Source organism: Sebastes umbrosus, chromosome 17, assembly GCF_015220745.1.
Source record: "Sebastes umbrosus isolate fSebUmb1 chromosome 17, fSebUmb1.pri, whole genome shotgun sequence".
Lineage (NCBI taxonomy): Eukaryota > Metazoa > Chordata > Actinopteri > Perciformes > Sebastidae > Sebastes > Sebastes umbrosus.
In genome coordinates, this window is record NC_051285.1 from 16,298,804 (window position 1) to 16,442,982 (window position 144,179).

Below are 144,179 nucleotides of genomic sequence, written 5' to 3' on the forward strand. Positions count from 1 at the left end.
CTCTCTCTCTCTCTCTCTTTCAAACACTGAATCACTCCCAGAGATTCATACACCCCAAAACACACCATGGTGTTTAACAAAAAAAAAAAAACATGCTTACAAGAAAAGTTACTCATCGTTATTTATGTCCACTACAAGGAAGCTCCACTTGTGCAGGTCTGTACTTTGAGGGCCACACGAGAGCAGTAGAACAAGAGGAATGAGTCAGTAACACAGAGATAATCAAAGTACATTAATCAATGAACCTAAACACTTCATGAAGCCCTGGCAGCTTCGCCTGGTTATGGTAGCTTTGGAGATAGGAGGAGAGAGAAAAAAAAAATAGAGTTTAAGCTTATGCTGCGCTCTAAGCTGCTCTCAGCCCGAGGCGCAGGAGAAGAAAAGAACATCTCTTCATGATTAAAAGGGCTGAGGACCAGGAAGGGAAACATAGGAGAGGACAAGCTTCCAGCCCTCGAGGGGTAAAGGCTCTCCGGAGAAACAGAAGGCAAAGAGGAAAGGCAAAGCTGGGAAATGTAGGGGGAGACTCAATTCTCGCTCTCGCAGTCTCCTGTTTCTCTCTCATTATTAAAAAACGGGGCGACGGGATAGATGAGAGGCATGTTTGCAACAAGAGCCACAAAGGAGACATGAAAACATACCCCATTAGACATTTTACTTGCACATTTTCTGCTGTGATCGCAGACAGTTCAGACGAGGCATTATCTAACCAAAGATAGAAACAAGAGAACCATGAACAGTTTATTTGCGTGCTAGCACTGAAATACAACTCAATAAGAGAATAAAAGGATCAAACAAATCCAGAAACAGCAGTGTGTTTTGGCAAAAAGGTGGAGCAGATATGCTCTGAATTTGGGACAGAAGTCACTGGGGGTCACTGGGACAGATCTGCCAGACTGTCATCAAATAAATTATACGATTTTCACTTTCAGGTCACAAAAGAAACTTCCTTTGACGTCCACATATATTTGTGCAGCTGTCATGCTCCACTTGAAGTGATAATGACTTTGATGATTATCTACAGAGTCCACCAGACATGTTAATAAGCAGAAAAATGAGTCCTTGATGGTAAACACTGGTGTTTATCTTTATTATGAATACTGAATACAGATTAGCCTACACACAGGACAGTAATCAAAACATACTTTATCTATTCATTATTTCAAAGCTGATTTTATTGAGATCTTCAATATGAAGACCACAATTCCCATAATCCTTAAGAGAACCTCTCAGACGCTTGCGTGACAATACCAGTGTTTTTGATTAAGGCCTGTAACTGTATGTTTGATAAGAGAGTGGATGATTTGATGGTATCACTGACGTTTCAACCACATTTTTTCCAAGTGATAATAAACATTCAGTGTGGCCATTACCACCACCTTATTTTCGGTGTGAATTAACTTGAATTATGTTAATCATCACATTGAATGGATTTTGAATGTGTGTAAATGGCACTTTAAACCTCTTGAAACCCTAGATAATTATCACATATAATAGAAATGCTATGTTAAAGTCCAAGGAAGAGGAAAACCCAAATTGCCAATTGAAAGATCATAAAAGTGCTCTATGGCACCAAGGTAAAACCCTTTAGAAAAAGCAATCGTTGCATTTTGTATTCAACATAGCTGTTTGAATATGTTGTAGTAGCTGTTTAAACTTCATTTTCTTGATTCACTGCAGGGAAATTACGCATGACCTCAATGTCAAAAAGACTGGTATTATCCTTCCGAGAGATGCAAAGTCTTTGAGTAATACTTTAACATTTTGAACTCCAGTCTGCCATTCTTCTTCAACAAGCACTTTGTAATAATGTGTGGAGGGCTACTCGGCTAATCAAACAACAGCTCAACAATACTATTAGCATTCCACCATGAAACCAATGGATACTGGCTACAAGCCAGCATGTTAGCTGGTGGCTATGTATTGTGTTCTTTGCTTAAATGTTGAGAAACATTTTGTAGCTTCTTTGGGGCAAAAACAGCAATACTTTGCTGACCACACAACCAGCATCTGATGAACAGAAATAATACATTTAAAACATGAGGGATAGCTGCTGTGCTAATCAAACAGCAGCTCAACAGCGTTAGCATTCCACCCTGAAACCAATGGATACTGCTGGCTACAAGCTAGCATGTTAGCTTCACTTGTAGCTGTACATCGTTTTCAATGCTATATATTAAGAATTTAATACACTCATTTTGTGTAGCTTCGAGGCAAAGGCAGAAACAATTTGCCAAGTACACAACCAGCATGAAGAAAAATAATACACTCAGCTTCAAAATGTCAAAGTAACCCTTTGAGGTACATTTTAATGAGACAAAAATCACTCATGAGAGATTTCTGCTTTATAAAATTGGCATTTAAGTCCACAAAGACGACTGAATGGCACTGGAAGATGTAGAATACAGAATAAGAGAATTAAAAATGCATCAGATATATCAAGAAAAACAAGTTTGAGGCCAGATAGCGTCATTGGTAAATTTCTACAAAGAAAACCAATTCGACAGTGTTCTCTAGTCTCTTAGTCCACTTGGTCCTTGTTCAGTCTTTCTATAATAAAACGGAGCTGCCAGCAGAAACACAGGCAGTAGAAATAACCCACCATACTCCAAGAGAAACACATGGAGTCACTGAAGATTACAATTCACTCTGAAATGACAAAAGTGCTGATATGTCTCTGTGTCGCGCTGTGGAGCCCATGAGGGGAGAGACTGAGGAAGATGAAAGAAGTCTGATTAGGACGAGTACAGCGCTCTCCAAAGTTTGCATTACACATCACACCTGAGTAAAGAGGAGGTAATGTTGAAATCAAACAGAAACAAAGAAGTAAAATGTCCAGTCTTGATGTGAAAAAATGTCCATGTAGTGATGTAATCCAGAAGGATTTAATGCAAGCAGTTCTCATTCATAATTACACAACAATATGAAAACTGAACTTGGATTGGCACTGTTTCTTTTCGTCTCCTTTGGTGAAGTGACTTTTTACTGGGACAACAAACCAGTCCACTGCCAGTTTTTCCAAAATGACATGATACTACAGAAACTTAGTAAATTCTGATCAGTCTCTCCTCTTGGTTTAGCACAATTATTGGGTCATATTTTCAGGTAGATATAAAAACACCGACCACAAACTGTAAAAATTAATCAACTTCGTCCCCTTGTCACTGCGGGCGACAGGGACTCGCCCATCTCTGGACGACTCTCTCTCATCCTGATGGGAAAGTCGTCTATTTTTTGAATTTTTTTTCTGGTCATTTGTCAATTCTGCCAATCTCCCTTGGAGACCGAGTTCAAAGTGGGTCACAGGAGAGGATCCAGAGTGCTCTCAGTACATTGCTGCACCGGCGTGCTGGTGTACACGTCCAGGTTAGGAGATGGGTGAGCTAGAAGGTCACAGTTGTGGTGCTCTTGTTCCGAAAGGTCATTGTCTGGATGCTGGAGAGGATTTTCCTCTGGTGCCCGGCCAAAGTGACTCCCATGTGCAGCAGATCCCTAAACACAGATGAAAAAAATCACTAATTAGTAAGAAAAAAAATGAAAGATTTGATGGACTTTAAAATAATATTTCAGTCATCACATTTTTGCTCTCTGGGCTTCCAGTCTTTAGCCTGTTTGCACCGTCACTACTAAAAGCTCCGAGGCTAGCTCCCTGACTTTGTACCGTGACAGTGTGCATTGGAAAGTGAAAATGTTCCCTCAGAGATAAGCATCAGTTTAAGATAAGGAAACTGGAGTAGGGAACTGACTGTGTGGTGATCTCAGCCAGCTGGTCCACTGTATTGAAGCCGGCCTGCAGGAAGCTGTCCTCGTAGCGCTCCATCTTGATGGCCCTCAGCCATTCCCCCACTGAAGCACACGACGAGAGGGCTAAAGGTGCACGCTGGTCCAGCAGGGGGTAGGACGGCCTGCGGGACAGAGTAGAGAAACAATGGAGGAACTTACTCACACTGTCACCAAAACAACAGTGAGGAGCTTTATATAAATATCCTGCAGCAACATTCCAGTCCACAAGCAAAGGTATAATCTGAGGCTGAGTGAGTGACGGTGACAAACAATGGGCTTTGTCAGGGGTGGAGTGTCCTCTGCTGTATGCGACCAGCTGACAGGCAGAATGTGGAGGAAGGGAAATGGACACAGCAAGAGGCTGACAGGCCACAGCAGGACATTAAGGTGGTACACAAGATTGGGCAGTAGGAGGCTAATGTCTGTCCTGTGACGGTTACAACTCTAAATGGACACTAAAGAGATGAAATGACTGACATGCCTCCTTTTCTCTGATCTTTTGTCAAGCTGCATATTTGCTGCCATTGTGACCTCATCGGGCAGGTTTTCTGTCACTCACCCTGCTCCTTCTTGAGCCACTATTTTGAGGGATGCGGGGTTGCGGATCAGCTTGTCGAGAGCGCTGACGAGGTCCGCGAAGCGAGGGCGTGCCGAGCGGTCCTTCTGCCAGCAGTCCAGCATCAGCTGGTGCAAGTGGGTGGGGCAGTCGGGGGGCGGTGGCAGCCGGTAGTCTTGCTCTATGGCATTGATTACCTGATTGGAAGAAAAATGATCACGATTCAAATGATATTTATTTTGTTTTGCAAAAGCTCGGCTTTGCTCTGTGCCTAATAAAAAAATCATTGTCAAGAAAAGCCCTTAAAACTTACATCCTGGTTGCTCATGTCCCAGTATGGTCTCTCTCCAAAAGACATGACCTCCCACATGACAATGCCATAGCTCCACACATCTGAGGCTGAGGTAAACTTTCTGAAGGCTATCGCCTCCGGTGCTGTCCAGCGGATTGGGATCTTACCTCCCTGCACAGAACAGAAAACAGTCAGCACTGCAACACTTCAAATAAACGTGGTCAGACAAGGCTCAGACAAGGAAAGTGAAGGGTGTAAAATAACAACTTCAAATTAATGGGGCATAATAATGACAGCAATAACTTTTACTACTGTAATATAATATTTCAACACACAAATAACACAAATGTTAAACAATATGTGCATCAGGCTTGTGGATTAAGGTTAAAACAATATTGAAAAAGACAAAAATAATAAACGTTTTTGGATGATTGCAGAAACAAAATGATATCTAGCTTATCTGTATTAATATGGTGAATATGATTTGATACAGAAATGCATAAATGCCATCTGACAGACAGATTTAATGACAGTGTTTCTGAAGCATCATCTGAAGAGGACTGTCATCTCACCAGAGAGCTGGTATACGTCGGGTCAGACGAGTTCTCCTGCAGGAAGCGTGACAAGCCGAAGTCGGATACCTTGCACACAAGGTTGCTGTTGATGAGGATGTTGCGGGCAGCCAGGTCTCGGTGGACGTAGCTCATCTCTGCCAGGTACTTCATACCGGAGGCTATGCCGCGCAGCATGCCCACCAGCTGGATGGGAGTGAACTGGCTGTCGTTCAGCTACGGAGGAGAGAAAACAGTTTTGTTGGAGAATGATTGAAGTGGCGACGGTGTGTTTCGGCGTGTGTTTTCTGCGTCACACTCACCCGTAGAAAAGAGTCCAGAGCTCCGTTCTCCATGAACTCTGTGAGGATCATGACTGGACAGCTGGCCGTGATGATCCCCTCCAGGTGGATGATGTTGGGGTGCTGGAACTGACCCATGATGGACGCTTCAGAGAGGAAGTCCCGCCTCTGCTTGTCAGTATAGCCTCCCTTCAGTGTCTTAATTGCTACGTAGTTCTCTTTTTTTCCCTGGGATCTTCAGCCGTCCTCGACACACCTCCCCAAACTCTCCTGCACACGTAAACACACACATTAGGGCTGGTTTCATTAACAGATGTCTACCACATTAAGAGGAGGACGGTTGTCCTCGGCAAACTTAAAGCTCGCCCGCAGCTAGTGGTGCCCTTATGTTTGGAAAACGGCTGGTAACATGGCGAACATTTTTATCAATTAATTGCTTTATTTACACGGCAATATTGAATTTTGTCTGATAAAGAAGAATCCAGACAACGGTTTTAAATGTCACAGAAGCAATTTAATTTAGAAAATCCTTCCTAATAATGTTGTGTGAAAGAGGACAATCTGTAAGGCTAAAAAAAAAGTCCACAGAAAGAGCTGGCGAGTACAAAGTTTACACATTTGTGATTAATGGGAAAAGCATAAAGCTGGGGCTTACCAGCACCGATAACCTCTTCGATCTTCACAAAGGAAACATCAATTTCCTTAGCAAACTCTCGCACGGCCTCATTAGGGTCCTCATAGGTGAAGGGGTCGATATAAACCTTGACCCCTGTGAGAGAAAAACAAACAGAGTCGTGGGAAAGGAAAAGAAAGGATATGTTAGAGCACTATGAGCAGCAATGAGCCCGGTCGCATTAAAAATGTTTTTTTTAAATACAGCTGATCCGTTACCTTGGCCGACGAGGTACTGGTTGTTTTTGTCGCTCAGCTCCGGATCCTTTACTCGGCTGTGTCTGCTGCAGGTAGAAAGAGATTGAGATAAATAAAATAAGATTAGGATTGGCAGCGCAGTTATCTGAAGAATGGATGTTTTTTGGCAAGCATTCCTATTGCTTTATCAGCCCAATGTTATGCAAATCACTGATCTTACAATGTGCAATAACAGTAGTAAAATGCCTTTGTGACTAAAATACAAACTCTAAAAAAAAGCAAAAATGAGCCAAATAATTCACACATTGTATGATTATTTTTTAGGGCTGCCCCCTCTTAGGCGACTAATCATTCTAACGCCTCTTCCTATCATACAGCGAGCGAGAAAACTCTGGCGAATGGAGTGCGAAAAATTGTCCAGGTATACTACGATCTCTATTACATAGAGAGTGATTTTGATTTATGTCAGTTACTGTCAGCGTCAATTTTGACTAGTGAAATACGTTGCGTCGCCTGTTCGCTGACGCACGGAGCATGTTAGGACATCTTCATTAGGAAAAACTGAAACAATCTGATCGTGTCCAGTTAGAAAGAGGTCTTAGTCGACTAAGATTTCTTAAGTCGTTTTATGACTTATTTCCAAGAACCTCATGAGCACATCTATTGTAAACACAAGATTTAAAGTGGTAAAGTGGTGCTTTTGTTTGATTCTTTGAGGAGAAACTCAGTTTCACAGATCTGTCGATTAATTCAACTAATCAAGTGGTCAATAAAATCAAGTGTTAGTCGACTAAGTATTTCTTTGGTTGAGGAAAGCCCTCTTATTTTTATTTGATGTTAAAAATATTCTAGGTTGCAAGCAAGCATAGTAAAATATGATAATGTATTGATCCCCTTGGGTAATATTCTGCTATCTTGGCCCCATGCAGTGAGAGGTCAGAGATCAGTTCAGCTATAGACCAATACCCTCTAGCCAGCAGAGATACAGTGTCTCTCTGTTCCAAAAAACACCTCTATCATTTTTTTTATTTTCCTGACACAAAAAGGATTGTTGAGAAAACAATCCTTAAACAATCATCAGCCATCTCAAACATGCGATGGCTGGCGGTAACGGCGAATACCTGAGCCAACCCCGACGGTTCTGCTCTTTGACACAAGCGGCTCCATTATAATTCTGCTGGCGCAAACTCATCCTTGCAAGACTGTAACAACCCTGTAGCTACTGGATCCCTGCCTTCCTCCATTTCTCTCCTGCTCCCACCTCATAAGCCTAAAATAGCAATAATGCACCACCCTCGGTTAGTGGCAGATCTGGGCCTCAGCCACTGGTTTGTGTGTGTGTGTGTAAGTGTGTGTGTGTGTGTCACAAGGTCACAGCTATTGTTCTCCTGTCCTGTGGAAACAGGGTTGGGACGCCTGCATCCTGTCTCTCCCTGCCCTCTACCTTCGTCATCTTTCTCTCTCTTTCACACACACACACCATTTCTCCCTCTGATGGCATCCAACACTATTTACTCAAACAATGAAGCCTAAGGAAAATGTTCTAATGAGCAGGATAACTTTTAGCTGTGTAAGCAAAAGACATCATAAGCATTGCTTTGTGTCTGAGCTGCCTCACACAGAAACAAACGGTGTGGGTATCAGAGTGCAAATCCACCGTTGATAAGATGTGATTTATACAAACAAAAGAACAAAGCGGTGCTAAACTGTAAAATCGGGGTCACAGTTTGTTATTGATTTTTGATTCCCCCCCTTTTCCCGTTTCCTGCTTTCTGTCGGGTTCTTTCCCTACCAAATCTATCCTTTTCTCTGCGACTTCCCCCGTTCTCACCGTATGCAGTAGGCGGCCACTAAGACGAACGTGACGAGCAGCAGCATCCCGACGGCGATAAGGATGCCAGGCACTAAGAACTGGGAGTCCTGACCTGAGAGAGGGGACAGAAAGACGGAGTAATGTAAATCATGACAGGAGGTTTACTTTGGTAGTATGAGAAGGAAAGAAAGAACATGACAGGAATTTATAATATTAAAGGAGCTCAATACAAGGACACTAACTCAATGCAAGGACACAGGCAATACATTCAGCGACTGGAAAGAATCTGAAAAACCTTCCAATGGAAATGAAAAAAAAAATGTGTGAAAGAGTAATGCGTGTGTGAAAGTCCCTCTTCAAGAGCAAACGTACCGTCAGGCAGCGTGCCGAACACGGCTGCAGGACTGAAGCTGCCATAACCGGCCATGGTGCGCGCCCGAACCTGCACCTCGTACTGAGTGGCCCTGCGGAGGTCCGTCAGCACAGCCTGGTTTCTGTTACTCTCTGTGTAGTGGCACTGATCTTCACTACGTCGCTCCTACCGCGCGCGGGGGGGGGGAAATACAGAGTTAGATGGACTGGAGGTGAGTGTGAAACAGGAATATGTGAGGAAACGACAGAGATCACTGTGAAAAAAACTAAAGAGCCCCTAAAGAGTCAATTATAGGAATTCAAACATCCTATACTTATAATTGCATATTGTTGATTAGAAATTGACTCAATCTGATTACAGTACATTAAAACATAATTACTAGGGCTGTCAATCAATTGAAATATTTAGTTAATTGCTATTAATCGCAAATTAATCACAATTTTTTTTTTATCTGTTCAAAATATACCTTAAAAGGAGATTAGTCAAGTGTTTCATACGCTTATCAACATGGGTGTGGGCAAATATGCTTGCTTTATGCAAATGTATGTATATATTTATTACTCGAAATCAATTAACAACACAAAACAATGACAAATATTGTCCAGAAACCCTCACAGGTAGTGCTTTTAGCATAAAAAATATGCTCAATTCATAACATGGCAAACTCAAGACTCATGTCTGTAAAGGGGAGACTTGTGGGTACCCATAGAACCCATTTTCATTCACATATCCTGAGGTCAGAGGTCAAGGAATCCCTTTGAAAATGGCCATGCCAGTTTTTCCTCACCAAAATTTAGCGCAAGTTTGGAGCGTTATTTAGCCTCCTTCACAAGAAGCTAGTATGACATGGTTGGTACCAATGGATTCCTTTAATTTTTCTAGTTTCATATGATGCTCACTCTAGCCTTAATACTGAGCCCACTACAACCTCGGAAGGATCGGTTGTGTCAATGTTTTAAAGAAATTAGTGGCATCACAACGAATTTGCGTTAACGCGTTATTATCGCATAAACTTTGACAGCCCTAAAAATTACACAATCTTAATCAGAAGCATGTATGTTTGATGGGTACATATGTTTAGAGATTTATAAAAGCGTCTTGTGTCTCAGCTGTGTGATGTTGCTTCTGAGTCCTGTGTGTTTTGGTCAAAGCGAAAACACAAACCTAACCGTAGAAATGTCAAGAACACTCCAATGTGTGCTGTATACTGCCTCAACAGTTGTCACATGCAACACAAGTCTTACTCTCAGAAATTAGATGGCCATGTCTTAAGCTGATTGCACTGAAACATATCATTTACACTAATATCTGAGGCTAGACAGTAAACAGGCTATCTGGGTTACAATTCACACAACCTGCATGTCTTTGGACTGTGTGAGGAAATCCACATTAGCCACACACTGTGCCAGCCTTTGCAAAACACTGTGAGTTTTTTAATCCTGAGCTGTAGTACACCTGGAAATAAATTCATGAACAGTGTGTGACCTTTAAAGCCAGCCAGTTAAGAGATGCTGTCAGGGGGCTCTCACCTTCTCACAGTAGCGTAGCTGATACTGCAGGATGGTGTAGTGCGGCTGAGCCGACACTGACCAGTGTAGAGTCAGGCTGCTCTCTGTGGAGTCGCTCTTCCGAATCACAGACACCAGCGACGGCACTGCACAGACGGCAGGAGAATTATAAATACCACATGAAATCTATAACTTTCTACCTCTTCCCCTCCACCTCCACATCCACCTTGACTCTTACCGTCATGGCTGGTGGTGATGTTGACGCTTTCACTGGCAGGGTCTTTGCCGCTGACCTGAGACACCCCATTGAGAGTCTGGATGGTGAAGGAGTACGTGGTGTGAGGCAGCAGGCCCCACACCTCCACCCTGCGACCCAGCAGGCCGGGCTGCGCAGGCCGATAGCTGACGCTGTCTCCGCAGGAGAGGCACGGCCCCTTGGTCGACCGGCACACGGAGCACCTTACGGCGTAGCTCAGGTCCGTTCTGCCGCCGTTGTCCAGAGGTTCGTTCCACTCCAGGCTGAGCGTGGTGTCGTTGATCTGGGTGACGACGCTTCGCGGAGCCGAGGGAGTTCCTACAGGGACAGAAATTGCAAAGTTATACTGATTTGGCATTCCCTATATTGTAAATATGGTAAATACTGGAAATCACAAATTACACACGTTACAAAAATGGACATTTTTACACTTAGTTTCTGTACAGATTAAACATACAAGATATAACATGTTTGTGGATTTGTTTTGTTGTTTTGGATGTTTCCCCATTTCCAGTCTTTATGCTAAGCTAAGCTAACTGTCTGCTGGCTGTATCTTCATATTTACCATACAGACATTGGATTGTATTCATCTCTAAAGAATTCAAATATGTGAATCTCCCAAAATGTCAAACCTTTTCCTTAAATGTTCTTTTCCTAGTCTTTTCTTGTGACTAAATACCCTCAGAAAGCACCAGTAGTCATCCACCAAATACTGACACATTATTCAGTCAAAAATGGCATCACATTTTAATATATAGTATATAAAAGTGTATAAAATGTAATTTTACTGCTGCTTTATCTTTCCATGACCAACACAGACCATTTGTTTACCTTTTTTCCCTTGAGAAGACATTTCATTCAGTCTGCACATGCAGTCACGAAGCAGAACGACGCTCCTGCAGTGGCCCCGCATCACACAGCGGGAGCATATGTGTTGCTGAATTTTAACTGGTGCAATTACGTTTGTCTAAAACTGGATGATAATGATCACCGTCTGAAAATTGTACGAAGATAGCTATTGCCTCAAGCCAAGCATAACTAAACAGCAATAGCACTCAGCCACTGTGAATAGGTTTCTGTTCTGTTCTGCCAAGGAGGAGACGGAGCTTTGTCACTGAGCCTTGCAGCTAACTTAAGTGCTAATAGTGTTCTCGTCAGAAACCCAAGTGGGGCGGCATCACAGACAATCTGGGTGCGGAATGAATTCTGAATTCAACATTTTGGAAACGGGGATTTTTAGAGGTGATACATTTTATGACTTAACAATCAGAATGCACATTATGGAAATCACCCAGGCTGTCACAGCGATGTAAAACACTTATGTTGAGGGGGAAAAGGTCTGCGTGATTTACAGGTGCTGCTTTGCAATTTCGCATACAAATTGAAACTATAAGTGATATGCAGATTTGCACAGGCAATCCGGTACAATAACAGAATATATAATGGGAACGGCCTAATTAAGCGATTAATAATTAAGATAAAACCTTTGTAATTAAAGTTATCAGCAATAATAAAATTGGATGTAAGTTCTAGTTGGCGTTGATATCACACCTGCAGAGAACAGGAACTGTCAACATGGTTCACTTTGTTTTCACGTCCTCTTTTAGAGTGCGTCTAATTATAAAGTCCCTCCCATTCACACATCGAAGACGTGGCTCAATTGAAATTCCTGAATCCACATGGAGGTGTCACTTGAGACCATCAATGCCTACTCAACTTTGGAGTGGACGCCAGCCCTACCCCCAAACACCTGTCACAAAAGACATGTATCTCAATGCCCGGCAGTGGGACAAAGGACACAAAGCAGATTAGAGGAGTTTGGCTAAATGACACTGGGGGCAAAAGAGAAGCAGAGCAGGGGAAGGTAGGGAGGAGAAAACAAACGAGTGGATGCTTGTTTTGCCTACAATAAGTGCGGTTTTCTGTATACTTACTGGTGCACGGGGTGTCGGAAGTGTCAGACTCTGCACGCAGGTATCCAGAGCGACACGCGCACACCGACGCCCCTCCGATGGCGGCGTGGCTGAATCCTGGACAGCCTGTGCACTGTCCCTCTGAGGCCGACTTGAACTGACCCACAGGACAGGCTGGGGAGGACAAATGAAGGCAAATGATCATGATTCTGAACCTGTGAATACTGCACAACCCTTTTTACTGTCTCCCAGACAGACCCAGGTCAAACTGAATTTGCGAATACACTGCTGTTTTTTTTTGTCAGGGTACTTAGGTGCCAGATGGTAGCAGATTGACAGACAGAACCATGTAACGAGGGCCATAAACTGAGGACAATCGCAGTAATGAAGCTGATAGTAATAGTCAATTTGGTGTATGAACCCATCTGTCATTGACCTGCTTATCATTGACTTTACCTGACCACGTCAGAATAACAACACCAAAACATGTGGGCGTCCTCACAAAGAACTGCCTTCACTTATTGATCCAAATTCTCCTCTCTCTGTACTCTCCTCACTAAACCTAAAACAGCACTGTGCGGCATTCAAGATGTAAAGGAACAGTGAGTCTGAACTAGTGCTGAAAGGATTAGCTGATCAATCAGCGAGTTGACTGGCAGAAAATCAATCGACAACAATTTTGCCAATTGATTGAAAAATGTCAAACGTTCTCTGGTTTCTCAAATGTGAGGATTTAGTGCTTTTCTCTGTTTTACATCACTGTAAATGTATCACTATCTAGCATTTTATAGACTAAATTATCAATCAAATAAAACAGAATAAAAGAAATAACCTGTGTATATCAATTGATAATGATAATAGGGCTGGGCGATATGGAGAAAATCAAATATCACAATATATTCGACTAAATACCTGGATATCGATGAAACGATATTGTAGAGTTGACTGTTGGTGCTTTCACAAAATATTTACACATTGAGATTTTTGATAATCATCAGTAATGATATAATGACTAAGTGGGTAAAGGCAAATAATAGAACAGCTAGAACAGTCTGGTAAATTACATCACTTTACTGTAATGCAGCCTTGAAAACCATGAAAAGACAACACTTATGCTGTATTACGATATCCGACATCTAAGACGATATCACGATATCACGATATCAATGTAATATCGATATATTGCCAGCCCTAAATGATAATAGTCATCAGCCCTAGTCTGAACCCCTTTAGCTTCACATGAACACGATACACATCAGCTTCAACCCGCCGAAGCACTTGTAGCGCCGCATACAGTCACCAATACCACCAATGTTTACAATAAATGTTCAGTGTGGCAGTTTGAAATATAGCTCCAGCTGCTGAGTGAGAGGAATTAAAACAATAAACTTTCACATCCAGCGGAGCATTGTTACAGGGTCAAACACACTCTCGCCGTTCCTTTCCGACTGACATTTCGGGAATTTCCCACATGTGAAAAATGTATTGGTGTGTGCTGATACATGTCTCACCTGTTAAAGGTTGTTAAGATATACAGTATACTTTATAAGTAAAATGCAAATGACTGTCACGAGACAGGATTATTGCCCACAAGATGACACAAATGACTGATTTACAGCAACAGCCTGGTGCTATTGTTCACTAAACAGTGTTTTTCAATGACTTCAGCTGTAAGAAGTCCATGCTAATTTGTGTAAATCTTTTGTTCTGACAAAAAACAAAACTATCTGGAATAAATAATATCATATTCTTTTCACTTTTCAAATATGAAGATGGGCATGAATCATTTCTGGAGTTTGTTGACAGCTGCAAACAATTTGTCGTAATTTTATTTAGGAACATTCAGGGCGTCATCTTGTACCAGTTTGTATTATATAACATTGGTAAAGCTACTGGCACATGGGGAAACACACCCCTCCCATGTAGCAGTATTTATAGCCTGCTGGAGCTTTACTTCAAAGACGTGTTTAAATATTCTACTCAAGCTCCTCTATACCACTAAATCAACTTGACAGAATTCATAAGTTTTACGTTAAAGGGCTATGTTTGACCCAGAAAATAGATGTATTGTCTATGGGAGATAATGGCGTTACAGCTAAAGTAATTTAATTTTAAACGTAGACGTCTATTTCACTCCTGAAGTGACTGGCCTGAGAAGCAAATTAACTGTTCAATCTCGCTATAAAGGCAATTTCCCTTTATGGTCTGGTGAGTGTTTCTTCCTCTCGGCTCTCTTCAGTGACAGAACGCTGGAAATGCCAACCCCGCTCCACCAGAAGCAAAAATGTCGGAAATTATTTTTTTGTTATGAAAAATCATTATACCTCCCACAGAGATCAAACTGAATCGTACCTTCAGACACGCGCGGATCATGCAACCGCACATTTTTTTTGAGAGAATGCAGCATTTCTTTCTTGTGTTTTTAAAATTCATCCGTGTCGGTGTGATGCAGTGTGTGGGAGAGTGTGTGCGCGAGTGTGGGGGGTGTTTGTGCACGAGGCTTGTTAATTGGACTCATTAGACGGAGCTGCTGCACCACTCCTGAGAGAATCATCCTGCTTCTTCCTTCTTTTTTTGTGTCTGCTTTGCTTTGATGTTCTCAAAGTGATATGATCTTTACCCCGAGCGTTCCCCCCCCCGCGCTCTCGCTCCCCTCACCTCTCCGGTCCCACTGTGCTCCTTCAAACTTGGCTGAGCCAAGAGTTGTCGCAGCAGTGAGTCTTTGACCCTGCTCTTCCTCTCTGAGATAAGTGATGCTCCACCTGACCTCTCTCTTTGTCCACTCCGTGTTACAGACGCTCCCCTGCCTCATTAACTTCCTCCGTCTCTCATTTCTCTGCTCCTCGGTGAACCCCACCCTCGTCTTCCCATTGTTTCCTTGTTTAGTCTGCCTGCTCTGCTGTCTATGGTGGCTATGTAGTCTATAAACATACTTGTGTATTAGGGCTGGGACGATACACCTACTGTATCTCCCGATTCGATACTCTCATGATACTTGGGTACCCATTCAATATGTATTGCGATTCGATATTGTGATTTATTGCGATTTTTGTTTACTTTTTTAACACTAGACCATGGGAAAAAATGGACTCATACACTTCTAGGGACTTTTACTTTGGAAAATATCTAAAGTAATACAGTAAGAATGTTAGATTTTTTTAGCATGTATGTAGTCAGATATGTCCTGAAGTCAAATATATCAGTTATTGTCAGGTATTATTCATTATTTTTTTCCAGCAACCCAAAAATCAAAGAATTAAGACATTTCATTCACAAATTAGTGGTATTTTCTTTTTAATTTATAAGGGACATGTAACGATTTATACTTCTGGTTAATATAATCCAATCAATCTTATTTCCATATATGTATTTTGTATTTACAGTTCCCTTTGTTAACACCTTATTTTGAAACTTCCGCTAACTTCGCCAAGTCCGTCGCTAGCTCTGCCGTCAGCTCCGTTCTCTTTATACATCCATGGTCAGCTCCATCGGGGTCGTTTGAATGCATTTAATATAAATGTCAGTATATGGGTGCTCTACAGTTGTAGCGTCGGCCGATTTGACCACGGAGATGAGACTGATGGCTGGCTTGACCGCACGTTACCGCAGTACGATAACGATAATTTTCCTGCCAATGTGTGAAACCCAAAGCGTTTCCATACTTTACTGTATGTGTAGTGTTTACCACTTTGGATTTAACGTGAGAGTGCAGGTCTTATCCATGCAGACCCTCCGCCGTTTTCTACTTTTTCGTCTCGACTCACAGCGGCCGGCTGCTGTTTGTTTTGGTTTGACGGAACGGGAGCGGTGACATATGATGTCACGTTACTCAAACTACAACAATAAAGCGTTAACTTCCTTCGACCTCTGCATAGACTCAAATGAAGCAAATATATTGATTCTGGCATTAAAAAATCAATTTCAAAATCGTTGAAAAAAAATTGCGATACATTAGTCAATCTATTTTTTTCCCACCTCTATTGTATACTGTATGTGCCTCCTTCTTACCTGTGCATCTAGTGTGTCCTTCAGCGGCCTCGAATCCTGGCATGCAGGCGCAGGAGGTTGTCGGCTGGCCCACCCACTGGCCGTCTTCCCCGCAGAAGAGCTTAGGCGGCCGAGGTCGAGGCCCTTGCTGGGAGGCTGTGCTCCACACACACACCCTGCGCCTCTTGCACCAGATAGCGGGGAACCGTCTCGGGGAAAGAGGAAGAGCGCTGACCAGGGGGGGACACTTTTTGAAGAAGACCCTGACGGACAGCAGGGCCATGCAGGCGCCCTGAGCCTGGAAGGCCAAGTAGAAGCCTCTCTTAGAGAGAGGGCCGAGTCTTAATGTCTTCACGTTGAATTTCCGCTCCGCGTCCTTCCTCAGTAGAAAGTCTGCAGCCACTGTGTCCACCTAGGACAGGAAGAAAGAGAAAAGACCTTATGTAACGGCCCCATTCCAACACAGTCTTAAAAAGGACCAGGCTGGCTGCATGTTTTAGCCATTGTAGCCCATTAACTAGACATCACATATGCTTTACATTATTGAACATTTTCCAAAGCATACCACTGTGATTTAAGATTGATTTCCTACCTTCCTGGCAGCCATTGTTTCCCATTTGTTACAGTACGCTTTGAACCTCAACTCGCAGGGACTTGAAACTCGCTTTAGGAGAAACGTAATTAATCACAGCGAACGTTTCATCACTTTTATTTTTCTGTCAAAGTTACATTATTGAGTTGTAATGAAGTCAAGGAGCAATGCGCTATTTTTGAAACCTGTCTTTTGGCGGCGTGTTCAAGGACGCCACAACATCTGAGGTTTGATAATGAGACGCCGAAAAGCGTTTTCCTCATAAGCTATGCGTTTGGCAAAAAAATGAAAGCCAGAAGATAAACAAAAGGCAAACACGCAGGTTGAGAAACAGATTGAATGCAGCGATAAGGAGAGTATTCAAAACAGTACAAGCTCCCATGAGACGATGAAATAACTCGAGACAAAAAAATAAAGGTGATTAAATGTCGACTGTAGAAAACGAACAACTAAAGTAACGTTTTTGTCTCTGCAAGCTGATGACTGTTACGAAATGAATGGGAGCCAACTGCACATTATAGGTCAATCTAAAAAACTATAACTAAGTATGCTTTTGGAGCAGTCATTTACAGTATAATACATCATACATACATGGAATAACAATGCAAAACAACCAGTAAAGTCCTAATAATGTCAAATGGAAATAAAAGAACTTTCACTTTTAAATGATTTGGAAACTGTAACTGTTCTTGTTTCTGAATTTGTTGGCGGCTGTAGCTCCGGAGGTAGAGTGGGTCGTCCTTTAAGCACAAGGTTGTCGGTTCCATCCCCGGCCTTGCATGGCAGCTCTGCTGCCATCAATGTATTAATATGTAAAGCACTTAGTCCGGTAAGATAGAAATGCACTATATAAATGCAGTCCATTTACCATTTTTCCTGAATGCATTAAAAGGGTACTTTAGCGATTTAATATTGTACTTCCATAAAACTGACCATCAGGTCTTACCATAATTGGTCAAATTGACCATAAATGATCAAATTTGATGCAGCACAGGCCAAAATCCATACTTTTAGTCCCAGTATGGACACAACTGGATTCTACAGTACACTTCCCATAATGCAATTCAATAACCTATTTTCATTGATTGCTCTTGCATGGTAAACGCCCATGTCTTTTAAACTCCACACGCCCAGTTGGTAACGTATACTTTCTGTTAAAATTGTTAGATTTCAAGCTCGATCCAAAATAACACTGATGATGTCATCCAGGTTATAATAATTAATAATTAATCATAAATATTAGGGCTTGTCAATAGAAAAATATTTAATCTGTGATTAATCACACATTTTTTATCTGTTCAAAATGTACCTTAAAAGGAGATTTGTCTAGTATTTAATACTCTTATCGACATGGGAGTGGGCTAATCTGCTTGCTTTATGCAAAACGTATGTTTTATATTTATTATTGGAAATCAATTAACAACACAAAACAATGACAAATATTGTCCAGAAACCCTCACAAGTACTGCATTTAGCATATAAAATATGCTCAAATCATAACATGGCAAACTCAAGCCCAACAGGCAACAACAGCTGTCAGTGTGTCAGTGTGCTGACTTGACTATGCTTTACCCAAAACTGCAAGTGGACATGTCTGTAAAGGGGAGACTCGTGGGTGCCCCTAAAACCCATTTCAGTCAGGGTCAGAGGTTAAGGGACCCCTTTGAAAATGGCCATGCCAGATTTTTCCTTGCCGTAATTTAGTGTGAGTTTGGGGCATTATTTAGCTTCCTTCACAACAAGCTAGTATGACATGGTTGGTATCAATAGATTCCTTAGGTTTTTTAGTTTCATATGATGCCAGTATCTTCACTCTAGCTTTTAAACTGAGCCCACTACAACCTAAAAATGTCAAGTTGCGTTAATGCGTTAAAGAAATAAGTGGCAGCCTAATGACAGCCCTAATAAGTAATTAACTACAGTGATTAGTTAATTAATCAGTTAGTCTCAGAATCAGCAACTATTTTGATTGATTTGATTTTGATTAATCTTTTCATTCATTTTTTAACATTTCATGGTTCCACCTTCTCAAATGTGAGGTTTTTCTGTTTGCCCGTTGTCATATATAAAAGTCAATTTAATATATTTTGGTTCTGGACTGTAAAACAAGCCAATTAAAGGTATCACTGTAGGCTCAAAAAAAAAAACGCATTCTCATTTCAGCCCTATAATTTACTATGTTCTCAGATGTGAAAAAGCTAAAAGTTCCTCCAGAGCAAAATAAGATACTATACAATGTTTCTCAGAGGCTCAATGATCCTGACCACGGCAATGAACTGATCCTCATGAGTAAAATAAGTGGAGTAATCCATTAATGCAGATGTTCCATATGTTAAAATCCTTTAATATTAATGATAGAATATCCCATAACAATGACCTTTGTGACTAACTGCAGCATCAGAGGGAGGGGACATACCTTGGTGTAGGGGTTCTCCATCCAGGGCGGGTAGGAGGACGTGGCCTCGTTGGAGTCTGCCTGGTAGTAGTACAGGTTAAAGGTCTCCTTACAGCTGCGGTGGTGGGTGCTGCTGGACGAACACTCCATCATGGTGAACCGCAGCTCCACGTAAACCTGAGATGCTCCCCGTCGCTGGATGAAGCCGCTGCGCAGCCAGTGGCTGGATGCGCCGTCGGTCTGACAGATCTGATAGATCCTCACGCCGTTGTTCTCCTCATCTAAACCGCTTACTTCCTCCCACTGCGAGCAAAGAGGAGAACAAAGGGCTGTCAGAGGTTGCGAGATAAAATGACATCTGACCCAGAAAAACTTTTTAATTCTCCTATAAAGACTTTCACTAGGGTCCTTATAAAATTTGTCACGTTAAAGTCCTATTCATCATAATAATGTTGCGATTCTTTGCTGGCCCTCTGCTGTACTGCACCTGTCAGAGACCCGTGGGACACATCTGGCCTGCTGTGGATTTAGATCCAGACCAAACCTGAATCTGGGTTGTTAAATCACTCCTCCTGTTGAGCTGCAGCCCAGCTAGCGGGAATAACAAGTCTCACTTGTCAAACAGAGCACACTGCTGCACACAGCATCCGAGACAGACACAGATTTCACCCTTCAAACACACTTTTAGACTAAAATACAACAATACAGAGGGGGATATCACAAATATATGTATGAAGCCAACACCCTCCACAGAAATCTACATTTGTTGGGGAGGCAAACGTAACAGAAAAAAAGGCTTTAATGTTTGACTTCTGAGTCAACAGCAAACATGTTCGCCATCACTGTTTCCCAGGAGCGAAACGAGCAAGAAATTAACATACTTGGGGCAGAATTGAGCAGATTTGCTGAACTTGAGGCTCAGAAATTCAGTTATGTAAATATGTAAATCTTTAAAAATCCATTTGCAGATGATGTGTCGAGTGAGGCAGAATACTGGTCTGAATGAATTGCAGTGCAGCAGAGCACTGAGAGCCAGGTTTGAATCACTCAGAGGGGAGAATTTCCCTTTTAATCCCCAAAAAATAAATACTATGGACTTTGGCAGCACATATTGCTGTGAACAAAATGTTTTTCTGTGATGAAGATGCAGAAAATATCCCGCAGGGCTCATTTGGATTTGACAGAAATCGTTTAAAGGAATTGTTTAAAGTGGGGCTTTGAAAGCGAATCAGGGAGATGTACAAATATACATAATGTATACATAGTGCCAGACTGATATAGTCATATGGGCCATATGTTTGGCATTCCTTTCAGTACAGAGCATACTGTAGGTCTGAGCGAGGTAAATGTAATTTATGCAGACACATACATTCAACCCGTGCTGAAGGGATAGATTGGGTGTTTTGAAGTGGGGGTATGTATGAGGTACTTATCCATAGTAGGTGTATTACTTACAGTAGATGACAGTCAACACGCCCCCCTGTATCAATAAGTTTCACTTTCAGTTCAGTTCCCTGTCGGAAAAGGGCTGTCTGACGGCAAGATAAAGTGGTGAAAATATTCGAAATATAGCGTACAGTTAAACGGATAGCAATGTTTTTAGGTGAGCCTTTCTTTAGGTGGCTAAAATATGTTTTTCCGCCGTCCACAGCACTTCATTGCTTTGCTCCGGTGTCTGTACTCCTGTCTGTTTCTCCAAACTGGGATTGTGCCGACCGTCATCTACTGTAGGTAATACACTGACTAAAGGCCCAGACACACCAACCTGACATCAAAGAACTAGCAACACCAAAGGCCACCACTTGCGTCGCCTCACGTCGCCTGTGTCTTGGCCAAAAAGTCACACTCGAACACACCCCAAAGACTACATCCGACGGCCGACTACCTCGACCGTTCTGCACCTGAGTGAGAGGAAATAACTCTCCATACTCCATTTCCAGGTCGCAGTAGTCTGGAATCATCATTGAAAAAGGGAAACCGGAAGAGACAGCAGATACCACTTCAAAACACTCAAACTATCCCTTTAATACATGTAACAGGGTTGATCCTGTGTTATCGAGTCTGCAACTGAAGTTTGATACACGTCTCTGTTGAACCACAAAATGATATTGATGATTTCATTTAAACACTGGAAGTTTAACATGAATATTAGCTTTATGTGGTGTCCTATTAAAAAAAAAGTTACTGCAGCATTTAAGATTTAACAATGATGTTCAAGTACTTTTGAAATTGAGGACACAGAATTTATACCCCTCAAATATCTACTATGACAGTATCATAACCCTTTAATGCTAAAAATAAATAACCATATATTAACAGCTTTATATCTGTGATTTTGATGCAGACAGCTCATGGCATCTCGCCACTGCTGTCTGTCATTGCTGACTGAATCACTGTTTTATACTCTTTAGTGGTATAAAACACAAAAACACAATTCATATTTTCTGACAACATGAAGCTTTTTGATGAACGGCTTCAAATGATAACGGCTGTGCAAACTATTTAGAGACCGCCGGCCTGCTTCGCTTTGCATCTTAATCAAAAGCGCAGACACATTTGTTGAGTATTTCCATCTGGTTCCAGAAATCTTGCCAGCATCACTGTAGCCGTTTTCCTTCTGAGACAAGTTGAGCAGTTTTGGTCACTGACTGCCGTTGGCAAAAAATAAATACCCTAACAACCACTCCTCAGTTGATCAAATTACAAATATGTCTTTTTTCTGGCAGCCGTATTCAAAATTGTGGGCAGCCAGCAACTTCAACTCCAAGGTTGACGGGACATATCAAAGCATCTGCTTCCAATGTACTTTGAATCCCACATTCACTCTGGCGTTCCCTTTATTCTGTCAGTTACCTGCCATATAAGGAGCTCTTTTATAGCCAAAGTAACAAAGGAACAGCTGGAAGCCAAAAAAATCCCCAGTCACCACACGGTCTGCGTTAGTAATACAGATAATGTGGTGGAGCCGGGGTTACGTACCTCGGGTTTGGCGTGTGAGAAGATAGTCCATCTGAGATCAGAAGTCTCCGTCTTAGTGTTCATCAAGACCTCTGTGAAAAAAAAAGATAAAAAGAAAAAAAAGATATAGCATCACTCACAGCAGGGAAGATCAAAATGACACGTATAAGACTCATTTACATTCAGAGAAACACACACAAGTGAATTTAAAATCAAAGAGTGAACATATTTCAGAGTCCCTGCCAAGTATCATCTCTGGCTTACAGCGGGATTACGGTAGAAGATGGAGTTTCACCAGTCAATTACATCTACAGAAACATTCCCACTGCCCCTAAAATTGTCTTTCTTCTCATGTTTGTTTTTATTCCCCCCACGTCCCTTGTGTTCCCGGCGACACACCATGCCTGTGGTCACACTAAAGAGTCTGCCTTCGTCCAGAGAGAGTAGCTGGAACAAGGAGAGAACAGGCGAGACTTACATAGATACACACTAATATAAAGATTTAAGCCCCTTCCAGTCACGACCTGTGATTACAATACAATTGATTTTTTTGTAATCTTTTGAAGGGAACGCTGCCAGCTCACAAACAATCTGAGCAGTTCTGCTATGATTCAGGATCACAATAAAATGTGGGAACCCTGCAGAGTTAGGTTTAGGTTGGGTGAAGGGACTTCTTCTTTTCATGTGAGGACATCTTTCTCCCACAGCTGTCTCGGCAGATTGTCTCTACTGAGTTGTGACTAGTATTCATACCGACGGGATGAGGTTTCTGTCACAGACCGGTTTTTAGAGCCCTACGCGTTCCCCGCAGAAGCTCCTCTCAAGGGTGAGGCCGTTTGGTTTTTACCAATAAACAGGATTTAATGCGGCTCTCCTGTGTGCCGTGATCAGGGCTGGCACTTGCATGAGAATGGATGCTGGAGGAAATGGGGGGTTTCAGTGTGAGTTTTTATCATCGGGGTTATTAAGATGTTGAATTAGGCTCCCAATATAAGGCTCAACAGTAAAGCCTGGCATCCAATGCACACACACGCACACACATAAACAACACATCTGACTCACCATGTAAAAAAAAGTTTTCTTTTATGGTTTTATTCTTCCCCAATTTTGGTTTTGACATGTTTATTTAACTATTAGTATATTTTTTCCATCACGTTATTGATTTAAATAATACTGCTTCATATATATAATAAAACAAGCCTGCAATGTACTGAAACCAAAATGAAATTGAAATTTTAATAAGATCATTCTTATTACATTCATAAGATACATGTTTCCCTCTGAATCCTGCACGAGGCCAAAGTGTTGCTTTTCTCAGCTGTTAAAGATGTGTTGTTTCCACCTCCTACTTCCTTCAACAAGTTGCTTTTGTTGTCCAAAACATCTGCTCTGAATATGCCCGCCAAGATCAAGCATCTTATGTTATACACAGATCCAGTAATTCCATCTGTATTCATCCAAATGTGGAGGTTAGACGGCCCTGCTGTTCTTTAATAATACTTCTTCTATTGGTTTACATTTTCAGAGACAAAATTGTTAATTATTATCTACAGTTGTCTTCTCTGAAATGTGCGTTACACAGAATGTGGTTTAAAACACCTCAACTAGAAATGTATGTTTCCCATTGTCTGGCACTTTAGTTTAATTAAGTTAAAAAGTGGTGAACTGATTAGTCCATTCGTTATTAGTTCAGGGGTTCACAAACTTTTTGGGGTCAGAGACCCCTTACAGGGGAGAAAATCTTCCAGGATCCCCTCATACATGTAATCGTAACACAGATTAAGCAAATGCTTACAACCATTTGTACTTTTAATGCCATTGGGAAGTATTTGTATTCTAAAACTTTCAACCGAGACACCTCAGACCTGTTTCATAGTGATAAACAGAAACACACGCTCGTTGAGTGAAGTGACTGATTAATGACAGACTGACGTGATGTGTCACAAATATATCAGAGTTTCTATTGGCCCAAAGATAACATGGGTGGGATTAACGGACACAATATGTTTATGCTATTGGCGCAAATGGTCCCCATCTGTAGATATACACTTTTTAATGATACAGCACAATTTTATAATGTATAGCAAATTATTTCGCGGCCCCCCTGGCAGAGTGCCACGGACCCCACTTTGAGAATCACTGTATTAGTTGACTGACACAAAATGATCTTCTCAAATGTGAGAAGGTCCTGATTTCCTCTGTTTTATATCGTTGTGAATTGAACATCTTTGGGTTTTGAACAACTTGAAGACAAAATAAATCAATAAATGAATCAATAATAATCATGTTGCAGACCTAAAGTAAAGAAAAATACCTCCATCTAATATATTTTTTCACCGCATCTCCCATATCCAGGTAACTCTCATTGTCCGTTCAATAACTGCGAATGATTACAGTCAGTTTCCTGTGGAACGCTGTATACAGGAGGAAAAGGATGTTTGGAGAAAAACCTTTTACGTAGAACATTATGAAGATACGGAGGCTGTCAGGGACTCCTTGCGCTCTATGACTACATCTAAACGCCAACACTTGTAGTATTTTACAAAAATAACTGCAACGCCTACAGTTACTAATCTCTGTGATCCTGTGTAAAGTGAGAGGCAATCGCATTCACAATTTAGCAACCCACATCCCAAAGAAATACACATGGAGACACAACAAAAACTCTGAGACAAATGTTACGGCGGACGTCGTTGTTTAACACTAATGAACATTAAATTGTCGGTTAAAGATCAGATGGACACTTTAGTCCTTACACACTTCAAACTGAACAGAAAGGGATATTTGAATGTTCTAGTTTATGGTAAATCAGCTTGATTGAGGTGTTAATCTTTTAATGAATTATCCTACATCCCACAGTGCACTAGGAAGTCCCAATTTCTATAAAAAATATACTGCTATTCCTCCTTTAGATTAAAGAACATGTTAAACTGCTACACATAAGGAACAGTAAAAGAACAAGTGGAAAACATCTATAAATATCTCTCTGACTCTTTATAGCCTCGTTTTTTCATAATGATTTCAATGATCACTCGATCACGCCCACCGCTGCTCACATCGTAGCTCCTGCTAATTTAATACATTTCCTCAGTGAACAACCCCCCCCCACCCCACACACACACACACACACACTTACAGTAACACACAGGTTGAATTCATCCCCTTATCGTCCCCACTCTCACTGCCATACAGCCAAATTATCTAAATCTTTCTTATAGCATTGAAAGTGTCATTTTCTCGCTCCCGTCACCTGGGTGACCTGTCTCATGCGCAGCACTTGACATCACTAATCATCGGGGGTTGCAGCAGTTTCTTCATCGCATCACGCTGAGAGGCAAATGTGCCTAATCAACTACCCGTTTCTCTTTTACAATCTACTCATTTTACGCTCTTGCTGTTTAAAGTCCTCATAAAGAAACACATACTGTACAGACTTGCCTCTCACCCTGTTCCACTCCAACACCACAGGAGCCCAGCAGCTTTATAACAACAATCTGAGGCGATAAAGAGGAGGAGAGGAAAGTCTGCAGCAGAGAGAGAGAGAGGAGAGAGGAGAGAGGTGGGTGAGGAGGATAATTGGATGACAAAGTTCAGGCCGGTGCTTTCCCCGCATTTAGTCTACCTCCAGTTCACTCCAGCATAATTAAAAAAAAACATTCATACTCTCCATCTCCACCTATCAAATGCATACCTGCCTCTGTTTCATACGCTGATTTTTTTTTGAAGGAGTGGAAAAGCCTCCCCAAGCATGATAATCACTGTTTATCACTGCTCTATCATTAAGGTTTATGAGGCAGGATGTGCAAGCGTGAGTGTTTTCGATGAGATGGTGAGTGTTTCTATTATGTGCATGCACAGCCTTGCCTTTCACTGAAGTAGGTTCAGACTTGAGCCCAGTTAGAGGAAGCTGGCGTTTCCCCCTACATTCTTACAGCAGCGGCGGCGGCCACCCACCCACCCACCGCCGGAAAATTGCCCCGAGTGCTAGAAAAATGTAGGAACAATGAAAACTCGTCATCCGGCCGTATTTAACACCCAAAACAAACAATTGTACAGTAATTACAGTACAATCGTCCACATTAGGAGACAGCAGAGAAGTCTAAAACTGATACCGGCGGTGGAGAGAAGACTTGAACTGAGCCATGGTATTACAATTTGAAAAAATATATTATTATAGACATTATTTTTTTCCCAGGTAAAGACACTGACAGGCATGTTGAGATGTCAGAATTAGCATGGTATAGTTTTTATTTTAATCATCAAACCATGTCGTAAAAAAAAAAACACAGGCAAAGGGAAGGTATTGCGTTTTCTGTGTGAAAGGCAGACAACAATAGAGGGTGTTGTACATGACTCTCTTTTGAAATGTAAAACCTGACCCTGTATTTTTCACAAAGGGAGACTAACAGTATATGGCAAATATTACACCCTCGCTTTCTATAGGGACGTCTTCTGGCTTTAGACAGCCGACTTCAATGTTCACTTTTGTGTTAATTTCTCCCCCTGCGTGCCCTTTCCCTCCCTGTTTTACACTTTCTCCGTGGCTCTGGAGTGTGATGGGGAAATTATAGGCCTATGAACATTTGCCCTGCTTCAGCTACAATTAGACCTCATTTTAATTAAAGAAACAGAGTGCCAATTACCCTCGTACACCTAGAGAAATGGAGACAAAGGGGAAGAACGGGGATAATGGAAAAAAGGGGAATGTGAGAAGGAGAAGAGGATTCACAGATGACGAAAACTAGATGTGTTTGCCAATATTACACCTACGTTCATCAAGCTACTTGCTCTCAATGTCATCTTTCATCTCAACCTCGTCAGCCATCATGAAGCCACGACAGGCTGACAGCAACTTGGTGTCGTTATAATGCATTTCTGTACGCTCAATAATTTCCTTCTACATAACATCTTCCCAACATACAATGAAACTATTGAACCACATGTGTTAATATGTTATTTCAACATAAAAACAAACACTGACATTATTTTTGTGTCGGTGAAATAGATTATGACTTTTTTCATAAAGTAATTAAATGAAATAGTAGCATGAATTGCTCTGCAAAGAATCCCATCTGTTTTCATGACATTTGTTCGGTGGTTTGGGACTTAAAGCTGCTCCATATGTCACGTCTTGATAACAGAGTTACTGTCCTCCAGGTACAACTCAGAACCTCGTGTGTTTCGGGGGAAAACTGCTAGCACATGTTTTAAAAATTTCCAAAGCCACTACCCTGAATTCAGACATGCTTGTGGGATGTCCTGGTGCCTCGGGCAATTTAATACCTCACATGTTTCACATTTAAATTAAAGGAATAGTTCAACATGTTGGAAAAATTTGCCTCCTTGCCAAGAGTTGGATGAGAATATCAATACCACTCTCAGGTCTGTACCGTTAGCTTAGCTTCGCGCAAAGTGAAAACCACAGGCTGTATACAAAGATGGAGGACTCGTCCCCACTTTCTTCCTGTACAAAAGTGAAGCCAAAATATCCCCGATACGGGAGCTGCCATCTTGAGATTTTGACGTCATTTGGAACCAGAGATTACAGAGTAGTGATCGGGGACTAAAGCCGCGGTAGCGAGCTCCCGCCCACACAGCTGCCCGAGCCAATCACGAGCCAAGCACGGCCGCAGCTTGCTAGCGTGAGCCACCTAGTTGCTATGGTACCACGGTACAACTACCACAACTACATCTATGATCAAATTGACACATGTTCTATTACACAGAATCGTGACGGTTAAGGAAAGTTAAAGTTACATCTCCTCTCGCGAACAATTCCCGAGCCTCCGGTGGTGAGACTTCACTCAGAGCAGCTGTCAATCACAGCTGTCAATCATGATGTTTCACCCCTTTTTTATAGCATCAAATAACTAATAAAAAACAAACTTAATCAGAAAAATTAACACTTGAACACACATCAGCGTGATAAAAACTACCTAAAATGACAGAAACCATATTTCAGAAAAATGTATGTGACGTGTATTTTGACTTTTTAGTTTGGCCCATGTCCCATCCACTAACATGGAGGTGGCGGGATTTATGACCTATGCTGCAGCCAGCCACCAGGGGGCGATCCAGATATTTTGGCTTCACTTTTGTGGCGCGGTCATGTCGTCCATCTTTATATACAGTCTATGCTGGGAACAGCTAGCCTGGTTTTGTTCCAGTCTTTGTGCTAAGCTAAGCCGACTGCTGCTGGCAGAAGCTTCATAATCATAGCACAGACATGATAGTGGTATTCTCTAACTTGTCAAAAACCTTATCAGTTCCCAAAATGTTGAACTACTCCTTTAAAAAACATCCTTGATTTATGTAATTTTCTTTCCATATCAATAATAGCAGATGTTAAGGCTAATATTCATACGTAGCTAACTATAGGTCAAATTAAAGAGGTTGTCTGTATTAACATTTAGTTTAATGGATTACAGCTTCTACAAGAAAAGTCAGTGAAGTTTGCTTTAGTTTGTTGGAGTATTGAAATAATTCCTTTTCAGAAGATTATCACATTCATTATATGATTGGAGTGATTGTCCTCCAGCTATTATTGAGCATGGTACAAAGAATATGACTGGTTAATCTTTTAAAAATGAACATTTTTGACGTCCTTGGCAGTCAGGTTGTGTACCATAGCGCGCATGAAGAATGCAAAAGATTTCTCTTCACAAGCTTTCCAGTGTTGTTTTTGTGAGCGTAGGTTAGTGTGTGCACGTGAACATAACAACCTACGCCCTCAATGTGTGTGTGAGCTGTGTTTGTGTGTCTTTGACAGAGTTGTGTCTACTGAGATTAGACCTTGGCTTCCTGTAGTTCCCGTCCCCTTCCTGTCTCCTGGTCTGGTTGGGGAAGGGGGAGGTGGGGGCGCCAACAAGCACATCAGTCACTGTTTAACCCCTCGTCTACTGCATAACAAAAGCCTCCTGCGGCACGTGCGGATGAGCTCAGCGACTTTAAAAGGAGTGTCATGGAGCAGCGAGATGAAAGCGGGGGGTGAGATGAAGAACGGGTGTTAATGTTTGACACTTTTTTCTTTCTTGTCTGTATGGACGCATTTCAATACGTGTTGTGGTTCTGTCCCGGGACAGGATGTGACCTAGTTAGGGAGAAACCAAAGTTGCGACACTGCTGTGAATGAAACTGACTGTCCCAAAGCACTGAGGATTAAGTACAGGTCATCAGGGATCCACTGGACAGAATCATTACATTAATCATTTCCAGTTAAACGTGTGTTTTCCCCAATCAACCTCAGAGTTCTTCAGCTAATAATAAATTCACTCTTTTGACTTCTAGTCGTTTTTCAGCCGAACATATGCTCCGATCCCCGGGCAAATCACCTTTTCTAATTGAGGCTCACTGTTAAACATGAATACATCTGTGTATCGTAACAGAGGGAAGGATTTCACAGAAAGCTTGGTGTTGGAACACAAAACAAATGTTGATTAATACGGGCACCCAAAGGTACATCTGTGATTCATTGCCAGTCCTTTTTAATTTAATGTGGCAAAGTGGAGGGGAAAAACTGTTGCATTATTCAAGTCGCACAAGTTGAAAGCGAATATTTACCTTAATCACAGTGCAGTGGTATAAAACGTTTTGACCCCCACATAAAATGAGGTTAAGGTTAAGAGGATATGAGACATCCACTTGGTTCTGTGCCTTTTTATATCACTGCCTATACGAGTAATGAGTTTTGACCTGTGGTGTCGACTGCTGAACAGCACTTGTGCATCTTAGACTCAAACAGCTTTTCTCCCCTCAGACAAACAAAATCCACATAGCTGTAAGGCCAAAGATGCTCCCATAGAGACGCATGAAAAATGATCTACAGAGAGTTGACTGTTTGACTATAGATTATTATAGAAAGTGTTTGCTGTTGGACATCTGCACAACAGGAACTGGCTAATATTGGCAAGAAGTAGTGAAAGCAATAGATTTTCATATTTAATTCAACAACAGGAAGGAAGGAAAAAAAACGTCTTCTCTGGTTAAATTGTTAATCATTCACTTGACACATTTAAGAACTCCCGAGCTTTAAACACATAATTCTCTCTCATACAGTGTGATTGATTAAATTGCCTCGCTTTAAAGCGTATTTCAGCTACTCGGGAATATTGATCTGCCACTGAGTGAATTCACCTCCCGCTACTTCCAATTATGGGCGCTACTTTCTGAATCCCTTCTTCAAAAATAACCCGACTCTGTGAAAAAAAACTGAAAGGCTTCTTGAGAACATTGTTGCAGGCTACACCAACTCCCTGGTGGCTTCCTGATACCGACTCCTATAAGAGGAGGAGTGAATTACAAAGGAAAAGTTAAAAAGACTTTTTATCAACTCAACAGTATATTTTGGGAGGGTGTGCTGCACTTTTTAAGACCTCTGCATTTCCACAAGCCGTGCCGTCTTTAAATAAAGAATACTATAAAGATAAAAAGAGTCCAAAACCCAAATATATTGCATGTATGACAAAGAAAAGCATCAAATCTTCACATTTGAGAGGCTGGAACCACGAGATGTTTGGCATTTGTGCTTAAAAATTTACTAAAATGATTATTCCATTATCAAAATAGTTTCCGATTCATTTTCAGTTGATCAAATAATTGATTAATCGACTAATCTTTGCAGATCTATCCATGACATTTTGTCCCTTCTAAACCAAACGCTCCTCTCCTACATTTTTCATTCTTCTCCTACTGTTTACACTAATTTCCTCTCTTCCCTCGTCATCCATTATTTCTTCACCTTAAAATCCCTTTCTCATATGACAATGAGAAGAATCCACATACTTCTGAACATAAACTGTATATAAGAAGTGGACGTAGTCACCGTGACGTCACCCATTGGTTTGTGGACTACCGTTTTGAAGCAGCAAGTTCGGCGTTTTGGTCATCGCGATCTTGGTTTTTGGTTGTTGCCATCTTGTTTTTTTGGAACAAGAGGGTGGAGCTAAGAACAACCGAACACTGAATAAGACGTTTCTAGGCGACCAAAATGTTACAATTAACTTTCATGAACAGAAAAACACACTGTGAAAGCGTTAAAGTTTAAGATGAAAACACGGACAACTCCCAGACTGGACAACGCCGTTGTAGCGACCTGTCAATCACAAGGTAGCTACGCCCTAAAGCAAACTCTGCTTTATGGTCTACTTGACTCTAAATGGGACCATAATTTACTAAATGAACATCATGCTGTATTGAAGAATACTTGAAATTAGCGATTGAGACCATAAACTCATGTTTACAATGTTTATTATTCTATACAATCAGACTTCTTTTTGCAACCAGAGGAGTCGCCCCCTGCTGGCTATTAGAAAAAATGCAAGTTTAAGGCACTTCTGCATTGGCTTCACTTTTCAGAACCAGAGGTTGCCTACTGATCAACTAAATGCCTAAATGTAAAACTAAACAAATATACAAAGATATCAAAGTTTCCCCAGCAATATCTAATATTTTATTGTATTTCTGTATCTAGTTTAAATCCTACCTGCTGCTGTAGACAGGAGGAGGAAAGTTCTCTGAAATGTGGGTCACATGTATTGATTGGTGTAGCCGCCAGACACATTTATATTCATCATCATGTACATAGTAATTCTGCTGCTAGAGTCTGACTGAATTATTGGAATACACCTTAATTCTACAGTATTACTTCATTTTATTTCATAAAAAAACACATGCAGCATGTGCAAACATGGGAACACGAGGAATGCTTTGTTTTTGTGAGCACGTCCCACCTTTTAATCTTTAAAACTGCAACTTCCTCTGAGCATAAAAAGCATGTTTCTTTTCAGAGACCTTGATTCTGCAAGATCGAAAGGCAAGCGCCTTAGTAAACAGATGTGGGCTGCAGCACTTTAGTCTTTTAAAAGACAATTTCTGTGATCACAGTCTTTATAGGCATGCTTGTTTTGGCGAAAGGTTTCACTTTGTTAGATGTCGTCAAAGGCCACAGTGTGTGGAACTGCAGAGTAGAAGAGAAAATGAGCTAAACAGAAACTCAAAGACACACGAATCTACTAAGAAAAGATGGTTAGATTGGGAAATCATTCAGTAATAAAATGTAAAGATCATCTATCATCCTGGAAGGAAAAGAACAAACTAAGATGTGTTTTATTTACCAGCACCAAGACCCACCAAAATCCAAGTCTGACACCTTGATACAGACACTTCCCTGCTCTATACCTGGGAGCTACCATACATCATCACGCTGTGCTCTACAAACCAACTGGCCTCGAGTTGCAATCTCCTTTCTAGAAGGCTTGAAGGCAGCTGATCGTTGAGCCGAGCTGTGTCATCACACCCATGAGAAAGTGCAGGTTGTTTTCTAACACTTTCTCGATCCTTCAGGAGGATATTCATCGTCTTGTCCGCAGGGAGGCCTTTAGGTCAGGGTCAGTCATAGACTGGCACCCCTGCAGGGCAGACACTTTGGAGACATGCAGCGCTGAAATCTGGGATGATCTTCCTCACCAGCTGGAGACTCCAGCCACCCCCGCGTTTGCAATGTTCTTCCAATAATTGGATCAGATAGTTTTCCAGTTAGATAACTACTGGTATAGATTAATTATTAGCATGTTTGTGTCATTTAATCGTGAACAGAAAAGACTGGGATCCATTCCAAAATGTTGTAATGTATGTGTGTTCACATACAGGGCTGGGATGATATATTATCCTATAGAGTTGCAGCAGCAACATTAACTCCCATTTGTCAAAGCAAAAAAAAACAGTGCACTTCTATAAACTAATGTATGACAGATGACCTATCTTATTTCAAATGTGGCTTGATGAAAAAACCCACATAGCTCCGTCTACCGCTGTGATGCATCTAACGAACTCTCAATGAGCCCCAAAAATGTCTACTGCCGTACTTATAACAGAGTTGTGTTATCAAAGCCTTTACTAAAGCAGAATCTACAATTCATATTTTGGGGGTGAACGGGGGAGGGGGGGTAATAAGGAAATCTTGCAGAAGACAACGCACACACACACAGCTTCCAGTGACTAATCTGCAGTGGGAGGTGGACAGCTTGAAGCTAACATTGCAGACTCCAGCTAAATAAACCATCTAAAGGATTGACACATCTAAGTAGAGATACAAGAAAACAGACTCTCCACGAGAATTTTTTGCTCTTGTATTTTTTGACATGTCGCGCTTTTTTCATATTCAAACATTCAACACACTGAGAGCTAATTCTCTTCATCAGTGTATGCGTCGCTCCTCCAAGCCTGCGACTGCGGTGTTTGTGTGCTGGCGGTGACCGATATATCTAAAATAAAGATGGATTCATCTCTTTGGCTGTGAAGCTATTTGTTAGAGTACAAAGAGCATCATTTTCCTTCATCGGCCAGCCGCGTCGTGTTTTCAGCGAGGGGGCGAATTCAAAACTGAATTTCAAAACAACACTTTTGTCCAATCTCTGAAAAATGAACCAAGTTTAACAATGACTCTTCTACAAATGATTGGATGGAGTTGAGCGGAGAAAGCAATCAGTTATCATTGAAGCAATGGTGATATGTAGTAAAAGAATATTTTGTGTGCAGCGCTGCCTAAAAATAAGACACCAAGCTGCCAAAAAAATGTGTTTAATGCTTCTTTAAATGAACTGACCCGCTCCTATTTGGAGCATGACTCCCTCTTAAAGCTCTTAGCCGTGTGTGCAGGCTGTAGGAGGGCAGCTAGCGCACAGGAATGTCTCTGTTATGCCGTTGGTTGGTTCAATGCGGTGTATGAAAGCAGGCCCTGGGAGACACGCTGGAGCCGTGTGCATGCATGAAGGTGGGAGCAAAAATATGCAGGTGGGTCTTCGCCGGGTTGATGTCGAACCAAACGAATTGCAACTTAAAACGAGCATATCAAACACGAGATGTAGGTCAACCTATGACGCAGGGGGGAAAAATATCCCAGACTTAAATCGAATGATGAAGCAGGAATTTTTTGACATCAAGGTTGCTTTTTTTAATCAATTCTTGCAGCCTAAGACGTCTCGCCGGCCTCGTGTTGCTCCCCCCCCCCCCCACAAGATTTCATTCTATTTTTTAATGTAGCGACAAAAACACCACAAAGCACAAGACGACAATGGCACGTAGAAACGCTTCACGAAATATTTTTGCTACACAATGCTGCCTCTAACAGCGAGATAAATGAGAAAGATGGACCGGAGATAAATAGCTCCTTCTCAGTTGTTGCCTCCTAATTAAAGTAATCCCTTTGTTATAATCACATCCATATATATCTCACATATCTGGCCCCAGGTGCGTATGATTACAGAATGCAAATAGGCAATATACCTACTTTGCTCATTATGCAGTGTGCAGACGATGTGCACGTATACTTGCACCCTCCCTGCCCTCTCTGCACTTGCTCTTTCTATTCCGTCGACTCACGCCGGTCTCCCCATCTCTCTCCTTGGCTCACTTCAAAGAGAACCCCCCCATCCCTCTAAAAGTGCCATTCTCCTTGGTGCTTATGGCTGATAGGCTGTGGCCTCATTCCCTCTCTGCTGCAGCCTGTCCCCATTGTGTCCCACTCTCACAGAGAGAGTAGCATGTGGGTGGAGGACAGACTGGCTCTCCAAAGTGAATGCCTGACATGGATGTATGGGCTGGTGGGGGTGTATCCTCTCTTGCTGAGCTAAAATATCATCCACCTGCAATTCCCGGCTGCCATATGCATCCTTCACAGCCAGAGAGAGGGGAAAGGGGGAAAGGATGAGAGAGGGAAAAGACGTGGACTGAGAGTACTTGTGGCACTCGGATGCCTGTTTAACTCTTGAGGAAGCTAATCATCGGATTGAGGTGCTGAGGATGACGGGCTACAGGCTTTCACAGAGAGGGGGGAGGTTGCTTTAAATGCAAATCCCTTTCTTATAAAAATCGGTTCCGTTTAAAAGGATTTCTGGGAAACGATCCACATTTCCACGGCAGGGGAGGACAGTCGGCAAGAGAAAACAGCATAGCACCAGTCAAACATCAAGGAGACAGAGGACGTGGAAAGAGTAGCAAAAGAAAAGGCTACATGTCTGTGAAAGAAGGGATTGAGGCTCAAGTTAAGGCCTCTTAGATAAAAAAACATCCTTTTCTGCGCTTGAGACACTTAGTTTAGATTGAGAGGCATTATGCTATTCATCATGCTAGTTATGTCACGGAGGAGTTAGGAGGTGAGAGAATAAACAGAAGACGACAGTTTGTGTAGAAAATGCGAGTTAGTTTAGCTTTTAGAGGGTTGGTGACGTAAATCTTTCCTTCCACCTATCAGCAGATTACATAAATATGAGCCTTTAATTCCATGTAAAGAAGAAATATGTTGTTTGGCTGACTGGGTGTAAGCAACTGGTGACTGGTGCAGTATTTGTTTAAAGCTGCAGTGGGTAGAAATGGAGCAAATATGATTAAAGAAAGTTATTTTTATGAATGGTCACTATATCCTGACAGTAGTACATGAGACAGGTAATCTGAAAAATTAGAAAAGAAGGTAATCTGCTCCTAATGGCATCTGCACGATTTCACAGACCAGAGGAAAACAACCAATCAGAGTTGATCTGGAGCCTGCCGTCTCTGAGCAGCTGTCAATCACTCGCGAACTCCGATCAAACGGTCAAAACTAGGCAGCGGTGATCAAATAGGAATCAATATTCTGTTACTGTAATGCCTATTTCTCTACTCAAATGTTTTCAGAAACATCTTGTAGTGTACTGTTAAGCGGTTGAAATCTGTTCAGGAAATACCAAGCACCGTCCACGAGTCGGCGCACAGCCAATAGGAACGATCTCTCTCTGAAATGACCTTTGATTGGCCAAAGTCTCCCGTCAGATTTTTTAAAGCCTGAAAACAGAGCCATGAGGAGGTGCAAAAGTGTAGTTTTCTCTCAAAGCACTTGAATTACAATATGCTGAAAGGTTATTATGGAATTTTGCCAAATGATGCCAAAAATATTCTGCCTACTGAAGCCAAGATACAGCTGCTTCCACCAAACCAACACCAATCAACAGCACTGCACAACATTATCACTGTGCTTGTGGGGTATATTTGATCATCTTTGTCAACCCACTCCCATTAGAGCACGGCAACTTATTTATATATCCGCTTTCCGATTTTTTCTCCCACATCAAATATGTATGGAGATATTGTTTTTAATTTACAATATGTTTTAAATCATGTACCTCTAATGGAAATGCGAATATATTACCCAGTTGTCTCATTACTCCCACTTGGCCCCTGGCGCATCTACTTGTAGCTTGTGCGAGCTCATTGTTCAGGAAGGAGACAGCACGTGTCATTTCAAGTGCAGAACAAAAGACGTTGATGTCAACTCTTTTGTATAGGGTTGCTTGATTTGGGGAGATATGAAGAAACAAACCACTGCTGTATGTAAAGTTTGCAGGATGACACTTTCCACCTCTTTTTCCATCAGCAGAGGCTAAAAACGTGCTGTTGATGTTTTTCACCCCAGCTCCTGCTAAACAAATCACACTGGCAGCTGCACTCTCTTGTTGCATACTATGTGTGAAAAGATGATTTGTAAATGGAAGGAGGTAACAGCTGCAGTAGCATGCCATACTGCAGAAGCAGGAGATTGCCAGTATGGGAAGATGGATTTACAAGGCTGTTAAAACTATAAGCACTGAGTACAAGCCTCCCAGCCAAAAATAATCAATTTTGCTAAAGAGTCGCCGCCTTTACTTGACAGCAATGTTCAGCAGTCAATCACGCGTCAACTTCAGAACCTCAGCTAGTTCTCCACCACAACTTATCTACAGTCAAGATGCAAAAACACGTGTAACAACAAGAGCCTTATGGTGCATTCAATCCACCTGTTTTTATGCATATTTTAAATTTGCATATTAAAAACTAAGTGGAAATTGCGAGAAATTACAAAAAAAAGAAGTTGAAATATTGTAAAAAAGATTTTTATGCTTGGCTGGGGTGGTAAAATTTGTGTATCAATAAAAACAAAATGCAACAAAAGGCAATGGAAACAGACCTAGCGTATCAATCATGAAGTATAGGAAGAATGTGACTTATTTGTTACTGAAGCTTCCACTCCACTGAAGAGGCGAAAACATCAGATTGACGTGGAGCGATGAGGAGACTGTAACCTTCCTCAAATTAATCACCTCATAAAACGGTTCATATAATATTTTACAAATAGTTTTTCCTGATTTTTCATGTGTTTTCCTACGAATGTTCAGCGTCAATTTCCACTCCAGTCTTTTCAAAATAAAGTTCTGTCTTCACAGGAAACTACTTGGTTAGGATCAGGCAACAAAACTACTAGTTATGTTTGAGGAAAAGATCTTGGTTAAGTTATGCCACACCTTAAGTGGTTAACTTCAGTATGGAAGTTCCATGACAAAAACTACTTAGTTAGGTTCGGAAAAAATCGTGGTTTGGGTTCAAATATCTTCGGAAGTGGTGTAACTTAAGTATGAATGTTACGGGACAAAGAAATCCATGCTGACTTCTGGTTTCATACCGGACACAAACAGCGGTCTCCTGGGCGCAAGTCCGGTCCGGTGTTTTTTAACCCACCCATCCACCCCGCTCATATTACATATACATTGATTTTGTAGAATATATACAGTGTACAAATTACAGTGCATTTACTTTTCGTAGGTAATTCCGTCATCTTCTGAAAATATTTATGGATCTCGACTTGAGAATTTACGCCAACAACTGTATATCTTGATGCAGACATTTCCTATTATTTGCATAATAGTACAAACTATTAGTACTAATAGTAGAATCCAACAGTAGTGGATAGAAGTGAGCATTAATTAGCTTTTTTTGCAGATTTTCTAGAAATTCAGTTGAAATTTGCTCTATATTTAGATGATGGAAGAGTGTCCACAAAGCTGTTACACTTCAGATGATCACAGGTAATTCAGGAGCACTACTAACTCTCTAAAATGCCTTCAAGCCGTGGAAATTAGACAGGACAGAATAGAATACGTCGTCCACCGGGGTGGAAAATTGTCCTCTGAGTTTAGACGAGTGCCGACAAGTTGCATCGCTTCTGAAAATGCTGTTAATATAATTTAAGCTGTGGACCTGAGCAGGTGGAAAAAGACTGCAGTGCTTTTGTCACTGGCTGCGTCTTGCCATTGGTAAGAGAGAGGAAACTGTATGTGCGAGGAATAACGAGGAGCTTGTGTGCGAAGAACATTTATAGCTTACACTTATACCGTCAAATATATTTTAAAATTGCAGTAGGGCTACATTAGTGGGAATAATTAATCCTGGATAAAAAGCTTATGTCTTTCAGTTTAAGGCTTTGGTTATACATTTTTTATTTCTGAGGCAGAGAAAAAGTGTTTGTTTTTCTGTGTGTATGCATCCTCATTACTAATTTCCACCCAAAGCTTGTTATTAATTTCCAGCCAAAGTAATTATCTGATCAAGAGGTCTGTGTTCTAATCTTGACGGAGACAGGAGGAAAGAGAGATCCATGCGCTGCTGAACGAGCAAGTGGTGTGTGTAAGTGAGCCATTTATCCTTTAGTTGGAAAAGGAGGAGAGATTTGGCAGCTGTGAGCTTCATCTACCCTCCCATCAGTTCATTACAGAATTCCCTACTAGGTGGAGAACAAGGGGGAGGACGATCCAGAGCGTGCTGGCAGAGGAGCGGGCCATTACCCGAGACACGGAAACCAGACATCTTGTTCACACTTGGCAAGACGCAGATGTTCTGGAGTCAGTCGGCATGGCGCTGCATGCGAACCCTCAGCCCCCGTATACATGTCCGTCTTCCACGTCGAGCCTGTGCTGCACCTGCTTGGAACCGACGTCTTGTAAACATCAGCGAGGGGGGAAAATGGAGCCAAGTCAACTGAGATTTTCTAAAGGGACATGTTTGATGATTCTGCCACCAAAAAGCTGCTGGTGGGCATCGCATCCCACATATAGATCTGAGGTTAAGCATCTCTTATGACTGAAGAACAAAATCTCAGCGTTGAGTCAGAGGTAGGATCCCAGCTGTGGAGCATACAGCTGAAGAAGAAGCTCCTCTAATGGCCTGATCTCCGGCTCCCAGAGCACCCTGAGTATATGTTAAATGTCTGGGAAAATCCCAAACTTCTCGCTTGACATACAAAGTCAACAACGTTTTTTCCCCCGCAAGAATTCTCAGTAGCTGCAGTAATTTAACAGCTTCTTTGGATGGGTGGTGTGTGCAAGCTGCAAATCTAATGGTACATGTCCACAACTTCCATCCTTCCCATACTTCCCATTCATTGTCTATGTAAGCATCCGTGCAATGCATTCTGGTTGTGTGGCGGCACGATTCAAGAGGACTGACCGTCACGTCGCCCGCTCCTCATTTGCATGAAGTTGATGTCTAGGCTACTTTGTGCAAATGACGGGCGTCCGACGCAACTCGCCGCCTCTGGAAACTCCCGAGAATTTTTTAAACTAAGCGGTGTCGATCCAAAATAAAGACAGATTCAGCAACTGCATGGCTTATTTCTCCGTAAAATGTTTACTGAACTATTTTCCGTGATATAAGAGAAGAAAGTTAAGAGAAAACAAGCTGTCGTGTTGGTTCCGGTTTGAAAGCTAGGAGCAGCAGCCCACGAGGGAAAGCGTTCGTCCAATCAGGTGCCTAGTGTCTAGTGGCAGCCCATCAAGCGTCCAATGCTGGGAAGCGAGGCAATCCCTCGCGATAAAAAAAGCCCCTGTGGACTTACTAATAAGTTTCAAGGGTTGCTCATACTGTACGTTGCAAAAATGTGCTTCTATAGTCTATAGTAGACGCCATACTGTAAGTCCGGCCCTCCAAGAAAGGGCATTCAGCACCAGCGGATACATGACGTCCAGACTCACACCAGAAGCAGTTGACAGATTCATGTTCCTGCCTCAGAGTATGTGAAGTCAGGCATGTTCACAGTGTTCCTGTTTAGAGCAGCTATTGATTGGAATGAACATACTTGGGGAACAGTTTCATTGTTAAAGAGACCATTGTTTTCATGGCAAATTATTTTTTTTAAGTCACAAAACACGTTGGGAACCAGCCAGAGAAATAGCGGCTGTGTCAATGTTTTGCATTAAGTTAATGTCAGTATAATGTGTCCATTCTAGTGAGGGGAAATGAGATGTAGAAAACATGCTTGTTATACCACAATGTCACCCCAAGCAGCTGTGTGTGAGCCTAAAAACAGTACCAACCAGAAATAGCATGATGGAGAATAAAGTCTTCACAGGAACACAACAGCATGCAGCCTCCACGGCAGCACGGTACTTTTTAAAACCGTGCAGTTCAACGGCTCTTAAAGAAACCCAGTTGTGAACCTTTGATCCTCAGTCAAACACAGGCCTCTTAATGCCAACGATCTATCAATAGTTGTCTCTACAGCATTCTTTACCAACTCAGATCAGTTTTCAGTTCCCCCAAACTTCCCCATTAATGTCACAACACAAAGACAGAGACATGGCAGGAGATTAAAAATAAATAAACACCCATGCAGGCCTTCTAGTTGACTCTGATTTGTCAGTGTGGCTCAGTCCACCCCTGCATTAAGCCAATTATCCAGCCTGTTGTTATGCTGATGATGCCGAGCTATACTCGCTTGTAAAACCACACAATTTGAAAGCATCATTTTCTTTAACATTATGACAGCTAATTTCTTATTTGTCCCTTCAGGGTTCACAAACCTGATCCAGGACAAATTGCCTGTTAATATATCAAGTCTGCTTCCAGAAAACTAATATAAATCATGACCCAGATTATATATTTGACACAAAGTGTTTCGATGTTTTTCCTCAAAGCTAATGTAACTCGTGTCACAGAGATACATCTGCATCAACCCACAGGAAATCACATCAGCCCTGCATTAGCCTCAATGCACTGAATGTTTTATTATTGATTTGATGGTGAGCTGGGTAAGAGGCCCTAGGGTGCTGCCTGGGGACCCTTTGATGACTCTAAAGTGAAAACTAGGGAGGAAATGGACTTTCTGAAGACATCAGGAGGGGAACCAATAGTTTTTGTTATTTGTTTTGCAACACTGTGGAAGAAACACATTCAAAATAAGATGAATAACCCACTGCCAGATAAAGAAATCATAATTAATACTGATTTATATTAATAATATGACTATTATGTAGTCATATAATTTCTGTATATTAATCTTGTGTTTTCTGTAACATTGTTATAACACTATTTGGGGGGGGGGGGGGGGGGGGGGGGGGTAAATAAGCCAAGTGATTTTTTACCTCTTCCTGCACTGTATATTATCATTGTTGTTATTTTTGGGTTGTCTTAATTTGTGCAAAATAAATATACATAATTGTATGAACACTTCAATGGATGCATTACTATATTACTAATGCTATGCTGTAACATACAGTACTTTTAATCAGTGAGGTTGCACCCACATCCTGTTCTGATATTTCTATGATTATTCCCCTGAGATTTGGTTAAAAAGCTCTTGCTGTATCTTTGCATATAGCATGCTCTTAAAGTGTGGTTTTACTGCACTCCCTTTTGGGTAAGGAAGAGGATGTAATACTAATTGGACATCTCACTGAGCCATGTATAACCACAGAAGAAAACAAGTCCAGCAGGCAGCATTTTTTGAAGGAAAACTCACCTTCCTCTGCAAGAAGCCAGGAAGAAGAAGATGCACCCCAGCAGGACAACACTGCTCCTGCATGTCAGCTCCATATTGTTGGTAAAAAAATGGTCCAAAAAAATGCTTGAATTAAAAATGAAGTGGCACTGGCAGCTCGGCTGTGCACTCACTGACCGCAAACCAGTCCGCATTTAAAGTGGTCTTCAGATCAGAGAGCTTCACACTGTGGTCAAAAAAACTGCAGTAAAAAAAACATACACTCTGGCTAAGTGTGAATATAAAGCTGGTTTAACTGGGAGGACAGACTGGAAACTTCTCTGGATTGTCCAACTTTGTGTTGTGGTTAAAGTCTGGGTAGAAAACAACACTCCTCTCCCACCTCAGTCCTCTGTCAGCACGGTGGGATCATGGTCCTAACTTGTTGGATCCTCGCCTTTAAACAGCTCTTTGTGCTCCAACCACTTCTCCCAAATTCTCCCCCTTGGCTCGATAACCGAGCAGGCACAATCCGCAACCAGGGCACCTCACTGCATCTGGGTTAGTTACAGAGATAATCCTCATCATCATCAGTCCGATAAGACCTGCTTCCACATCTTCTCCTCATCATCTCCGGTAAACAATCCAGCAAAGTGTGTGTTTTCTCCCTTTAAAGCATCAGACTGTTCTGACTGCGAGGGGAGAAAAAAATAGTCCACGAAAAGGTGGTGGGGATAGTGCGCTGACACGTCTAGCCTGGCCTGGATTAACGGGCAATAATTAGACTGAAACTGTGGGTAAATGTCTGTTTTTTTTATCCCGGGATAAGTGCGCAGACTGGCCGAACAGCAGGTACTAAGTTTGTGCGCTGAAGTAGCTCGTAGAGGCTGACTATACTGTCCGCTGGTCACCGAGGACTTCATCACCGCATCAAACCCGGAATCGAATGGCAGCAGCAGGCTCCGCCCACTATGGTTTCCATAGCAGCAGAGTCAAAAGCACGCGATAAGACACAGGATTTCCGCAGGGAGCCTTCAAAATAAAACCCATATTAAAAAAACAATTAGAAAGTAATAACTAGTGATTTATTTTTATTTTTCTCAGAGTGACCCTTTTCATTTTTCTAGGCTGTGCACACAATTTACAAGATAAACTTAAAGCAGCAGTGGGTAGAAATGGAGCAAATATGATTTAAAAAAAGTTATTTTTATAAAACGGTCGTTATATACTGACAGTAGTGCATGAGACAGGTAATCTGAAAAAAACATGTGTCCTCCGGTGTCCTCTGGTGCTCAAAATCGAATTTCTGTAAGATTTCACAAACCGGAAGAAAACAAACAATCAGAGCCGAGCTGGAGCCTGTCATCTCTGAACAGCTGTCAATCACTCGTGAACTCCGATCAAACAGCTGATCAAATATGAATCAATATTCTGTTACTGTAATGCCTAATTCTTGCATAAAATGTTTTCAGAAACATCTTAGTAGTGTACTGTTTAGCTGTAAAATTATAAAGTTTGTGACCCGGCAGCCATGTTGAGATCGGTTGAGGAAATCCCAAGCACCGCCCACCAGCCGTAGCACAGCCAATAGGAACGCTCTCTCTGAAATTACCTGTAATTGGCCAAAGTCTCCCGTCACGGGCTACATTTTTTAAAGCCTGAAAACAGAACCATAAGGAGGTGCAGAAGTCTAATTTTCTCTCACAGCATCCAAATTACAATATGCTGAAAGGTTATTATGGAATTTTTGCCCAATGATGCCAAAAATATACTGCCTACCCCCACTTTTATTGGGGAAATTAATGCGTCAGAGCAGAAAACAGAAGTGCAAAAATAGATATATAGTTAAGGGAAGTAGCCTAATACAACTAGAATACTTTATACATTATTATACAACAAAGGGCAAGAAAAGTCAAAGGAAAATCAAAATGGAGGTATATACACCATCCATACTGTAAATTCTATAACCATCATACAAGAATACACCTTACATAGATACCATACAAACAATTCCTATGCTACAACACTGCTTGGAACGGTACAAGCTGTCTGGACAATACCATGTCCATGTTCCGGTCATCCAGACCAAATGAACCCACTGGTCATATAAATTTGAGGTGGCTTCCCACGTGACGTAAGCTCCACTGGGGCTCATCTGCTTCTGATAATTCTTCATGTATGCACTTATTTATAGCACTGTAGGAATATCACTCATCCTGTCTACTGTTTTTTTAATACCATCAGCAAGGTGTCCCACTTTGGCACCAACAGTAAACTTTTGGTACAACCCCCATCTTACTTAGCCAGCCCTCTTTGTTCCTCTCACTGTCTCAAATTCAGGTAGTGTCTGGAGCTCTTTCCACATGAAGCACAGTTCAGGCTAAAACGCATAAGGCAAAGGAAATATCTATGCTTTTATTTTGACAACAGATTTGCACAACTTCCGGTGTTATTTAGACTTTTTTCTGAGTGTCATGCCTCCAAAACAATAATTAGGTCCATCCTATCTACAAGTACTGGCATGCTGTAAACTGTCAGTGGGTCCCAAAGTGGGGTCCGGGGACCCCCAGGGGTCCTTGATGGGGTTCCCAGCAAAAAAAAGGGTAATAATTTATTTTCACTATAATTCCATCCATAAGTAACACAATGACAGAATGTTTGACTATTTTGGTCATGGGTTTCATACACTTTATGTAATAACACATCTGTTCACAATCTAAAACCTGTCAATTGTGTGAGACCAGGTAGTAGTGGGTGCAGATTCACCTGTTAATGCTGCCACTCCAGTAAGTTTGTTCACAATTACTCTGACAATTTGTTTAGACGACGTATGGTTTATATCCCTTGAGTTATTTTTACATGTTATCAATCCTAATTTAATGTTTGTATCCAACTCCTTAACAGATCCATGTTATTGTTCTGTGTGATATAGGCCACTTACCTATGAGATAAAGTCAAACCCACTAAGTAAATCTGTTGGTATTGACTTATGTGTGCTATAATACCTCTTGTTTATCATTTCTAATTGTGGTAGCATGCCAATATATAATAATAATAATAATAATAATAATAATAAATTATATTTATACTATATAGCGCTTTTTCAAGAAACTTAAAGACAAGATATATTGATTTCATTTGTTTATTGTACAGAAAAATCATCATACATCCTCATCATCATTCATCATCCCTCATCCATCCTCCACCCATTATCCTCACTCAATAAATGGTTAAATGACTCCTGGTGTTTTAATGTGCATACCAGATAAAAGTTCTATGGTCGAGTCTAACTAATACTCCCAAACAAGGCAATAATCTAACTTGAGCGGAGATTATAAAGTCTTTTTTTCACATCTATAAGCAAAAATCCTATCAGATGGGGAACCCTGGGACAAAATCTTATTAAACGGGGGTATAATTTGTGTCAGTTTAGGGGTCCTTGATGTGAAAAAGTCTGGGAACCACTACTCTAATGAAACATGCAGGTGGGTGGTGGTACAGTCAGCCCAGCCACGAAGAGTTTGGTCCAATATCTCGATGTTAGCCCAGTTCTAGCCCGAATTTGACCCGATTCAAGCCCATAGGGAGACCAATCAGATTGTGTAGGTATTCATTTCTTTATGTTGACTTTATAAATTTTTACTGAAATATGTTTAGGTATACCATGTAATGACTCCCCATTTAGGGGAACTCATAGCCACAGAGCAGCACCACTGAAGGAGGCCTTCAAGGACACCTCTGAAGGGCTGATAACTTCTGGCACTGGGTATTTGAACACATTGGCCTCAAGTATGTGGTCAGTTGAGGTCAATTAAACTGAAGTCTGTGAAATGCAGATAGACCAACTTAGTACATCACCTGACTCATAATACAACCCTGCTGCCATATTGCCTTTGGCAGATAAGACTATGTTTCTTACATTCTAATGAAAAGTATAGACTTTGCATAATAAGCTTTGTTAGCATTTAAAATTAGCCGTCATGCATTTGTGCCATCTCAAACACTGACCATTTATGTTTCATGACATCTCTTTCTTAAATGTGCGTGTTTTTCTGCAACTAACCATCTGAACACGTCATATTTTAATGACAGCCATAACATTACTACATCAGTGTTGCAGCAAAGCCTATTTTCTTATTTAATTAATGAGTGTTTTCCTCAAGGGGAACTCAATGGAATCACTTTTTGAAGACGATCCGGGAGAGATGGCGGCATAAATAAGAGAGAATGCAAATTTTAAGTCTAAATGATAAAATATAAATAAGACATTAGCAATTCAAGCTCACTAACAAGGCCAGACCGATGTTTAATTTTGGAAAGGCGAGGCCAGTGTTTCTTGTTCTCTCGGTTTCAACTTGTGTTGTTTAGTTTTTTTTGTAATGTCTGTAAAGTAGAATAATTGGGTGAAACGCATGCAATTTATCCATCATACTGACATAGCCACAGGCGGGTACAATGCTGTATCTCCCAAAATGATTGAAGAAGGAATATAAAAACGTATAAACACAGATGATGAGATCTATATGGCACAAGAGATTGTGTCTTATTCTTTTTTTGCTGTTTTGCTCAACATCAATACCTGTTTAAAGTATTTACTGTGAAGGTTTGTCAAAAGAAAGGTCTTCTATTCATCTTGTCTCTGTAACAAACTGCCTTTTCTTTTCCTTTCTGTCCCTTTGTTAATATGCCACTGTGTTATATAAGTGGATAGAAACTCAAAACTGCAAGCATAAGGGCGATGCTTAGGGGTATTCAGTCACATTTACTGTACGCAGTGCATGAAATTCTTCTTCATGAGCTTTAATCAGGCTTTCACTCCCAGCACTGGCAAGCTGCAGTGGGAGCTTCAACGGGAAATAATAATGTGAAACAAAACAAGAGTGAGAAATGTCCCTGCAGGTTCCATTTTTCTTCTTCACACTAAGTCTTTGATTTGTAGAACCTCTTGAGTGTGAGACAGAAGAGCTCTGGGTGTCTGAGTGACCACCAATGGGAGGAAACAAGACTATTTGTCAGCTGTTTGTGTGCACAATGCTTCTTTTTGCAGAGGCTGTGTTAACAGACACCTGACTGTCAGTTCCAGTTTTACTGATTTGACTTTGGTGATCCCCTAACTTTTAAATTTAGTACCACCAGCAGGTCAGAGTTTTCACTTATCCAGTGAAATATCTCACAATCCACTTGATGGACTAACACCACAGTTTGTACAGACATGCATGGCTCCTTGATGTTCAATCCTACTGACCTTAGTGATCCCCTGACTTTTCCTCTAGCGCCCCCATGAGGTTGACATTTGTGGATTTACATGAAATGTCTCAACAACTATTGGATGGATTGCCATGGCATATGGTACAGACATTCATGTCCCCCTCAGGATGAAATTATTGACTGTGGTGATCCCTCAGTGTTTTATCTAGCGCCATCATCAGGCCAAAAATGTCAGTTTGTCCAAAACTTTGGTTTATGACCAAATACTTGGAAAATGAATGACATTCCCATCAACCCTTGTACTTTGTGTTTAGAGCTAATTAGCAAATGTTAGCACATGACAAACCCAACTGGTCGAGACAGATGGCTGTCCACCCAGAGCCAGGTTCTACCCGAGGTTTCTACCCGCTATGACGTTGTCATTGATGTTAGTATTTAGCTCAAAGCACCGCTGTCAGCAGTCCAGCCACACAGAGCCATGGCTGTAGACTCTTAGCATACACATATTGTGAGTGCTTTTTTGCATTCATTTTGACACTTTGACAGGATGAGCCAGGGATTGAACCACCAACGACCCTGCAAACAATGGCCCACCCCCCTCTGCCCGAGCTGTAGCCGTCCCTGGTTGCATTAGTGTTTGTCCATGTATTCTTCCCATATTGCATAGAAAGGTGGTTCTTTAAAAGTAGCAACACAATGAGAAGTTAACTGATTTTGTGCATCCTTTTAGGTTGGGACTCACAACAACTGAATAGTGATAATGGCACAATGCATGCACCTAAACAGCTAAAAAGTATTTGACAGTACACTACTGGCACGCCAGGAACAACTGGTAGAAAGATGTGTTAACATTCTCTTCGCCAAGCATCTTGTGGAACAACAAGTCCTTTCTTACTCACAACAGAATTACTAGACATGAGTTTTTATTTCTGATTCTGTTCTCTCACTACTACTTCAGATAAAAACAGAAGCCTTCAATATCCTCCAAAGTCTGTGTGTTTGCATCCTTTTCCAGCTGCATCTATCTGCAGTATACTCTTTCGTAAATGTGGTGTATTATTTCAGGAGGCACATGGGTGTAATAGCCAACGCATTTTAAAATTCTAACGCTGGCATATTCCTGTATGCCCATCATCCTAATTTTGGGATCATGTGTCATCATTGCTGCTACAAAATGAAAGTGTGCATTTGGCCCAGGTGACATTATAAGCCTTTGTGGGCTAAGCTCTGCCCCTTGCAGATACAGCTTAAAAAATGAAACCAAAAGGCTGTATTTTAAAATCGCTGTCATTCTCCTGGTTGGTGATACCTCACTGTGCAAAACCAAAATTGTCCACTTTCCATTCATTTCAAGGTTGTTGAATATTAAATGCAGAAGGTAATATTCCGTTGAAGCCAACATGCCACCTTTTAATTAGTGGAATGGGCAGAACTAAACATGCCAAAACACTTCTCACAATCCATTTCATTCTCACTTAGAAATATCTTCTGCAGGAATGGCAATAGTGTGGTGTTTTTTTTTTTCCTAAACAGATTATCATAATAAGCCTTTAAGAGTGAGAAAAAGGCAGAAGAACCCATTAGGTTTAATCCAGCATCAGTCTGAGAGCTCTAAACCTCAGGAGTGGGTATTATCTTAAACCTAAGACGGCAGCTCTTTTCAAACAGCATAAAGCAGCATCTTAATGGCGAAACCCGGCACCACACCCTGCACACACCAATCTGAGGATGAACCATCTGATCTTTATGCAGTCGATGCGTGGATACACTGAGGCAGCCAAAGTGACATCATCCCAAGAGCACAAGATGTAAACAGAAGAGTTGAACTCAAGTTGTCCTACACAAACAGTTTTGATGGGCGCCAGCTGGGACCTCATGGGTGGAGGAGCAATAAGAGAGGGGACGAAGAAACGGCGAGTAGAAGACGCAGCAGGCTGAAATGAATAATAAAATATGAACATGGAAAGGATCTGTGTTTGATCCTCTACTCCGGGCTGTAGCTGTCTTGTTGTAATGAAGGTAACAAATGGTGCTGACAACCTCCCGTGTATAGCCAAGGATTTGGTAGACAGATTGAAATGTCTTTGTGAAGTCTGTGACAAACAGTTCCTGTTGCAGTTTTTGGAATTCCTTTATAGAAACATGCCTACTGTATAATAATGCTGGACCTAAAAGGATTACCTTGACCAAAGAATTATATCTGAGCGGGAGAATACTGGCACACCCATCTGAAGGGTATCCTTCCAGTAGAGAAAACACAATAAAGTGCCTTCTATGATGCCCTTCCAGTAGAGAAAACATGGTGAAGTGCCCTCTAGGGTGTCCTTCCAATAGAGAAAACATGGTAAAGTGCCCTCTATGATGCCCTTCCAGTAGAGAAAACATGGTGAAGTGCCCTGTAGGGTGTCCTTCCAGTAGAGAAAACATGGTGAAGTGCCCTGTAGGGAGTCCTTCCAGTAAAGAAAACATGGTGAAGAGCCCTCTAGGGCGCCCTTCCAGAAGAGGAAAACATGATAAAGTTTCCTCTTGAGTGCCCTTCAAGTCGAGAAAATGTGATAAAGTGCTCTCTAGGGTGTCCTTCCAGTAGAGAAAACATGATGAAGTACCCTCTAAGATGTCCTTCCAGTAGAGAAAACATGGTAAAGTGCCCTGTAGGGCGCCCTTCCAGAAGAGAAAGCGTGATAAATTTTCCTCTATGGTGCCCTTCCAGTCAAGAAAATGTGATGAAATGTCCTCTAGGGTGTCCTTCTAGTAAAAGAAACGTGATAAACCGCCCTCTAGGGTGCCCTTCCAGTAGAGAAAACATGATGAAGTACCCTCTAAGATGTCCTTCCAGTAGAGAAAACATGATGAATTACCCTCTAAGGTGTTCTTCCAGTAGAGAAAACATGGTGAAGTGCCCTCTAGGGCACCCCTCCAGTAGAGTAAACGTGATAAATCGCCCTTTAGGGAGTCCTTCCAGCAGAGAAAACATGGTGAAGTGCCCTTTAGGGTTCCCTTCCAGTAGAGATAACATGATAAAGTGCTCTCTGGGGTGCCCTTCCAGTAGAGAAAATGATGATGAAGTGCCATATAGGGCTGCCCTACATGCTAGAAAAACTTTCTGCCTGTTGGTGCCTCACCACGTGCAGCTGGTGACCTTTTTATCTTTTCTGCCCCTGCCCCTCATACAGCCTGACTCCGCTACTAGAACACCACTTATGTATACATATTTTCAGGAGACGTCATCACTTGTTGTGATAACCTTGAAGTCTCGGGGTGTGCACTGCAAGTCAGGACTACCAAGTAAAGGTTCAGGGAAGCTTGAAACAACTCAGCTGGTGCGCCTTCAAGCTGTTAACACTGGCTTTGAGTTGTGTGATAGCTTGTGTTGTACTAAAATGATTTCCTGTGCAGAAGCATATGAGCAGTTTTGAGGTTGCTTTGAATGCTTGAGATATTCTTGTTTTTAACACTCCCAAGACACACACACTCGTCAGCTGTTCTCTCATCCAAATCCAGCCCTGTCACTACAGCTCTGGACCCCAGCAGCAGGCACAAAGAGGTACTACTCCATTACCAGCCTATTGCGAATAATTGCCGGTGATACAGTAATAGGAGCGACTTGCAACGCGTAATGACTATCACCTTGATCCCACTAAGAGTTGTGAGATCGAACAATTATCCCGCTAATTTCCCTCTGCCAGCTTCCTCATTTCATCGTGTTTGGAGTGAAATTTGAATCACTGGCTTGATTTTAATTATTCCATTTGGAAGCATTCATTCCTCATTCCTCCTTAGTTTAAAATGACTGTCCGTCCTGGCAGCAGGGAAACAGGATGCTGGAAATGGATCGTGCGTACATCTGTGACACGCAGGGTTTCAAGATTTCCCCAAAACATGAATCACTTTAATGATTAAAAAGAGAGTTTATCCCGTGAGTCAGTTACTTAATTAGGAGGAAATCTCAAGTCCTAATTTTGAAGCAACCACATTACTTTGGCGAATTTTTCAATAATCCATCTGTGAGGCATCTGTCTTGCTCCCGGATCCAACTATGCATTCTCCCACCAGCTTGTTGGGCAGATTCATTACATGCCCTGTATGGAGCAGACACCTGTTAATGGCCGCTAGGAGGATAACAGAAACATGTGGATGGGGAGTAACCTGACGGCTCTAAGGCCTTAGACAAATACCAGTTTGCAGGTTTAAATCCTGTTTATGACCTATGATGGATGTTCTCCCCTCTCTCTGTGTCAAATCCCCTCTATCACTTTCAGGTGTTATAACACAGCAGAGACCAGGATGTGGTCAACCAGGTGATTGATGTTTCGAATACCAGGAGTGAAATACCTCAGCCTCCCTTAACTCTGAACCCGGAGCTTATTCAGGCTGTACATCGAAGCTATATAGTGTGTACACAGAGTGAGATACTCAAACCAGACTTTCTTATACCTTCACCAGATATGGTGGTTTGGTATATTGGGGAAATTTAGGATTTACAGAACATTTAAAATACAGTTTTTGTGGGTTTCAACAATCTTTGGCTGCAACGCATGAGCTTGTAACGACCATAGTAAAGTTTAACAGGTTTAAAGGGACAGTGTGTAGGATTTGGCGGCATCTAGTGGTGTGGCTATACAGATCGCAACCAACTGAGTAACCCTCCGCTCACTCCTCCCTTTTCAAGTCTGCAGTAACGTGAGCTGCCGAGTGCAAAATCCTTATCTTAATAACTAGGATAATAACGTGTTAACGCAAATTTGTTGTCACGCCACTAACGCATTAACACAGTTGATCTTTCAGAGGTTAGGCTGAGTTTTAATGCTTGAATGAAAGGTATCATATGAAATTACAAAACCCAAGGAATCCATTGGTACCAACCACGTCATAATAGCTTATCGTGAAAGAGGCTAAATAATGCTCCAAACTTACGCAAAATTTTGGCGAGGAAAAACTGTCATGGCCATTTTCAAAGGGGTACCCTTGACCTCTGACCTCAAAATATGTGTTCTATGGGTACCCACGAGTCTCCCCTTTACAGACATACCCACTTTATGATAATCACATGCAGTTTGGTCAAGTCATAGTCAAGTCAGCACAGCCCCTGTTGGGCTTGAGTTTGCCATGTTATGATTTGAGCATATTTTTTATGCTAAATGCAGTACCTGTGAAGATTTTTGGACAATATTTGTCATTGTTTTGTGTTTGTTAATTGCTTTCCAATAACAAATATATCATACATTCGCATAAAGCAAGCATATTTGCCCACTCCCATGTTGATAAGAGTATTAAATACTTGACAAATCTCCCTTTAAGGTACATTTTGAATAGTTAAAAAATGTGTAATTAATCATGGACAATCATGTGATTATTCGCGATTAAATATTTTAATCAGTTCACAGCCCTAATAATAACACTAGGAGCAACGGAAGTCAGACGGCGGCTGGTGGTACCACGGTTTTTGCATTCTGCCGCTCACGTTACTGCAGTTTCACAAGCAAGTCGGAGAACTACGGTGTTCTTCATATAACGTTAAAACATGAAAGGCTCTCTCTAGAGCCAGTGTTTGATTTGTCTGTTCTGGGCTACTGTAGAAACATAGTGGAGCAACATGGCAGACTCAGTGAAGAGGTCCCGCTCCCTATGTAGATACGAAGGGCTCATGCTAAGCTAACAAAACATTTTTTTAGTTTTCTTAGTTTCAGGTGATTATACACTAATGAAAACGTAGTTATGAATATTATATTCTATGTTACACTAGCAATATGCAATTCTATGACTCCATTTGGCATTTTTCTGTTCCCTAACCAATCACACTTTATAGGCTGTTTTACCCTTCGATATGACACATGAGGAGAAAAATCTGTGCAGCATCAGAAAACATGGTCAAGGTGTGGTGGGCAACAACAACAGGTCTAATCTGATGTGCTGTGTTTTAGTCGGACTCGTTTGTTCAATTTTCTTTGCATTTGAATCACATCACATTTGATTGTGCCTTTAAAAACTGTACAGATGATAGAAATATGGTATAGAAGCCCGAGGCAAGCATAGGGATATATGATCATATAGCACCCACACACACAGTGTGAATGACACACACAGACACACGCACACACACACTATAGCATTACATGCAATCAAATGAAAGGATCCTCATTGTGTGCTTTTCTAAAGAGAAAATGGTTCCCCTGATGAGAGAGAGGGGGAGGTGGCGGAGCTACCGGCAAATAAGAGCCACAGCAAGTCTAGTGCAATTGCAGCTGAGAGGAGCTTGTGTAAGCAGCTGAAAGTGGAGAATGAGTGCCCTCCCCTGGTCGCATACTGTCGCTTTCCTGCAGAACTTCACCTGTGGAACTCTGGGAAATCAAATTATCAACACAGACGCATAAAAAAACAAGGCTGCAGAGTCCATTTTCAGAAAGCATTTTTAAATTCATTTTATTATTTTATAGCTAATTTACAACAAGCGCTTCACTGAACTGGAACATTTTATTTTGCTTGATATTGTCATCGTTAAATATATTTTTCTGCATCAGTTGACTTTGTTGTAACTTTGTAATCAGTCTTTTCTGTAAAAATTCATATATTTTTATAAGGAATATCACACTATGATACGGATGGCTGAGAGAGAGATATTAAGAAATACATTGAACCCTCAAATAAAGTAAATTGAAAACATATTATTCCATTCATGGATGTGTGAGTGTGTGTGTGTGTGTGTGTGTGCGTGTATATGTGTGTGTGTGTGTGTGTGTGTGTGTGTGTGTGTGTGTGTGTGTGTGTGTGTGTGTGTGTGTGTGTGTGTTGCCCACCCAGGAGTGTGCAGATGTTTTTGCTGTGTTTGAGCACTTTATCTGGGCTGTGGCTCTGATGGATCCTGTACTCGCATCAATTCAGCAGTGTGTGTGCACGGCTAAATCTGAAGCCACACAGCACTCCAACATATCTATATCTATATTTACAGCATTTCTGGCCGAGACCCAAAAGCTCTCTCAATATGAAAAAAAAAATACAAAAATATACAGACTTGAGATGTGACAGTTCTAAATAAATAATAAATCATAAACAAAAAAACTTGATACTTGTCATTCACGAGCTTCAGCTGTTCCACCTTGAGCTGAGAGAAGCAAGTGAGCCAAAATAAACAAACAATAAATATGAATGATCACTTCCATCAACACTTCCACCTTCACTCTTATAATTCAGAACAAATTATAAGTAAATACAAACACATGCTCGTAAAACCGTCCACCGTCGTGTTTTCTACCTGTAGCATATAATGCCAGTCAGTGCAAACTTTATAAATACTGTTGTAATCTGAGACACACGTAAAACCATCTTCATTGCATAACATCATAGCAGTATTGCACTACATCTTCGTGTGCGCGTCTCACTCTCTCGCTCTGGCACACACACACACACACACACACACACACACACACACATACGCACACACCACCCATTAATGTATTATACATCATAACCACCAGTGGATGTCATAAAGGATAGATATTCTCATATAGCATCATTTATATTTTATACACAACACACGTTTTCTTGTCACCCGCACGCACAGCAGCAAACACACGTATGCACGCACACAATCACACACAGCTGCATTGCACATGTGTTTCGATTAGTTTTTCGACGCACATAAGTCAAATAAGTCAGTTCAAAGCTCTAGTGTGAGGTCTGCTTTACATTGAGTTCTTTCTGTGTCGCTTTTTGCTGCGTTTTACAACAATAAAAATGGGAAATGTGAGTAAATTCAACAACCAAACTGCACCCAAAGGAATCAATGGAATATTGTTTGGAGATGTTGATTTTTACAGACTTAGTCCCGTTAGAAATTGTCATAAAAAAGATATATGTATATATTTATATTTATATTTATATTTATATTTATATATATAGGCCATTTATTTGTTAAACATGACTTAGCTTTAATTTGTGTGGACACAAGAGGGAGAAAGAAGCAGAGAAAAAGTGGAAGAATAAAAGAAGACCTATTCCTCCCACACAGAGGAGTTGTGCGCACACACAGAGACCCATGCGCACATACACGCACACAAACACACACGCACACACACACACACACACACACACACACACGCCATGGCTTTTACTGCGGCCACTGGAAACGGTGTGTAGGTCTGAGGGATTTCTTTTGGAAGAGTGGTCGGTGAGTCGGCTGTGGTGCGATGAAGCTAACAGCTCTGCTGTTTGTGCCTAGAGAGATAACATTCATCCTGGATTCTGACTAGCAGGTCAGAGCAGCCAGTCGCCCTGTAGAGGAGTGTGCTAGGTTACAGCTGAGGTTACAACTCTACATGTGTGTGTGTTGGTGGATGGGTGTGAGAGTGTGTGGGTGCGTGAGTGTGTGTGCGTAAGAGAGCAGAGGCTTAACATAATGTCAGGTTTGGCCTCTCATGACCATATCTCATGTCTCTCTTCCTCCTTCATGAGACATGCTAAAAGAACCTCCTCCACAATAAGAACGTGGGAGAAGGAGAACACACCCTACTTTCTTTCTTTCTTTTTTCTTTTTTTTTTTTTTAGTCTGATTTTCCATTGTTTTTTGTCTCCATTGTCTTTGAGGATGCATGCACAAATTCAGCATATGAGTTTTTTATCATTATAATTATTTGAACTGCCTTTAAATAATGCCTCGCGATATTCAACATGGTGTGATTGAGCAAGTGTCAGTCTTGGCGCTGAGGTGTTTATTCTGAGTTCACGCTCAGAACCAAGAGGAGATTCACGTGAAAAGGCTTCTCGTCAAGAGGGACTCAGCAGGATCTGGGCGCCCCCCCCCCGTTCCCCGTTCTCAGTCGTCCCCCTTTCCTGTCCTGAGACAAGGCAGAGCTGACAGGAGGAGGGGGAGAGAAAGCCAGGAGGTGATATAAAAAGAGGGGCAACTCCATCTCAGACATAGGCGCCTAGAGGTGGTCAATGGGGGGCTTGAGAGAGGTGTGGAAGTTGAGGTGGTTTTAATACTACCTCGGGGTCACCCTCTACTCTCTTTCAAGCCCTGTTCAGACCTAATGTCTTGTGTCCAGACGTTGTTGAGATCCAGATGGACTGCAGTTCACACCTGGCATCAGAATGCATCTGAAATCTCACTTATGATTGGATTTCGCTTCACATTTTGCTTTTATCTGTTGGGAAACTGCATCTAAAACAGAGAAAACACACTAAGTTGTTTGGCAGCGCTAAATCAACTGTGTTTAGGACATTTGCGTCCCCAGTTTTGGATGCTGTATTTAGAGCTGTTCACTTGTGGCCAAGATGCATTTTAATGCTGAGTGTGAACAGCGCCTCCATACTCAGTCCTGCCTCATAAAGTGGAATACCGATTAAGTCTTTTCTCTCAGTATCTTTCAGTCTAATTACACATCGCCGCGTTCACGTCTGTCTCAGAGTCTCTTTTTTTGGTATCGTTCTTTGCCCTCGCTGTGTCACTTCCTGTGTTTGTCTCTGTGTTTGACTTAGTATGCATTTGTCTCTCTGTGTCATTCTCAGTGATTGCCTAAGCACTGACTTTGCTGGAGGACAGACAGGCAGGCAGGCGAGGCTGGCTTGGCCGTGAGGGTGAAGGGTGGTATTGTCGGTTTGGTGGTCGTGAGAAAAAGGGGATGGTTTGGGAAGGGGTGCAGCATCACAGCCTCTCCCGGGTGGGGATCCAGATGTAAGGCCCTGATTGCTCCTCGATCACTGTCTTTACTTTGTGATAGACCTCTTCAAAGCTGTCCCCTTCCACGACAGCTGCAATAGGACACAGGATGTGTGAGGGAAAACAATGAGAGAGACAAAAATGACAAGCAAAGAGAAAAGAGAGACAGTAAGAAGCAGGAAAAAATGGAGGGGGGAATAAGGAGAGGGACAAAGGAAAGGAAGGATGTTATGTTTGAGAGGAATAATCAATTATGAATACCATTTCATGATTGTAATATTGTGTGAAATCACAATGCTAAACAACAGGAACATTTTCATTATGTGTGTCTCTCTACAAAGTCCCCCACATATTTATTCAGTCTCACACATATTCTTTCAGCAGCTGATAAAATGTCACATGTGACAGCTGTTCACAATTTGTCATAAATTGTAGACAGCGCCGGATTTCTGAGGAAACCTAACATCCACATTCTGTCGACCGCTGTGATTTGCCCTAAATGTGTCCCTTAAATGTTAAAATGTCCTCCCAGAAGGCGTTCAATCTCTCATTTAACTCATTCAGCTCTGCCAGGAACATGAAAAAGTGAAATTCATCTTTGTGTGTGGATGAGGAATGTTTTGTCATTGGCATTTGTTGGCATTAAACAGTTTAAAAAAGAGAAAAAAGTGATGAAGTGAAATGCACAAATTATCACCTTCTAGTGTGCAGCAGTAAACCGGAAATATGGACTTGTTGTTTCATAAATCTTGTAGTCACAAAATGGAGGATTTTTGACTCCACATCAAATAGATTAGCGTGGAGCGGAGTGCAAACACGGGTGTACTGCTGCCATAATCCAAACTAAAATCCACTACATGATACCAGTTTGCTACTTAGAAATCCCACGCTCTGTGTGTACACATCATTTCTGTGTGTTTTCATGTCATATAGACACAATCTCTCCGCTCTTACCCGAGAAACACTCTAGGAAGTCTTGTTCTAGTTTGAGGGCTCGGTCCATTCCTTTCCTGGCCTGCTCCTCTGTCAGGCGAGTGTTGATCTCTCTGTTGATCACACACATAATCTTCATTCTAACACATGTTTTCATGATGTGTGCAGCATATTCATATGTCTGTTAACCAAACATTTCAAAATGTATAAAGAGCTTTTTGAAGTACATACAGGACATTCTCCAGTGACTTGGGCCGGACAAATATGGCGATGGGATGAAGCTGAGCTGCTTGTAGTCTGCGCACAGCATTGGCCGATACGTCCAGGATGCAGTGTTTCCCCTGCTGCTTGTGCACACATACAGGGAAAGAAATGATAAGGATTAATAGATATGCTGATATTTTAGTAATAACTTTTAAATTGTCAGTTTAAGGTACAGTGTGTATGATTTGGCGACATCTATGTGTGTGGTTGCAGACTGCAACCAACTGAGTACCCCGCTGCTCACTCATCCCTTTCCAAGACTGCGGTAACGTGAGCTGCCGAGTGCAAAAACCGCGGTAACGGCGGGACCGCGGTTTTGCACTCTGTGTCTCACGTCACCGCAGTTTGTGTCGGAGAACTATGGTGGCCTTCAGGTAACGTAAAAACGTGAAAGGCTCTCTAGAGCCAGTGTTTGGTTTGTCCGTTCTGGGCTACTGTAGAAACATGAGCAACATAGAGGACTCTATGAAGAGGACCTGGGCTGCGGTTGAAAAGTAAAAAAATTACGTCCTAACGTCTTTTCTTAACCACTTTCCCTTGACCTCGATGGAAAACGTCATGAGGTCAAAGAAAGGTGAGAAGAAGAAATTCAGAAGGTCTTAGGAAAGACAACCGTGGTGTTAAAAGAATCCGACTGGACTTACACTATAGGCTCTGTAATTATGATGTGACAGTGGCGGATGTTAGTGACGAGGGTCTGCCATGGTGAAACTACAATGTTCTGAAGATGGACTACAAAAGGTGTTGCTCCCCCCCTAGCATTGTTAAATAGGTCTTTCAATGACAGGCTCCTTCACCCCCGGTGTGTGAAAGAGAGATACCACAGGTCCTCCTGCTGCCTGTAACACTTTATCAACATATAAAAAAGGATCATCTGACCTAACGAGGACAACCGGTGAAAATATCACTTTATTACAAAAGTTGGAACTGAAATAAACAAAGGAATATATGATAAATATTGAATTAATTGTTTGAGATATGGAGGAGGTGTAGGACCATATACTTCTTCCAACTTCTTTTCGGAGATGTAATATTTATTTATGTTGATTATTTGTTAATTGATTGTTTACTGTTATTTTTATTTGTTATTCTTGTTTGTTTTTTACTTAGGTATTTGTTACATGTTCGAAATAAATAATTAATTAAAAATAAAGTGAAACAAAATGGCTGTCACTGTCCACTCATATTAGACATGAATCCCAATTAGTGCATGAGTGTATGAAAATAATATGCAAAATAAGCATATCGTTTGTTATTATGAACGGCCGAATTGTGCGTCGCTTTAAATGGTGCGGCCACAAGGAATTGTGGGATGTTGTTCTCTCTTTTCCTTTGGTAACGGATGGTCCAGTGTATCCTATGCTAAAGGAGGTATTAAAGGAATCATTGAAGCTCCTTTCCTCAGCATTTGGAGAATTCGAACAGCTCTTGTCATGGCTGTTACTTAATTACTTCCGGGTCATTTCACTCCGTTATGAACCTTCCTAAGCAAAAAGGACTATTCGACCGCAGCCCTGCTCATTCAAAGCTAACGAAAACACAACAATTCTTAGTTTCAGGTGATTATACACTAATGAAAACATAATTATGAATATTATATTACATTTTTGCCAATAGATCCCCGAAATGTTACACACTGTTCCTTTAATTTGGCAACAAGTGACATGAGAGGTTGTGGCTTATTGCTTTAACTTTTTTTTTTTCACAATTGGAGCTAAAAATATTTTTGATCACTGACAAATTCATCATGTATAAACAATATTATTGTGCCTGATCTTATAATTATTGTACAAATGATTAGTAGAAGTAATTAAGCCAATTGCTAAAAAATAATTTGAATTCAAAACATTTTTTTGTTATTATTGCTATTAATTCTTATTTCCTGCACACCTGCTCAGCCACCTCACGGACACTCTGGACACTGGTGCCATACAGGTGACTGTTGTACTGGCCCGCCTCGATGAACCGATGGCTCTGGATGTCCTTCTCCATCTGTTCCCGTGACGACACAAAGTGATAGTCCCGCCCATCCACCTCATACTCCCTCTTGGGCCGCGTGGTGTCTGTCAGGGGGGGAAGAACGAAACAATCAAAGCAGCACGTACACTCTGAATCTTAAAATGAAAGCAATTACTTCTCTGGGAGGGATGAATTATGCAGACGTCACCCTAAAATGGCTGCAGGTGGCAGCAGTGACACAGAAAATGAAAACCAGAGAAACGGATCAGTCTCCATGACTGACAGTATAATTACTTACGTGGGACACAAGATCCAAACTTATCAGGGAACTCAGACAACAGGTCATCATTTATCCTGTCTTTCACAGGACCCAGAATGATGATGGGCCTCGCGTAATGAACTTAGCATAGAGAGGAAGAGAGAGAGAGTAGGAGCATTCAGAAAAGGGAAATACAAGCAAAAATGAAATGTAATATAAAAGATGGCCTTTGTGTATGACCTTACCTTCCACTTGGGTGACAGTCTCATAACTTTGTGAGGTTTTATCTCTCCCTGGTGACAGAACATAGAAGCATTCAGACACATTTCTTTTTATCATTACAAATGACATTTAGATTTATGAGTCTGTGCGTGTCTGTATTTTTGTGTGCTGAATGTGATGTACTTTTAAATGTCGCAGCTAGTACGTCAGATGTCTTTATTAACAAGAAGAGTAAACACATGACTCTGTTGGAGGCGAGGTGTGCTTTAGACAACAGTCCAGAAGAAAATGTGAGTAAAAGATGTGTAATGTTCACAAATTGGTGGTGAGGGATTTGGAGATGACAGCAATGCCAAAGAGTCGCGTGTAGGCAGGGAAGGGACTGCTTCAATTGAGCTATTAATCTTGTTGTGGATATTACAGAGTGTGTCTGATTGCTGTTTACATCAAATTTACATTAAGTGTATGTAAATAAAACAGGAAGATATTGTTTGTGTATGTGCAAGCAAATTGTGTTCCTGTGTTGCTGTCCATTACTACAGTGGTCAGTCAGTAACATGTGTAAATGGCAGTTTGCAGTGTCAATACACAGTACATTTATGCTTCATACTAATTACCTAGAGTGCCCAAGCTGTCTCGACCATGGTCCTGCAATAGAAACCAGAGCAGAGATTTACACACTGGTAGGCAGTTTGAGAGAACCAGCCACAACTCATTCAAACAACTCTGGTGAATGAACTTACCCTCTCTTTGGTGTTAACACGAGACCACTCTTTTCTTTCCACCCTGAGGAGGAAGAACAAAAACCTTTAATCTTGGAGACAGAATCAAGTTGGAAAAATTGAACCAAGGTGTTTAATAATTGTTGAAACACAATGAAAGATAAATCAGACCTCCCACACTCACTCACAGGGAAAAGTCTGACCTGTGCTTGCTAGGGATGAAGCCAACCTCCTCAGCTTCGTTCTGGGGGCTGACCTTACGGGCCTGCCACCACTCCTCGTCTCCGCAGTCTAACACATGCAGCACATCCCCAAACCTGAAGCCCAGGGCCTGACTGAGGAAGCCACAGTCCGCAGTCTTGTCGTAGTCAAAAAGAGCCCTGGGTGACGGAAGAATTCAAATCAGTCACTAAATAAAAAACGTTTAAATTCTACTTAACCACTTGAATACCAATATTATGATCTACCTTCTTACATTTTGCTTAAGTAGCTTCACAGCCTGATTACAACATTTTGTTTATCACGTAGTTTGAAAACAACACATATTGCTTTTTCAGCCAATTAGGCTGTTGTCAGGCTATTAAATAGGCGTTATCAGTCGCTATAAGCCCCATAGATGTGGGTCAATAGGGGCCTACTACACTCAGTAGTAAGTTCTATCTTCAATTCAGATAGATCACCGAAAGAAGGTATAAAAGAACACGACAGTGACCTCTAGCAAGCATAGTAATTATGACTGGAGCAGAAGTGGAAGTCAGGTGCTGTAGTATAGACAGCGTGAAGCTCCATAAGGGCTGGAGGTCGAGGACAGTGGATGGGACACAAAACACAGGGTTTTCACCCAGGAAGCCAAAGTTTGCATCCTGTGTGAAACCAACAATGTGTAATTGTCTTTGTGGTTGTAGTTATTTTAACCCTAGACGTAATGGTTTCCCTAAACTTAACCATGTGGTTCTTTTTTTTGTCTAAACCCAAAGAAGTTGTAGTTTTTTTTTGCCTAAACCCAAAGACGTTGTTGTTTTAGTTGCGTTCAAAAGGTGACGTTTCATTCAGTTTTACAACATCTTAGAACATGTTGCTTTTAAATTTCACTTTCACTTTTACAACGTAGTGGGCATAGTAGGCTGCTAATGACCCACATCTATGGTGCTTATAGCAACTGATAATGCTTATTTAATGGCCTGATAACAGTCGAATCGGGTAGCTTTTTACAGTGCCTTTTAAAGTGTAAGTTGCTTATATAGAGAGAAATATCCAAATACAAGATGCCATTTTATTAAGGCTGCCCTAAATGGAAAATTCTGGATGTCTATCCAATGGATACACGGAACAGTTATTACGGCTAATAGAAAATTCAAGGTGTAACCACATTTCTGCATAAATTGTCATTAATTAGACAGTATACAGTACAATAGTCTAAACAATTTAGCTAACAAAATGTAGAGAAAAATCAAGGAACATGTTTAAGCATTTCATAAAGATGAAAGAAACCCTCTGTGATGTATGGAAGCTAAGAAGCCACATGGGGGCATCCTACTACATTAGTATTATTGTAATACTGTTTCCGGCCACCAGTGGCAGCACTGAGCGCTGTGCTTCTGTGCAGGACTGCAGCTGCTGAGCGAGCAAGAAATCCTGCGCCATCTTGGATTTATACCTGTAAGAGTGTGATTGATTGCCCATGTTTTCCATCGACATAAGTCGTTTTTTTTATTAATTTACACACCCTTGATACTGCTGTGAAGTCTGCTGAAGTGTTGCTGAGAAGTTCTCCTAACCCTGTAGTTGTTTTTATTTCCAGTTTTCATCGGATAAGCAACTTTTAGCCTGTAATGGGTGATTCTGTCAGACTCTCAGAAACTGATAGGTACAGTCCTTCACACAGCACACAGCATATATCAGGGTTTCAGCGTCCGAAGTTTCAGCCTGTTTGTCCGGGAACACAGTGGACCAGGCCCAGGACCAGGACCAGGACCTCTGGACCCCGAAAGCTAGCATCAAGTATACTCACCTGGAGCTGAGCTAACGTTTTTGTTATACCGCAAATAATTTAAGCTAACTTAAGTTAGCTTAGGTCAGGGGTCAGCAACCTTTACTATCAAAAGAGCCATTTTAGGCAAAAAAATAAAAAATAAAAATCGGTCTGGAACCGCAAAACATTTGAGCATTGTGATGAAGGTAACACAGTTTATAGTCTAAGTATATAGTATATAAGTCTAATGCAGTGAGGGACAAAGAGCTAATGTACTAAGGAGTATTAGGGCCACATTGAGGGAAAAAACATCTGAGATTTACAGAATAAAGTCATAATATTATGAGAAAAAAGTCGTAATATTATAAGAATAAAGTCATAACTTAAGTTATGACTTTATTCTTTATTCTGTAAATTTACACAAACAAGTCGTGATATTATGAGAATAAAGTCATAACTTTACACAAAGAAAAATCGTAATATAACAAGAATAAAGTCATAACTTTACGAGGAAAAAAGAAAATAACACGTAAAATTACTACTTTATAATATTATGATATTTGTTCTCATAATATTACTTTTTTTTCTTGTAATGTTATGACTTTATTCTCGTAATATTATGTCTTTATTCTGGGAATCTCGGATTTATATTTTTTTCCTCAATGTGGCCCTAATACTCCGTCGTACCGTCGTACCATAGACCTACAACAATGATAAATAAAAAATGAAAATTTAAACAAAAAAACAGTTATTCATTTCCACAATTTTTTTTTATAAATCCACAAGGAGCAACTGGAGAGGAGCTAAAGAGCCGCAGGTTGCTGACCCCTGATCTAGCCACTAGCAGTAGTCACTGCGGCCAGAAGCGGAGATAGCGGTAATGGTTAACGTTAATGTCGTACAGTTGGTCTATATTAATCTGAGCACAAACAACAGGCTGTCAAAAGCTCGTATTGATTGACAGAATAAAAAGGAGACCCAACTCAGGCCGCAGAGGAAGCAGGACGGACATGTTAGCATCTCGAGACGACGGGAGTTTTGTAGGGAAACTACAACAAAATTGCAAAGGGACAACTCCCAAATAGCACTATTTCAGTAGCATATTTCGTCCCATTCTAAGCTATGAGGAGGCCATTGAGTCACACCTGGACTTTGTGAGTTTACACAGAAAATCAAGTAAGAAGTTCTTCTAAAGGTAAGACGCATTACTTGGATGTTTTTGCTCACTGTGGCAGCTGGTTTTCAGCTTGAACTGGTTGCACAGATTGTGATGATTATCATGAACATAACTTCTGCTTTGCATTCATCTCTTTATGACACTGTTTATATTGTGCTATTGTCATATCTTGTATTATGTCGCTGGTTGGTTGGTTGGTTGGTTACAGTGGCGCTGTTCAGGGTGCTGAAACAGTGGTGAGCTGCTCAATGTATCTGGACTGATTGCAGTTTAGCTCTGATACTGTATATGCTTACCATATTATATAAATGTGTACACATATTGTGTGGACGTGATGTTAATCCAAGCCTATCCTGGGGTTTGAGCAGTGCTTGCCTTAACTTCAGTTTGTTAAGAAAGATCTGCCAAAGGGGTTGATGGGGTTGGGTGTCCAGCTATACACCCTGTGATTGATAATCCATTCATTTTCTCTATGGACACTTTAGAAAATCCCTATATTAAAAGTTGTAAGCCATTAGCCAGCATAAGCTAAGACATAAATCTTGACCTTAGTAAAAAGAGAAAAACATAAAAAGGCCAAAATGTGTAAAACTGTTCCTATTGGCTTTTAAGACGGAATGAACTGCTCTCCTCATTAGAGCTTTTGAATGAATTGGACCCCCATTCTACTCACACAGTATTTACACTCACATACTGTACATTTATTTCTTTTTTTTTAATATTGTATGTAGTGTATTGTGTGATCTATTGTACATAGTGCCTCATATTGTCATTTTGTCTCTCTGTTGTGGCTTACACTCCCACAACTTCGGATCCTCTCTGACTTGTGCAACTTAGGATTGCCTGCGGTGTCTACAGTTAATCATTTCTTTCTAATAATCAAATTCCCTCCGGTGACAATGACTCATATTCTCACTTTCAAAACTCAACATTTCAGCTCTATAAAGGCTTTGCAGTTACTTCATACTTTTAAAACGGTTGGCACCATAACTGCGCTTTAGTGGATGACTGGTTTTGCTCAAATTATGACTAAATACGTGACGATGTCACAAAAAAATTAAGATTTGTAGGTGCAGAGCAATCCAGTCGCGTCACATATAAAATCTTCTGGTCCTAAAACAGCTGCATTGATTGTAAGGGAACTAATGTCAGATTGCTGGTTACTTTAACAAAGCATATCGCTGACATTTGTTTTGGCTAAATATGCTTAACATAATGTTGACTAGTGTGCAAATTTAGATGCATTTGCATTTGTGTGAGACCTGATGTAGAAGCCTCTCTTTGGGTTGCTCCTTAGCGTCGTGGTCCCAGAGCCCATACTGCTGTTCATCAGCTGTTCCCTCAAATCATGGATCTTAGCCTCAAAACGGCTGTACTCTGAAACAGAGAAATTCACACAAGTAAAGACCTTTTGGCCTACACTCAGACACATCAACAGTTTGTATACCTCAATTCAATTTAGAGTATTGATCTAAAAGCAGTTAAAAATTATATTAACAATTTTATGTTAAAATTGTTTTTTAAGACACCTTATGGGACTGATTGACTTTAAAATTTGTATAATATAAGAAAAGAGATATCTTTGTTATGTATGACAGTAGTGGCTTTACCATCGGGTCTGTACTGAGCAATAATGGTCACCGTCTGGCCGGCGTTCTTCAAAGCTGCAGCTGCCTGTTCGTGCGTGGCCATACGCAGGTCCACGCCATTCACCTGATGCACACACAGACACACACAGCATGACCGTTAACAACTGCAGCTGAAAAATCACTTAGTGCAACTGTAGATTTAGAATGCATTAATGTGTGGTTGGCAACTTTAGGAAGATAAAAGTGTCTTTACACTGAGGATCTGATCGCCCTTGTGCAGCTCTCCGCTGAGGTCAGCTGGCCCCCCTGCCAGGATGAAAGAGATAAAGATTCCCTCTCCGTCCTCTCCTCCGACGATGTTGAATCCCAGACCAGTGGAGCCTCTGTGGATCAAAACTCTGCGAGGCTCCCTGGGAGAGAGATTGAGGAGAGACAAAAGTAGACTGTCATGTCATCAATACAATCACTGATATGGCTAATCCTACTACTGTTATAATAAATCAGAATACAGTACAGGTTTAGCTGAAAGATCAATGCTCACCTGGGGATGTCATCATCTCCCATCATGCCATGCAGAACGGGAGAAAACCGACTAGGTGAGGTGGGAGTGAGGGCTTGTGGGTAATCTGACCCGAGATAGTTGGGGTGGCTGAGTTCAGTGTCCATATGGGAATATGCTGGAAAAATACACAAAAACCAAAAGAGGTATAATATATGGCGTTTCCACCGAATAAATGCACTTGTGGAATGTAATATTTTCTTCATGTTTAGTATGAAAAATTCTCTGTAATCATCTCATGAAAGCCAATTGCAAAAATGACCATGCTCAGATTCCTTCATTACAAGGGCATACTTTCATCAAGAGGCAGATTTAAGTCAAGGACATTTTTTGTGTGGGGAAAAAAGGAAAAATCCCTTAACATGTACACCTCAGCTTTGAGTTTTCACAGAACTCCCACTGTAATTTCTTGTGATTTAGAACGAACAACATGTTCCCTCTACTTTATACTGCTTTTTCAAGTCTGAAGAAAGATCTCTCATTTTTTGTGGGTGTACATTCTTGGAAATACATCAACTCAAAGGCAAGACATTTAGTGACAACGTTTCCTGGTGTGATTTTTCGCTAGCACACAGTGTAGATTTTCACACAGAGAGTGGCTTACTGCTGGTGAGGTCCGGAGGGTTGTAGGAGTTGGTCAGGAACAGGTTGTTGGGCTTTTGCCACCCTGAGGTACACCACCTCGGCTGTGTTCTTCAGAGCCCCCACCGCATCCTCATGCATCACGTCCTCAAGACACACGTTGTTCACCTGATTGTTCACGACAAGCAGGGAAACACAATCAACACTGTCTTATCTAATACGATACAGTTTCACTTTCATTTCAGAGTTTTCATTCACATATCTTGAGGTTAAAGGTCAAGGGAACCCTTTGAAAATGGACACGCCAGTTCTTCCTTGCCAAAATGTAGCGTAACTTTGGAGCGTTATTTAGCATTCTTCCCGACAAGCTAATATGACATGGTTGGTACCAATGGACGTCTCAGGTTGTGGAGACATGGTAACAATCAATTCCTTAGGTTTTCTAGTTTCATATGATACCAGTATCTTCACTCTAGCTTTAAGACTGAGCCCGCTACAACCTCTGAAAGACAGAAGAGCGGCCGGCGGATTGTTAAGAGGTTAACAGTTTATATAATAAAAGATCGATACTGGATGCCTGTGTATCGATGCAATATTGCCAGATACAGATACTATGCTGGCAGACTCCAGATCAGCTCTGACTGGTTGTTTTCCTCAGGTCTGTGAAATCCTGCAGATGCCATTAGGAGCATCGGAGGTCACCGGAGGACACAGAGGCACATGATTTTTTTCAAATTACCTGTCTCATGCACTAATGTCAGGATATAGTGATAATAAAATGTATATTTTATAAAAATAACTCCTTTTAATCATATTTGCTCCATTTCTACCCACTGCAGCTTTAACTACCTCCGTGTGTTAAGGTTACAAAAAAAAGAACATTATTACATCTGACTTAATATAGCCATTGACGGTGAATGTATTTTTGAACAGATTCATAATGAGCAGAATCATGTCGCCGTGTCCCATTTAGAGGTAAAGCATTTGCTCAGACACCATTTAGTAGAAACCAAGCACCATTTTGAAGTTACTGCTGTTGAGCTTGCCATCAGCTGCTACATTGCAGTCTCTCTCTGTCCTCCAGCAGATGGCAGTAACGCTGCTTGAGACTCACTGTGGCAGCACTCCTGTTAAACATTTATCACATCCTACACAGCTATTAACATATTAATGAAAGTAATTTCAGGCCATGAAAATTACAGCTGTAATTTATCTTGGCTCTTGATACATCAGTGCTGCTTGTATACACACTTGTGAATGTGTGCTTAAAAGGTGAGACTCTGAGGTGATCAGTGACATGTATATATGTGTGGGTGTATATCTCTCCATGACCAACCGCTAAGATCTTGTCCCCGATCTGCAGACGGCAATCTTTATGAGCCGCTCCGCCTTCAATGATCTTGGTGACATAGATACTGTTATCTCCTGGTATGTGCTGGTTTCCCACCCCTCCAGCAATGCTGAAACCTAATCCTGAGAAAAGGGAGCGATGAGAGAGGCAGAGAGTGAGCAAAGGAGGTAGGGTTAACACAGAGCAGATTTGCTAAATCCAGAGGGCACAGCTTAGCCGGGTATAAAGCATCCTTAAGCCCACACAAAGGCGTCGATGCTGTACACCAGTCCACACTTCCACATACCTTTAGGCCCTTTGATGAGTTTGATTTCGGTGACTTTCTCTGCTGCTGGTTTTCTGCGGAGGACATAGAGGCGGACGATAGCACCTGCCTCCTTAAGGGCCTCCACAGCTTGGCTGTGTGTCACCTCCCTCACATCGACATCATTCACAAATAGGATGCAGTCGTTCACACTAAGAAACGGAGAGAGACGGTGAGAGAAAGAGGGAAAAATACAGAATTAGTGTTTGTTTTGGTGAAGAAATCGGGTGTAATCCTCCACCAGACGAGGTCAGGAGCAGTCAGTCTCCAGCTACAGCTGTGTTGGGGATCCAGTTTCACCACAGACATCTGGCCTTTTCCCCCAACTCGCAGTATCCAATATTAACGAGGGTAGAAAACCCTTCTGCTTGGTCTAGCACGAGGGTTAGCTGCAGTATAGCTCTCTTTAGCGTTAACCGTTCCTGAAGATGTTGAGGAGTTGATATGTGAAGTGCAAGTGACAGCCTGTGTGCCGAAGAGAAGCTGATTTTCAAGCAAGAAGATTTTGATGAAATAGTTATTTTCAGATGCACACATTCTTCCTCCAAGGGCCTAAAAACTCCACTTATCACTATTCCAGTCATGTGTTTAAAATTGATTTTCACGGCCGTGAAAATTATAGGGTGTAAAATTTTGTAAGACTGAAATAATTCTCGAGGGCTGCAAGAGGTTTAACAAATGAAGCTTAGCGAAAGTTCAATCAGGAAGACTATCTTCATGCTCGCTCTATTTATTTACATTCTCTCTCTCTCTTTCTCTCTCTCTCTCTCTCTCTCTCTCTCTCTTCTTCTCTGAGGGCGTTCACTCTTCAGTTCAACCAATCAGATTTTGCCACGACCTCTGTGAGCCAATCATCTCGTCGCTGTCAAACTTTAAATCTGTTCCTTTCTCTGCTGCTGTCAGCTGTCATTTCAGTGTCAGATCGATGCAACCCTCCTCCACCCCATTCACCCCCAATTTTCATCACAACCACCACATCCACTGAGCTCATCAGAAGTCTTGCTCCACATCACATCCATCCACATTTTCAGTAGGAGTGTAACGATCCATCGATCTGGATCGATATATCAATCGAATGATCAACGATACAATATCATCAATGCAAAGTGAAAACATCGATACATATCATCATCTTTAGGATGCACCTTTATTTTGAAATTCCCATGGCACATCTGTTTCACCATTTCCGTCCGGGTGCACCTCATTTCTAAACACAGTGCTAGCGGCGCTCACGGGCGCTTGGGTTATGCTTTCTGCACGGAAGTGAGCTGGCGTGGAATCATGACGAGGAAACGAGTGCCATTAGCGGCATAACGTTAGCGGCGTAACCTTAGCGGCGTAACGTTAGCGACGGTGCGGTCGGCAGAGAGAGAGAGAGAGAGGGAGAGAGAGAGAGAGAGAGAGAGAGAGTGTGGGTGTGATGGTGAGTAGCAGAGAATGAATGAATGAATGCATGACTATTTTGGTCATGGGTTTCATACACTCTCTGTAATAAAACATCTAAAAGCAAAAATCCTATCAGACAGTGGAGCCCTGAGACAAAATCTTATCAAATGGGGGTCCGTGGTGTAATTTGTGTCAGTTTAGGCGTCCTTGGCATGAAAAAGTTTGGGAACCACTGGGTTAAGCTACAGTTTTTTTGTCTGTGAATAAATGCTAAAGCTCCTCAAGACCCAAGCCAAGTTCCTGTGTCTTGCTTGCTACCTGCTGGTTTAAGTGAAAGGGGTGAAGTTAGCAACAAATTCAGCGCAGGTTCACTTACAGTGGGCTGTTAAGGTGGACCCCCTGTTCTCCTTTTATTGACAAGCGGCTCACCAGCATTGACCAGCAACCAGACCTCCAACAACAGGAGGTCTATTTTTATTCTTTTTATTTAAAAGAATAGATTGTTTTTCATTTAAATGCCTGGAAGAGCCCAGTAATAACATTTTCAAATTATATTTATATGCTTTTTGTGAAGTGATTTAAATGGCATTTGATATCGTGTCATATTGATCGCAGGCCCCTGAATCGAATCAAAATCGTATCGTGGCAGACTTTGTGATATCGGTAAATGTTGTATCGTTGTCCAAAGAATCAATATAATATCGTATCGTGATGAACCTGGTGATTTACACCCCTAATTTTCAGCCATTGTTCTTCACCCCTTCACCACCACCAGTGACTAGACTCCATCAGGGAAATATTTATACAGCTCATGGCATGACTACCCCCTTATAATGATGACACCAGGGTGGGGTCTAATCACCAAAGACTCCTCACATATTTCTTCAACTTTTCCTATTGTGCACACTATGTCAAATACATTTATTTAATTACTCTTAAGCCTCATTTTCAATTAAGTCTTTCCTGATTCACTGACCTGATCTGATCACTAAAGCGAACTCCAAAGGGAATCAATGGCTGCTGACATCTTCATATAGAGAATTTTACACTGACACAGTCTGAGCTGCATTTTGTATGTGAGGCAATATTATATCTTTTTTGTATGTAGAGAAGAGCACATTTTTATCATACAGTAACATATTTTGGAATGCTGGCAATGCTAGTGCAACTACTCCATCATAGAGCATCCTTTAATGTTCTCTGTAGCTCTATGCTCATAGGGATTTACATACAACCTTTATTCAGCTATAAAGAACAATTTATGTACATACTGTATAAAATGTTCCAAATTAGCACTATTAAACCATACGTTCATAAACCTCACAGAGTTCTTTATACTGCTTTTCAAAGGTTTTTCCACATAAATCATAGGAGCCACTGAGTCACTCGATGTGGAAGGCAGAAAGAATGTTTTTGTGTTTGAATCATCAAATAGACAAAATACTTCAAACCACCTTAAAGCAACATGAATTATACACCCACAAATTGCAGGTTTGGTAAGGTTTTCAAGGAATTCTGTTTTTCTCCGATGCGGAGTAGTAAGGATCAAAGCATTTTCCTCAAGATATTTAAGATATATTACACATAGCAGACAATAAAGGCCAAAAAAAAAACTCCATTGTATAAAGGGAAATATAAGCGTTCTCTCCCGGCCTGCTTTACACTCTGAAGTCTTTCCAGATGGACGTTTATAAGTCAACTGTAAAGAGGAGGATGCCTCTGTACATGGCTTATTTATATGTTATTGAAAATGTTTATAAATGTACAAGACTCTTTTGAACCTCCAAAAAACAAAAAAGCGACAATGAATAAGTCAAAATTTTAGACCAAATACAAACGGTAAAGGAAAATGGTTGAAAGACCTATAAAAGTATAGATAATATTAGTTGGGTAGAGACGTTCGGATCTTGAAGTAAACAGGCAGGTCTTCTCTGATGTAACTTTGATGCTGAGCAGGCTGGACAGTCAGTAGGCTGTAGTTCTGTGTATACAATACTTTGGACTTAAAAGGAAGAGGTGAGGTTCTACTTTGGCTGTTTCTCTAAGTGTGTTTGCTGGTAGGAAAGTGACTGGCTGTCGGAATCAGTGAATTCAAAAGAAAATGTGCAGGAAGGTGGAGAGAAAAGGCCGGGTAAATGGGGACAGGAGAGCAACGTTTCTTTCATCTGAAACCTGATTCGGCCTAATGGGCCCATGGGCTGTTATGATTGTTGGATTTTATATTTGTGGAGTGTGGGAACATGAATGCATGAAGGCTGGCTTTGTTTAAGGGTTTTTACCTCAGCCGTCCATCCTGAGCCGCGGCTCCTCCAGGTATGATTTTGGTGATGAAGATGCTGGGGTCGTCGCCCACATGAGGGTTGTCTGTTCCTCCTGCTATGCTGAAGCCCAGGCCTGAGTTACCCTGCAGCAGCAAATACAAACAAAAACACATTATTCACATCACTTCATCAGGAGCATTCGACTGTGGTTTTAGAGATTTTCAGACAGTCATAGTTGAAACCATGTCTACTCTATGTAAATATGTCTGAAATCAAGTTTAAAAGATGATTTTCTTAGACTCACTCTTTCCAGTGTGATCTCCTCATATTCGATTTCCCCTTCTGTCCCATTCACCTGTAAGGAAGGGATGTTAGTGTCATTTAAAGAAAATTGGATTTTAAGGAATTTTGCAATTATTTTAACAATTATTTAACTGTACAAATGATTTATAAGCAAAGATATCAGTTTAAAGGCCTTTACATAATGGGAGCGTGACGAATAAACGTCACAAACATCTGCGACTATTTTGCATCAAAACTATTCATACTGACAGTGATGTGAATTTGCGACAGCTGCAACACTTGTTCAATAAAAGGTTTGAATAGATTCATGCAGGCACCTACCGGGATCATATTGACCCGGAGCAACATCTGGCAGTCTGTCTGAGGTAAATTGTTATTGCCTAAGCTACTGTAAGCTATTTTATTGAGTTTTCTTTTAGCCAAAGGCTCTGAGTGAATTTAAGTTAATGAGTATATGTCTAGGGCTTTTATTGTGAAAGGATCTGGTAAATGCTGCCTTTGTCAACGTTGAAAGGAGAAATAAAATTTGCTGTGTTGGTTCGGACTACAAAGCCTCCATGTTGTTGTCATGGTTGTTCTACACTACAGTGTACATTGTGAATATCGATTCCGCACAACGTGATTGGTTGATGCCTTTATTTGTGGTGTGAAAGCTCAGACAAATCAACCTCTTTCTGAAAAAAAATTAGGTTTTTTAACATAAAACATTTTGCGTTCTGTGTGAATGTACTCGTGACAAATATTTGAAAAAAAAATACTGTAAAGGCCTTAAATTTTAAAGTTAGCTAATGTTGATTCAGTATTTGCTCTCTGGGCTTGATCATCATATGTTGCTATTCATCAACTGACTCATGTGCTGATTGGGGGATTTCCCATCTTCAGCTCCTGAACGCAGCATCATCAGCACCAAAATCTAATTATATCATCTCTCAACCAGAAGTTCTGTCCACTAAATTAGATCCAGAACCCTCTTTGACATACTGTACGCACGGATCAGCGTGCTACCTGCCTGGTTGAAAATAGCAACACCATTCTTTTAGTCTAATTCGCCTTCTGGCTGAACATCAGCTTTACCTCTCTGCAATTAAGCAAGTCCCAGAGGAAGAGGGAATTTAAAGAACTTCACTGTTTTTGGTGTCTGACCTAGAAAACAACTTTTCTTAGTGCTGTAGTGGTGCAGAAATACTGGTCTATGGTGGGAACATAGAGGCTTTTCATTCTCTAATCCTCGTAATTCATGACAATATGTTCAAGGTATTTCACTGCTTTCATTGTAGAAAAGGCGTCATTAAAGAACTTTGAATCAAATTAAATAATGTTTCCGTTCAGTCTAATGTATATAAAGAAAGCTCATTTTAATTAAAAGGGGTAAAATTAATTACTTTTATTATTTCAGATTAAAACAATGCCTACCTGTATGCTGGGAAAGGAATGGCGTTACTGATAATACAGACTGAATATGAAGGCAGTTAAGTTGAGCCTAACATAACAATACAATAAAGGGAAGATTAAACATAATCCTTACATATGGGGAGCCATCAAGTGTGTCGGTGTTTCACCACCACCGGAGGAGTATTTCCCTGGAGGCAGAGAGAAAGGACACATTATTAAGAAATAATGGCAGAAACTCAAAGATGAGGCAGCTCGTGGATCAGCTCTCAGTATATCCCTGAATCGTGCAGTCACAGCCAAGACTGATGGCCATTTTAGCTCTTAGCTGTGATAACACTGTACTCATTCTACTGTGATTGTCACTCTAAAGGATAGGAGGAAAGGATGTTACTATTCACCCATGATGGACACAGAAATGATTCATGCTAGACCCAATGGTAATTCCAAACTCTTGGTCTCCTGGTTGAACTATAGGGGTTGGAAAAAAATAAATTCACCTATGTATCTTAAAGTTTTTTTACGATTTTCAAATACATTTTTCAATGCTAGAAGTGATATATTTGCTTCATTTGCGTCTATGTGGAGGTAGAAGGAAGTTACCACTTTTATTGTCGTAGTCAGAGTAATGCGACGTCATATACGTTCCGTATTGGTCAACCAAAACAAACAGTAGCTGGCCGCAATGAGGAAGTACAAAACAGCGGAGTGTCCGAGTGGATACGACTTGAACCCTCACATGTTAAATCTAAAGTGGTAAACACTACACATACAGTAAAGTATGGAAACACTTTGCGTTTCACACATTGCCAGGTAAAGCAGAGCTACACATCAACGGCTAAAGCTGCATGCTCACTCTGTCATGGGCAGTCTAGGTCTTTGGCGTTGAATTACAGTATAGCTTGGTGGTACTGATGCTGTAAATGACTATGTAGCGAATACTGTGGACGTGGCCATCTGCCTCCCGCCCACCAGTCGTTTCAAAACAAACCTCTCGAGACAGCAAGTCAATGAAAGGACAGGAATTTTGGCATTGATGTGGTTTGGGTTTACCTGCTGGGACTCATCTAAAGTTTCACAGTTAACCTCTGCACAATAGTCTCTTTATGATATATTCTCATTCTTTTTAGGCTTCTTTCCCTCACATCATCAAGGTATCTGATGTCGGAGGATGTAAATACACCATTATGTACAGTAGAACATGGTCTGACTCCCCATCTAAACCCCTGTGTTTTTTTCTGTCACTGTTCTGTGCCACGCTGATTAGCATGGGAGAGACGCTGTGCATCTGAAGTGCTCACAGAACAGCAAACAGCAGCATAAAATCAGCCCGCTGACCTTCACAGACCTGACAGCTCTGACACACACACGCACGCACGCACGCACACGCACACGCACACGCACACGCGCATACACACACACACAGAAACAAACAACTACACAACCAAACTGAACACAGTTTCTCAGCTTTTAAGAACAAACAATTTCACATTCTTACAGTGTGGGTAATGGGTTATGTGATGCAATGGTCTGTTACTCTCTCTAAGAGATTTATGTTGACATGGGAACCCTAAAGAAGAAACGCTCACTGTTTTTGCATAGATTATTACAGTGATCTGTATTGCCAGTTTATTTTTTTAGAGAGGTGTTTATACAACTATATGTTTTGCAGTTTGTGGTGCTGTTTATTTAATTGCATTATACTGATAGAAATTTCCATTATTTTGTCCATTAACAGTGAGGATATGCTAAATAACATTTCCATTATTTTTAGGGATGCACCGATTGCAAAATAATTGGCCGATACCACAACCGATGTTTGAAATAAACATTTGGCCGATAGCTGATACCGATGTTTTGTTGTTGTTTATTTTTTTGCTGCTTATTCCCCCTTTGCTGCCAGGGAAACAAAGAAATCTTCATTATAAAAAAATAACTGAACTCCCTTCACTCTTAAAGTCATTCAGCCCTTCATTCATATCTTGAATGAGCACAAATTAAATCATCCAAATTTATGAAACAACTTTTAAAATAACCTTTCATATGGAAAAAAATAACTGCTTCAAAAGCTCCTTTAGCCTGTATACAACTACCTACTCAATGAGAGGAATTTATTTTTCAGTAACCCACCAAAATAATTTTGTGAAACATAAATTCAATATAATTAAATCAGCAGTTAACAAAACAACATTTAGCCGACACAAAATGAATGCAACATAAAACGTAAACATCGGCTCCTGCCATCAGTGAATGTGATCTTATTTGCAGATAGGCTGATTGCCGTCAAGAGGGCGAAAAATAAAATACAGATATACCTATACTGATGTTCGGCCAATAAATTGGTGCATCCCTAATTATTTTCCTGCTATAACATATGAAATGGTACTGTAAAAACACGTTGAGTGAAGAAGGGAAGTTAAAAGCGCTTCAACCGCCTCACATGGAATAGTAGGCCTGTCCGGTGCTGACAGAGTAGGGCAATCTTGTACTGTAAAAACACCTTTCTTTAATCAACACCATATGCTCCAAGCCCCTTTTCTCATTATTAACCAAGTTGAATGATACTAAATATAGCTGCCATTGTAAAGAGAAAATACTCATTATACATATACCACATGAGGTAAAGACATAAAACTCTCCCCCAGCCCTCCACACAATGCAAGAGCTCGTCTTTAAATGCACACTGTTCGATTATAACAGTGCCTGTGCAGAGCTCCGCCGTGTAGCTGTGTCCAACGGGCCGTGCTGCTGAACATTACGTCAAATTCATCCTTATCTAGAGACAGAAATAATGAGTATAGCCAGCAGAAATCTAAGCCCAGTGCAGGCAGTTTCCCTGCAGGGATTTTGACAGAGCCCTCTCTCCCTCTCTCTGCTCTGTCGAGTCGTTCGACGTGGTGGTTGTTAGGATTTACAGTGTTTGGCTGCTCTTGCCCACCTATATTTTAGCACCACCTATTCAGCTAACCCGTCCTCGGCCATGTCTGTACAGGCAGCACCGCCATCCATCCACACTCAGACCTTTACCTCTCGATGGATTTATACCCAGCAAGCTAAGTGCCAAAATATGCATATATTCCAAGACAAATGAAACTGATTTATTTAGATTTTTCTTATTAAACTGATCACCACATTTTATAGCGTTTCGTGTGACTATTGTGAGATTTAACCTTTTTCCTTAATAACAGAATACATATCAATATTTGACTAGCATGCACTGTGCTGAGGCAAGAAACATAGCAGCAAAAGAGTGAAGCAGTGTGTTTAAATCAATTTCTTTTTCCATTAAGAGTTGAATAGTATTGGCTAGTAAACCAGACGCTTCAGCCTCTGTACTGTACACGCTCCCTCCTGAATATGTGAATCACAAGACTTTCAGTTCGATCTGATCAATCTCTGCTCTGTGCACGTGTGCCTGCATACGTGCATGTTTGCCTGAGGCTCATGACCCATTCTGTGCACGCTCGCGCTTCTAGACTCTTTCAGTTTGATGGACATTTCTAGTCGAATGAGTTAAAATAACGCCGATAATAACGACATCCATCTGTTTTTGTTAAGCCTAAGGATACTTAAAACACCAGCCACCGTCTTTGCCTCTCCTGTCGAGATTAAGCGTGCGAAGAATACTTCAATATCATCAGAGGGGATGATGTCACGTGTGAGTGAGCTGGCAGCACTGGATACAAACCAAAGGTTGCATTAGAGAGGCTTTAACGCTGCATGTCCTGCACACCTTGCAGAAGCTGGAAAGCCTTTAACACGTAAAAGCCATCTGGTCGGTCAATAAGCAAGATAATGACCTCTATTGAAATATACGCAATGTCAAACTACACATTGGCATGTATTTGATAAAAAATATGTTGTTGTTTTTTTAGAGCATCAATTAAGCTGGCAAGCATTATGGGTAATATTGCATGATTTTAATGTGTATCCAAAGTGCTGCTCTTCTGTTTAAGAGAGAAAAAGGTACAGACAGATAATGGTACTAAATAATCCAGACTGGAGTATGTGCAAGGCTGTTAAAGAAATGGAAATGAGAGGACAAGACTTATGTGAAGAGTGTTGTATCGTGAAGATGTGTGTCAGGTTGGATGACTGGCTGGTGAATTAGCTGCCTCTTTAGTGCTGGAGGATGTGACAGAGGTTAATCTGGACATCACATGCACATTGCTCACTTATTGGCTTCTTATAAAATCCCATGTGTATCTGTGGAGTGCAGGAAAAGGTGGTAGCATAGGTGTATGTGTGTGGGTTATGGGGTTGTGGAGTTGGTGGTGACCTACAGCTCCCGGTTTGTTGGAATATTGAATGAAAAAAAATGCACCATTAGAGGAGGACTCACAAACAACACCCCCCCCCCCAACCCCCCAACACACACACACACACACACACACACACAGCTTGAGCAGGATTTGATTAGTATTTCCAGATTTGATTACTCAGGCTCACTGTGATTAAAATATCTATCATGGGCCCTGTAAGTGCAGCCTTGAGTTTTCTATCTGTGCAGTAAACAAAACAAAGCCTTGGTACCATCATAATAATATAATCAAACATTCTCATCAAGCGTCACCTCTCGGCCACAAAGCAAAATGGCACTATCATCAAGATTTCCCAAATATATTGGTAGTAAAAAAAAAAGAGTAAACATGTTTAAAACATGCCTACCATCTTATGATGTCGATGTCTCTTGGCTTTCCGTACATTGTTGAGGAACCGGCAGCCCATCTTTTTGGCATACCACACGGACATGAACATCCTGCTTCAGTGCCGAAATGTAAATCGTGGCTGATGTATACTGGGAGCAAACCCTGCTCACCTCCCAAAGTGACATGCGCACCCACCGAGCGTGTGGCTAGAAGAGTTGGAGTGCGCTCTAGAAGCTTTCAACAATACCACAAAAGCATTATTGCAAAGCGAGCCATCAGGTCTAGGCCCAGCCATAACAGTTGATCAGAAACAACGGAGCGTCCAGATTGCCTCAATTAAAAGATTTTAACTTAACACACGCTTTGCTTTCCATTCAATTGAAAAAACCCCAACATAATACCAAAGAAAGCATGCTTTAGACACACAGGATACACCTTTTATACAATTTTAGATCCACAATCACAGAAAAAGAGCACAGCCCAATTAGTGTCCTCCTCTCGCTGAGTCGATGCTGGAGACTTCATAAGAGAAAGCCCAATAACATCCTCCAACCCAAGGCTCGAGTTATAAAAATGACTCATTGCTGATAAGACTCGTTATTATCTGAGACACGATTGTCCTGTCTTCATCCAGAGTAAAAAATGAGCATTCGCAAACAGATCCTTCCAGTGTTCGTCATCCGTAGCAGTGGGCTGCGATAGCGGTGCCTCCCTGCTCCTGGTCTGTGCTCTCTGCGAGAATGCAGTTCATATTTTCTGCTGCTACTGTACTGTACCCCTCCCATCCCCGCTGCTCAGGGAAAAGAGGAGCGAGCAGGAAAGTTTGATGGCAATTACTTAGCTGTCTCTCTGTATAACGTCGACGCTGTTGATGTGAGAGGGGGAGGAATTATACTTTGGCTGAACTTAGAAGGACAAGCAGCTCAAACTGGCCTCGCTTGTCCCAGGGAGCACTTGAAACTGAGAGGGGGCAGGAGGCCAGCGAGCCCCTGTTATTCAGTCAGTCTGAATAGTGAAACCTAAACACAGCAGTGGCAGCGAGGGTGGAAAAATATAGCTTTCCACATCAGATCATTTTAGTTTGTCCCATGTTTTTCTTTTTCTGTTTTTTTTTCTCTCAAGGCTCAGAAATCAGATATTTTCCAGCAAAATCAGTTTCTTAAATGCAATTTTGCTTTTGATTTGAAAAGTAAATAGTTCCCTCATCACAACCGAACATTTTTTAGGCAAAATCAATCGAAGACCTTCACGAGGACTCTCATTACAGTCCTGCTGAAGCCTTTTAGCCCTTCTGCTGCCAATGAAATCAGCACCATTGACAGCAAAACACTCAAAAGGAGGCTAAAGAACAAGAAAGGATGTGTGAAAAGGAAATTACATGTATGCTTGCTGTATTTTTCATTCCTCAAATGAATTATTAAAAGGTGAATATAGCCTTACAAAGGCACACTTACAAAAAGAAGAGTAAAATTCCCATTTAAAATCCACATCTTTTTTTTTCTCTCACAGCTCACTCAGGCTCTCTCTTTTTGAAAGACAGATGGATCGACAGGCTTGTAATATATATGTACACACACACACACATAGGCATCCACACTGAACAGACTTATGTAAGGACATGCTGAAGGACAAGCTGTCAGCTGACGTTCTCATTTTGTTAAATAAAATCCCTCCGTCTACCTATCTAATTTTCTCACCCTTCCAACTGCAAGGACCTCTCTATCTGTCTTACTCCGCCATTCAGCATGAACAGCTCCCTCCTCCTCCTCCTTTTGCATGCATATTTTTTTTCTCTCTCTCCCTCTCCCCTCTCCTTCCCAAAGGACCTGAGCTGCTGCTTCACTGTAATTACACCGAAGCTGCAGGGACATATTTAAACATTTATTAAAGAAAAGTATGGAGGACGGAGAAAATGAAGATGGAAACCAGATACCAAGCAGACAAGAGTGCAGAGCAGAAAGGGGAGGGTATAATGGGGAGCTCTTGGGGAAACACTACAGAAAAACAGTAATTGAATCCTTACGTTAAAGACGATTGCCTTTTTGTTGCTAATTGTCAAAACACATCTTAGAGGGGTTGAGTGTTTTGTCTGTGTGAAAAGCATTGTGTACTGTTGTGTGGTTATAGAGGAGAGAAAGTGATCTGCATCCTTTTTCATGAGAAGAGACAGAGTGTAACATCAACAGGGCTGTGGGGGTCTCCAATAAGCACTTTGTGCCTGCTGGTTCTCACTCCCAGCTCCCAGCAAGGATGAATGGCTAAATGTGTTGTGTAATGTTGTCAGCTGAGTTTCCTTAAGATATTTTTGAGACAGATCTCTGACAGTGAATAAAGCCAAACGTAAGAATGTCATGAAAAGAGACGGAGAGCAGCTACAGCGCTGCCTCCTGGGTATATAACGTGTGAGTGAACCTCGTCCAAAATATAGAGAATGAAAGGAAGTCTAAAGAACTAGATTGGTTTTGGGGGTAATTGTGGTGTTTTTTTCTGTTTCTTCAGAGTCACGCACACTCTTCTTTTATGTTTATATGTGAAGTATGAAGGTATCTTGGATGCTGAATCCTGCCAAGCTTAGCTCAATAACTAGATGCCTGTGGGATTCACTGCAAAGGCAGGGAAATACCCCTTCTGCAACACTTATGCTTTAAGACTTTATGCTCATTAGCTTAGCCTTATTTCGTCCAAACCCTTTTCTTAATATTATTTTATTTCATCTACTACATCGATGGATACATTTATATTCCTACGATCCAACTACGTATATTGGGGACGTGTATTGATCTAAAATTGATTTGCAATGTGAATAATCTATTGTATCGATACTAAGAATTTGCATCTTGTGTTTAAGCATGACAAACATTATATGAATGTATTTTATAGTACTTTTAATAGTAAAGAAATGTTAAACGTTACAAAGCATGGCTGATAGCGGAGAAGAGCCAGACGAGCGAGAGATTTTCAAGCCGCGTTTGAGATCCAGCGTGTGGAAACATTTTAGCTTTTGCAAAAAAGACGTCCTTGATGAATCGCACGCTGTTTGCAGAATATGCAAAGGCCAGATAAAATAAAACGGCAACATGACCAAACTTTCCATGCACCTACTGAGATGCCATGGGATTGCTAACACCAAATGCCCAGGTAACTGGATAGGTAGCAGCATTCCTGCAGCAGCAGCAGCAGCAGCAGCAGGGCTAGCTAGCTCTGCAAAACACTCAAGCCTCACCAACATTTTTGATAAGAAATTAGGCCAAAACTCACCTAGGGCTAAAGACATATGCTGTATACATATGTTTACTTGTTTATATCCATTTTTAATTTATCTCTGATTCCCTTACAAGAAAAACTTTGATGAATCCTGACCTTCACTGTTTAGTATCCAGGTATTATTTCACAGTCACACTGATTGAATTTTGGGCAAAAAAAGTTACTGTATCAATTTCAAGTCATTGAATCGTTTCATATCGTATCGCTCTAGATGAGCCAAATATCGTCCTTGAATTGCATCGGAACCATGGAAAGGATTTGAGGATTGATGGACTGATTTGAGGAGCATTTGCCTCTTTGCATAGAAATCTTTTTATGCTCTATATTATGCGCAGTGTGGTATATAAAAACATTTATTTGGAGCTTTGCACTTTCAAAGTAATCACAGCACCAAGAAAAAACACCCATCACAGCAATTTCTGTAGCTCCATACTAAAGGGGGACATGGTACAGCAGACTTATAGAGTCATATAAGATGTAGGAAGATCCATTAATGTGAGCGCAGATCGATATCAAAAGTTCTGTGCTGTGTGAAAAAAAATCACTTCTAATTACATTATGCCCCAAGTTAAAAAAAACAAAAAAAAACGATGTCATTTGAAGCTAAAGCACCTCTTCGCTAAATCATGTACATAACCCAAAGACCTCGTCTTACTTTGCCAAACTATTGCAGCGCTTCCAGAGACAATCCTACCCATAAATCAATGGGGCCCGGAGTGGTACTGGCAAAGCCCACACCATTAAAGCAATAAAGAGACAGACTGACGACACCACCTACACATCAATGACAAGCACACGGGCACGACAGCGGCTGCAAAGACATGCACACACACACACACACACACACACACACACACAGGCGTTACTGCAGTGCATCTTGGAACATGCTTTACCGAACCAGTGTAGAAAATTGAATGCATGCGTGTGCAGAATGAAGTACGTCTGTGTATATGTGTGAGGGCATGTATTCATTACTGATGACTTTACGCTGTACAGAATGCCACTTATGTTAAACAGTTTAATTGGAATGCACTATCAGACAGGGTGTGTTCAAGGTCAGGGCGAGCAGACAATGATGAGGAATGATGTATAGTTACAAGTGTAAATACTTGTTCAACGGAGACACTGAAAAGACTGAACGCCAGATTTTTTAGTCCACTGCTTCCAACGATCCCATCTTTTCCCTTTACAAATAATTCTACTCAAGTACACTTCTAACTAGCGTTTGCGTTCAGGTTTTCCATTCAACTTGAGTTTATAAATGATAATTGAATTGTTGTTGTTTCTTAAGGAATGAGGGAATAACTGATGTCACTGAGTTCCTCTGCCATTGTATAATATTTTGTCTCCCTTTCAAGACAGACAAAGTCTTTTGAGCTATTCATGGTGCATGAGGCTAATGCAACCTGTCTGATCATAAAATTGTTTTATTGAGAGAGCAGCGGAGCCGTCTTTTCAAGGTTATGAAAAGTCACTCTGCGCAGTGTAACACTGACACCTACAGGTTTCAGTCCGTCCTGCAAACAGATTACATTTATCTGTCTATCAGACCCTCATGCTATATGACATCTTCAACATGCCACTGAAGCTTCAGCAGTGATACACATTAGGGTTAGTTTCATCTTTACTCATGTCTCACAGCATCATGGGTACCTTTCTATTAATTTGCATATTTCAGGATAGAAAAAGAAACTGTTTGTGGAGAAATTTGCCAGCAAAACCATTTATACTTCCTTACACTGACACAAGATCCACAATGCATACTTTTTGATGTATTCACATTATGGCTGTCCTTGACCAACGAAATTCTTAACACTCATGCGATTTTGTCGATTAATCGATTAGTTGATCTGTAAAACTGAGTTTCTCCACAAACAATCACACAAAGGCACCACTTTAAATCCGGGGTTTACCAGAGATGTGATCATAAGTTTCTTGGAAATAAGTCATTCAGCTTGAAAAAGCATAAGAAACGACTAATCGACTAAAGAAATCTTAGTCGACTAAAACCAAAATGTCCGATTAGTCGGCTAATCGACCAAGAGGGGATGGTACTAGTTACCATAGGAGTATAAATATGAATATAACACAGGAATCTAATATAATAATGTGATGTAAGCACAGTATTTAAGAACTTTTCAGGTTCAGTCATGTGATATCAGGCCCAAAAATAGTCAAGCGGAACAAATCTGTCAGACAAAGGAGATTTGAATGACAATGAGTATGAACACACACTGATATCATCAGAAAACAGATGACCTCATGCTCTGGCAGTAACAGATAAAATGGCGTTGAACGGGGCAGCTGTCTGTCTGCAGTCAGACAGCCAAACTTTGAGTGACACCAAATCCAGCAAAGACACAAAATGAGGACACAAATGATGATGGTGACTGATGATGATGCTGGTGATAACTTTCGGGGTGACGGAGCGGCTTGGGTCTCTGTGCTCTTACCAGTGTGGAAACGGCGGAGGTGTACATTGGAGTGTGTCCCGTAGACATCAACACAGGCTGCAAAACAACAGAAGGGAGAGGGTAATTTTGCCGGGCATACGAATGGGTACAGAGGGAGGAACAGTGGGTACTGCTTTGTTTTTGTTTTTGTTTTTTTTTATTTAGTTTTTCCATCATTTATCAGACGGAATGCAGATACGTTCATATGACACACTAACACACATTCACAACCAGGTTACCAGCACTGATACAAGGACCAAGATCATCAAATATGAATAGTGATACTGAAGTATATCATTAATAAAATCTATAATGACTAGATGCTTTGAATATGATATGCATAGAAAAACTCAGCAGTGTGCCATATAGAAAACATATACAGTGTTGCATAAAATCTGTGTAAAAGGGGCTGCAACTAAGGGTTATTTTGATTTTTGTTTAATCTGTCGATTATTTCCTCAATTCATCGATTTGTTATTTGATCTATGAAATGTCAGAAAATGGCGAAAAATGTCAATGATGATCAGTTTACTGTTGTAGAGAAGTAAAGAAACCAGAAAATATTCACATTTAAGAAGCTTGAATCAGAGAATTTTGTCTTTCTTTTTTCTTAAAAAATGACTCATACCGATCAATCAATTATCAAAATAGTTGCTGATTAATTTAATAGTTCACAACTAATTGATTAATCCTTGCAGCTTTAAAGGGGATACTTGGGGAAAGCACAAACACTGACTCATGCATTTTTACAACATGTATCAGTGTTATAGATTTTGTACAGGAATTTAAATATATTCAGATATTCATATACATTCACTAAAAATGTTCCACAACAATTATACAAACAAGCCTTTGCCTTTTATTTATGAATCTGATGATATGCACTGACTGTTACATAGTAGAACAGAGAATACAGAACGTAACATATGCTTGAGGATGTAGCACCTCTTTCCGCCCACCAGTCATTGATAACTTATTGACGGACTAATAAAAAACTGCTTATTCAGATTCGGTTAACCATTAAAGCACAGTGGGATCGTTACGCCTGTTAAAGCAGAATGGATTTTTACCCTGCACAGCTGAAGCTGCTACTCGTCTAAACAATGCACCCTGTGCCTATGAATTTTACAAACAGCAGCAGTGCAGCATTTTCACATGTCAGGAGACACTTTTCCTCCCACTGGAAAAAGTTTTATATTGCAGCAAAGCACGTCATTAAAGTATGAATGTTGGGACAGCTGTATTTGCTGATCCAAGTAGGACTACCTGGGAGGTGGATTCATGCTGATCCTGATATTTATAGATACTATATGTGCATCTCTCTCTTTTTAAGGTAGACAAGGCCTTCTATTAATGGCTCCGCTCGAGATATTTTGGACTCTTGCTCAATGGCACATCAGCAGTAGTTTTTACAGTAGCAAAGAATGTTTAACTAGCACTAATCACACTACCCCCATGAGGACTTTCCTTGGAGGTGAATAGGTTTGAATAGGCAACCTTGTGCTTACAAGTCAACTTCTTTAAAGGAATAGTTTGGGTGTTTTGAAGTGGGGTTGTATGATGTACTTATCAGTGTGTTACCTACAGTAGATGACGGTCGGCACGCCCCCAGTGTGGAGAAAGACACAGGAGTTGCCGCACGGAAGCAAAGCAATGTACTGCTGTGAACGGGGCTGGCAGCAAAACATATTTTAGCCACTGAAAAGAAAGGTCCACCTAAAAAAATCAATATCAATTTAAATGTACGCTACATTTAGAATATTTTCGCCGGTTTACCTTGCCGTGAGACAGTTACACATTCTATGTTTCCAACGGCGAACTGAAGCTGTTATCTATGCTCTTGCCAAAGCAACCAGTCTCCATTGGAAAAAAACTGTGATTTTACCTCACAGAACGCAGGAGTTGCTGGTCTACCGCTGCCAGTGGTAGACCAGCAACTCCCGGGTTCTGTGAGGTAAAATTCCAGGCTTATTCAATGGAGTCTGGTGGCTTTGGCGAAAGAATAGATGATACAATGGTTTCAGTTCCCCGTTGGAAAGGGCTGTCTGACGGCAAGGAAAAGCGATGAAAATATTCTAAATATAGCTTACACTTAAACTGATATATATTTTTTAGGTGGTTAAAATACGCTTTGTTGCCGGCCCCGTCGACAGCAGCACATTGCTTTGCTTCCTGTCTGCTTCCCCAAGCTGGGGGTGTGCAGACCGTCATCTGCTGTAGGTAATACACTGACTATGGATAAGTACCTCATACAACCCCACTTCAAAACACCCAAACTATCCCCTTAAGCTTTCTGATGCCAGAAACCAGACACAAGCAGGTAGCAGATGGGTGCAGGGGGGGAGGCTTTGTAGTGTGGAAAAAGAAAAGCGAATCATACAACTGATAAGAGATGTGAAAGTAACACATGGGACTCCACTGAAATTACTCATCATATCACACAGTATTATGAGCAGGGTCACAAAACCAAAATGTCAAGACTGAGCCACCATGAGGTCATCATGACACTGTGTCAGGAAGCAATACTAGTGCAAGGGGTGACACAAAGTGCAGATAAAGCAATCATCATCAGCCTCAATATCATCATAATAAACAACAAGAAACAACATTATCTTCATCATATTATCCTCAGATTTAATAATGTATTATACTTGTGCAATTATAACTCCTCAGGCATAAAATGTGAATACTTGCATGTACCTCATGAGATATCAGGATACACACTATACTCATAATCACTGACATGAGGCTGAAAACTAAATGGCTCCAACAGTGTTTGTCCACAGCCATCTATCAGCCTATAGGATTTAGTTACTTTTATGTATTTTTTTAATACCTATTCAAGGATGCAGACCGCTGACATGAAGCGATGCAAACAATTCACTTTGAACTAAGTGAGCTCAGACCTTTATATTTCACCGTGCACTCACTTCTCCCCCCCCAAAGAGAAGCACAAGACTTCATAAATAATGGCGGTATTCCAGAAATAGAAATAGGGCCAATCCTAGTTCCCAAAACATTCTGAACAACATCAACATGCTGCCTTTCATGTGATTGGAGAAATATCCTCAAGATGGAATTTTCCTTCAGTGTAGGTGTAGGTTTTAATTTCACTTACTTTCCCCCACCACTTCATATATTGATGTTTTATAAGACAGTTTTGTATCTCACTCTTAAGTTTTGATTCAGTATTATCTGCGGACATACTGAGAGCCCGAATTTCATTTTTGCAATGGGGAAATCTCCAAAGTGTCTGTTAGGAGGGATGGGACTCTATGATTTAGGCTTATAAAACTGGTGTATTTTTTACATAAATGTATTACCTCGAGCGGTTATATCTGGAGGGATGATATGAAGAAAACGTTTTTGTGGCCTAGTTTTAAACCACACAAGACACAAGTGCTTCTTGTGGTATAAAGACAACAAGGTAGCGAGGAACCAACCATATTCTTATAGATCTTCGATCTGTCACTGTCAAAGATGTTCAAGCTTTGGTGTTTCTCTGTGTCACATTAATCGGTTTTTTCGGATGAATGTAGTGCTTTAGACTCTAGCACTCAGGCTAGTTACATAGTGTGCTTGCCAAACGGATGACATGCAACAAAGGTCCCCAGCTGGAATCGTAACAGGGTCGTTTGCGGATAGAAGAAGATAAAATATAGAAGGTTATTTAGTGTTATAGCCGTCACATGATACAAACAGTAAACACTGTTTAAAGTCAGTTGAATAGAATGTGGATGTTACCGGAAAAGTCTGTAACTAGTTTTTACTAACTATATAAATAGTTGTACAAAGAACTGATTTATTTTCAGGCGCATTGGTGTTAGGAAACCTGGGAAAGTGCATATTAAGTTTACAAGGTCATGTTATAGACGGGTTTCTGTGCAACGTCATCACAGAGATGCGCGCACAACTAGGGGTCAGCAAGCACGCCATTTCTAGCAGAGCCAAGCTCCAAAGCAGAGATGACAAGGAGTTGTTGTGCTGTAAACTGCACCAACTGTGGAAAAGATGGATTGAAAATAGGGGTGTGACGAAATATCGTGCCACGAAATATCGCGAGATAAAAATGGGACGATATGCATCGTCGAGACGAAAAACTGAATCGCGATATCAGGGCATAATAGGTACTACGTACATATGGGCTTCGGTGCTAAAGCAAAGCTACAGCCTCTTCCTGCTGCTCTGCAAAGCCTATGGAAGGAGGCTGAGTACGCGTCATATCATTAGGGTACAACACATGCATTTCAGTTACACTGTGCATGTGTTATACCCCGAGAGCCATGTCCACCCGTGACCCAGCCTCCTTTCATAGGCCCACACACACAGCGCAGTCAGTGAACAGCTGATCAGAGAGGCCGCGGTGGAGACGAGTTGATGCTACACCCGTTGCTGTGAGTGCAATAAAACTTTGCAAGTGTAAAGAGATCGTGAACCCAATATCGTGTATCGTATCGTATCGTGAGCTGAGTGAATCGTCACACCCCCAATTGAAAATATTTAATATTCCAAAGGGATCACATGCCTTTGCTAAAAACTGAAGGAGATTATGGATCCAGAACCCATCCCTGATGGACAAAAGCATTCTAGTCACACAGCGCTTGCGAAGCAGTGGGTGGTCATTACGAGCTGTCGTGCTCCACAGATCGATAAACATGAACAACAGGGTGATCGACCCACACTCTAAGAATATTTATATACATTTAGCAACTATGCTTTAAAACTTAAAAGTGATGAAAGACTCTGTTACGGCTCTAAATTGCTGTAATGTTACGCAACTACAGCGGAGGGAAGTTCACTGTAACGTAAGGGAAGATGTCTGGTAGTCTACCGGGGCAGCCGCTCCTCCTCCCCCGCGGTCATAACGTTAGCTAATGCTCGTTTAAATTTGAATCACACATACCAGCGATATTTTATTGACTTTTGGCATTGCGTTTCGGACTGAGGGCTAACCGCTAACATTAGCAACCAGCAACACGCTATTTAATAGAGAGCCGTCAGGGATCTAATGTTAATGTTCACCTGCCCGACATACAAATAGTTGCTGTTTGACTGGTTGTGTAAATAACAAGACCAAAATCCAAGTCTCCAGTTTTTCAATTAGCGTTATACCTGTTGAGGAATTGCTAAGGAAAAAGTGTCTGGCAGTGGCCATCAAGAGGGACTTGCGTAACTTGAACTCAGACACTGGTCCCCCCAAGTCAAATCCCACTTATGTCTGATCTAATGTTACCCATTTCATAACAGGTGATATTAATAATCAAATCTCATCCTAATAGGTCGTAAAATAAATGTATCTGGGGGTCGGACTGTATTATAGTCAACAAGAATGTACAGACAATGCAAAATCTACGTTGATTCCAATGGTGGTGACGGTGGTTTTGCCCCCTGAATGTGCATGCTGCACCCAGTAATGTTTGTATTCAAGAAACCCGTCTGTACAAACAACATTGACTGGTGATGAACAGTCAAAAAAGATGCAATGCAACCTCTTCAGTTTGGCTGCCTTGTAGTGATGATTCCGCTCCTTCCTTTATCACAGATGGCTTGTACAGAAGCAACCATCCTGCAGTATGCACTTTGTCCCCTTAAGAAATGCACTAGGAGTCAAGATAGTGATGGTCAAGACTCTTAAGTGAAATGATTTGGCTGTGGCGGTGACATTAACATCCTGTGGGAGAACTTGCATCCGGTGACACCTTCTACTTTTGATGAAGGTCCTCGACTAAAGTGTTTGCCTCCTACTAACAAATGTTGATGTAAAAGTGCCGACTGCCCACACTTTATTACTAACACGGCAGGTCAATCTAAATATCACATCCTGTTTGAATTAAATAACCAGTTTAAGATATTTTCCCAGACAACAAATCCCACGAAAATACCAAAATGTTCTTTTCTTTTGAAACAGGTCACAAATGCATAGTTTCAAATAAAAAAAAAAGTCTCAGTAATTTCCTACAAGAGCTAGGCAGTGTAGTTATTAGCAAAAATGACTCAAACAAGAGTAAATAGCGCATTTGTCGGGGACTATTTTGTGGTGCATATTAGAACAGATTGTTGCTCTTATGAGTATGGCAGCAGGACAGTTTATGAGTGATTGTAAGTGACTTAAAATAAACTAAAGAGCCCATGTTCATGATAATGAAGGGACATGTCAGTGCAACGGTGTAGCTCACTGATGTGTTTTAAATATTTTCTGGACAAGAATGGAGGTCTATGGCACAGAGGATTAAGCTATATCAGACTCCGGCTGCTTGGGCAATACTAGTAGTTAGGATTATATGATGCATTCATTGTTGGTGTTGGTCTTTTCATTGGGTTTGTCAATATGAAAAATATAGAATATCACCAGCCTTATCTTTTAATGAACTTTACCTGGAGACGTATTACAGATAACCTTCTTACTTACAGTGTAATTATATCTTGGCATGAAATGCTATTTCCTGTATGTTAACTCACAGATACAGTATACTGACTTTCTGATATCAAAAGCCTCTGGGGAACGACTGAATGAGTCATGTAATGGATCTGAACCACTGCAGGGCACACATCACATTTTTCATTTTCTCTTAAACAGACCTAAATTACTTCATAATGGCGGATTTTAGAGAAAGGAGAAAGTCTCCCTCCCCATCACCGTAATAAATGGTCCGCCCATCAACTGTGAATAATGACTGATCCCTTGGCATGTGCTGGATGACAAACTCCACCGGGACAAAGGGAATTAATCAGACCAACAAGAGAGGTCAGAAAAGGATAGCATATGTTGTTTACCCTTTGTAAAAGCAAACAATTCACACTATTTTACTAGTACTTTATCATGATGTCTGTTTAAGAATCTCCCTTAACCTGGGCATGTACGATTTTAGCCCGTTCATAGCCCACATTTTGAGCTGCACGACTCATTTTAGAGTCGTACCGAATTTCAGCTTGGTCGAGCATCGTTTGCCGCGTAGTGTACGGGGGGGGACCGAGGACCGATTAACTCCTCCAAATCGACCGTCGGGCAGTTGGATGGATTTCGGACATGTCAGAAATTTTGGTCAGCCGTCCACAGGCTCTCGCACAGTTGAAGCAGAGCCACGAGCCGATTCCCCAACGTCAGTGCGGATTCTCTATGCAAAATGGACAAGCTATACTGTCCATGTCTTCCTAGCCACCTGTTATTCCATATAACGTTACACCGCTGCCTCTTTTTTTTAGATGTTTCAGCAGACAGGATGGCACAGATGATCAAGGCAGCACGCTTCTGCCTTGTTAGCATTTTAACCCGTACATACCTCTGCTAGCTAACAAACTTTACCTGCCTCGGAGCTGTGTTTTGTGTTTGTTTTTTTCTATTTTGCAGTGTGAGCACTCAGGTCGTGGCTGACAGTGTGACCACATAAATCGTGAGCTTTGGCTTTACATCGCAAATGATCTACTCGTACAGTAGGAGTAGGAATTACACAACATTTCTAAAATCGTACAGTGTACGCCCAGCTTAACAGTTACAGTACATCATCCTTAAAATACAAAAAAAATCTAGTTTAACAGAGACTGACACGTTTCTGTTGTCAACCACCAGCTACAGTGGCTGCTGATTCACACTTTTCATTTGACCAATCAGCTAAGAGAGAGAACAATACAGAGACTGACAAACAAAACTACCACAACCAAATTATGGCCAGTGATGGTTTGTCTCTGTGTTGTTTATTGCTTATAGTTCATTGAACAATCCCAATTAAATCAAAACCAAGTAGTCCTTCTGTTCTGTTCAACTTGCAATTTGTTCTGGTCCTTTTTAGATGCAAATGACCAGAGAGCAGTGAACGAAGGCACACAAAATCAGATTTATAGTACATAAAACAACTGCACATTTCCTACTGTACCCCAGGATTTCATTAACCCGTGTTACTCGTGTGATATGCTGATTTTATGTACATTTAATAATCTTGTATGTACTATGCGTATAATGAATTGTTACTAGTGTCTCACATGATGACTGGAACTGACTCTCCAGTGCCACTACTCTTTCAGTTTGCTGAGCACCCTCTCAGCAGCACCTGCAAGTAGGAGAAATCTCCACGGCCTCCACAGCTAATGCCAAACAGGCTCTGGACGTTTTGAAATAGCAGTGGTAAAGCACAATAACTCAGCCTCTCCTTTCCGCTCATTAAAAGAGAGCATTTTAATGGACATATCTGCTCCTCTGGGACTTCGGTGTACTCCCATGTGGGGAATAGAGAAACACTTCCCCCCCCCTCAGAGCAAATAAATACAGGAGCTCTTAAGTCTTAATAGCCAGTGAGGCTGTTAAATAACACGTGTGGGCATATGAGATGGATCGTTATTAAGTGCGCATTACAGCTTACACCTGCTTGCATTTGTAGCTACAGTATGTATTCATTAATGCACTCAAGGCAACATGACTCCACTCATATTCCCACTGATGTCAGCTATATCTTTTGACTGGGTGACCAGTCGTTCTTATGTTGTCCGTCAGTGTCTCCTTCTTTGTCGCTGAGCTCTCATAGAAGTTTGTTTCTCTGCATTAGATTTTGCATTTGTAAGACACGTGTCTGTGATAAATACTGTAAACAAGTAGTTCAGTGTCTGTACTAGAAGCTGCTTCAATTGTATCTTACATTTACAGATCTATAAGGATAGATTGATCTCTGACCACATCCTGAAATGGTTTAGGTGATCCGCATACTGAATGCATTATGTGTCCACTTGCTCTTAGATTTTCATGCTGTGAAAGCTCTGATATCAAGTTACCCAATATGCATGGGGTAACTGTAAAGTTGATCTGACATTTAAAGGTGCGAAGAGGCTGGGTTTCCTCATAAATACATTATATTGCCATCAATGTATTTACAGTATGTTGCAGAAATGCATCATTTTAAATGCAAAGTTAGAATAGATAATGTGTTGTAATGAACCACTTGAAACTCTTAATATCAATTTAACGAGCTTAGAGCATGCTTTGAATGAAGCAAATTAGAATGAGGGAAACCACATTACCATGGCTATAAATCTTTCTGGTGATTGAACTTGGGATTTCAGACCTAACATTTGTATTAATAACAAACTGGTAATACATTGTAAGTAATTCAGGATATAATTTTTTGGCTCGTTTCGCTTTAATTTGAAACGTTATCACCATTACTTATCCAATAAATTATACACTTCTACTGTATCATTTAGAATTATTTTTGATCTGCAGCAAAAAATGTGAAATAACTCTGATGGACTTAATTGGACTTCAGAGTGGTAAATGACACAATTTATTTGAATAGGAGGTCATAAATAATGTCACACTGAATACACAGTACTAGGATAGAATTGTGACCTACTGGATGTGGAATGATGTGTGATGCGCTCTGCAATATACTTATATATATATATATATATATATACTATATTTATTATTTTAACACAGTACCAGGCCCATCCCTAAGTGCTGACGGCTGGGTGTATTGTGCTGTTGTAATAGTGTTACGTATTGATGAACAACGTATAGGAATGAGTGTGTGTGTGTGTGTGTGTCCTACCTTGACAGGAGAGATATGTGTGTGTGGTGTGTATCCATGTATGGCCTCCATGGCAGCGAGGTTCTTGTCACTCATATGAAGCATCTCGGCACTTTTCCCTGGAGCCAGATGTGCAGGACTGTGCTCCAAGGGGGGCGTCTCCTCATCCTGGTACCTGTACTTCTGCAGACACACAGATACAGACGAGGCTGTTAGTCCTAACAGGTCTCAGCATCTATTGGCTGAGTATATTCTATTAAAAAAACATCAAAGGTTGATAATATTTAATAGGGCTGTGAAAAAACATCAATTCACCTATGTATCGCGATTTTGAAATAAATGTTTAATGCCAGAATCGATATATTTGCTTCATTTGAGTCTAAGCGGAGAAGGAAATTACTGCTTTAATTGTTGTAGTCTGAGAAACATGACGTCATATCCGTTCCAAAGGAGGAACGAGGAAGTACAAAACAGGGGAGGGTCCGCGTGGATACGACTTGAACTCTCACATTTTAAATCTAAAGTGGTAAAAACTACACATACAGTAAAGTATGGAAACACTTTGGGTTTCACACATTGCCAGGAAAAGCAGAGCTTGACATTATGACTAAAGCTGCATGCTAACGTTATTGTATTGCGGTAATGTGCGGTCAAGCCAGCCGTCACTCTCATCTCCATGGTCAAATCGGCCGATGCTTCAACTGTATAGCACCCATATACTGACATTTATTTTACATGCATTCAAACGGCCCCGATGGAGCTGACCATGGATGTATAAAGAGAACGGAGCTGACGGGCGAATATGACGGACTTGGCGAAGTTAGCAGAAGTATACACGTGCGACTACGTCTGGTTTTCAAAATAAGGTGTTAACAAAGGGAACTGTATATACAAAATACATATATGGAAATAAAATTGGTTGGATTATATTCACCAGAAGTGTTAAACAATAAATGTCCCTTATAAATTAAAAAGAATAAACTACTAATTTGTGCTGGAAAACAATTTAATAAATTATGCTTGACAATGACTGATATATTTGACTTCAGGACATCTCTGACTCCATATGCTGAACATCAAACATTTTTGCTGTATCAATTTAGATATTTTCCAAAGTAAAAGTCCCTAGAAGTGTATGATTCAACTTTTTCCCTAAGTGTTAAAAAAGTAATTAATCGTAATATCGAATCGCAATACTTAAAAATCGCAATACATATCGAATCGGCACCCAAGTTTATCATGATAGTATCAAATCGGGAGATAGGTGTATCGTCCCAGCCCTAATATTTGACATAATCTACTGTCATCCTCATTATTGTAACCTTTCATTGATGAACATAATGGTGTAAATGTCAGAATCCCTTCACAGAGCTGTATTTCCATCACACTGTGTAATCTTTAGCTAAATGTGGGCAATCTATATCACATAACATGTGTGACGCCTACAAGTGCAAAGTGAAGACATCATAGAGGTCTCAAAATATTGCCATTGATGCGTTGAGCAAAGCGATCGTCCTCCACAACCACATGGAGCAACCACAGATCCATGACTCACAGCTGCTCTACAGTAGCAGAACATGCAGCTTCTTCCTAGTAGCGTTGCTCCCCTACCGATAGCCCACACCTGGGCAGCCTGCCAGCAGCTCACTGTGTTAGCCACACATGGTAGGTTTCATTCTAGGCGTGATGACACAAAATCTGCACACAGCATTTTCCATCACAAACACATCAGAAGGTGGGGAGAGCATCACAGTGGAGATCTGCCACACCGTCCTGTGGGTTAGCGCTTGTGTATTTTTGCTACAGATCCGTCCCCTCCTAAAGCAACCCAGGCTCACAATACAATATGCTCTGCTGCACTGCAGATGTGAAGCAGCCCATTCTGAAAACGGAGAAAATTTGGAGGGATCATCTGAATTTTGGCTGATGGCCTGATGGCCAGCTCTGCCACTCTCCCCTTTCTCTTTCTCTTCTTTTTTTTTTTTTTTTGGAGGCAGACGGAGAGGGAGGTGCATCACCGAGCCCTGTCTCAGACAGGCTGCCTAGCAACCAGAGCAGAGCAGAGATTGCAGTGCCACAGTTGGGGCTGCCAGCATCGGTCCTGGATCACATTACACTGAGACAGCAAGAAAGAGAGGGAGTGAAATAGAGATGAAGATAAAGGAGAAAGTGAGGGGGATGGGTAAAAATGAAAAAGTGAGACCGTCCAAAAAGGGAAGCAGCAAACAGCAGCAAGGGGGTGGACAACCAGAGGAAATTAATAGTTGTTGATAGCATAGCACCGTTTGGTAATTACAGGTTGATAAGCAGGAAATGATTGATTTTTCTTTATTAAGCACTGCAGAGGCAGGCATTGCTACATTAATGTAAACAGATCAAATGGGATGTAACACAAACCACCAACTACCTGTATACAGTGTAATACAGAACTGCTGGTTGATTAACTAATGTCAATCCTGTCTATATCAGTGAACTCTACAAAGTGATATTTCTATTAAATATGAGAAAACATAGACTTAAAACTGTGAAAGATTGGTAAATTACATGAATCACAGTTCAAAGTAGCCCTGAGCACTTTGGTCTCTGCCTCCCCCTCTCCTGCATGACCAACATGATGCCATGTTGCCTTCTGTCCCACTGGTGGGGGATGTGTGACAGTCGGTGCTAATAACGTTACAAAGTGTCCTTCAGGAGAGGGCTTTAGGTGCATTTCCTCTGACCACTGAATTGTGATGATTGTCGCACAAAAGCATTGCTTTTGGTATGAGGAGCTGAATTATGACAAATGCAAATACTATGGATTTATGTGAAGTTAAAGGAGCATTTTCCAAACTAGGGCTGTCAAAGGTAACGCAACAATAACGCGTTAATTGTGTCCATTGGTACCTACCATGTCATACTAGCTTGTCGTGAAGGACAAGAAATAACGCTTCAAACATTTTCAAAGGGGTCCCTTGACCTCTGACCTCAAGATATGTGAATGAAAATGGTTTCTATGGGTACCCACAAGTCTCCCCTTTACAGACATACCCACTTTATGATAATCACATGCAGTTTTGGGCGAGCAGTCAAGTCAGCACACTGACACTCTGACAGCTGTTGTTGCCTGTTGGGCTGCAGTTTGTCATGTTACGATTTGAGCATTGAGGCAAATTCTGTCAGTCAATAAAGGGACATTTAACTCTTTATTCACCTGGTGTTCCAGATATGAATCAGTCCTTGATTAGATTACTAAAATTAAAAAGTTATGCTTGCGTTGACGACACCTTAACATTTACCTTTCTGATTAGTGTAGCAGCAGTTAGTATTTTTCCAGTCCAAACATTTTTACACAGAATTACACAATTTCACGCTACTTCACTCACCATGAAATATTGTCTGATTGTTATAGCTGAAGGTCTTTGAAGGTGCAGCATTTCTTCAATTTTGAGACATTTGAATCTAGCACACATGCCAACATCAGCACTTGTGTAAGGTGACATAAAAATGCTTTGTTACAAGGTAATATTGCACCACAGACAAAAAAGCGAGCTGGTCATATCATACTGTAGCTCATACAAAAAAAAAAAAAATTAACTTTGGAAAGGATGAATTGAAAACATCTGGAATCACTTAGGTAGAGGTACATGAGTGATTGTGGTGGTGATATTGTGTCATCATTTTGGTCCATGTACATATTTTGTTCGTAAGTGTCTCTTTTGATGCTGTTTATTATTGTTCTATTTTTTTAGTTACAGAAGAAACAATTAATGTGCCTTTGTGTCTGCATTATACTCTCATTTACAGTTTTTATGCTGTTAAATTGTATAGGGCTGCAATTAACAATTATTTGCATTGGTCGATTAAACTGTTGGTTATTTTCTCAATTAATCGATTCGTTGTTTGGTCTATAAAATGTCAGAAAATGGTGAAACATGTCGATCAGCGTTTCCCAAAGCCAAAGATGACATCCTCAAATGTCTGGTTATGTCCACAACTCAAAGAAATTCAGTTTACTGTCATAGAGGAGTAAAGAAACCAGAAAATATTCACATTTAAGAAGCTGGAATCAGAGAATTTTTACTTTTTCTTTTCTTAAAAATTACTCAAACCGATTAATCGAGTATCAAAATAGTTTCTGATTAATTTAATTGTTGACAACTTATCAATACATTTTTGCAGCTCTAAAGTTGTACAAATAAACATATTAACTATTATCAAAAGTATATATAGTATAGTATAGTATAGTATAGTATCATAAATATATATATATTGCAATTAAAGGCATTAAAAGTATTGCCTTACAATTGAAAGATTTAATACAATCTGTGCCTAGCTATATGAAGATAAGTTGGCAATATTTATAAATAGAAAGGCAAAGAAAATAGGAGAAATGATTTTCTTATACATAATATGTACTCCCATGTCCACTATTATATTAACACAGAGCTGGACTAATACATACAAAACAAACACAATTAGATACAACATAATATCTGTTTAATAAACATAATTGGACACCGTGTCAATATAATTTGTTTTCCTAAGGTTCTTTTCTCACAAGCAGGGGGGGGGGGTTGTAACAGCCTTGCAGCAATTAAAATGTGCTTCTAACCGTACAAACAGCCTTCTAAATTACCACTGCAACAAAATACCTCTGGGTTTCCTCGGCTTTATTGTATCAGTATATCATCATGGAAGGAATCCAGTACATCTTTAAGGAATTACTCTTTAGTAAAGGTCAATATAAGGAGAGTTTGCACAGTTTGCAGCTGCATTTGTTGGCCCTCTTATACGATAATAAGAACTACGCACACCGAGTGGCTGAATAAGCTGTTCCTTTAACGGTTAAATGAGTTAACTTAATGTAGAGCAAATGTCAAATTCCATCTACCATCATCTCAGTTTGTAATTCAAGGACCAAGCTTGAGCTTTTAAATTACTGTAATGGAATGAAAGCTAACCTCACCTCTCAGGCGTATAATTTCCAAGAAACTGTAAATGCATTTGACGTGTAAGGTGTTACAAGAACCACAAGAAGCTCTTCAGGTGTAAATTAAAGGTGGCAACTCCCCGCTGCATCTTCACAGAATTTAAGCTTTTGCGAGTTCATCTATTTGCATTTTCTGTAATGATGATTAATGCATTTTTTTCTATATTTGGATTAATTTTAACATTTGCTGCTGTGATGAACTCAGAGGGATTTTGTGCTGGGTGCTAAGTCTCTGTGAAGCTTCACAGCGCTGTATGCAGTACAATACATCTCAATGAAGTAAATCTGGACAGGTAAATGTGCTTGAATTAAACTGAATCAGTTATATAAAGAGATGTTTAAATGATGTGTTTAAATTGAACACAGAGCCAAAGACTAGACGCATTTTTCCTAATCCAACAACTGCCAATGATACATTGCCTGAAACCAAACGGCTTATTTGAACAATCATCGAGGACACACAAACAGTAATGAATTGTCTAAAAAATACACAATTGCAGTTTTTCCACAAATGCTAAAAGTATCTGAATCTTCTATTAGAGTTTAATATACTGACTGACCTGTGTCGCACCCCTTATATTTTTACCTTCTGCTGCTTTTTGTCTCTCTGCAACTATGCAGCCAAATTTGTACCCTTTTGTTTTACGAGCAGTTTTACTTCATACTTACTTCTTAATAACATGCTCATCAGTCATTACTATGTTACTATTACTATATAATTTAAATGTATATCACCTAGGGATATCACAAGAACCGATACCTTGGTACCAACTCCATGCCAAATTTCTGAAAACGTGATGTTACTCGTTTCAGGGCTCAAGACTAACACTGCCCTGTCATCCTGGGGACAATAGAAAATGTGTTTAGGATGCAATAAATTCACGATCTATGCATCTTGGGGACGCACCCTATTTTTCCCCTGATAATGCTACATTGGGAACAACAAATCTGTGTTGAAATCGGCTTGTTAACGTTAGCTCTAGCTAGCTATCATCCTGCCGATTTCAACACGAGAAGGGCCATTGATTTACATTATGATGCATTCAGGCTCTATTCAGTTAAATCAAATTCAGTCAAATTTGTATTGGGGTAAGGTAAATCTAATGTTATCATGATGTGTTCAAATATTATCTTGTGAAATATAGTTTTTGGTGAGAAACTTGAATAAATACAGTTATTTTGAAGGAGATGTTTTCACAGCAGTATAAAATAGATAATAGAGAAGGAATTATGATCTGTTTAACTAACAAAAAACAGTATGCAAACGGTATTAAAGAAGTGTATGTTGAACTACATGGGATTTATTGTTTTAGTTTTGTTTTTTACCGTGGTGTTGAATTGGTAATTTCACTGGTATTGGTATCAACTACTAAATTTCTGGCATTGTGACATCCCTAATATCATGTTTTAACAGTGACCCAGGCTCTAGCTTTAATTTATTCATCAGTAGATATAGACATTAATTTACCACCCTACACATATTTTATCTAGGCCAGAGCACCTGCTTGATGTTAATAGAGCAAACCCTCACACCCACCCACTGGCACCTAGAAAACAGCCACACTTCAGCTGAATACTTGTAGACTTTTTAGTTTGTTAAAAAAATCAAACTGCCGGTAAGAAAAATGACACATTGGCTTCTCAACATCAGCGCTCATTGTCAATTCGACAGAGCGCTGATGAGAGAACAATGATGGTCACCTGTCCTGAACTTTCTCTTTCCCACTACAACCCATCCAAACCCGTTATTGTTGCCTTCTCAGTTGATTTTCACTCTCCAGTGTCTTCTCAAGTGCCAAAACCACAAACACAGCTTTCATCTCATTTGCATTATCACAATTGCTGTTGCCAGCCAACACCTACCAGTACAACTGTTTTCTTTTTTTCATGTACATGTAAGCCTAAGAAGACAGAACATTCACTCATCTTCTGCCAATGCTAACTTCAGACTATTCTCCAAGGTGTTTCAGCACAACACTTTGACAAGTGTTAGTATCCTTTAGCTATGTATGCTGCAACAACAACAACAGCAGACTTTACATTTACCACGGGGCACAATGCTTAAAGCTGCACCAGGAAGGATTTTAATGGAGAATCCCATCCAGCCTAAATCAAAAAGTGGGGCTGCAACAAAAGAGAGCTTCTTATCCCCCCATGGAGACGCTCTAGATTCACCCACTTTGCCCAAATCTAAGTCTGCTGTTGGGTGTAGTCGTTCCAATCTCTTTGTAATGCTGAAAATGAACGGCAAATACAAATGCTTATACCTGAACACGTCAACCACATAAAGATGGCTTTCAAAGAGTAGTTTGTAGAGTGCATGCCAAACGACACTAAGACTAAGAAGGATGAATGGAAATGTATTTACTTATTTATGAGTTATAATGTATTTATGAATGTATTATTATTAATCAAGTCCCAAACAACAGCAGCACAAGTAGAATAGCTTTGTGCAGGTGGTTATTGAATGCAGAGGGGCTCCTGCGCTGCATATTTCATATTGATCATCGCCTCGACTGCATCAGTCAGGCTGTTCTCATACAACGTTCATAGCTATACCTACGAAAAGTAATGCACTGTAATTCGTATACATCCCACAAAATCAATTTGTATTTCATTCACGTATACAGAGCGACGAACGCTGCACAGGGAAGAGGTCGAGGTGGATGGGTGGGTCAAAAAACACCGGACTATCGTACCCCGTGTGAAACCATAAGTCAATTTTTATTGTCATGTAACTTCCGTACTAAGGTTGCACCACTTCTGGATATAATTTAGCCAAAACCACAATCTTTTCTTAAGATAGTAGTTTTGTTGCCTAAACCTGACCAAGTTGTTTCCGGTGCAGACAGAAGTTTATTTTGAAAAGACTGTATGCATGTAACAAACGGAAATTGACACATGCGTCACGTGTTGCTGGACATTCGTAGGAAAACGTACGAAAAATGAAGACTTATTTTTTGTAAGATACAGTATCAAACGAACCGCTTGAGGATACATTGCATCAGTCCTTTATCCCACAGGGAGATAACCAAGGTGCCCATTCTGCCTAGTAGCACTATTCAAATTGTCCAACTAAAATTTTGATCAAACATGTAAAAATACTTCCAGTGGTGCATGTTTGGAAGCATTACTGTCCCAACCAACTTAAGACTTTATCTAAAAATAAAAATAAAATCCCTAAGTGCTGTTGGGCTTATGTTACTACAATGAAACAGGGAAAGTCATGAAAAATATATAAGAAAACATTTTTTTTTTACTCCCTGGATACATGCTCGGCACTGTTTTAGATTTAGTCTTCCTTACGTTTCAATCTTAAATATTCGCTTTTTAATTTATGTTCGTCTAACCCAAATTAATGAGATTCTAAATCTCATTTCTGTGGGATGATTCATCATTGATAAGACCCATACAGATGTATCAAATTTAATAATCAAATTAGAGTCATGGATGCAGTAAATGGTGCCATAGTTGGGGCTTGGCTGCAGTGCTTCTGCTGAGGGTAGTGTTGTCTCGTCTGTCTGGAGCCTAGTTTCACAGGAACTTCATGCATATGTGTAAGACAAGAAAGGAATATGATATGTAGGATGAACTGCAGACTATGTGAGGTGCGGTTTTTACATCAAACTTAGTGAAATCATGGCGAATACCTTGACTTAAAACCTTTACTTTTTTGAGGATACACTGCCATTACAAATCAGACAGCAGTGCCATAAACACTTAATTGTTCATACTAACATGCAGCTACACTTAATTAGCTAAAAAGGATAATTTTGCAGTTTACAGGTCAGGTGAAACCTATTCCCTTCAATTCTCCTCACAGGTCTCACACTCACTCAGCTCAGTAATCTTGATCATTTCATTTCATCCCCTCCCCCGCTGCCCACAGAAGCATGCACACACCATTTTTATGCTGAGTACATACATTTTTATGTATGTTGCACTTGTAGTCGGGGACTGTAGTGTTAACCCTCCCCCAGCCCTCTGTTTTCTCTACACACACATGCAAGTGGAGGCCATGTTAACACACAGCACAGACTGGTTAATGGTTTCATTAGAGCCAACAATAATGGCAGCAGTGGGTATTTTCTTTTCGATGATCATCAGCATCGCTTGTAAAAACAAGATAATATAGATAACTAATAAGACACTCTTCATATCAAAATTCAACATACATGTAGCAACCACACACACACACATACACACACACAACCTACAAATAGAAGTGGCCAATTCAATTTCTTTGAATAATGGAGAAATAACTACTTTCAGTTTGAATACAGGAGATGGTTACTTGCCTTATTATGAAGCAGATCCATAAAGCCCGGGATAACCGGGATAATTTGTTTTGCCTCAGTTGAAACGTTTTCAACCCACATGGACGCGTCTTCAACTTGCCCACTCACATCTCTCTGTTCACTTTACATGCAGGCACCCCACGTCTAATATTCACCTCGAGTTCTGGTTATGAACACACATTTAGAGTTCATTTATGTGTTGATGTCATGGAGGGAAAGTTGATTCTGTCTATGTGCTACACTGAGGCTGTATTTGGTTTCAGAGGTTGTTGATTAGGGCTGTGTATTGGCAAGAATCTGGCGATACAATATGTTTCATGATACAGGGGTAACAATTCAATATATTGCAATATATTGCAATATATTGCGATACTGTAAGCAAGACGATATTTTGCAATTTTTTTCAAATCTAAGTTTAGGAAAACTTATAGTATAAAGACACACCACTATATGTATAAAATCTTGTGAAATGGCTATTATGGGGACTAACATCATTACCCATGAATACAGTTGGACTCATTGGACCCACAAGAGTCTCAGCTTTACATTGATACTTGTTTCATGTATGTTTAGGGACCTCAGTATGCAGAAATATTCAAATACACCATTTTAGAATAGGTGAAAATAACACATTTGTACTGCATGCAAAAAATTGCTTGTTTTTTTTCCCAAAACTGCATGTGATTATCATAAGGTGGCCATGCCTGTAAAGGGGAGACTCGTGGGTACCCATAGAACCCATTTTCATTCACATATCCCAAGGTCAGAGTTCAAGGGACGCCTTTGAAAATGGCCATGCCAGTTTTTCCTCACCAAAATTAACACTTTGGAGCCTTATTTAGCCTCTTTCCCGACATGCAAGTATGACACAGTAAGTTTTTTAGTTTCATATGATGCCAGCATCCTTAATAAAAATCGATACAGCATTTTAGAGTATCGCAAAACATAATATTTCGATACTCATGTGTATTGATATTTTCTTACATCCCTATTGTTGATGCATATCTATGCCAGGTGCTCATTGAGGCGGGTTTTTAATATATTATGTTTTGTCTGTTAACTGTCTGGCAATCAAGATAAATTAAAAGTATCTGTGATGAGTATTGGCTGTAAAAAGGCCTCTGTTGGTTATTCTAGTCAACCACCATTTCTACAGCGTTGGTGTGCTCACTTCAAGGTTTTTAGTGGCGAACCATGTAACTAGGCAACCCATCTTGCAATACTATGCAGATTCAATTCTGTTGTTTTGACATTTGAAAGGATAATATTTGCAAGTTTGAATATTTGTGTGCTCTCAAATAAGCCGCAGAATCTCTTGCAGAAAAACCCATACTGTACGTTCATCCTATCTGTGCGACACTATTTACTTTTATGAGAAACATCTACTTGTTAGGTTGTTGGTATGTTTTTTATTTGCATGGCTTTTATAGATAGATACAGTAAGAGCCATTTCTGTACAGTGCTAGTGCGTGTGCCACTTACTTTTATAACCTGCACATCCATTGCTCACACAACACCAGCTGCAGTATTTGATAGCAGATAAGCCGGAAAAAGTAAGTTAGTAAGGTGTAGGAGACCCTGAATGCTTCAATCTGAGACCTGAACAGAGCATTAGCAAATATCTGCTGCCGCACATTATTGTTGCCGCATCTCTCCGAGCTCATCGTCAGAGCTGAGGCTCACTGCTCTTTATACAGGAAGATGACACAAACAGCAGGATGAAATAGGTCAAATCCATAGGAGGAAATGTGTGTTTGCAAAGCTATAAAAACAGTTCCAGTACAGGGATGTGAAAGGTAAAACCAGCGCCACACACACAGGAACACAGACTGCACAGTGCAGTGCAGCAAAGGAAACCATCTCTGCTTTGATATCACCTGCTGATATTTTTTCCACATCAGTACTGTGGATCATTTGATTGGTCGGCTGGTAATGAGTGAGAGCAGGGTTGTTTTCCTGTCCATTTTCCAGTAAAGACGTCTGGGAATCGATTCTCGGGGTGAGGTGATGATCGATCTGGATATTGAGATGAAGGCACACTGATCCCGGAGTCGTAAATCATTCATTGCATTAATACTCCGTTTCCATTTATACTCTGTCCTTTGGCTATAGTGTACATTGTGTGGCTTTCGATATATAAGCAGTGCACTGAATTGTAGCTTAAAGACGAACTTCAGCAAGGCGGTCTATCTCGATTAAATGTTGTGAGGCCATCAATGAGCATTAAGCATAAAAGAGCACATTAAAGCACCGCTGAATGCTTCCAGCCACATAAAGAGCCCTTTAATTAAGATCCTGAATTAAAGATGACTGAGAGGCTTTGCGCTGGACTTTGTTTAAGAACAAAGGTTATGCAAACACATAACCTTGGAACATCACCTTGGGAAATGGCCAGTCATGTGATAGCTATAGCTATTGTTGCATAGATGTTTAGCAAACATGGGAGAATAAAACAAAGCTGGAAAGGTATAGAAAAATAGGGACAGGGTGGAGCAGTAAAAGCATATCCCTGCAACAAACTGTACATCCCAAAAGATCTGGCCAAATAAAATCCCACCGATAACAACCCACCACGAGACTGCAACAGACTGGATGCAAGCTGTTTGGGGGCTACTGAACCTGCTGGAGATATGTACAGAGCAGGTATTTAGGCATGCTTAAGGGGATACTATGACACTAGATGAATTCTCAGTGTTGACTCGGACGGCTGTCGCAGTGAAGGAATTCCCCCTGCGGTGATAATGATTGTCTCAACATCCATAGCAACATATGTGGCATTATTGCCTTTTTTTTTTGCAAAATTACTTAATTTATCCTGATTTTAGTGCTATATGCAAAAGGTTCATTGTTAGACTATTATTAGGTATATTTGCTTTTTAAATAACAACATTTTTAAAACTAATTAAATATGTGTTTATTGTTAAATGCAGACGAAGTGTTTTTTTCAGCTGAGACGCTTTGGCTGCATCTGGTTGCTATGATACGGAATATCCGCAGAAGTAAAAATGTTGGCACATGGTAGAGTACTTTCTCTGGATGAAGGAAAAGCAGCACTCTCATCACAAAGAATTAAAAAAAAAAAAAAAAAAAACGTTCGTACAAACATAGCGGTTGTGGTGGTTGCTTGCCATCCCCTGTTGATGGCTTGTCATTAGCGTGGTATTACAATATTGTGGTTATTGTGACAGCCCTATATGACATGCTCATGAAAGAACAAAGTAGAGATTAGCATGTTTAGCATAGAAAGACGCAAATACGGCAATAGTTAAAGGAACTGTTTGTAACTTTTTACACGTATAAATATACCGGGTTGGTTTCCCATAGCGCTTGCGTATGGGCGCTCGCGTATGCTCGCTCGCATGTGGCTACGCTGTTCAGACAAGAGTCCAACACAAACTACACGGAAGCACCAAAACCACAAAGTTATATCTAGTGAAGCCTGTCTTGCAAAACAGTGTTGGCCACGGTGGGGAGACTGTAGCTTTGGTCTCCAGGGCCGGAGTCTCTGCTGTACTCTGCTCCTCTGCTCCTCTGCCTGCTTGCCTTCACTCGCACACCGCACTCGTTTTCACTCCACCTCACGTGCATGCGCGCACACTCCACACTGCAGAAGACTTCGTAGCTCTGAGAGCAGCAAGAAACATTATCGTCTCTGACCGCGGCCGGAGGGAGACACCGGCACCCAGTCGGTGACGATAACGTTTCTCTTCCTGCTTCAGCCCCGGAGGCTGAAGCAGGAAAAGCCAACACTAAGATCAGCATTGATTCATGGAGAGACCTTCGTCTGGTCAGCTAACATTACTGTTTTGAGCGATGCTCATTCATGTCTATGTAGAGCGAGCAAGCGAGAGTCCGACGCTGACTTTAGTTGACTTAACGGCCACAGGTGTCGCTGTTAACAAGCATTTCTGATTCGTACAAACAGTCCCTTTAAAGAATACTGTTTTACATTCAAAAAACATAAAATGCTTGTAGCATGTGCACACACCATGCCTACATTACTGATTACTGACTTTCCACGTTTGTTTAGTTATTTATTGTTAGTTGGTTAAATAAATGCCTTTTACTATTTTAGTCTGGTCTCCCATTTTTGTTGCTACCTTTGAGCCGGGTTGTAACACGTGTGTTTTAGATAATCTGAATCACATAATTATAACCGGCATTACTGCAAACCAAGCACAATCCATTTTAATTGAGCGGTTAATCCCATTTTGAAATCTGCTGTTATTACATACTAGATGTTTGCTGTGGAGTTCCATTTCACTGGTTGGTCATGATGATGACTGTGGAGGCAACTTGGAGTACGTGGGAGGATCATTTTAATATGTTTTCCCACAAGGAAGCCGTGGAGTCTCAGATGGAGATACAGAGGAAGATATGAGCCAGGAGGGAGTGAGGGGGGGGGGCTCACATGGGATTATCTGTGCTAGTAATACTCAACACTGAGCGCAGCAGGACCTCCCTTTCAGGAACCCAGAAAGCAAACACCCACATTATTTTTCCCAGCGGTGTCTCACAAATATAGAAAGTGTTCTTGTCTACCAGACTAAATGTAAAAATAATCACGATTAATGAAATGTAACAAAAATATCCACCTAGCTCATATCTAATTATATATATAACTACTCAAAGTGAATCAGATTCCAGCAACAAGACAGAACACGAACCAAAAATGTCAGAACTGAATCAACAAACAAATTATCTGGAGCTCTGCACACATGTACACATCACTTTGGCAAGCGTAAAGGGAGAAAGCCTGGACAGACAGAGCGGACCGGTGTCATCAGATTTGGCTTCAGAAAGCGAACAGACTAGAGTCCCATGTGGAGGGAAACTCTGAGCTGGCTGCCATACTGGAAACACCTGAAGCTGTGAGGGAGGTTGCATCAGGGACCTGATGGACAATCAGTGAATGAATGAATGACCATAGCATCTCCCAGTCCAAATTAAGACAAAACCATACTGCAAACGCACAGCTGCAAACGCACAGCTAAACATAAAAGCGTGCTGAGAATAAGCAGCCATGGCTCTGATTCATCACTGGGGCACTGTTCGTGTTACCTGATTTCAAGCCTCTCTTGCAGGTGTACAGTTTCTCTGATGGTAAACGAGATTGAAGTGGCCCTGAGCAATAAAAGTGCATTTCCCAAGGTCAAAAGCATGCCATGCAGTTTGCTTTGCTGGGATGCAAAGCTATAAATGTGAACCAAATCAGCACAGTGAACCATATATATGGTTATAGCCCTAATGTGTGACCTGCCCTGCATATAAGGAGTCGACATCAGATAGTGATTGATGTTTCATTCATTCATTAAATATCAGTAAACATTTATGGTTTAAAAAAAAAAAATCATCAAACACAAGCATGCCTGCCAAAAGATGTCGCCTCAGTTCTGTGTAAATGGAAATCGGCCATGTATGAGCATGAAAAAACGCGAGCATGCCGTGATGTAAAGGTAACAGCATACAGTATAGTGTGAATACCTGAAAGCATATGGACATATGGAGGAAGCGCTACATGAGTGGGATCACTGGACTAATTAGCCAAGAATGAGAAAAAGCGCGGTTCAGATGAGCTACAACTGGCACAAAACCGAAACCATTTCTTTACAAAGGCCTTTTTTTGTTCCATATTTTTTCAAAACAGTGTGCATCTCGATAAACATTCGCTGCTGCTGCTGCTGCTGCAACAACCAGCCCGCTGCAGGCTTACCTTGCACCCGAACATGAGAGACAGGGTCCGGTTGCTGCAGATGACCTTACACTGGCACATGACCGGCGACAGACACTTTAAATTCCTGACAGGCAGAGACATCAGTCTAGAGCCTCACACCCGACAGACAGCACAGACCCACAGCTCGTCGGTCCGCCGCCACTCACTCACTCACTCACAGCCACGGTACCGTTATTAGACGAGAGGAGAGGAGAGGAGAGGAGAGTAGAGGGGAGGGGGTCGGTGATGCCCGGTTAACAGGCGCGCTGCTCGGTTCAGATGTTACCGCAGCAGCGGTGCTCGGGTCCAATGATTTTACGCATGATCACTCGCTTTGTTTGGCACGTTTAAAACACTGCCATGTTGTCTATAGGTTTAACACTGGCGGAATCATTCATGATTTGTACTCTCTCTCTCTCTCTCTCTCTCTCTCTCTCTCTCTCTCTCTCTCTCTCTCTCTCTCTCTCTCTCTCTCTCTCTCTCTCTCTCTCTCTCTCTCTCTCTCTCTCTTTGATTGACCGTAAAGTTTGTAGTCAACGCGCAGCTGGAATCATGAAGGAAAGCATGTGCTGAATATAGAGATCAACTAGAGATCATCTATTTTGTCCATGCAAATAATACTGGTAGTAATATCAAAGTTAAACACATATACACAAATCTCATTTCAAGTGTAGTGAAAGCTGGGAAATATTAATCAAACCAGCCTGCTTCACCTCCACCACCACATGTTACAGTGTGATCACTGCGCCCCCTGTTGGATCTGTAGAAAAGTGCTGGAGAGAAGCTGTCCAAGGTGCTGAAATGTTTCAAATCAGTGGACAGCCCTTGATGGCTACAAAATGTATCTGCACACGATGATTGAGCTGCAACAAGAGTGTCATTCATCAACACACTCACACAAGGCTACTTACTCCCAGTGTTTGTCTAAACTAAATGCCACAAGTTGGACCTTTGCCCTCATTTCTCATAAATACAGTAAGTGAAATCATTCACAACAAACAAATGTGTGATCTGCATGTAAACAAACACAAACACACACACACACACACACACACACACACAATGAAATGAAGTAAAGTGAAATAACATCACATTGAAAAGTATAGACCTTATTGTTGTTGCACCAGTATTTATGATTATCACTGTTTTTGGATTTGTTCATTAATCTCCTCATATATCAGTGTGTAATACAGCATTCATTTGACCCTGACAGTTCTATAAAGGTAATTCAGTTTGACATTTTTTTTAGAAACATCTTGTAGTGTACTGTTTAGCTGTAAAATAAGAAAGTTAGCTACGGCTGGTGGGCGGTGCTTGGTATTTCCTCAACAGATCTCAACATGGTGGCCGGGTCACAAACGTTCTCATTTTACAGCTAAACAGTACACTACAAGATGTTTCTGAAAACATTTGAGGAGAGAAAAAGGCATTACAGTAACAGAATATTAATTCATATTTGATCAGCGCTGCCTTGTTTGACCGTTTGATCGGAGTTTACGAGAGAGACGGCAGGCTCCAGCTCGGCTCTGATTGGTTGTTTTCCTCCGGTCTGTGAAATCTTGCAGATGTCATTAGGAGCTCCGGAGGACACAGAGGCACACGATTTTTTTCAGATTACCTGTCTCATGCACTACTGTCAGGATATAGTGACCGTTTATAAACAATAACTTTCTTTAATCATATTTGCTCCATTTCTACCCACTGCAGCTTTATTTAAAAGTATAAACAGAATACAATATGATGTATTTCTCTGAAAGTACACAGTTGTAATTCCAGTGTTGAACTTTTTTTTTTTTTTAACAATTTAATTGATTTAAGTCGTAGGAACATTTAGGTGGAACGGACAAGTATTCAGCAGAAAGTTGTGGCTGATAACTGATGAGCGTGACTTTATACAAGCAACTTAAACTTTCCTATAATATGTTTCGTCTAACAGATCTTTGAAAAAACAAGATTATTTTCCTTTGTTTTTATATTCATATAATTTTTCACTCAACTGAAGTTAAAACCTCAAATAGACAATATTTAGAAAATAAATAAATAGCTATAAAACAGTATTTTGTAAGGAAGGGCACCTAAGATAACTAGCAACATCAATAACAGGTAATTTCCTTTTTTCTACCAACCATCATTATGTCTTAACAGGCTTTACATCCTTCACAAAATGATTTAGTTTTTATTTGTGTGTTTTTCCTCTCCCCTCCTGTGTGTGATTGTGCTGACATGCTGAACCCACAGGGTGGAGTGAGAGAACCAGGTAGGCTAGATTTAAATATTGTGCATTCATCTCAGGACCGACTGCGGCGCAGGGCTCAACGTTCCCGGGTGACGTCAGCGTTAAATCGAACACACAGACCGTTCCAAATACACCACTGTGCTGCTGATAGTTTTTTTTTTTTCTTTGTTTTTTTTTAAAAAACGTATCACCCTCCCAGAGAGTTGGGATATCCTGGGAAATCTGCAATGTGCTAAAGACATCAGCAGGATTATCACAGGCCTATACAGAGGGAGGTCATGAATTGAACACAATGTAAAGTAGACACTTTCTTAGGAAAAATAGTCTTTACAGATAACACAAAGAGCAGAGAAAACTATAAATCAGCAGATCAATACAAACATTGTTTAAGAAAGCACCCTGTACAATAATGTGATTTCCAGAACAATAATATGAACATTTATACAGCCAGGTAGCCCACAATCCTGATCACATAATAGAGATAGATATTGTGTGTGTGTGTGTGTGTGTGTTTGTGTTTCAGTGTGTGGGCATGGCCTTGTTCACATTCTTCTTTTAGTACTCTAGATGTATGACGTTGATTTTCCTCTCAGTCGGTCTAACTTTATACCTTTTCTCTTGTCTGTGATCACATAAGAGCACTGAGAAGACTTTCAAGCCCACAACCTTTTTTTCATGGATTGTGCTTTCTAAAAAAGAAAACTCTGTCCTTGATTGCAGCACTGAATGTACTTTAATAAGGGACTCTCTGACACTGTACACTGACAAAAATTGCAACCATGAGTAACAGATTTGCAGAATAGGCCACCTCTTTAAAATCACACAAAGGTGGTTCCACACATTCCCTCCACACAGTTTCTCTGTGTGTGTCCCCCTTACACCAAACTCCACTCTGAAAGTCACTGACTGAGCTCTTGATAAATTTCCTTAGGCATGATCTAAAATAGGAGGAATATCTTATCATCTAATCAACAATCTGCCACATTGCAAGTTGCTTAAACAAACAGGAAAAGCCCTTTAAATTAGAGGGTCTTAATTGGAGGGTTCAAGAAATGGAACATTTTTGATAAATTAATTTTAGGCTTGGGTGATATAGATTATCGTCAGACACAATATTGGTTGGCAACGATAATGGTCCTCACGTGTCCACAATAACAAAACGATATTCAATTATGAACACACAATGTCTTTGCCTCTGGTCTCCTGCACGCTTGTTTGAGGGGGAAAACGGGGGGGTTATTGACGATTCTTTGGTTTTAAATCAAACGACAAAGGAGAGCCAGAGAATGTGAACGAAGTGCTTGTTCTATAAACAAGTCGGGACTAAAGATGGAAACGCCACAAATCTCCACTCCATCTTAAAACTCACTATCCAGAATACGCAAGTCTGCCACCGACTCCCTCCACAAACAGCAGCCAGATCAAAACTCCTCCCACGGTGAGCAGTCAGCCCTCAATCAAAGGTAACAAATATAAACAGTGGCGAGACTGCACGAGGGCAGTTACTAGTCACCAGCTGATTGATCTGCTTTATTGATCTCATTATGTCCTTGAGTAAAATAGCACAAACTCTCTATACAGTTTGGTCATTTATGGGTATTGCAATGTATGTGTCTCGAGTCCATAGATATTTATATCTACATGTGTCTCTCTTCAGCTTTTTTTGGACGATAATATCGTATATCTTTTCTTTTCTTAAAGCAATATCGTCAGTATATATGCTGACCTCAATAATAAATAAATACATACAATTGCATAAAGCAAGCATATTTGGCCATTCCCATGTTGATAAGTGTATTAAATACTTGACAAATCTCCCTTTAAGGTACATTTTGAACAGATACAAATGTGTGATTATTTTACGATTAATCGTGATTAACTATGGACAATCATGCGATTAATCATGATTTAAATATTCTAAATGATTGACAGCCATAACAGAAACCTTTTAATTTCCCTGTTCACTGAGCTCTGACATGAATAAGAACAGCAGGAGGGAAGTCAAGTCATGTTTGTTGCCTCTCAGTGGTTTCACACAAGCACAATTTTCACAGACACGTCATTGAAAAGCTTTTTTTTTTGTTTAACCCTTCTGTATATAGGATCAACCTATAGGTTGTACTGTATACAGACGTGTCTTTATACATTTAAGTAGATTGCTTTTGATTCAAGCAGCATTTTTTAGGCGAGCAATACATAAAGATGAATATGACTGTATATCTATCTATAATCGTCATAGTTACAGCAGAATTTCCATGGTGATCGTGTACTGTCAATGGCTTCCCCCTTCCACTACAGCATTATGTAAGCGTGGGAGTCACATGGAAACCTGAACTGTGCTGTTCCAGTGTTGAGTATAGCATTAACGTCCTAATGCAGCATTGTGTGTGTGAGAGAGAGAGCGAGAACCCCAAAAGAGCCGGAGTGTTTCCATGACAACATCTGCAGGGGGTGGCAGATCCCTAACAAATAGTCCACTTTCCAGCAGCCTTCTGGTCACCGTATCTCATCTATAAGAGGACTGCTTCTGTCACGGGTGATTGTGTACATAAAGGCAGGTGCCTCGTGCTGCTACTACACGCGTCACATGCCATGACACATGCCAGTGTTTTCTCGAATTCGCGGAGAATATAAAGAAGCACTGTGACTCGAAGAGCAGGCTGCAAGTGCTTGCATTATTCACCACTGGCTGTTATAGCAGCTCACTGAGCCTGTGAGTGCCAGGAAATGGTGCTAAGTCTAATACACTGTAGGTTGAGCCAGATGTGCCATACTTGACATTTTCTCATCTTCTCTGCGAGCCTCGGTAGTAGCCATTTTTTAATCTTGTTGATATGAGTGGTTGAGAAAAACACATACCGTTATTGATTTACCTTTACATAAGAGATAAAGAAATCCAAGCCTGATCAAAGCCTGACTGTATGCAAACTGAAGTATATGATCAGATTAATGCATTGATGCTTTTTATGTCTATACATGTCAATGATTTTAGATTAGCTCGGTTCATTTTTTAGATGTCTGTGGGATCAATAGCAGCTGATCCACTAAAAAGTAGGGGAATACACGTGTCTCACATTCATGATTTAATATTATTTAGTGTTCATTTTTCTTATCAGACCCTTTCACAAATACATGAAAATCTTCAAATGCTATTAGCACCCAGGTGTCAGTAGCCTACAATACTACTGCACCCTGGGGCAGAATAGCCAATGTGGCTATTTACACCTGGATGTATAGCATGGCTGAGCACCCGGGTCTCCATAGTTAACAATGCTATTTGCACCCGACCCAGGCACACATTGGATACTTTATGTGTAGGCTACATGTACGTATATGTATGTATATATTGCCTAGACCTAACCAAGTAGTTTTGTTGCCTAAAGCTAACCAAACTGCGACTGAAAATTGAAAATAATAATTAAAAGAAAATGAAAATGACAAGTAGGGCTGTCAATCAATTAAAAAATTGAATCGCAATTACTTGCATTATGGTCCGTAGTTAATCTCGATTAATTTTATTTTTTATCTGTTCAAAATGTACCTTAAAGGGAGATTTGTCAAGTATTTAATATTCTTAACAACATGGGAGTGGACAAATATGTCGCTTTATGCAAATGTATGTCTATATTTATTATTGGAACTCAATTAACAACACAAAACAATGACAAACATTGTCCAGAAACCCTCACCGGTACTGCATTTAGCATAAAAAATATGCTCAAATCATAAAATGGCAAACTAAAACCCAACAGGCAACAACAGCTGTCCGTGTGTCAGTGTGCTGACTTGACTATGACTTACCCCAAAACTGCATGTGATTATCATAAAGTGTGCATATCTGTAAAGGGGAGACTTGTGGGTACCCATAGAACCCATTTACATTCACATTTGTTGAGGTCAGAGGTCAAGGGACCCCTTTGAAAATGGCCATGCCAGTTTTTCCTCGCCAAAATTTAGCTTAAGTTTGGAGTATTATTTAGCCTCCTTCGCGACAAGATAGTATGACATGATTGGTACCAATGGATTCCTTTCCTTAGGTTTTCTAGTTTCATATGATGCTAGTATCTTCACTAGCTTTAAAACTGAGCCCGCTACAACCTAAACAACGCAAGTTGCATTACTGCTTTAAAGAAATTAGTGGCGTTAAAACAAATTTGCATTAACGTGTTGCTATCGTGTTAACTTTGACAGCCCTAATGCTAAATCAACTCAGTGTACAAATAGACACAGTACAGTAGACTCACAGTACATGAACCCAAGTCCAAGTCCTGAGTTTGACCCATTCATCACAACCTCCTCCATGCATGGACTTTGGCGCTTTTTGTACTACTACTATTACTACTACTACTGCTATTAAATCCTTTGGTTGGCTAACTATTGCTAAATTAAGTAGCATATTCAACTTTACCGGTTATAAGTAGCCGAATAGCTACCGTGTGACTATTCTCACCCGGGTGCAAATAGACACTCTATTACAATAAAGCAGGAACTACTTTTTTCCAAATTTGCACAGTCATGTTGATCCATTGTGCCCACAAATAAATGTAAATTTCAACATAGTCTTGTCAGTCTAGCCTTAAACTTAATTTTTTTTTTTGTGTTGCATCTTTAACTTTATTAATTACAAAGCTCATATTTTTGCACCCCCTCTAATGTCTCTTAAGAATGAACTAGAGATCCATCTCAATTCTGACTGATGATAAAGGAACTGACTATGTGTGATTTGAGGACTCCCTTCAATGTAGAAATGATGCGTTCCAGTCTTTTTTGAGCACAGCACATTCAAGCTTCTCTCAAAATGGTCCTTCTTATTTCTAGTTTGTGTGTCCTTTAGCTACATTCAGATAAGCCCACACTATACAGGCAAACCTACGGGGAATGAAAATGTACACATTCTATTCACTGGCACGTATAACTACTGTCATGTAAAGAAAGCAGGGTATGTAAATTGATCTAAGCAGTGGGTCACCTACCCATATTGGGTGGGAAAAAATGTGGATCACTCACAAGCATCCAGTCTTCAGCCCTTCTATAACCTCCAGCACTCAGCAGCTTTGACACTGAAATAGTCTAACTAAAGTGCAAACACGTACGGGAATTTCTGGAGGCTCTGAGACTGCCTCAGCTCTATTGAGTAGGAAAACACCCAGGGTGAGAATTATAGTATTCACACCTACACAGAAACGGCTATATCTCATTTCACCTGTTCTTACTAGAAAACACTGTCATTTCAAACAGAAAATGGTCGACTAAAAGATTAGCAAGAAGTAAAATAGAAAGGACTTTCAGTTAGCTAAAATGCATCTCAACAAATGAATTCCCTCTTCATAATGTCAGGGAAAGTTGGACTTTATGGTCACCCTTAAAAACCTTTCCACACTCCCCATAAGTTGCACAGGGATTCATTCTTCGTAGTGAAATAAACAAATCAATGTTACAGCCAGAACCTGCGGACACCCTGTAGTAGAGCCTTGCCTCACCTCATCTGCAGGTGCAACAGCAGCACTCAAAGGTTGCTCTACAGGCAAACTGTAATGTTTTACGTCTGATTTTCCCGCTTCTGTCTCTTGCAAAACCACCCAGCTGTGTAAATTTAACATGCCAGGATGGAGTCATCACCAACAGGGATGACTTGGAGCAATGCTTTATGCATGAAGTACGGTGTGCATGTTACACCTTCAACACACTTCAAAAGCCCCCCAAAAATCGATTAGCCCGGGCGGGAATGCACTTGTTTTTCTCCTTTTGGTAGCTGCAGACACGCTTAGAGACACTTATTAAATGGTTAAATTGAGCTCTTGGGGATAATTATCAGCACCACCCTCGAATTGGGATGAGAACATCTACACCGTAATCATGAAAGCCAAACAGATGATCTTCTTCCTGTGACAAGTGAAGAATGTCTCACAGCAACTACTGGTCTAATTCTATACAGCCATCACCTCACTTCCTCTGTCACAGTCTGCTTTTGCTGCGCCTCCTCCCACACTAAAGACACTGCTGTCCTCAGTACTGAGACCATCCTCTGCCAGCTGTCCTCCATCTGAGACTTATACATGTATGATGTGAGAAAATGTGGAAGAGCGATCACTACGGACTGCCAGCTAAAATCTGTCTATTGTAAACCAGAACCACCCACAAGCTAAAAAGCTTTCTCTCAGCTAAAGCAGCCCCCATGAGCCTCTCCATCGTTTCTATCATCGGAGCATGCTGCCACAATGGCTGGCTCTGCTGTATATGCCATATTATAATGTATATTCACTGTATAACACAAGACATATCTTCAAAGTAATATAAGTCTTATTTCATTTGTATTATTCAGCTTAATTATATATATTATAATACAGTATATATATTGCAAAACACATCTTTCACAGATTTTCATTCAAATAAAATTCTGCTTTTTCATAGATGATAGAATATGAAATGCTATACTATTTTTTTTTTTTTACTTTTACTCCATTTTAATCATAGCACTACTGTATTTAGTAGATGTTTTTACATTCAAAGCTTCTGAGGTTTTCGAATAAAGCTTTGAATGTCTGTAATCATATTTTATAACGTCATCTCCCTAAAAACAAAAGGAAAAAAAAGAGATGTTTTTGTTATTGTGGTTATATAAATGTAATTTATGGTGCTGTTAGATTGGTGCTAGATAGACCATTCCGTTAATACAGGTGTGTACCTACAACTGTGAGCAAACAGTTGTTTGACGGCAGTGAAAATGTTGTTTTTGAAAGGCTAAATGCCAACTAATATGGATTGAAGCAGAATATGTCATTAGATTAATACATGTTGTGAATTTTTTAAATGATTACAGCTATCTTTTTTTTCATATATCTTGACTTTTGGACTTTATAACACTCTGTGATGTTTGTCACCACTAGAAATTAATTCTACAAATAGTATAATACTAATAATATTAGTGTAGCCTGATCTATATCTGCAACTATGCAGAAATGCCGGGTTTAAACAGAATGAAAAGAGAAAAAAAAAAAGCTGCGCAGCATTCAAATGTTGATTTAGAATTTGAATGTCAACATTATGAATGAAGCTTAAAACTATTCTGTACAGCCCTAAGTAGATGCTTGCTGATGTGTTATGTGTGGTTGTCTGCTTTACCTTGCCAAATCTAATAACTCGTATCATGCATCATACCGTAGCCAGTCAAGATACACACTACAGTCGCTTTTTTTTCTGCCAAATGTCTTCTAAAGGATACTTCTTCCATGTAGTGTTTCCATAGTGTTGAAAAGCCATGCCATGTTTTCTGTAGCAATTTCTATCACTGAAATATTCTGATAGCATTAGATGGTGGTCAGACTATTACTTTAATTTTCTTTGGCTTGGGGCATCATTACAGCTCAGTCTGTAATTAGACATGGAATTTGCATTGTGGGGATTATGTACGTTTTCTAAGATGACCACTGCCAGGACTCAGGTCACTTACTGGGCACATTGCTAATCATTACATAACATTTGCCTGCTAGCCCCCAAATTTAGGCTTTGATATACAATCATGATGCTTCTTCCATACTTATGAACCAGGTAGCATAATGTTCCATTTACAACACTTAAAGGAACAGTGTGCAACATTTCGGGGGATCTATTAGCAGAAATGGAATATAATATTCATAACTATGTTTTCATTAGTGTATAATCACCTAAGAATCGGGTTTTCGTTAGCTTAGAATGAGCCCTTCGTATCTACATAGGGAGCGGGTCCTCTTCACGGAGTCCGCCATGTTGCCTCCGCCATGTTTCTACAGTAGCCCAGAACGGACAAACCAAACACTGTCTCTAGAGAGAGACTTTCATGTTTTTACATTACCTGAAGGCCACTGTAGTTCTCCGACACGCTTGTGAAACTGCCTAAAAATGAGCTACAGAGTGCAAAACCGTGGTACCACCATCTGACTTCCGTTGCTCCTAAAGTAGTGTTATTATGGTAAGGATGGCTTCTGACCGAGGCGAACGGCGTTATCACGGTTTTGCACTTGGCTCACGTTACCACAGTCTGCGTGAGCGGAGGGGTAATCAATCTGCAACCACATCACTAGATGCTGCCATATCCTACAACTGTACCTTTAACCATATAGATCAACGATAGGAGTGACTTCATCGACTTTTGCCCATGTTGTTTCTCTCCAGTAATATTGTCTGCTCCTGTGCTCTGGTGTTGACTGACAAACAATTTTAAAGTTAAACGGAATCGCTTCATTAATGAGCACTGTGTGCTGGAGAAGAGTTTGTGTGACGCGTTTTAATTACAATGGGCAACCATTGAAGCTGGTCTGCACCTCGCTGCGTGTGGCTTCTCAAATTTAGAAATTGCCTCACCCTTTCAGTTTAGGAGAGTAAAAGTATATTTTTTTGGAGCCACCTCTGATGAAATGCAACAAAGAAGAGGCTCAGACCACCACTGATTTGGCTCGGCGTGTAGCGAGCACAGCGGGGGGCGCCAGTCTGGTCAGCCACGGCACCGCTTCTAGCCAAGATGATAAAAACAGAGCCACCAGGTGCCAACAGGTACAGTAGAGCTGACTGGCGGTATCTCTGTAGTATCTCCCATCTCAAAGGGAGTCATGTTACCATCAGTTTACACACATTTGGACCGTTTACATCAAATTTTGTTGCTAGCAAAATTGAGTACTAGTGTGTGTGTGTGACACTGTAGGCTTTGAAACTGGAGGAAACACCACCGACAAAAGGAAGAAGAGACCTGCATTTACTCAGTTGATCCAACTAGCAGTAACTTAAGAGCACATAGTAATTAACATCTTACCATAATTACCCAGTGTGCTAACTAGTCAGGCTAGTTGAATATAGACTGTTACCACAATTATAGAAAAGATGAGAACCACACATTAAAAGGCATTGCTTCTTTTTAAACTGGTAATTAACTGGAACTATCCGCTTTTGAAGTTTGTGTTCAACAATTTAACACATCTTCATTCTACATGATGATCCACAACCCTACATGAGAACTCTTCCTCATGACATACAGACAACATCCTATTTCTCGATCAGATACAGCAGTAAGAGACATGTCCCATCAAACTAATTATAAAGCTTTTCATGGCAATAGAATAGCAAGATGTTGAAACACCACTTATAGTGATAAGAGAGAAGACAAACCGAAGACAATGGGCACATAAATACACCACAAACTAAATGTATTTTCTAGTATAGTGTTGTGACACCATGATTCTGACCAGTCTAGCAAGCACATTGGAGGATTGTGTTGCCTTGAAATCACTATGAGGTTAAACTGCTGACTCTCAGCTATACAGTCACATCCACATCAGGTGAACTGTGTAGGAAATACAGCCCTTTACTCTCCTTCAAATTTAAGGGGACCAAATGTAATCGGACACATTTAAGTAAGCTCATCTTATGTAGTTGAAATTCCTTTACAGCCAATGGCTGGTTGAAGTGTATGACCCACAGACCTCAACAGACACTTGGTATCTTCCCTGGTGATGCTGTGACAGTCCTGGATTGCGGCCATCTTCACTTCTTTGCTTGTACTGGGTTTTTTTGCCTTCGGAATGGTCCTCGGTCTGGTGACCTGACTCACCCAGTAAAGAACATTACACTGTTTGGCCCAACAAGATCTCCTTTGTTGCTTTTGCTGTCTGTTGAGTAGAGATGTTCCCATACCATTTTTTTTCCTTTCCAATACCGATTCTGATACCTGAACTTGTGGTATTGGCCAATACCGAGTAACGATCCGATAACAGCGTGATTAGAAAATATATATACAGCTGTTTACTACTGATCATGTTTGGATGTGATATGATTACTATCTTTGTTGTATGGCCTGACTCCAGGTTAAACCCTTTGTAAAACATGAACACAAACATACAGAGAACAAATGCAATAGAAATTGGCAACACTAGTGCCACCTCTGGTATCGGAAGCCTTAAATATACTGTACATATCGCTGTTTTACTTGATGATTTTTCACTGTGAAATATTGCCAAATGGCTGACATTTTCCTCGCTCTGACTACCGTTACGTTACAACTCTCCACTAGCACCCGCACTGTTGTTGTTGTTTGCTATCGTCATGTGACAAACTACCTGCAATCAGTTCTTCTTCGCTGCTCTAAAACATTAGTTTGCCAGTGGCAACCATGATACATCCAGGAACGACAGCAGAGTGACGGCCACTGTTTTGAAGTGGCGAAGAATCATTGATTTCCATTTTTTTTCTAGGTTAATAAGTTATGGTATCGGATCGGTACATAGACCGGTGCACTCGCTGATATCCGATACCGAATGTTGGGCAGTTATCGTCAACCATGTGGAGGATCATTTCCCTGCTAATAAAGCATTGTTCAATGAGTTCTGATGCGTTCATTTGGATCCGAGCACTGTTTCTGTACACCCTCCACATTCATCCCACTGTTGCCGTCAGCAGGGAAATTATCAATGAACTTCCAGTGAGAGATGACTCCACTGGCACCAAGACAATGACATCACCTCCACTTGGTTTGACAAATGAGGTGGCATGGCTCGGATTATGAGCTGTTTCTATTCACTCTGGCACAGGTCGATTCGATCTTTGTCTCATCTGTCCATAACATCACTTTGATCCAGAACTCTACAGGTTTCCTGTAACTGTAACCTGGCCTTTCTGAGGTTTGCACCGTTTATACAGGCGTAGTCTTGTCTTGATGGTTGTCTCTGACACATGACACATCCTGGAGTGTCTTTTTGATCTGTTGTTGTTCCTCTGTCATCCACTATACTGGTCCTCCCTGGTCCAGCATGTTGTTCACAGTTGCTGAAATCAAAAGTGCATTATTGCTTCTTAAAGGTTCCCTGTGGAAAAATCTCCACAGGGCACCTTTAACTGTTGATTTTGACATCCAAATGTTTTGGCTGCAATGCCGATTTATTCTGGTTTTCCAGCCTCACTTCACTGTCACTGACAGGTCTTTTGTCTTCACGTTGAGAGAGACAACAACAGATCCTAAATGCAAATGTTAAGACTAGAATCAACTCCAAATCTTTTTACATTGAGTCCACTCAAATTTGGACATTTTTGCTAAATGCTTCATCTGATGTGAATGCAAATACCCTTAAATTAAAGGAGAGAGTCAGGACTTCAACTTCCAGTCATTGTTTCATTTTAAAATCCATCATGCTGGCGCACAGAGGCAAAACAACAACAAAAATGTGTCAATGTCCTATAAATTATTGACTGCATTGTATACTCCAATCATGGAGTCAATAGAAAATAATGATTCTCCTTCATCAGAGCCACTTACAGCATCTGTTGCACAATGAACTACCATTCGAACTGCTGAAACTGAAAGCTTATATTTGTGTTGCAATAACAACTTTAACATACAGTAGATAATAACCAGTGCAAAGCTCTGTTAGACCACACTCACGACACAAACACACAGTGGTTTCTGGCTGTGGATCTGCATCTTAGTGCCATAACCCTCAACCAGCCCAGTAAAAGCTCATGTCTACTCAGCTAATTAAGGCTGGAGGAGGTCTGGACTTCTCTTGGCTGCTCAGTGTTTTCATTTTCACAACACACACCAACTGCATACAGTGTATATACTGGATTCAACATTATGGTACTTATATACATACACTTTGAACGGGTGACAAAACCTCCTAATCCTAATCTCTGCCCCTAACCCTGATGTTGATCCTAAGCCTTTAACCCTAAAAAACGGAATGACCTCTTTCAAAGTGACGTACATTTTTTTGTCAATTGGAGGATTGTCCTCATCTTAGAGCACTGGGCTTGTGTCCTTGTGTCATCACAAGGATAGAGGTGCACAACAATATGAATCATATCCAAATATACGTAGACAGACCCTATCCAAACAGAGAATAAAACCATTGCATACATGAATCTATATGATGCTTTAATCAACAAGTCTGCTAGAGTTTTACTCCTACTGCGTGTCTAAACATGCTCACTGGCACATACACACCCACATGTGCCAGGCCACGTTCATACGTAATACCCAAAGTGCGCGAATAAACCCACCCAGAGCACACGTACGAGGAGAGCGAAAAAAATTCCACATACACATATTTCGGATGAATTTATGACAGTGGAGGAGATTTGCGAGCATGTTCGATGATGCACAGATGTAGATGCAGACCTCCCCAAAGCCTGCCCAGAACGACTAGCAGACTTTCAGGCTAACATGCAAAACAGAGGCAGCAACAGAGAGATGGAAGGAGAAGAACGACACAAACGGAGAGGTGAATTTACCTACCACACACGGGCAGAGGGAAGGGAGCTTTAGTGCGGCCCTTCATGAGCGAGAGACAGAGGAAAAACAGCCTCCCAGACACCGCAGTAGAGAAGGAGAGGGATGGGGAGAAAGAGAGAGAGAGAGATGGGAGGCTGGGGAAGGGTAAGGGGAAATAAAAAAGAGGGAGGGGGAGAGAGGGAAGGGGAAGGTGGGGTGTCGGAGCAGACGAAGAGAGAGAGTTTTCCTGGAAGCCAGAGTTGTTGGTGTTGGATATATCTTGATGTTAAAGGCAAGGGTCTGAATAGAGAGGACTGGCAGCCTGCTCCAGCCGTGACTCATAAAATATGTTTGTCACTGCTGGCGAGTGAGGGAGGGAGAGAAGGAGACGTAGAAACAGAGAGAGTAAACCTTCTATATTATTTTTCTTCTCTTTTTATGAAATAAACACGACCGCAGGCTTCCATCCACGCTGCTCTTTGCTCCGTCTTTGATACAACGTCACACACACACATATACGTTACGAAACATACACATCAAGTAAAGGCTGAACGTCATGGTGATGATTTAAATGAGGACAATTTTGACACAGATATCTCTGTTATGCAACCATTATATAATTACATATTTATCCCTTTGCGGCTGGTGTTTTAGCCGGAGCCTATATGTTAATTTCTGAGGTGCAAATTCACGTCATTGCCGTTATGTTCGTCTGTCTTGGCTTTCAATTTCTACTGCTCACACTTGAAGACTGCAAAAGATCAGCCATGCCTATGAAGGATGCTCCATAATGACCCTGTCGATGTGCAGATTCAGAAATGTCTGTGTGTGCATCAAACACTGAAACGATTAATTGGTCAATTAGTTGACAGCAATTTCGATCGATCAATTAATCACTTGTCATCTATTAAGCAAACATTTTTTCAGTTTTATATTCTAAATTGAATACCTTGATCGGACAAAACTGGTAATTTGACAATGTTATGGACTCTGGAAACCTGTGTGGAGAAGAGTTTTCTCTATTTTGTGATATTCTATTAATTAAACATTCGTTAGATATGTTATAATTATAGACTGTATAGAAGAAGTGGACGTAGTCCCCGTGACGTCACCCATTAGTTTGTGGACTGCCGTTTTGAAGCCTCGAGGTCGGCATTTTGGCTGTCGCCATCTTGGTTTTTGGTTGTCGCTATCTTGGTTTTTGAAACCAGAAGTGACATGAGAGGGTGGAGGTAAGTACAACCAAAAGCTGAAGAAGACGTTTTTAGGCGACCAAAATGTTACAATTAACTCATTATTACACTGTGAAAGGGTTAAAGTTGTTAGGCGAAAACGTGGACAACGCCCAGACTGAACAACACCGTCAATCACAAGGTAACCCTGCCCTAAATCATACTCTGCTTTATGGTCTATTTGACTCTAAATGGGACCATAATTTACTAAATGAACATCATGCTGTATTGAAGAAGACTTGAAACTAGCGATTGAGACCATAAACTCATGTTTACAATGTTTACTGAGGTAATGAATCAAGTGAGAAGTAGGCTCATTTTCTCATAGACTTCTATACAATCTGAATTATTTTTGCAACCAGAGGAGTCGCCCCCTACTGGCTATTAGAAAGAATGCAACTTTAAGGCACTTCAGCATTGGCTTCACTTTCAGACCTGGAGGTTGCCCCACTGGTTTATGATGTTATCATAATCATTGGACCCCTAGTCATGATTTTAAGTTTGGCCTTGAATTCCTAGCAGATATGTCATCAAGCCACACTAAAGAGAAAAAATATTCGTAATTTGTTAAAAAATAAATAAATAACTCTGTTTCATTCTCTAAAGGTTATCATAAATGAGTCTGTCTTTTTAAAGTTCATATTTCATGTCATTGCGCCTACTGTACTTTCTCATTTTACCAGATCACATCAACTTAACATAGTCATATCAGTGAAAAGAATAAAGCAACAGGTGTTACGTTGAAATTAATTTGATTCAGCAAAAACGTCAGTCGGCTGAACACTATTTAAGGATACACTCATTGTGTTAATATGTACATACATGTCATGGAATTTCATATTTAGTTTATCAATCAATTTAACATCAATGGCTTTTTTTTATTGCAAAAAGCCTCGAAACCACTTTAAAAATTGTGTGTCTAGATTTTTTCTAGTCATTCAGTAACTTTTTTTTGATTCAACTACAATGATCGTTGTTTATTAGCATTGAATAAGATAGTAATCCTCTATGAAGTAAATAATTCTTACAAATCTATGGTAATAAATTGTATTTCTGTATCCTCATCACAAAGTGTAAAGACAGAGCAATGCTTCGAGACTAGGCTTTTATTAGATGTTTTATGGTAACTCTTTAGCCAAAGGAGTTGAGTTGAATCACTCCTCTGTGGCGTGTGCTCCTGCAGCGACATAAAATAGTTCCTGGCTGGACTGCGAAAGTCGATTTGCCCATGAAATTTTGATGCCAAATATCAAAAACTAACATCAATGAATATACAGCAGTAGTTAACTCTCAAGTATTTTATGAAATGTACAAATTGGGATTTTTGGGACAAATACAACATGTTTTACCGCATGTAGGATGCTAAAATCTGCGATAGCAGCCTATAAGCAACACAAACTTCAGTGTTCTGTGCAACTAATAGACCGAATTTTAGTAACTTTTCTATAATGGTTTGAGAAATCAAAGTTTCTCTTGGTGTTACAGTTTTCCTATTTCCCTGTTCAGCTAGTGGGCTGGTTCGCTTAGAGACACTTGATCAGTCTTTACAATAATAACATGTGATTTGTTCACACCACTAATTTAATCAATGTTGTCAGTATTTTGACATTAAATATAATTCTGCATTCCACTCTGATTCACACAGTATCTTAATTGCCACCATAATGGGTGTATTTGTGTGTGCTCTTGCCCTCTCAGGCCCCGTTTCTCTCTGCTATACACGGCTGTATTACGGGGAAGCAGAGTTGAGCGAGGGAATAAACAGAGTAAATGCACATGACCCCATTGGGCTGCTTTACAGCGGACCGCTGTCGGGTGATGGATGGGTTATGACACCTGGGGAGGTTAAGCCCAAAGCCCTCTGGACCTCGGCGACACACTGAGCTGTGGCTTCAGCATCAGCTTCACTGTCTGTGACTAAAGACAACCTGGAGCACGTCGTGACATTTCCATCTGGAATGAAGCCTGTATACTGTTAGAACAGTGTCAAACGCTGTGCAACCCGCCGATACAGCCGCATAAAACCAAACATTAATTTTCTATTCTCCGCATTCATGAGCATTCTCTGCTGCCGCCTACACAGAGGTCATCCTCCTACCTGCACACTGTGGGCTTCACATTATCAGCACCCTTCAATGGCAGGGCTCTCTCTCTCTCCCTATCTCTCTTTTCCTCTCCTCTCTCCCTCCCTTCCTCCTTTCATCTCTATTCTCTCCATGATGATACCCCTGCCATGTTGTCATGGCAACAATCGGAGCCTGATTGCTTGGTTGCTAGGCAACTGACATCACCTATAAGAGGAACATGAAGATACAAAAAGCCAAGAGACAAACAAATCACACAAAATAATGTGCGCTTGTGCATTACTGTGTCGGGCTCGTTGTGTGTTTGAACTCTCACGGTGTGTCGTTAGCTCACGTCGTGTTTTTCATTCAAATGTTCACTTTTTTTTATTTAAGCCACACATGTAGGTGGCAAGTGTGTGTCATTAGAGTTAGAAAGCATATAATTCAAATATGACTGGAACTCCAAGCAGTCTTCTGCTCTTTGCCAAACAGGAGGTTAAAAGCCTTTGAATCCATGACCTGAATTTCAGATGAGAACATTACGGAGGTCTGTGACAAGGGACTGCTCATGAATTACTGATAGAGTCCAGCAATTTCCTATTAATTAGGAGGAAAAAACGCAAGGTCTTGACCTCAGTGAATGCAGACCACGTATGTACTCCAAGGCTCAGGCTGATGTTACATGAAAAAACTCACCTTTTTCAGTTCTTTTGCACATACATTTGGGTATTTAGAGTGTCTACCAACCCACAAACTGTGAAATAAGTTCGTTTTTTGTGGCTTCCTAGATCAGAAAACATGTGATTCAACAAGCCATTCAGATTTGGCTCCCCTTCCTATGTCACATGCAGGCTCATTAGAACATACCGTCCACTACTTTTGCAAAAGTGCACCATATTCACCAACACCATATACAGTATAAGCCAGTCAGAGCAGACTGGGCTTCTTAACATTAAAGCATGTAAGCATGTTCTAGTAGAATCCCAAAATACAAGTATGAGCCTGAAAATGAGCGTGATACTTCCCCTTTAATGTAGCGTCCGAGCATCCAGCTGCTTGCGTGGACACAAGCAGCTGAAATTTGACAGCATCCCTTAGCCAGGTTGTCATAGACTCTCTCACTGTGCTGTAGTTTAACAACGTGCCACAAGGTGTCATTGTGTGCTGTATTGAAAGAATATGACCACAGCACTCACTGTAAGAAAAACAGATCCCAATTGCAAGGCTAATGCAATGCAAGAGCTATTCATATCGATGATATCATCACTACCATCCTTGTCATTCTTGTTTCCGTCATGTTTCTTCTATCTTCCTCTTTTCTGCACTCACACACATCCCAGTCCCACCCCACACACACACAAGCATTACATACACATTGACAAACACACTCGAATTACATAACACATGCTAGTTAGTGACTCTTTAACTAAAAGGCCTATAGTGTATGGACATACAGTTTTATTAGAGAGGCCCTGAGAGTTTGACCCTCTTTGACCTTGGCTCTCTAACTAATGAGGCCCACAGGACTTCTTCTATTGAATCTACCCACATCTTTAAATATACATCATCATTGCTAGTTATTTCTCAGTCTTATTTACAGAGTTACTACAAAAATGTGTTCTTGTATGCTACAGTGTTATAGCAGAGTAGCATCCACAGTCCTTCTCCTGGTCCTCCTTCATGTTTCACCATTAGCCTTCTCAGTCAATGTGAGACGACAAAGTCTCCAGCCCAAACAGCCCCATGATGGATCTAATCTGTCACCTGTCATATGGTCAATTTTCAGAACAGATAGCGATGCTGAAGCACCAAAACACTGAAATTAAGCAGCAGAGCCTGTAAGCTAGGCTGTTTTTAGTATATAACCTAAAAAGACCAAAACGAAAGATTTGAGGATTTTTTCATTCGTGTTTTTAGAGAGGTTTATAGAGTGCTACAGGAATGAGTCCTAAAACCCGGAAATGAGTTTTGTAGCACTCCCGGTTCCCTCGTCTGGACGTCAATGTTTTTTTTTTGAATGGGTTTTTAGTTAGATGCCTTAAATAAGGTCTCTGGTTAACACAAGCTTAAGAGATTTTAACGTGTTGTTCTACGATATAAAATACGTCAGTAAATATCCCACTTGTGAATTTTGAAGCCTTTATGTGTCTTAAAAAAGGCGGTTGCTACAAGTGGCTAAATGTAGAAAAATCATAGAAGTGGTGTTCATTTGTGTGAAGATTGTTACATAACAAAAGGTGTAAGTATTATAAATATTTGTTGCCACAGAGCTTATTTTCTGCAATAATCCAAAAACCCAATGGAAAAAATTCCATTGGCTTTTTGTCGTCCTGTGTGTTTGTCATCCTGGTTGGCCTCGAAAAAATACGTCATCCCTGGAACACTATAGGCTATGTACATACATCCTGTTACATTCCCTTAATGTTCAATCAATAAAGTGATGATCAATTAGTGGCACCAAAGATAAGGGCGTTAAAGCCTCGCACAATTAAATAAATTTGCTTTTTCATTTCATAGATAAAAAGAAGAAAGATTTCAGGAAACCACTAAAAAGCAATGAAGATACAGGCCGAGCCTGTGGCCTCGCCACATTGTGGCGTGCTGAAATATCCATTAATAGAATCTAAGCATTCAAGGTGAGAATCAAAAGAAATGATTAAGCATTGCTCATCCTCTCACTGGATGAGGCTGGAGAGGCGAGGGAAAGCAAAAAGACAGCACAGATTGTGTTGTGTGCATTTCACAAAGAGAAGCTCTTAACAGCCTCTTTTCTGGCTGAGGCCCCCGGTGGGGGTGGTGGGCATTATAAAGTAGTTGAGAGACGAGAGGTTAGCATGGCATTGGCAACATATTATCACAGAAAGAGACTCATGAGCTTGAATGAGCTCAAATATGAAGTCAGAAGAAGGTGAAACACGGTTATTATAGGCATATAAGTTGAAAAATACCGCTAATGTGCAGCAATTCGATGTTCTGAGTCAAGACTACTTTTGATAGAAGTTACAAATTATAAAATTGTTTAATTTCTGCAGCACCATTCACAGTTGCAGCTGCTTGAATTCAGCAGCTGCAGTGAGAATTAGCATCATACAGCAAGCCTCGACCTCCTGTTTAATTAAACCTGACAAGTTTTCGAAGACATGCACTTGCACCAATTTCTCAGCTCGAGCGAGGCTGCAGTTACTATTCACAGAGCAGAAGCCACTTGTGCTGGAGCAGGATGCTCTGCAGCTTGTGTGAGAGGTTCTGTCTGATCATGTAGGTGTGTGGCTTTCTTTCGGGAAAAGCGGTTGAATGTGTGGGTGAGTGGTGCAATACATGTACTTAAAAGGACGAAAGCTGACCACAGATATTTGCAATATCTCTTCACGAGCACCAAAAGCAAGCCTGTCATTTGAGGAGAGATGATGACGGAGGAATCAAGAGGGAGAGAGGAAAAAAAAAAAACTCAATCTGTCTATAATTACATATCCGCTCGATTTCTGCTGTGTTTTTTTATCGGACAATAGAGAAGCATCAGACTTGCACCAGGGCAAGTCCTGCATGCTTCGCTCGCTGTGCCCTGGGAGCAACTTGGCAGGATCAGTGTCTCTGTGGCTGCATACAAAGGCCTCATGGAAGCTCGTGCCTTGAGCGGAGATCATATGAGCTCTCCACTGGATCGCTAATCCTAACCCACAGCACACTGTACCGCATGTCACACACTCATACAGACACACATCACACAGCATACGATGAATGGACACTTGTTAGATGAGCAGAATTGTGGTCGAGCGAATGAATTGCCGAGCGGAGAGGGTTTAGCTTACTCCATTTTGGAGACTCTTAGGGCTGGAGCAAGATGCAGCAGCCATAAGCTTCTCCTCCCTTGCATGCACGCACAGATATAAATATTCATATATATATATTTTGAACCATATAGAGCTGGCAGCGTAAAATAATTACAACATGAGTGCCTAAACCCCATTCAGGGAAGAAGATGTCCATGTTGGAGCATGACGCCATACATGATGCCAATAATATGCACTTGGATCTGCTGACTTTGACTACATCTTGTCAAATGTATAATTTATTTGAAGGAGCACTAACTAGGGAAGCCTTGAAAGTGCTGAAGAGGAGGGCAGGAGGTAAGCTAGAGAGCAGGAAAGAGGAGAGTAAGCAGATGGTGGGGGGAAAGGAGGTAAGATGAGATAAAGGAAAGAGGAAGCTGGAAGAGAGGATTACAGAGGTGAAGGAGGCAGAGAGGACAAAAAATTGTGGGATTGAAATGTGAGAGCAGAGGAGTGGAACGGGGGGTGACAACATGGAGAGGAGTGATACTTAAAGGAGTTGTAAAGACAAGCAAGCAGGAGGAAGGCAGCGAGTGCTACAGAAACCTTACTCCTTTCCACACAAGAGATACATTCTTTATTGCAATCGTTTTCTAATCAGACGTCACGATAGCTTTAAGAGAAGTTGCTTTCAGAGCTTAAAATCCCTTTTACTGTGTACACCGTCTTTGTTCTCGCTTCTCAAACATCAAAACCGTCCTTCTCTGACTCAGTGCCATACAGGGAGGGAGAAGTCAAAGGTATTGTCAGGCTCGCAACCAAATATAAATCCTGTGACGTCTCCTCAAGCTGATATGCCCTAATATTCCCGTTCTTAATGTTATGTAATTGAAGCTTCTGTATGATGCATTGCCATCTTGTGTTATTTTACTGTAGGAAGGGGCAGAAATTATATAAGTCCAATTTAACACTCACATTTCCTTATTTACCTGGTAAGAATTGAAACGTTGAGTGTGTCTCTTTTATAAATTACAAGAAATTAGAAGATATTCAAGGTTGCATTGGAGTAGCTCCTACTCTACATAGCCTTGATGACATAACACAACTTCATCAGTATTAATTCGAGTGTTTTGAGTTAGTTTCTCCTAAAAGCAAATTTTCAAAGGATTGATGGTCATTACGAGGACATTATTAGAGATGTTCTTTATACCACTTTTTTCCTTCCTGATACCGATTCCGTTACCCGAGCTTGCGGTATCGGCCGATACGTACCGATCCGATACCAGCGTGAATTAAAAAAATATATAGTTATTATTATTAATATTTAACAGCTGTTTACTACTGACCATGTATGGATGTGATATAATTACTATATTTGTTGTATGGCCTGACTCAGGTTTAAACTCTTTGTAAAACATGAACAAATACCTGAAGAGAATGAATGCAATAGAAATTGGCAACACTAGCGCCAACCTTCCAAACGGAAACTGTACATACTGTACATATCACCGTTTTACTTGTTGGATTTTCCACTGTGAAATATTGCCAAATGGCTGACATTTTCCACCGCTCTGACTACCGTCACACTCTCCACTAGCACTGCACTGTTGTTTCATATCGTCACATGACAAACTACCTACAATCAGTTCTTCTTCGCTGCTCTAAAACATTAGTTGCCAGTGGCAGCCATGATACATCCAGGAACGAAAGCACAGTGAAGGCTACTGCTTTGGAGCAGCAAAGAAGAATTGATTTCCATTTATTTTTCTGGGTTATGGTATCGGATCAGTACATAGACCGGTTTCTGGGTTAATAAATTATGATATCAGATTGGCATAGACGGGCATACTCGGCAATACCCAATACAAATTTCCGATACTGGTATCGGTATCGGAATCGGAAAAACTCTACAAATTATTATGTCCCACATAACATGTCTCCTCTTACTTCACAATTTATCCAAGCCAATGGTTGGAACTTGTCAGTGTAAAGACAGTACCGGCATTATAAAAGGAAAGTAAATACTTGTCTAATTTTACCTTAATTGCCCTCAAGGACAAAAATAATTAAAATAATACTGACTTCCTCTTTAGTACAAAGGGGCCTGCTTTAAGTGCTCTTTATTTTTCCTCACAGAATTGCATTAATTCTGCCTCTATTACTAATAAAAATGGTCCATTTTATTACTATCACATTTTAATTCAAGGTTTTGGTGAATCTCCCAACAAAAAAACACAAGACAGTTGCTTACTGGGGATAGCCATTTAAGTGTTTTATTGTATAGAATTGCTCGAGCTGCTAGTCTTCAAACTTAAAGGTGCTTAATCGAGATTGGGAGCATTTCTATTGCGTCCGCACGGCTCTCAACATGGCAACAGCTGAGCCAGCGGTTCGTAGCGTAACAGTGAAAACAAAGCCAACAGTGCTGACAGAGCTAACAATGCTAACCTGGGGGGGAACCAGAGGGTGGGTGCCTATGCTTCCACGACAACGCCGTTGGTTGGGACAACGTTATCAGCTGTAATTGCAAGCCTTTAGGGCACGGCTCACATGCACTAACCATGCACTAAAAGCACTTTCGGTCGGTGGGCAATGTCAACCAAACAGATAGAAGCTTGAGAGAGTGACTTCGTTCTCTGCTCAGGTAGACATTAGAAAGGTAGACTCCTCTATATCTTTACATAAGCAAATAGTTGTTTGCTGCTATATTAATGCCCTGGATATCGTATAGAAAACCTTTTAAAGCAGTATTGAGCCCAGCGGTTCTTTAACTTGGTGTGCTGTATACACTGTTATCAGATATTTGTCACTCACTGACTTTACTCTGGCTGCGCCCACACAGCAAACTTTGTTGCACAGGCCTGCACGGGGAAGCAACACTGTTCAATAACCTGTTCTACAGTATGTGGGTGTCAGGGAACAGCTCACCCAGGGAGCTTCTCACCCATCATCTGCTACATGATGGCAAGCCACACTCCTCACCTGCAATGCAGCCAGCCCCCATTAAAGTTTAATAGCACATTTGAAGGAATACACCAAGTTTTGGCAAATCCATTAGATTTGCACACCGGTAACACGAGTAAATCTCCAATACTCTTGTGAATATCCAGTTTTTAGTCACTTAATTAATAATGTTGGATACCAAAGGTGTAGCTGTTCGGCTTGTGTGTTTAAAGTCCACATGTAGCCGCTGCAATGACAATGCAACCAAATGTCACATTTGGTTGATCAAGGACCTATTTTTCCAATCAGACCCTGTATTCCTTTATACACTTTTGTGCACCAACTTTCTCTTTTATAAACTGACCATCTGCCTCACAATCGCTTGGCAATAGTCAGGTTTTCTTTGCCAGCTTTACAGTAAGTCTTTCTCACTTTGAAAGCGATGCAGGATTCTGGAAACCGGTTTGGTGAAATATCCACTGTTACCAACTGTGGGTCTTTCACTTACAGTGTGGTGTGTTTTTTGTCTCTCCTATCTAACTCAGTGAGTCACACTCAAGGCGAATGAGATGCATGAGGGACTGATGTTCCAGGCTAACGGAGAGATACCTCGACATTTAAAAAAAAAGAATTCTCCTCACAAAGCATTTGTCACACTGCATCGTGTTAGGTAACAAAAATAGGCTTGTAGCACCAACATGCTTGGAAGTTATCTCATTAGAGAAAGATTGAATTTGGCTTTATTTTAATCTATATCACATCGACACATTACATGTGCTTTAATGTAAACCTCCACAGTGTAAAATTCTGTCTCCCTGCTCATCTGACTGCACCTACCTAAGTATCTATTGTTTAACTGACCAATAATCTCTGTTGCCAAGGAAACTGAGGTTGATAAGCAAATGAATGTAATGTGCCACAGTTAAGCATAAATTTATGTAATACATCCGAAAGGGCCAGCGGCACTCAAAACACACTTAGTGCAAGTTAAAATTTCAAATGATCCCCACCTTCACACAGCTGTAAGTGTAGCTGTGTGTGTTTCTGTTTCCCACTTTTTGTCATCAACTTCCTGCCAGAAACTGCATTCAGGTGCAGCTGCTACAGTTTATTGTTCACCTGTTTTTGATCGGTATGTCCACCAGTTTTTTTTTTGAAGGATCTAAAGCAGATTGTATCGGTCTGAGCATACAGGGTTCTGTCCCTGGAGTGCGTTGAGAGTCACACTACATTAAGACTCATTTTTCATTTTATTAGCCAATTTCATGACCAGGACTGCCTCCCGTGGAGCGGCAGTGCTGAAGCTGAGCACATGTGTATAATGATGATAACACATCGCTCATATCCTGTGTGTGAGAGGCAGATGTGTGCAGATGCACAGTGTGGGGTAGCTCTAACGTGTGCCTATACGGTCGAGGTTAAGATAAAGCAGCTGAAAATATGAGCAGATTAGCATGCAGGATGCACTCCCATGGTCTCTCCCTGACATATTCTGCAGCTCTCCGGCATGACACAGAAGCCCCGCACAAGCAAACCGAGCGCCGTTCTCTCCCGCTTTTTACTACATCCACGCAGGTCAGCCAGCCCTGTTTATACGCTCACAAAGCATGACACGGAGTATGAGATGCAGAGAGAGTGCTGGAGAGAGGGTCATCCAGAGAGGGAAATATCAAAGAGTATTCGGCTCTATACAACACTCAGGTAGCCCCTTGACGTTTTTCTGACATATGCAAATCTCCAAAAAGATCCTTTTTTATATCTTACAGAAGAAGAATACTTTTATAATTGAGCGCTTTCTTCTTCTTCAGTGTTCACATACAGTTGTGGCACCTCTCACTCTCTCTCACACCACACACACATATAGCTAAAGTAAGGAACAACAGATAGGCTTACCTTTGTAGTCACAATGCAGAGGCAGTCCATGGTACTTAGAACAAATATTGGGGTGTATCTCAACCCCCCCAACCCCCCACGACAGAGGGCTGAGACCCCACACCCCTCTCCCCAGCCTGCCCCACTCCTGCGCTCTCACTCTCGTCCTGCCTTTCCCCCCTTTTCTCTCCTTCCGTGAATCTGTTCTTTGACTAACTGAACCAGCGAGGGAAAGAGAGGATGGAGGGAGGGGGAAACATGAAAAGGGAGGGGGAGGGCCACAGGGAAACAGAGAGAGTGAGCAAAGAAAAAGAGAGAGGAGAGGAGAGGAGAAGAGAGGAGGGTGGTCTCGGAATTTAGTATGAGGAGAGAGAAAGAGGAGAAAAGGGAAGGTGAGGGTATACTGTATCCGCTGGGTTTTTTTCCGAGGCGAGAGAGAAGCGATGAAAAAGAAAGAGAAAAGATGGGGTGAATATGAAAAGAGATGGAGGAAGGGGAGGATGGAGATGGAAAGCAGAGGTGGCGGGGATTAAAACAAAAAGGGGGGGAGGGAGGTTCACACTGTGGAAAGAAAAGGGAAAAAGAGAAACAGAGAATAAGACAGTGAAACAGCAGAGGATGGAGAGGAAGAACTGAGGGAGGGGACAGTGAAGGAGAGAGAAAAGGAGAGGGAGAGTGGGTGAGCGTGTGTGTGTGTGTGTGTGTGTGTGTGTGTGTGTGTGTGCGTGTGTGTGCATGTATGTGTGTGTGTGTGTGTGTGAAGACAGAAGGAATTAGACCGAAAGAAAATGTGTTGAGGAGGAGAGTGTGAATTACATATGCATCACAGAAAAAGACAACACGAAGCACCGCGAGAGCAAAGACGACCAAATCACCAAAAAAAGCATTAACCGGAAGATGAGATGAGGTCGAAAATGCACGAAGGCTTTTCTGCTTGTTGTAGCACTCTGCAGCTGTTGCCTTAGCAATGGTGCAGTTGTTGCCATGGCAATAGGGAGGCTTGTTGTCATATGGTCACCGTTGTAGTGCCGAGGACTAAGTGAGGAAGTCTGCATTGGATTTACACACACACGCACCTGTGCATCAAAATCTGTGTGCAAGTGTGCATTTGCGTTAAGGTGCGTGTCTGCTAATTTCACATAATGAGTAATTTAGGGCAGAGAACCATGAAGGACAGTCATATTTAAATAGGTAATCACCAGAAATGATCTAGTAATTATTGAACATTATTACACATCCACATGATTCAAACTCACAGAAATAGTTTACAATGAATTAATATGTGATTCTAGTACGCTCTATCACCGTGTTAACTGTTGTGTTTAGCTTAAATTAAATGGTGTAAAAATGTATGCACTCATCTCAGTTGTACACTTTACCTTTAAGACTGTGGACCATACCACTCTGGTTTGTGTAAAGGGGTGTGGGGAGGAAATGTGTGCTTAAGTGTCTTTGCATCATCTGTTCTATAATTGTACAATTCCACCCCTCACCCCACCTCTTCCCCACTTTTCCAGCTCCCCACAATGCCGGAGCAATGGTGCAGCAATAAAGTAATTCTAAATGATGAACACACATTTATTCCCCAGGGTGAAGAGTACAGGCTTTGATCGAAATGTACAGTGCAATACAACAAACAGGCACTTACATCCACAGATGGCCACATCCTACAGATGGCCGCGGTTATAAATACACTCACAGTCATGCTGTCGCAACTGTCAAAGCTCTGTAATTAAATGCAAGGGTGGGCTACCTTAATTACTCCACTTCCACTCAATTACATACCTGTTAATCCACACTCAGATGAGTTTCTTTCTGTTTGTCTGTCTGGCATCATCTTTTAACTCACGTTGAACTGGTTAACTACAAACTTAACGTGGTAGAAGCTTAATGTGGCAGTAGTTTAATGAGATAGCCGGCGGAGATTCCAGCAGAGGTAGTTTAAGCAATATTTCACTGTCATCATGTAACATTTAATATCTCCAACTAGCCCTTAATACCTTCTGACAACTCTATTTATTATACATTTAAAGACTAAAAGACTTCAACCGAGGGTTTTTTTCTGAGAAGATGGATCTTTTAAGAGAGCACTTTTGTCTGTTTTCAATTGCAAATAGATAGAGGAGATAATGTGATAGCAGGGAATCGGTTAACAGGAAGTAAGTGTTTATAATGGGATTATTTTTACTTTCAAACAGATAAACAATATAATAAATAACTGAAAGTCATCATATTCAGTGGCAGTGAAAAGACAACCTTTAACAAGTAAGTCATGCATGAAAAATTATACAAATGGTTTCAGAAATTGCACTTTGTCTGGAGTGTATTGTGAGTATCACAAGACATAGTTTAAAAAGATGAAATAAGATCTAATTGTTGTTGCCTTGTTTATTTGCAGTGTAGACCGCAGTGAATTGTATTACAGGGGCAATCATGAGCCTTCAACTAGTAGTTTAATGTGCCTTAAAGCGGCAGTGTTGCAGTGCCCCATTCAAAGGAACACGAAATACGTCTTTTTGTGTGTTTTTGCTTAAATACGTGTTTGGAAAAAAGTTTAGGGCTGGGTCTAATGATTATTTTCATTCCAATAAGGACAAATGCTCATCACAAGAAGAGCTAGACCGATAAATCGTCCGATATCAGCTTATTGCATTAGGGATGTCACAATACCAGAAATGTTGTAGTTGATACCAATACCAGTGAAATTCCACGATTCTTGATACCATTGTAAAAAAAGTAAATTAAAACAATAAATCCCATTTACTTCAACATACACTCCTTTATTACCTTTTGCATACTGGTTTTTGTTAGGAAGTTAAACAGGTCACAATTCCCTCTCTATTATCTATTTTATATTGCTGTGAAAACATCTCCTTCAATCAGGTGTATTTATTCAAGTTTCTCACCAAAAACTACATTTTACAAGATTACATTTGAACACATCATGATAACCTTAGAATTTACCTTCGGCCAATACTAATTTTACCGAATAGAGCCTGAGCGTCAATCGCACCTCCCATGTTGAAACAACAATACTTGCATGCCCATATGTACATTAAAACAGTCATGCTTGCTGTAATCTTTGTTTACTTTTGACGCTATATAAAAATTTATTGAATTGAATTGAATTGAATTGAATTGAATTACTCAGGCTGTCCATTCCTGGCCTTGCTTTCAATGGAGTTGATGGGGGACAAAATCCACAGTTCTCATTTGGTAAAAAAAAAAAAGGTACTTTTATTCCAAAGACTATCTCAGGTTAATATGAGGCTTCAGCAGTCTGAGTCAATCAAATCAAGTTGATATCTTCCATATGTAAAGTAATGTATAGTATTTTTTAGTACAAAATGTAATTCTTTGTGTTTCCCCAGACAGTGTTTCGTTGCTGAGCTGCAGTGGAGGGATATTAATGCAAAGAGGGAATTTCATACTAAAAAGAAGAGGAAGACACTCTTGTTTTGTCTGACACAGACTTCTGAAGCTTCAAATTAACTTCAGATACACTTTGGAGTGTATTTTTGTCCTCCATCACTTACAATGTAAGAACATTAGGAAGGAGTCTCTTTATGGCCAGTATGAACAGGAGGTAGGATTACGGAAAGCAAAAAGTGTTTCGATGTACGCATGGGCATGTGAAAGTTTTAAAGGCGCAATGTGTAAGATCTGGCCACATGCTCCAGACAAATAGGGGTCAGCATTTCACCTTTGGGTCCATACAACCTAAATTTACAATCATCAGTTATATAAAAAAAAGTCAACTACTAACTAACATCAGGGCAAGACTACACAAAATTTTAGCTGTGGTTTGAGCTGGCTGAATGCTTCAGCTAACTGTTAACTGAAGGTCACCGCCTGCCCTCCTCGTGTTGTTTTCTGCAAACGTATATGGACCCTGTACCTTCAACGTGATTGACAAGCCCTCGGGGTAGCTCTTCCTCTTCATCCTCTCATGTTGGACTAAGGTCAGACTGGACACTACAGTAGCCGTGTTTCCATTCACATATTTTAATGCGCATTTTGAAGTATCGCATTAGAAAAGCTGTATGGAAATGGCAAAATTTGATAAAACTTCCTTAATAGCGAAAAAAAAAAAACGCTCACTTGAGATGGTTTTTGCCTTTGTCGAAAAAGAGTTGATGCACTAAATGGATAACTCAAATGATTGATCTGCTGTCTGCGTCTTCTCAGATATTCCCGTAATGTGCGAATTGTGACAAATTCCTGAAGACCGCTCTCCATTTTTTATCTTAGATGGCCAAGCCGACTTGTTTTGTTTCCAGTTCACAACCTCTACTTCTTTTTCTCTGTTTACTGGCGGATTACAGGCATGTGGAGTCTATAGCACCATACTACACTGTAGCCGAGTTTATTTTTGCCCCCAAACCAGTTGATAGAAACACGCCTGATTTGCATTTATTTTTGTGTGACATTTTAAAAGTTTGCTTATAATTCGCTTGATAATTGAATGGCAACACGGCTAGTGACTCACTATCACCTCTCAAGTTACAAGTGGTATTACAACACAGGCTAGCTGGCTAGCATGCTCATTTCAGTAGATATCTCAGCAACACAATACGGACGTCTTTGACACAACGTCAACACTGTAACCTCTTCATATTCTATTGATAATATTAATTTTTTTATTGTTTTAAACCAAAATGCTGGCCAGATCTTACACATTGCATCTTTGCAATTGAAAAAGTGTGAGCCTATCCTTTAAAATAGTTAATAGTCAATTCATTTTCTGTGAATGAACAAATCAATCAATTGACAAATCACTTCAGAATTACATTTATAAAATCCATGAACAGTACTGCAGTATGACATTATTGTGCATTGTAGCCGGCTCCTTTGCTTTGTTGTACTACACTAGTCTTGACTAAGTGCTAGCAGAAATGGGTTTACAAAATCACCCGTAAATGTCACAGATAATTAAGTATATCCACTTATCACATCTGATGACGCGAGGCTTCTGTTTTTCATTTAGTTGTTCAATTGTACAGCTGCACTTGATGTGCCCTCAGCTTTCATAGCTGACTTATTTTGACAGCTTCCTCTTCAACTATTAAACTGAAATATCTCTCACACACACAAACAATGCAAAATGGAAAAAAAGAAAAGAAAAAGTGTCTGTAAATGAAGGTGAAAACATTTTCTGTGTATTTCATAAATTAATTCAAGAACATTTTTATGCTTGTGTAAATATTTTAGTGAGAAACAGGGAGCAAATCATATTTATGTGAACCCATTAGTAATTAATGTGTGTGCCAGCATGTGTGTGAGGTAATCTGGTTACTATGACAGCTGTTTATGTACATTTTAGAGTGGTAAATATGAGTTTTTATGCATATGAAAGGGATTGTTTGATTGATTTATGGGCCATATACTGTACGTAGCACACGTTTTCTCTCAGAAGAAGATCCTAATATGGCTGACCTGTATACAAGATTATATAATTCTGCTCTCAAGTGAGCAAGGAGCTCTGCGCTCGCATTTCCTTTTGCCAAAGCTTGAGTATTCTTCTCACGCTCTCCAAGTTATGATTCTTCTGGTGCGCACTATGAGCTTTAACTGTCAGAAAAATGAGTTACAGGAAAAGAGCAAAATATTGATGATAAAAGTATCTCAAAGACACAAACCTTCCATCGCCCCTGCATCACCCACACACAGGCACACACTTACACATGCTGTTAAAAATATATCATGCTAGAAGTAGCAAAGAGGAAAAACCTCTCCCTGTGGACGAGCTCGAACACTGAGAGCATTTCCATTGATGCACATTCACAAACCTCCATTATGATAATTCTTGCTAAGATTTGAAGAGCACTCACCCATAAATATGTTGCCTCCATCCTCCTGTGCCGCTTTGCTTAAACACTATAGTCTTTTGGCTCTGTGGTGTGCCTCTGACCAAAAAGTAGGCCAAGGACAAACGCTGGTCATCTAAACAGGCTAAACCCAAGCAGAACATCCAGATCGTGGGGCTGCTGACTGAAAAGTGCCCAGATTTATCTTTAGCAATTTTCATTAGAACTGCCGTATTCAAATAATATTTATGGCACATGCTATGATAACTTTTCAATTAGTCAAGAAATAATACATACTGAAAGAAGTGTTGACTCAAAATGTCAAACATTTTAATCAAGAATACTTCTTTAAATGTTAATTTCAGTAAGTAATGCAGGCCTGTGAAATGAATTGCTTTTAGTATTATTCATATATTAAAACTATTCCTGGGCTTGTTGGCGTCTACCTAGCAGATTCTCCCTTTCTCCGGTCCAAAAATATCCAGCTGGCATAAAAACCGAGAGACCGTTTCTGAGTTGTCAAGGCCAAGAGACACCCACAGGTGTCTGCACGCTCGCTCGAAGAACTGTCACTTTTTTGGTGTTGTTTAGGGGAATCATTGTGAGGACAATTTTGGCGGCTGCTAGTCGAGACTGCCTGCAACATGGATGTCACTGCAGCTTCCCTGAAGTAAGCTATCCTTAGTGCAGGTGATGAGTGCGACGTGTCCTCAGGAAACAGGCTGCATTCTGGGATAATTGTGTGACCCAAGGCAGATGTTCACTGATTTGGCTGATGTATGTAACATTTGTTTCTGAGCAACATGAAGGAAATATCTCACCAGATTGCTTTTGCATGCTGTGTACGTGCATAGGTGGAAGCAGGCTTTGGGGTCTGTTAGATTCTAGGGCTGGACGATACACCTATCTCCTGATTCGTATACTCGTATCCTGATACTATCATGATACTTGGGTGCCGAGTCGATATGTATTGCGATTTACAAGTATTGCGATTCGATATTATGATTTATTGCGATTTTTGTTAACTTTTTTAACACTAGATCATGGGAAAAAGTTGAATCATACATTTCTAGGGACTTTTATTATGAAAAATATCTAAATTAATACATTAAAATGTTTGATTTTCAGCATATATGTTGTCAGAGATGTCCTGAAGTCAAATATATCAGTCATTGTCAGGAATTATTTATTACATTTTCCAGCAACCCAATAATCAAGGAATGAAGACATTTCTCTCACAGATTAGTGGTATTTTCTTTTTAATTTATAAGGGACATGTAATGTTTTATACTTCTGGTGAATATAATCCAATCAATGTGATTTCCATATATGTATTTTGTACATACAGTTCCCTTTGTTAACACCTTATGACGTAGTCACACGTGTATACTTCTGTTAACTTTGCCAAGTCCGTCGCTAGCTCACCCGTTAGCTCTGTTCTCTTTATACATCCATGGTCAGCTCCGTTTGACTGTATTTACCATAAATATCGGTATATAGGTGTTTTACAGTTGTAGCGTCAGCCGATTTGACCATGGAGATGCGAGTGGCGGCTGGCTTGACCGCACGTTACCGCAATACGATAATGTTACAGAGTTAGCATGCAGCTTCAGCGATGATGTCTAGCTCTGCTTTCCTGACAATGTGTGTAACCCAAAGTGTTTCCATACTTTACTGTATGTGTAGTTTACCACTTTAGATTTAATATGTGAGTGTTCAAGTCGTATCCACGAGGACCCTGCTCTGTTTTGTATTTCCTTGATGCGGCCAGCTGCAGTTGGTTTTGGTTGACGGATATAGAAGGATATGACGTCACGTTACTCAACTACAACAACAAAACAATAACTTCCTTCTACCTCCACATAGACTCAAGATGAAGCAAATATATTGATTCTAGCAATAAAAAAATATTTTTCGTAAATCTGTAAAAAAAAACGGGACACATAGGTGAATTGATTTTTTTCCCGCCCCTATTAGATTGTCTAGCAGTGGAGCTGCTGTACACCTGCTAAACTTCAACAGGAGGTGAGAATGGGAGTACAGTATATAATCATGCACTCACGGAAACCACACAGCTGTGCATTTTTATATATTATACTACCTATACTCTTTACTCGCAGGTCTTTAAAAACATAATGTACCATCATTTCTTTGTCTGCTGCTTTTGACATTTTGAAAAAGGTAAAATAATATGTGGAGGGATGAATCACCAGCTTTGGAGCTTTGGTTAAAGCCCTGAAAAAGTGCTTTCAGACCTCTGTTATGTTCTGTTTAACAAATAGCGTGGACTCAAATGCAGACCACACAAGTCTTTTAAAGGTGTAAAAAAAAATCTAATTTTATTCTCCAAGCAGTGGAATGGCGTTGGCAGTGAACAGGCTGGTAGTCACAAGAGCAGGGATCCAGGTTGAGGAGGAGCAAAGGGTATGAGTGAGCAGGCAGGTTGGAACCAGGAAAAACAGCTGCAGCTGATAGGTGAGGCAGACCTGAGCAAAGCACGAAAAAACAAAGTAAGTCCAAAACAAGAGCATGAGCAAGTCAAAAAAGTACAATCTAAGAGAGCCTGAATCTATTACTACCACTGAGGGTGACGGTAAACGATCTGGCGATGAGTGGGCAGGAAGACCAGGGGTAGATATACAGCAGGTGTGTGTGATGATTGGGTGATTATTCTCAGCTGCTCCAGCAGAGCCCGCCCAGAGGAGGAGGAGGAGGAAGGCCACACCTCCAACACACTGACAACTAGACAAACCAGGGAAAACACACAAGAGACAAAAAGGACAGGGAAACAGAGGAAACAAAAGGAAACCCTAGACTACAGCAGAGAAATCATGACACCTCAAATATTTCTCTGTATCATATGGCAACATTCATTATACATGGGCAATAAGTTTTAAAGCTGAAGTCGGGAACTTTGAGCAAATATGATTATTTTTTATAAAACTATCACTATATCCTACCATTAGTGCATGAGACACATAACCTGTAAAAAAGAAAATCATGTTCCTCAGGTGTCCACTGGTGCTCCTAATGGCATTTGCAAGATTTCACAGCACCGAAGGAAAATAACCATCAGAGACGAGTAGCTCTACAGCAGCTGTCAATCACAGTACACTACAAAGATGTTTCTGAAAACATTTGAGGCAAGAAATAGACATCACAGTACAGAATGTTGATTCAAAGTTGATCAGCGCTGCCTAGTTTGACCGTTCATCGGAGTTTGCCAGTTCCGCGAGCAGTGTTTGACAGCTGCTGTAGAGACTGCTCGGCTCTGATTGGTTGTTTTTGAGCATGATTTTTTTTCACAGGTTACCTGTCTCATGCACTACTGTCCAGGATATACTGACGGTTTTATAAAAATAACATTTTAACATATTTG

General features: G+C 40.7%; 2 protein-coding genes and 1 long non-coding RNA gene across 3 annotated transcripts; 1 reads left to right on the top strand and 2 right to left on the bottom strand.

Annotated features, from left to right (window-relative positions):
• Positions 1-1,066: 1,066 nt before the first annotated feature.
• ephb4a (eph receptor B4a) lies at positions 1,067-42,736 on the bottom strand. The gene is given in 20 exon segments (XM_037748663.1): positions 1,067-3,492; positions 3,747-3,905; positions 4,343-4,536; positions 4,653-4,802; positions 5,204-5,419; positions 5,506-5,715; positions 5,717-5,754; positions 6,140-6,253; positions 6,376-6,440; positions 8,186-8,279; positions 8,540-8,705; positions 10,070-10,194; positions 10,287-10,622; positions 12,239-12,391; positions 16,226-16,361; positions 16,363-16,424; positions 16,427-16,616; positions 19,213-19,494; positions 22,171-22,241; positions 41,726-42,736. Coding segments are annotated over 19 exon segments (2,862 nt in total). The 5' UTR covers positions 22,234-22,241; positions 41,726-42,736; the 3' UTR covers positions 1,067-3,383.
• Positions 42,737-53,284: 10,548 nt separating this feature from the next.
• LOC119475517 (disks large homolog 4) lies at positions 53,285-108,800 on the bottom strand. Its single transcript, XM_037748317.1, is given in 24 exon segments — positions 53,285-56,638; positions 57,501-57,592; positions 57,711-57,823; positions 59,634-59,806; positions 60,001-60,102; positions 60,207-60,254; positions 60,801-60,831; positions 60,927-60,969; positions 61,109-61,285; positions 65,317-65,431; positions 65,665-65,767; positions 65,897-66,053; positions 66,185-66,320; positions 66,807-66,861; positions 66,863-66,952; positions 68,121-68,257; positions 68,422-68,591; positions 72,105-72,229; positions 72,391-72,441; positions 73,915-73,944; positions 73,946-73,969; positions 84,145-84,201; positions 93,681-93,842; positions 108,643-108,800. Coding segments are annotated over 24 exon segments (2,400 nt in total). The 5' UTR covers positions 108,745-108,800; the 3' UTR covers positions 53,285-56,531.
• Positions 77,461-94,255, top strand: LOC119475518. Its single transcript, XR_005203815.1, has 3 exons — positions 77,461-77,471; positions 77,547-77,553; positions 94,113-94,255. It is a non-coding gene; the product is annotated as an uncharacterized LOC119475518 (long non-coding RNA).
• Positions 108,801-144,179: the final 35,379 nt, after the last annotated feature.